The 115,150-nt window shown below is 53.0% G+C and overlaps 3 protein-coding genes across 7 annotated transcripts; 1 reads left to right on the top strand and 2 right to left on the bottom strand.

Annotated features, from left to right (window-relative positions):
* The first annotated feature begins 11,020 nt into the window (after positions 1-11,020).
* LEP (leptin) lies at positions 11,021-25,575 on the top strand. 3 transcript variants are annotated; one of them, XM_008258163.4, is made up of 3 exons: positions 11,021-11,130; positions 20,530-20,701; positions 22,153-25,575. In XM_008258163.4, exons 2-3 carry the CDS (start codon positions 20,558-20,560, stop codon positions 22,510-22,512), a joined length of 504 nt encoding a protein of 167 aa, XP_008256385.2. In that variant the 5' UTR covers positions 11,021-11,130; positions 20,530-20,557; the 3' UTR covers positions 22,513-25,575.
* A 34,175-nt stretch (positions 25,576-59,750) lies between these two features.
* Positions 59,751-92,846, bottom strand: RBM28 (RNA binding motif protein 28). The gene is made up of 19 exons (XM_002712070.5): positions 92,600-92,846; positions 89,526-89,684; positions 89,109-89,203; positions 88,637-88,712; positions 87,776-87,868; positions 86,702-86,773; positions 85,791-86,001; positions 85,471-85,613; positions 82,707-82,779; positions 77,507-77,616; positions 74,173-74,246; positions 73,280-73,415; positions 71,889-71,953; positions 69,601-69,759; positions 65,796-65,945; positions 65,421-65,495; positions 62,978-63,237; positions 62,339-62,438; positions 59,751-60,288 (listed from the first exon to the last, which is right to left on the bottom strand). Exons 1-19 carry the CDS (start codon positions 92,715-92,717, stop codon positions 60,154-60,156), a joined length of 2,304 nt encoding a protein of 767 aa, XP_002712116.2. The 5' UTR covers positions 92,718-92,846; the 3' UTR covers positions 59,751-60,153.
* A 4,192-nt stretch (positions 92,847-97,038) lies between these two features.
* On the bottom strand, positions 97,039-106,662 carry PRRT4 (proline rich transmembrane protein 4). Of its 3 annotated transcripts, none has more exons than XM_051849766.2 (6): positions 106,381-106,662; positions 104,596-105,320; positions 104,416-104,511; positions 103,955-104,074; positions 99,204-99,430; positions 97,039-98,166 (listed from the first exon to the last, which is right to left on the bottom strand). In XM_051849766.2, the coding sequence occupies exons 2-6, from the start codon at positions 105,245-105,247 to the stop codon at positions 97,687-97,689; spliced, it is 1,575 nt and encodes a 524-aa protein (XP_051705726.2). In that variant the 5' UTR covers positions 105,248-105,320; positions 106,381-106,662; the 3' UTR covers positions 97,039-97,686. The 3 variants fall into 3 exon arrangements, with proteins under 3 accessions (XP_051705726.2, XP_069927679.1, XP_051705724.2); XM_070071578.1 differs by having other exon boundaries at positions 97,039-98,678; XM_051849764.2 differs by having other exon boundaries at positions 97,039-99,430.
* Positions 106,663-115,150: the final 8,488 nt, after the last annotated feature.

Here is a 115,150-nt window from a genome sequence, read left to right on the forward strand (position 1 = left end):
GAAAAAGAATGTTCTGTCGCCCTGAGGCCCCCACTCCCCGCCCCCAGCCGACCTGAGCCCTCTGCTGCCCTCCTCTATTTGCCCTCGCTCTCTCTGGGGGAACCACTTGTTCCCAGTGCCCAAGCTGGCTGTGGGCTCATCCTTTCAGGGGCTCAGTGGCGCCCCCTCCTGGGAAGGGCTGACGACAGCAACAGAAGCCGTCCCCAAGGCCTCTCCTGTGGCTACTGGCTCCTCCCACAGCGGCTCTGGCTTTATAGCGCATGGGAAAGAAGGAATGTGATGCGCTTGCACATTGGGGTTGGCCTCTTGCTGCTCTGGGGCAAGTCGACAACCGTCACCATGGACGGAAACTCAGGCCAGCCCGGTCACGCTCCCCATCCCGGCTGAGAGCCAGCCCGCCCCTGCCTGTGAGGACCCACGGACACTGCAAGGCTCGCGCTGGCTGACGGGGAGGAGCTGCTGTACCGCCTCCTTTGGGCACTCCGCAGGTGCAGCTGCGGCACCCTGGGGCGGGGAGGGGGGAGCTATGAAAGCCCCACTGAAGCTCTGCTCTGTTGCTCATTGCTTCTAGCGCAGGCGGGAGGCGGGGCCCAGGAAGGCGTCCCCAGAGCTCGGTTGAGAGCAGGCAGCCTGCAGCAGCGGCAAAAGCCGGGTTGGAGGACACTGGCATCATCTGTCGAGGGACCACGTGGTTGCCTCCCCCACTGCTTCCCTAATACAAACACACAGACGCCTTGCAAGACAGACGGGGCTAGGATGTAGCCCAGAAATGTCTGTAGCCCAAAGGCTCCTAGCCTTCTCATTTTCCTACCACCCACCCACTCTAGCAGCAAACCATGCCTGGACGGATGCATGGAAAGGCTGAAGACCGTCCCAGACAGCAGCCCAGACCCTCCCCACCATGCGGTAGCCGCACCTGGGCACGGGCGGGGATGCCTGGTGCTCAGTAACTTTACGTCTTTGTGAGCAAAGCCTTTGGAAAGTGGGGATCCCTGAAGTCCTCTGGTGTTGGAGCAGCCCCCTACGAAAGAGCAGGTGGGGCCGGCGCTGTGGCACAGCAGGTTAATGCCCCGGCCTGAAGCGTCGGCATCCCATATGGGCACCAATTTTAGTCCCGGCTGCTCCTCTTCTGATCCAGCTCTCTGCTATGGCCTAGGAAAGCAGTAGAGAATCGCCCAAGTCCTTGGGCCCTGCACCCACGTGGGAGACCAGGAAGAAGCTCTTGGCTTCTGGCTCCCGGCTCCTGGCCCCGGATCAGCACAGCTCTGGCTGTTGCGGCCATCTGGGGTGTGAACCAGCCGATGGAAGACTGACCTCTCTGTCTCTTCCTCTCTCTGTAACTCTGTCTTTCAAATAAATAAAATAAATCTCTAAAAAAAAAAAAAAAGAAAGAAAGAAAGAGTGGATGTCAGGGTGTCTCTCCTCCCTCATCCTCCTCTGCCAGGAAGCCTGCTAGAAGTGCAAAGCCAGAGCCAGAGACACCCAAGTAAAGCAAAATCAACGGGCTGCACAGCTGCACAACAGACTGAGCCGCCACCTGCAGTGCCAGCGTCCCACAGGGGCACTGGCTGCTCCACTTCCGATCAGGTTCCCTGCTGGTGTGCCTGGGAAAGCAATGGAAGATGGCCCAAGTACTCGGGCCCCTGCCACCCAGGTGGGAGACCAGCATGGAGATCCAAGCTCCTGGCTTTGGCCTGGCCCAGCCCTAGCTGTTGCGGCCATTTGGGGAATGGACCAGTGGATGGAAGATCTCTCTCTCTCTCTCTCCCTTTCTGTTTCTCTCTCTTTCTATAACCCGACTTCCAAATAAGTAAATAAATCTCTTTTTTTTTAAAAAAAAGTGAAAGTTGGGGGAGGAGCTGAATGAATATAACGGGGTCCTTTGTTAATGAACAAATCATCAGACAAAACTAGAGAAAGTTCATCCATAGGTCAGGTCCACGGGTGCCGAGGCACCTGCAGGTGTGGTCCCACAGAAGCCAGGGGAGGGCCTCGTGGAGGGCTGTGTGTCTGACCCCAGCACGGCTGGGTGCCCCACTGCTGGCCGGGCTCCACTTGGTCAAGAAATCTTCTCTCTGGCCTATCAGGTGCAGGTAAGTACTTGTTGCCTTGTGGATTTAGAAACAATTTAAAAAATTGTTTGAAAGGCAGAGACAAATAGGGAGAGAGAGCTTCCATTTGCTGGTTCACTCCCCAGATGCTCACAACAGCCAGGGTTGCAACCAGGCTGAAGCCAGGAGGAGCCTGGAACTCAGTCTGGGTCTTCCACATGGGTGGCAGGGAGCCAAGTACTGGTGCCATCACCTGCTGCCTCCCAGAGCGTGCATTAGCAGGACGCTGGAATCAGGAGTGGAGCCAGGACTCGGAGCCCAGCACTCCGGGAGGGGATGTGGGCATCTTAACCATTGCGCCAAATGCCTCCCCCTCAGAAGAGCCTTAGCATGAAGTGGCTATCACAGTTGTGTGTTTATTCCATAGATCTCTACTGTCCCAGGCACGACCAAGCAGCAAACTCCTGCTCAAGGCTCCTTTCCACAGTTGATGGAGCCTCTCCCACACGTCTGTCTTGACCCTTGTGGAACTTGGGTTCTCAGGATAAAAAAAAAAAATCACATAAATTAGGAGAGAGAAAGAAAAACTGAAGAGTCTGCATAAAGCCTGAACTCTAATTAATGATAATGTACCAATATGGCCTCATTAATTGTAACAAATGTAGCATGCTAATGGAAGCTGTTAATAATAGAACTGGAGGTGCAGTATATAAAAACCCTCTGCATTATCGTTATCATTTTTCTGTAGCTCAAAAATATTCTAAAATAGACAGCTTTAGGTTTTTGAAGAAAGATAGATTAGCAATTGACTGATTGATTATAGCTTTGGATTGGTGCCACACAGAAATAAATAGGGCTGGGGCAGACAGTGTGACACAGGGGGTTCAGCCACTGCTTGGGATGCCTGCGTCCCGTATTTGAGTGCCTGCTTCCAGCCCCGGCTATTCTGGGTTCCCCATTCCGCTTCTTGCCAATGCACCTGGGAGGCAGTGATTGACAGCCCTAGGTGCATGGATCCCTGCCACCCATATGAGAAACCCAGTCGGAGTTCAGAAAGGTCAGAGTGTATTAAGGGAGGCTGCTCTGTTGAGGGCAAAGAAAGGCTTCCCATATAGGTACCAGTTCATGTCCCGGCTGCTCCATTTCCAATCCAGCTCCCTGCCAATGGTCTGAGAAAAGCAGCGGAACATGTGCCAGATGTTTGGGTCCCTGCACCCACATGGGAAACCTGGATGAAGCTCTTGGCTCTGGGCTTTGGCAGAGCCCAGTACTGGCCATTCACTGGGGGAGTGAACCAGCAGAGGGAAGATCTCTTTCTCTCTCTGTCTCTCCCTCTCTCTCTCTCTCTGTAACTCTGACTTTCAAATAAACAAATCTTTAAAAAAAGAAAGGCATATTTCACACAAGAGAAGCTACTTGGGACCACATACAATCAGAACAGAATGGTCACCTTTGCCTGCCTTTCTTCTCCCCCAACAGGGCACCACCGGTCACTCTGTCAAGCTCAGGACGGGAGAGAGGGACCTACAGATCCCGGCTCACCCAGGTAGATCCGAGCGCTCGGCTGTGACGGCGACTCTCCACTGTCAAGTTCAGAACTGCAGGGGCCACCTCCACTGAGAACGGTGGCACCAGTGACCTTTCCTTGGAGGAAGCCCTCTTGAGAAGATGAGCTTAGGTTCAGCACCTAAAAGCCTGGCCACTCTGGGCCTCTGGACCCCTTTGGTCGCACAGGGAGAAGACCTGCCCCACACCTTTTCGTGGGCTGCTGATGGAATCAAATGAGATGGTGAAAGTGTTTTGAAAACTAAAACACATTATTCAAGTCTAAAGTGCTGCGACAACATTTTTTTAAAAAAACCGTGAAGGTCATCAGGACTAGAACATAAAGGATTTTTCAGGTTTACTAATTAGTCGTCAAGGCAAGCCTAGCAGATGTGTGGCCATGCAGCATGGGTGGGTATAGCACTATCTCCACTCCTTCCTCCAAGCTCAGGGAGCACCGATTAACGATTTCAGCTAAGAGGAGGGCGTCCCTTCATCCACTCTGACCTACCCCAGCCACTGGGGAGGAATTACCATGGGCTCATGGCAACCACATTCCACTTGGCCAGTGATTGGCCCAGGGGTGGGACTATGTGTCAGTTCTGGCCAATGAGAAGTAAGAGAAAGCCTGACTTCCCCGACTGGACTGGAAACAAACATGAAACTTCAAGCAGAGAAAACCTGTGGTCCCTACCCCAGCTTTCCTACTGCCATGAGGATAGGATGCCTGGAGGGGTAGCATCAATTGTGCAACTTCGAGGAGGTAAGCAAGGACACCCAGGCCCAGGCAGGAGGGATCAGAGGAGGAAGGCACTGAGCTGTTGCACCCCCCACCCCCGGGCTCCTGGTGAGGAGAGATAACTAAATGTCGTTCATGCTTAAGCCACTGTTACTGACAGTCCATTACATATGCAAATTGTACAGTCTCTAAGGAAAGGAAGTTGGCAATATATTTCTGTGTGGAATGCACATGCCCTTTGAGTCACAATTCTCCTTATCAGAATTCCTCCCATAGACATACCCAGACAGCGCTCACATAAATATATTAAAAATATGAGTTACAACATAATGGACTTAACGCTATGTTCAGATAGTTCTTGAGGCATGCATACAGTGGCATACGGACTGACTTTTAGAAGTTAGCAGCTCTAGGTAAACCAGTAAGAAATTCTATTTTGGATACAGTGAGTGAGCAAGGTGAGATCATTAACTGTTGAAGCTAGATGACAGGTGCGGGGCCGGCGCTGTGGCGTAGCGGGTAAAGCCACCTCCTGCAGTGCCAGCGTCCCATACGGGCTCTGGTTCGAGTTCCGGCTGCTCCACTTCCGATCCAGCTCTCTGCTGTGGCAAATGCTTGGGCCCCTGCACCCGCATGGGAGACCTGGAAGAAGCTCCTGGCTCCTGGCTTTGATAGGCGCAGCTCCAGTTGTTACGGCCAATTGGGGAGTGAACCAGCAGATAGAAGACTCTCTATCTCTGCCTCTCCTTCTCTCTCTGTGTAACTCTAACTTTTTTTTTTTTTTTTTTTACAGGTAGAGTTATAGACAGTGAGAGAGAGAGACAGAGAGAAAGGTCCTCCTTCTGTTGGTTCACTCCCCAAATGGCCGCAACAGCTGACGCTGTGCCGATCCAAAGCCAGGAGCCAGGTATTTCCTCCTGGTCTCCCATGCAGGTGCAGGGCCCAAGCACTTGGGCCATCCTCCACTGCCTTCCTGGGCCACAGCAGAGAGCTGGACTGGAAGAGGAGGAACCAGGACTAGAACCTGGTGCCCATATGGAATGCTGGCGCTGCAGGCAGAGGATTAACCAAGTGAGCCGCGGCGCTGGCCAATTTTGACACATTTTAACATAAATATTTTTTACATTTTATTTGAAAGAGAGAGAGAGTAATCTTCATCTTCTGGCCCACAGCAGCCAGGGCGGGGCCAGGTCAGAGCCAGGGACCTGGAACTCAATCCAGATCTCCTGTGCGGCTGGAAGGAACCCAAGGAGAGTGCAGAAGACAGCAGGAAACTGATGAGAAGTGGAGGAACTGGGACTATGATACAGGCTGGCCGTTGTCCCAGCAGGTCCTAACTGATGCACCAAATGCATACATTTTTGAAAGATGGAAAAAGAATGTCCCTGGGAGAACAGGACAGAAACTGATGACAACAGCTACTTCTAAGAGAGGAAGACCTGGGGAGGAGACAGAGTTTTCATATCTCCTTGTCTCTTGAATTTTTTAAACTGTATAGTCTACTATTTATTTTTAAAATAAAGCAGTATGTTGGCCAGTGCCACAGCTCACTAGGCTAATCCTCCACCTAGCGGCGCCAGCACACCAGGTTCTAGTCCCGGTCGGGGCGCCGGATTCTGTCCCGGTTGCCCCTCTTCCAGGCCAGCTCTCTGCTGTGGCCAGGGAGTGCAGTGGAGGATGGCCCAAGTGCTTGGGCCCTGTACCCCATGGGAGACCAGGAGAAGTACCTGTTTCCTGCCATTGGATCAGCGCTGTGCGCCGGCCGCAGCACACTGGCCGTGGCGGCCATTGGAGGGTGAACCAACGGCAAAAGGAAGACCTTTCTCTCTGTCTCTCTCTCTCTCACTGTCCACTCTGCCTGTCAATATATATATAGCAGTATTTTACAAATAAATTGAATGCAAAAAAAAATAGGTATGTGATGGAAAGTTAGACAGGCAGCCCATAACCTCACAATGTGGTCTCAGTGCTCTGCATGCATTCAAGCAAAAACCCCAGGTCCCAGTGCACCCGGAGAGCCCACAGAAGGTGATGCTCAAACTGATGAGCCCTGCAAATAAGTGCTGTCTTTGCGCAGAGCAAAGCTACGTAGATATTGGCCCAAAGAACAGCCCAATTGGTTACCTCTAGCATCAATACCAAGTGAGTGCTACAGCCTGGATGGGAAAAGCAAGAAAAACCCATGGGACATAAAAGGTGTTTCTTTAAAAAGTAATTTCAGGGGCTGGCACTATGGCACAGTGGGTAAAGCTGCTGCCTGCAATTTAGCATTCCATATGGCTACTGGTTCGAGTCTCGGCTGCTCCACTTCTGATCCAGCTCCCTGGTAACGCTCCTGATAAAGCAGCAGAGGATGGCCCGAGTGCTTGGGCCGCTGCACCCACGTGGGCCATTTGTGGAGTGAACCAGGGAAAGGAGAATTTCTGTTTCTCCCTCTCTCTGTAACTCTGACTTCCAAATAAATAAATAAACTTTTTTTTTTTTTGACAGGCAGAGTGGACAGTGAGAGAGAGAGACAGAGAGAAAGGTCTTCCTTTGCCGTTGGTTCACCCTCCAATGGCTGCCGCGGCCGGCGCGCTGCGGCCAGCGCACTGCGGCCGGCGCACTGCACTGATCCGATGGCAGGAGCCAGGAGCCAGGTGCTTTTCCTGGTCTCCCATGGGGTGCAGAGCCCAAGCACCTGGGCCATCCTCCACTGCACTCCCTGGCCACAGCAGAGAGCTGGCCTGGAAGAGGGGCAACCGGGACAGAATCCGGCGCCCCAACCGGGACTAGAACCCGGTGTGCCGGCGCCGCTAGGTGGAGGATTAGCCTAGTGAGCCACGGCGCCGGCCAATAAATAAACTTTTAAGGTGATTCCAGGGCCAGCATTGCGTCATAGTGGGTTAGGCCACCACCTGCGGCGTGGGAATCCCATATGGGCCCCTGTTCATGTCCTGGCTGCTCCACCGACGATCCAGCTTCCTACTAATGGCCTGAGAAAGCAGAGGAAAATGGGGTGTGGGGTGGCTCCGGGGCCGGGGATGGCGGCGGCCTCGGGTGCGGCGGCTCCGGGATGAGCGGGAGGAGCCCTGGGAGCGGGAGCGCTGTGAGATGGGCCGGCTCCCAAGCCACCCGGGAGGACACTCATTACAGCTGCTCAGAAGCACCAGGGGGAGCTCAGATGTGGGCGCCCCAGCCAGCAGCAGAGAGGGATGCAGGGAAGCCACAGAGAAGCCCCTTCTGATGCCCCAAGGAGCAAGCCGACCCCTTCCAAGCCCCAGGAACACCACAAAGCAATATGAAACCTGTTCATGAGAGGAGTCAGGAATGCCTTCCACCAAAGAAACGAGACCTCCCCGTGACCACCGAGGATATGGGGAGAACTACCAGCTGCTCCACTAACCACACACCCTCCAGCGATGCCTCTGAATGGTCCCGAGGGGTTGTGGTGGCCGGGCAGAGCCAGGCAGGAACCAGAGTCAGCCTGGGGAATGATGGAGCTGAGGCCATTACTGGTCTGACAGTGGACCAGTATGGCATGCTGTACAAGGTGGCTGTGCCACCTGCCACTTTCTCACCAACTGGCCTCCCATCCGTGGTAAACATGAGCCCTTTGCCCCCCCCCCCAAAAAAAAGGCAGAGAAAAATGGCACAAGTGATAGGGACCTTCAACCACGTGGAAGACCCAGAAGAAGCTCCTGGCTCCCGACTTTGGATCAGCCTAGTTCCAGCCATTGCAGCCATTTTCGGAGTGAACCAGTGGATGAAAGACCTTCCTCTCTGTCCCTCCCTCTTTCTCTCTGTAACTCTCTCTAATAAATGAGCAAATTAAAAAAAAAAAAACTGATTTCATTTGAGACCTATCTAGAAAGTAGAAAAACACATTTGAGAGATTAACAATCATTCCTTAAGCCACTCCTGGCAATGACTGCATTCTTTCATGGCGTGTCTGTGTATGTGTGTGTTTGCACATGTATGATGAGAAAACAGCTCCTATTTTCTGATCTGATTCTTCTCTTATAAAATATAGTTGTCCTACATCATTGTGATTTTAAAACAGAACGTTAGGCCAGTGCCATGGCTCACTAGGCTAATCCTCCACCTTGTGGCACCGGCACACCAGGTTCTAGTCCCGGTCGGGGCGCCAGATTCTGTCCCGGTTGCCCCTCTTCCAGGCCAGCTCTCTGCTGTGGCCAGGGAGTGCAGTGGAGGATGGCCCAAGAGCTTGGGCCCTGCACCCCATGGGAAACCAGGAGAAGCACCTGGCTCCTGCCACCGGACCAGCGCGGTGCGCTGGCCGCAGCACACTGGCCGCGGCAGCCATTGGAGGGTGAACCAACGGCAAAGGAAAACCTTTCTCTCTGTCTCTCTCTCTCACTGTCCACTCTGTCTGTCAAAAAAAAAATTAAAATTAAAAAAAAAACAAAAAACAGAACTTTAAGGCCTGCACGCTGCTCTAATGTTGCTTTTCAATGATCTCAACTGTTCCTCATCTCAGCTGGCTTCCTTTTTGCTGTTGGAATCTGGTATAAATCATGGCACATATTAACAATTTCTAGTTTCCACAAATACATAGCTCAATTTCCTTTCTTCCTTCAATAAATACTTATTAAGCGCAAAACAATCAGGTTCAAACAAAGCGACCATAAAAAACATTCCTGAGACATTTGGGGGGATGTTGATGTGCACTAGCTCTCTCACAATGTTCAGGATTTACTCTTGTGTGATAATAATCTTGCTGTTATAGAGAAATTCTCATCTTTTGGGAAGTACTGAAGTATCTAGGGATAACATGTCATGATGTTTGTAATTTCCTTTAAAATATTTAAATGAAACAAATGAGGCAAATCCAGAAAATGATAATTGCTAAATCTAGACAATGCCATGTCTTATTAGTCAACTGTACTATCACCTACTTTTCTGTATGTTTGGAACTTCCGTTTAAAAGTACATTTTATTTTTTAAAAGATTTATTCACTTATTTGAAAGGCAGAGTTATGGGGCGGGGAGAGGAGACAGATAGATCTTCCATTCACTGGTTCACTTCCCCAGATGGCCACAACTGGGTTGCAGCCAGGAGCTTGGAACTCCATCCGGATCTCCCACATGGGTCTCCCAAGTGGGCTAGCACTTGGGCCATCTTCCGTGGCTTTCCTAGGAACATTAGCAGGGAGCTGGATTGGAATTGGAGCAGCCAAGATTCAAACTGGCACCCATAAGCGATGCTAGTGTTGCAGGCAGCAGCTTAACCCACTACGTCACAACACTGGCTCCTAAAAACACATTTTAAAAATGAAATACTTTGTGCTAGGCACTGGGCTTGAAGTGGAGTACAGCAGTGAGCAAAGCAGATTTCTACTGATGCCAGGTGCAATGTGGCCACCACCTCCAGGACCTGCGGGAGCCTGGCTTCCCACGGCCCCTCCACATCCCCGACACTGCAAGTTTTAAAATAAATCTCCGCCAGTCTAGAGGAATCCCCACCCAGTGACACGCGAATAGAACACACACCACAAATCAGCTCCTGGGAGTGTAGTGGCCCCTGGGTGCAGCTCAGAAAACTTCCTGGGCACCCACGTGACCTTGGCATTGGGAAGGGACCAGGACTTGGAGAGTGGGCAGCCAGACCTCTTACAGACCACCCAGCCCAGCTAGCTGGGGAGGGGCGTTGGCTGGAGGGGCAGCCAGCAGCAGCGGGCTCAGTGATGGCGACAGCGATGCCCCACCCAATACTGACAAGGGGAGATCCTGGAGAAGGGTGGGGCCCGAGGCCAGGGGGAGGCGGCTCCTAGAGCGTGTGTTCCCTGCATCAGGGCTTGGCACCCGTTTCACTACAGGTTAGCTCTGCACACCAAGAAGCCAAGTCAAAGAGCATTCTGTAGGTACCGACACCTATTATGAGAGGCAAAACGCCCAGCAACATTTTGCTGGCAAAACTCACAATTTTACTTACGGACACCAAAGTGTGCACTTCGTATTATTTTCAAGTCAGAACTATTCTTCCTCCCACCCCCGTGTCCCCAACCACCGGAGGGACAAGCCGTCCTCACTCAGTGCATGGGCGGTACCCGACCAAGCGGTGGCAGGGTTTGGGTCACAGGCACAGTTCTTAGGGGAAGGGCGTGTTCTCCGCGCCGCTTGTCCCGGTGCGGCCCCTCCACGGCCTCACCTTCGTACACGGGAAACAACGGGAAGACGTGGAAACTCAAGGCCGTGGAGGCAGGCTCGCCACACCCAAGGGAGGGATGCCTGCCCCCCGGGGGCGCCAACCGGAGACCATGCGCCCTGAGCCGGGCAGCCCGCTCTCCGCGCGCCACCGCAGGCGAGGCGAAGTCAGCGCCCTCAACTCTGCCTGGGACGGCGCGCACACTGCGGGCAGAGCTCCCAAGGGCTTCTCGGCATCCCGAGCCGTCCATGCTCCGTGGGCGAGAGGTGCGCCCTGGAGCCCCCAGCCTCCCAGGCACCGGCGCCTGGCCCCGCTCAAAGCACCGTCCGGCCGGGCGATCCTTGCGCCACCGTCGCGCGGGAGCCTCTGGCGGGACTTTGAGGATTTCTCGGTGCCTGCGGCTGCCCCCAGCCTTTCGGGACGCACTAGTGCGTGTGCGCTGGGCTCCTGGCACCGGAGCGCACGACGCACTGCCGCCCGAGGCCCGCAGCCGCCCGGCCCGACGCTGCCCCGCAGGGCGGGGCGGGAGCTGGCGCTGGGGGTGCGCCGGGGCCTGCCGGGGAGTTGCGTAAGCTGCGCTGGGGCGGCTATAAGAGGGGCGGGCAGGCATGGAGCCCCGGAGGAGTCCCGGCGCCAGCAGCTGCAAGGTAAGGCCCAGTGCGCTCCACTCCTTTCTCCTTCGTCTCCACCTTTCTTCCTTGGTGGCCACCGCTCCCCACTCCAGACGCTAGGGAAACTGAGGCAGGCGGCAGCGAGGGCAGATGTCTGGATTCTGGACTAGGATAGCTTTGCACCGAGTTCCAGCCAGAGGGCAAGCAGCCGTGAGCTGGGGGCATTGGATTCATGGCTGGGCTGTGCCCAGAGGGCAAGGACCCCTCCTCACAGAACCAGCCAGGACCCCAGGAGACTGCTGGGTCCGCAGAGCTGGGCAGCTTTGGAAATTTGCTTTGAGCGCAGGCCAAAGATCAGGGTGTCCTACCTCTCCCCATTCAGAGGGGACAAAGTTGGCAGTGCAGAGGGTGCAGGGTCTGACAACTGGACAGAGCCTTGCTCTCCCAGGGGGAGAATTCTGGTCTTATTTTCCCAGCAAGGGCCCTGCCCTGAAAGGGAGAGACCGTAAGCCTGGAACAAGGGCTTGGATGGAGTGGAAGTGGGGAGAAGCAGTTAGGGAAGAGAAGCTGGGCAGGACCTCACCCATCGCGCCTCAAGGCAGCCGGGGTCTGTTACCTGCATGTTCCTCCCTGTGTCGGCGATTCTAGCCAGGACAGCTAAATACACACTGCTGACAGGTGAGCTCCAGGTGAGACCCCCCCTCCCCCACCTAGCCTTTCCTCCCTCCAGACCTGGTTTGCATCTCCCTGTGGGTGCGGTCACCTTTTCACTCCCGTGTCTGCAGCCAAAGCTGGCAGCACTTTGGATGGGGGACTCCTTAAGTACGGTTAGGTCCCATGAGACAGCAGCTTCGGCAAGGACGAGATGATTCAGGTCTGTACCAAGGGTGGTCTCCAGGGGAGGCGGGCAGAGCGCAGGCACCTGGTAGACCACCCTGGAGGGACTGTGATAGCTGCGGGTCCCTTGGTTCTGTAGCGCTGAGGCGGGCAGGAGGCAGCTGTGACGGGGGAGCAGGAGGGGTCTCGGGTTCTTTCCCACCCCGACGATCAGCAGAACGGAGGCATGCTGAAGGGGAGGAGCTTCGGACAATCGACTGGCTCCCGCTCAGCGCCCTCAGGGTCGGACAGGCCACGTGGATCATCGTTCTCCTTTGGACAGCGAGAGCTGGCAGACACAAGAAAGCAGTGTGTGCTTTTAGCTCTTTTCCTTTCTCAAGCAGTGCAAGACATGGGGCTTGGGGGGACGGGGAGACTGTTCCATGTTGGCCAAAGGAGCGTCCCTCTCATATGTTATACATCTTGGGCCCAAAATAACTCTTCTTGGTATCTGGGAGAAATATTTCCACCCCTCTCTGTTCCAGGAAATAGCTCCAAGCGCCAAGGACCGAGCCAGGGAAGTTGCAATGAATTCTTGCCCTGCAGCCCCAGGCAGATGCCTCGCGTGTCTGAGTGGCCGGTGCTGGGCACGGAGGTGGCCATCTGGGACTGCTCTGCTCAGAGAACCCGGGCCATAGTCCTGCCACAGCCTAGGGGCCACCCAAGGGGACGTGGGAGTTGGGGGAGGGAAAGGGCTGCAGAGAGGTGGAGTCCTTGTGGGGTGTGCATCCATGAGCAGCTTCTTGGGGTTTAAGGAAAATCAAGTTCAATTCTCCAGCTGTCAGTCAATCAGCCAGCAGCAGGGCTACGATCCCAGTCCCTGCGGCTCCTCGCTGGGCCATTGGCAGAGGGCATGGAAGTCTTTTTGGTCCGTGGTAAATCAGAGGAACGGGAGAAATTTTGTGTGCTTGAAAACCGCACCCGTGGGCCAGGCCCTGAGACTCCTAGCACTCACTCCACGGACACCGCACTTCTCAGCGGACTGCATACTACTGTCTGCCACTCAGCTTCTTAGCTCTCTGCAACTGTGAACCCAGAGTCAGCGGCCATGCCAGCATTCCACCGACATCCTGGATTTCATTCTCCTTCTGCATCCTTGATGTTCTTGTTCCAGATGCCCCTGGCTGCAGGGATGCCAAGGAAGTGGGGAGAAGCCAGGAGGGCAGAGCAGAGGGGCAGGAGCCAGGCTCATGACTGGAGCTGGGGCAAGGAGCTCCTGGGGGTGACAGTGGAGATGGAGAAGCTGAGCCCCTGTGGGTGCCAGAGGACATGCAGGAGGTGCAGGGAGATCTCGTGCCCTGAGAAAGAGATCTGGACCCTGAAGGGTTTTTCGGTCTGCATCAGGACAGCTTTGTGTTTGCAGGTGTTTGAGGGTCCTTGTGTTTTGTTTTATTGTGGCATCGTCTCACCCACCCAGCCTGCTCACTGGCCCTTCCACCATCAGTCCCCAGCCTTACTGTCTGTGACATAGCCACCTTCTGTGTCTGTTGGCTGAGAAGGTTTTCCTGTTACTGAAGAAAACAGGCGAGTTGAGGGTGGGTGTTGGAAGCAGTGGTTACGTCACTGCTTGGGGTGCACTCATCCTTCAGTGGAGTTCATGTTCATGTCCTTGCTCCTCTGCCTCTTGGGAAAGCAGCAGATAGGACGGCTCAAGGACTTGGGTCCCTGCCGCCCACTGGGAAACCTGGGTGGAATCCTAGCTCCTAGTTTCAACCTGGCCCAGCCCTGCTGGTTGTGAGCATTTAGGGAGTGAACTGGGAGTTGGACATTCTCTCTCTCTCTCTCTCTCTCTCTCTCTCTCTCACGCTCTTTCTCGTCTCTCCAGCTTTCAAATAAATGAGAGGAAAAAAGAGACAACTTCTTGGGAATTCCTTCTGGGCAAAAGTGAATTCTAGGCTGTGGCTCCGATGGGAGTAGGTGAGCCATCATAGAGATGAATTAACCTGGTCAGCCCTGGAGGACCCACAATGGGAAATACGTCATTTATTCATTCAACTAATATTTAAGGAACACCTGCTCCAGACCCTTGGTAGATGCTGGACAAGCGCAGGCATCAATAATTGGCCATGGCACCATCTCCCTCTGAGTCTGGCTGGAGCCTCAAATTCCCCTATACTAAAAATTGATTAGAGCTGACAGAGGAGTTGAAATCCATTTGCCATCCTCAATGAGATCAGACCTCAGGGCAGCTCCTAAGAATCTATAGCCCTACTCACTTCCTGGCTGCTAGGTAAGGAGATTATCAGGATTTCTCAAATGCTGCTTTGGGTTACAGAGAAGAGAAAGCCTGCTCACGGCAGCACAGTGCTGTTCAGATGGTGTGCTGTGACCAACGTTTGAAAAACAACCGGTACCTTCTGGGCCACACCACCCGTTCCTCTTTCAGGTGTATCTGTCTGTTAAACAAAAATACATTCAGAAAATCAAAAGCTGCTCAAGTAAGAATTTTGTGGGGAAATATGGAATCTAATTTCATTTTGGTGCACAAAAGTTTGAAATCCATTCACGGATTTTTTCATAATATGCATTTGCTATGAACTTTTGAAGTACCCTTGTGTGCATGGGTTTCAAAATGTTTTTTCACCAGGATGAACCTATCTCTTAATTCCATTTTCCATGAACTTAAAATATTTATTTATTTTCAAATAAATAAATATTTATTTATAGAGTCAGAGATCTTTCATCTACTGATTCACTCCCCAAATGCCTGCAACAGCCAGGGTTGGACTAGGCTGCAGCCAAGAGCCTGTCACTCCATCCAGGTCTCCCATGTGGGTGGCAAGGACCCAAGTATGGGTCCATCAGTGCTGCCTCCCAGGGTACATGTTAGCAGGAATCTGCATCAGAGGTGGAGTAGGCAGGACTGGACCCAGGCACTCTGATATGGGATACGGGCATCCCAAGTAGTCACCCAGCAGCTGAGCGCAAAGCCTTTGAGGTCCCCTCGTAAGTAGGAAGGAGTATCTTCCAGTGAGGGCTGAGGAGGGGGGCGTGGCCTCGGGGAGGTGGCGCAGGGCCCTGCCGGACCTGCTAGGGGCAGGTGGGGGTGTGAGTCGCCTAAGGATCAGTGCAGGGGCAGCGCCAGCCAGGACCCGGGTGAAGTCAGAGAGCGGGACACTGGCGGGGTGGGCGGTGCCTTATGGGAGTATGAGCCTCTCCGGGCTTAGCCTGTCCTCGGTGATGCTGCTGCCTTTCTCCAGGTGGTCCCCGGGGCTGCATTTGCTGTTCTCTCACTTTCTTTTTTTTTTTTTTTTTTTTTTTTTTTTTTTTTTTTTTTTTGACAGGCAGAGTGGACAGTGAGAGAGAGAGACAGAGAGAAAGGTCTTCCTTTGCCGTTGGTTCACCCTCCAATGGCCGCCGCGGCTGGTGCGCTGCGGCCGGCGCACCGCGCTGATCCGATGGCAGGAGCCAGGATCCAGATGCTTTTCCTGGTCTCCCATGGGGTGCAGGGCCCAAGCACCTGGGCCATCCTCCACTGCACTCCCTGGCCACAGCAGAGGGCTGGCCTGGAAGAGGGGCAACCGGGACAGAATCCGGCGCCCCGACCGGGACTAGAACCCGGTGTGCCGGCGCCGCTAGGCGGAGGATTAGCCTATTGAGCCGCGGCGCCGGCCAGTTCTCTCACTTTCTGTCCCCCTCAAACCCACGGCACGGGTGACAGGGGTTGGGGGAGTGGCGGGACCTTGAGTAAGGCCGCCTGCGGCTGACAGCAGCCTTTCTGCCCACCCAGCCGCGGCCACTGTCCTCAGTGGTGGTGCCCCCAGCGCTCAGGGCCTCCTCTACACCCCTTTCTTGGGCAGTGTCCCCCCCCTTCAGCCTGTCCCCAGGCCTCCTCTCACCTCTCTCCATCCTCCTGGTCCCCCGGAATGCAAACACCTGCTGGCTCCCTGGCCTTCACAGCCCCGCCCTGCCGGGATCCTTCATCTCCTCGACCCTCGGGGCTGTCCAGCGTCTCCCAGACCCTCACAAACCCACTTGCTTCCGATTCTCAGGGCCTTTGGCAAATGCTGCCTCTTCTATGGTGCCTCCCTGGTTCCTTCTCCAGAAATCGTGGTGATGAGAGCTGACAGGTGTTGAGCTTGGCCATATGCCAGGCATAGAGTCAATACCTTTTGTGCTTTATCTCATTCTTGCCATAGAGCAGCCACAGGTGGGGATTCTGATTTGTATTATCCCCAATGGACAGCTAGGGAAACTGAGTCTCGGAGAGATTAGCTGACTCTTCCAAGGTCCTGTACCCTGACTCAAACACAATTCTGTTGCATTCTAGCAGGTTGATTTCCTTCCTGGGTCCCTCATGGAATTTTACTGCTTAAATGTTCTTCCTTCCATTATAGTTCATTATGTAAATTTCTTTTTCTTTTCTTTTTTTTTTTTTTTGGAGCTAGAGTGTGTGTGTGTGTAAAGAGTTATTTATTTGAAAGACAGAGTTACAGAGAGAGAGGTCTTCCATCTGCTGGTTCACTCCCCCAAATGGTTGCAATGGTGGAGCTGGGCCAACCCGAAGCCAGGAGCTTCTTCCAGGTCTCCCACTCTGGTGTCAGAGCCTGCGCACATGGGCTGTCCTCCTCTGCTGCTTTCCCAGGCACATTAGGGAAGCTGGATGGGAAGTGGAGGAGCCAGGGCTTGAACCAGCACACATACGGGATGCCAGCACTACAGGTGGTTGGTTAACCCACTCCATCACAGCGCCAGCTCCCTTCAAGCAAATTCTGAGACTGATTGCTTAAGAACTCTGCTTTGGCTTTTGCTTTTATTTTTGCAGACAATCTATATATGTATACGTAGTTGGCAAAGTCAGATGATGTGCCCCTCTACCCAGGCTTCCAAGGACAAGACCTGGCCTCTGACCCGATCTGCCCCAGACCTGCCTCCCGCTTCCCAGGGACTTTCCGTCCATCTCTGCGCCTGGTCTAGGATGGACGGTTGCTGCATGGCAGCTGCTGGCCCTAAGCACGTGCTAAGTCCTCGTGCTCCATGGGGCTGTGTTTGCTGTCTTGAGTCATGGCTCCGGTCCCTGGTCCCTAAACCCTGACCTGCTAGCCAGCCCCAGGCCATCATCGGGCCCCATGGGGACTGAGATGCAGGAGAACCGAGGCAGACTGCTGTCCACTCCCCCCTGCTGGCCCTAGCAGGGGACATTAGCTCAGTCAGCATAAAGCGTGGCTGTGTTGAGCAGAGTTCCAATAGGACAGCGGCTCTCGAGGCGAAGGCTGTGTGTCTCGCACAGTACAGCACGGCACGGCACGCACCCAGTCAGGCAGGCTGACTCAGCGGCCACTTCTCCATTCCTGTGATTGATGTCCATGTGGGCTGCTGGAGGTTACCAGTGTGAGGGACGGGCTGCCCAAGCTGTTTGTCCATTCAGGTATCAGAGGGGACTGTCGTTATGTGACCGTGACTAGGACCGGCGCTAATCTGGCAAGAGATGCACTTGGGAAGCAAGGGGTCATGAACACGTAAGTCTTAGGAAAGGAAGTGGAGTAGCCAGGACTCGAACCAGTGCCCTTATGGGATGCCGGCACTGCAGGCCGGGGCTTTAACCTGTCGTGCCACAGCGCCGGCCAGTGCTGCCATTTAAAGAGAGCAAACAACACAAAGCATTCTCCCAAACTACTTAGTATTTTTCACAGTGGAAGTTGACGCAGAGGGTGTGACTTCACAGTCTCAGCCTAGAGAGGATGTGAGCTGCCAAGCCCCGTGTTCCCCAGAGCCAGCCTGGATGAGGGATTGGGGTGATTTGTAATTGGAGAAGCAGGTGGGGCGCAGGGAGCCCACCAGCCTGGCTGCCCAGGAGGCCCCGAGTCCAGATCCTGGATGCTCCGTGTGGCTGTCTGCCACTGGGGAGACTGATTCGGCTTCCTGAGCCTCCTTTATCTCTCCTCTGTAAAACTGAAATCGAAACGCTTACCATTGTTCAAACGTGGCGACTAAAGCTCCATACGCCGTGTTTATGTGTGTTACGTGGCCAGAAAATGCATCAAACGGATGTTGCCACCTATGGACGGAAAATGTAGCACCTGCTTCCTCTGGGTCCAGAGGCGGGAGACCGTGGAAAGCCGGGACGAGCTTTCGCCATCTCCGGCTCCTCCGTCCCCTTATTTGCTAGCATCTTGGTTTTGTTTCAGGCTCGCGCACGGGCTGCAGACTCACGCGCACTCAGCTTGATTGCCTTTTGCCTCGCGTGTCTCATTAAGTTCCAGCAAGGAACTGCACATTTTTACTTTCGTGATTCGCGCCTCCTTGGCTTTGACAGTTTAACGCGCCGGGTGCACGTGTGGTTCTTCCCACCTCGGACCTCGCCCCAGCTGGCTGCTCAGCTGCCTGTGGCCACCACCGTCTGCCCTCCCCGACCGCTGCCCTGGCTTTAAAGCCCAGCTCAGGTGACACTTTTTCCAGGGAGCCCTGTTTGCTGTCCCGTGATAACTCTTTTTTCCCGCGTGGGAACGGCTTGTCTGTGTCCCCTGGGATGCGCTAACTGAGCTGGCATCATGGCACAGTGGTTTAAGCTGTCCCTTGAGATGTCACATTCCATACTGGACGGAACGCTTCCCATCCGGCTTCCTGCTAATGCACACTCGGGGACACAGCAGATGATGGCTCAAGGACTTGAATCCCTGCCACTTAAGAGGGAGACCCAGAAACTGAGTTCCTGGCTCCTGGTTTCAGTCTGAGCCCCAGCTCTTGGGGAGTGAACCAGCAGATGGAATAAGTCTCTCTCTTCCCTCTCCTTCTGTGTCTCCCTCTCCCCCTACCTCTTTCCCTCCCCCTCCTTCCCTCTCCTTGCCTTTTAACATATATATGAGCCTTTGGGAGTCGAGAGCACCTGCTGTCCACTGCATCCTTGGCGCCCAGTGATGCCTCTGACATATGCCTCACCAGATGGTTCTAAAGTGCTGGCTGGGTGAGAAAGCAGGTGAGAAAGGCCAGGGCCGAGAGAGCAGGGCTGCCGTGAGGGCCTTGGACAGGACAAGGCAGCCCCGTCCTCGCCAACAGCAGGCGGTGAGAGCACATTTCTCAGCGCCATGGAGCCCCTTCACGTGCATTTTTTTCCAAAGAAAACCTTTTATTTAATGAGTATAAATTTCATAAGTACAACTTCAGGAATACAATGATTCTTCCCACCATACCCGCCCTCCCACCCACACTCCCACCCCACCTCCTCCTCCCTCTCCCATTCCCAGTCCATTCTCCATGAAGATTCATTTTCAATTAACTTTATACACAGATGACCAGCTGTATACTAGGTAAAGATTTCAACAATTTGCACACACACACACACACACACACACAACTGTTTGAAAATAAGTTTTACTCTCATAATACAAGTTAACTCTCATAATACAACTCCTTGAGGACAGAGGTCCTGCATGGGGAGTTAGTGCACAGTGACCCCTGTTGTTAATTTAACCATTAACACTCTTACATATGACGTCAGTGATCGTGTGCATTTTACCTAAATTGATGCTCATAGAAGCCTGGAGATGGGCCCATCACAGGGATGAGGGTGGAGTTTTTAGTCACTCTGTGATGTGCCTAAAGCTGTTCTTTAAAGATTTATTCATTTGAAAGGCAGGAGATGGCCGGCGCCGCGGCTCACTAGGCTAATCCTCCGCCTGTAGCGCCGGCACACCGGGTTCTAGTCCCGGTCGGGGCGCCAGATTCTGTCCCGGTTGCTCCTCTTCCAGTCCAGCTCTCTGCTGTGACCCGGGAGTGCAGTGGAGGATGGCCCAGGTCCTTGGGCCCTGTACCTGCATGGGAGACCAGGAGGAGCACCTGGCTCCTGGCTTCGGATCAAGACGGTGCACCAGCACACTGACCACAGCGGCCATTAGAGGGTGAACCAACGGAAAAAGGAAGACCTTTCTCTCTCTCTCTCTCTCTGTCCACTCTGCCTGTCAAAAAGAAAAGAAAAAGAAAAGAAAGGCAGGAGAGACGGAGAGATCTTCCATCCACAGGTTCATGTTCATTCTCCAAATGGCTGTAATGGCCTGGGCTGGGCCAGGCTGAAGCCAGGAGCCAGGAACCCCATCTGGGTCTCCCACAAGGGTGGCGGGGGCCCAGATACTTGGGCTAACTTCCTCTGCCTTCTGAGGCGCATTAGCAGGGAACTGGATTGGAAGCCTAACATTCAGATGTGGGACGCCAGTGTCACTGGCAGTGGCCCCCAACGCTGTCCCCAGTGTGCCTGATGTTATGCAGTGTGAGTGGTTAGATTCAAACCAGACATTAACAGCTTTTCCCTTTGCCTTGAAGCAACCCTGAAGTCTGTGCTGTCACCACCAAGTGCATTTGGTCACAGTCGGGCTGGCTGCTCTGGGGGCCTGCGGGACACCTCGCCGTGGTTTTATGGACCGGACAAGAATCTTCTTCCAGAAGGGACGCATTTCATTAATAGACATCTAGATAAAGGCTCAGCTTTGGTGCAGAGGAGAAAGTAGCCAGAGTACAAAGCAGATCTCAGTTCATCCGCGCTAGGCAGTGTGGCTGGTAGTGGGCAGATGGGCACAGTCTGAGCTACTGGCCTCTGTAATGGGTGGTGGTTCCTTCTGCCTTCAGGCCCGAGAAACACATCCTGGGAAGGAAAATGCGGTGTGGACCCCTCTGCCGACTCCTGTGGCTGTGGCCCTGTCTGTCCTGTGTTCCAGCTGTGCCCATGCGGAAAGTCCAGGATGACACCAAGACCCTCATCAAAACCATTGTCACCAGGATCAGTGACATCTCACACACGGTACAGAGGCTCCGGGGACCAAGCAGGACCGTGGCCGGAGAGCACCCTCCGAATGCCAGCGCCTCCTGGCAGTTGGGGGAGGTTTAAAAGCATGGGGCTCCTGTTCAGTCTCTCTGCCTGCTGGGCTTCGGCAGTGAGCGAGTGGTTCTGATGCTAACCCACTCCAAGGGCGCTGAGGTTTGCCAGGTGTTTCTGTGAACGGATCGCAGGAATCTGATATCACAAGGACGCGTAAGGCAAGCTGGGTGCAGAGGTTAACGGAGGGACATATGGTGACACCCTCAGGCTTTGCAACCTTTGCTCTTCCTGCTGCACGAACCACCGCCTCTGCCTGTCCCTTCTCCCGTGGGCTTGCCCGCTTCCTTCAGTCCTGGTGCCTGGGGCTAGAGCAGCCTCCAAACCTCTGTCACCGGGATTCTCGCAGGGGCAGTTGGACTAGCTCTGCAAGCTTCTCTCTGCCCTTTCACTCCTGCATTTCAAGGCCACGTGCAAGAGCAGGGCGACCCTGGTTCCCATCGGCCCATGCGGCTGCACCTGGCTTTCCCTGGGCTTTCCTCTGGGGTCCACAGGCCTAGCCCTTCGGCTGTTGCCTCGAGGAGATTTGTCTGTGGAGTTAGGAAGACTGGCTGTGAGTCTTCCACATCTGCTGTCTGTCTGAGATCTTCAGCTAGCTCCAAAACGCCCTTAAGCTCTGGCGTGGTCATCTGCATGATGGCGATCAGATCATCTTCCCAAGGTGATTATCAGCCACTTACATGACCACTGGCACATGGTCACTGTAGATGTTTGAAGTGACTGTGGGTGGCCAGGAGGTGCCAGAGGGGCAGAAGCAGGGACAGCTCAGCTCCAGACAGAATCTTGGGCATTTCATAGAGAGAAACCCTTAAGTCTCCTGCTTTCAAAACAGTCCCTCCACAAGGCCGTCCCAATGTAGCTGGTGACAAGACTGAGTGTCAGGCCTTGAGGACTGGTAGAACCCCCCGGCAGCCAGAGCCACCGGAGCCGAGGAGGGAGGGGGGTCCCCATCAGGGGTGGCCTGGACCCCTAAGGAGGTGGGTGCATGAGAACCTGAATGGGAGCCTGCAGAGGGAGGGAGGGAATGAGGGCAGCAGCGGCTGGGGGTGCTGACTGAGGAACCCAGATGCTTGCGAAGAGGCTAAACTCAACCAGAAACATGGAGATGCGGCTGATTCTTGCGCAGGGGCCATTTGGAGAAAGGAATGACCAGAGAAGGCCGGTCTGGAAGTGGAGGAAGCAGTGGGTGGGAAGGGTGGGCATCCAGGAAGCCAGGGGTCCCTGGGCACAGGAAGAGGGCACCTGGGCCAGGTGGTGAGGAGGGAGGCAGAGGTGACGCGGAGAAGGGGTCTTCAGGCTCTGGGGAGCAGAGAGCCTTTCAGATCCACGTCTCTCACGCTTGCTCAGCGCTTGTTCTGCGTCTTCTTCCCACGCAGCAGTCGGTCTCCTCCAGACAGAGGGTCGTCGGTTTGGACTTCATCCCTGGCCTCCACCCCAACCTGAGCTTGTCCACAATGGACCAGACGTTGGCCATCTACCAACAGATCCTCGCCAGTCTGCCGTCCCGAAATGTGATCCAAATAGCCAACGACCTGGAGAACCTCCGGGACCTTCTGCACCTGCTGGCCTCGTCCAAAAGCTGCCCTCTGCCCCGAGCCAGTGGCTTGGAGACCCTGGAGGGCCTGGGAGGCGTCCTGGAGGCGTCACTCTACTCCACGGAGGTGGTGGCCCTGAGCAGGCTGCAGGGGTTCCTGCAGGCAATGCTGCAGCAGCTGGACCTGGGCCCTGGGTGCTGAGCCCCTGGGGGCTGCTCTTCCCCCAAGGACCACGCTGAGGAAAGAATCCTGCTCCTAGGGTCCCCAGGACAAGAGAGCCGCATGTGGACGTCCCTTCTCAGCACTCTCTCCGTGTCTCTCGCACTCCTCCAAGCCCTTCCAAAGCACAAGACTCCATCTGGCTTAGAACCAAAGATTGCTCTGCACACCAAGAAGGAGGGGGATGCCCCTTCCAGCAAAGAGCAGGCTTCAGTCATCAGCAAGAGCCATGCTGTCTCTCTCTCTCTCTCTCTCTCTCTCTCTCTCTCTCTCTCCCCATCCTCCAATGGGATCCAGAGAGCTTCAGGCTGGGGGCGGAGCCTTTGGACCATCAGAGCAAAGCTCCCCCTGGGAATTCTGGGGAGCGGCCTGAAGGCTACATCCACACGTGGCTGGAAACGCCCAAGCAGCCGTGGTGGGGGGCACGTGTTTATTTATTACGTGTTAGATTCCGAATGGACCTGAAGCCAAGAGTCAACTTTTCCGGGCTCTCTGGGGTCAGCCAGGGCTGAGCATGCTCCTGGGCTGCGGCTTCCAGTCCCGGCGAGGGGTCTGGCCGAGGCAAACCCTTGTTCAGTGACTTGAGGGCTGGGGTTGACCGGGCAAGGGGCCACCGAGGTGGCTGTCATGTTCGGTCTCTGCTAACTGGTGTTGTGTCTACTGTGATTGGCTTCGAGTGACAGTGTTTGCAATGGCATTGCCCTGAGTGGATCTCCAAGGGCTGGGTTATTTTTAGAAGCAGGTTAATTTCGGCAGGTGTTGTGTGTAGTTGTGTGCACCTGCTGGGGGTGGGATGTGTCGGTGGGGGAGGGGAAGGGTCTAGACTGGGTTTCCTAAGTGATGCATGTTTGGTGGGCTCTTTGGATGGGGTGAGGTCGTTTCCTTATCTTCTGCAGCCACTTAAGATGGTTTTCTTGAAAATAACAAAAGAGGCCGCTCTTTGAAGGGACTTGTAAGGATTTGCACGTTCCTTTGAGGGAGGGGGCTGAAGGTGGAGGCTGCTGGCTGGGGCAGCTGTGAGCTCAGACAGCAAGAGTCCCACGCCACACCCTCCAAATGAACAGTTCACAGGTGGCCCCGCTCTGGGTTTACAGCATGGCTGTGTCCCTCTGTCCCTATCCGGGGGTTGAGTGCCAAATTATAGTTCTTGTCTGATTGGTTCATCCACAGCAAGGTCATGTTCCCTACCCATTCCATGGGGATTCTTATTCCAGTGGGAAAGGGAAATCCTTCAGCAGGTGGTCCTAAGCAGTGGGCCAGAGCGTTTGGGTGGGTGCCAGAACGCCAAGCCAGGCGTCATCCTGGCCACTGGAGGTCAGGTTCGCAAGGATGAACCAGGAGGCTTGGGTTTTTCCACCATCCTGCTGCCATGATGCTGCCGTCACACCGTGGGTGGTGGATCTGTCCAAGGAAACTTGAATCAAAGCAGTAAACCTAAAGACTGAGCACCTGCCCCGTGTTCAGCCCTGACCGGTGCTGTGAGCTAGGGGAAAGCTCACCAAATAAATGTGCAAATCCAATCCTGCCCTAAGGGACCTGACGTTCCCACGGCAAAACCCCACTTGCTGGTTGCCAAGGCGATGGTCCACCACGGCAGCCCACAAGCTGAAAGCACAGTGTGGCCCCCAGCAGGTGCCATGTGGAGTGATCCGAGAGTGGCAGTGCCCGGGGGCCCACAGGGAGCCCTGCATGTACTCTGTAGCTTGTGTAGACTTTTAGGACACTGCTGGACCTAGTGCTGTGTAGCCACATCTTTTTTTTTTTTTAAAGAGAGATTTATTTATTTATTTTTTAAACTCAGAGTTACAGGAAGAGAGGGGCAGAGAAAGAGATCTTCTGTTCGCTGGTTCACTCAGTAAGTGGCCACAACAGCCAGGGCTGAATCAGGCGAAGCCAAGAACCAGGAGCTTCTTCCAGGTCTCCCACGAAGGTGCAGGGGCCCAAGCACTTGAGCCGTCTTCTACAGCTTTCCCAGGCCATCAGCAGGAAGCTGGATTAGAAGTGGAGCAGCCGGGACTCGAACGGGCGCCCAAATGGGAGGCTGGCATCGCAGGTGTTAGTTTTACCTGCTGCGCCACAACATTGGGCCCTAACCACATCCTTTTGGAGCAGTATACCTGAAACTTTAAAAACAAGAAATGACAGGTTGAGTGTTCCTAATTCAAGATGCTTAGGACCAGAAGTGGTGCACACTGGATTTCAGAATATTTGCATATGCATAATGAGACATCTGGGGGATGGGATCCCCAGGTCCAAACACCATATTCATTCATGTTTCATATACTCTATACACATGGTCTGAAGGCAATTTTACATAATGCTTTTAATAACCGTCTTAGACAAAGCTTCATGGCGTGGCATTTTCCGCTTGTGGGATCATATCGGTAGGTGCTCGGAACATTTCAGCTTTGGGAGAATTTTGCATTTTCAAATTCAGGATGTTCGACCTGTCCCTAGGACTGTAACAGCCAACAGGTGGCAGGAGCAGGTCTGGAGCCCAGAGCGTCCCTCACCCCGGGTAACGCTCTCAGGGCAGGGGACACGGGAATCCTTTCTGTATGTGATCTTAGTCAAAAGGCTGAGAAGTGATGGGAGTGCTTTCTGGAAGAGAGACATTTTGCAGGTGCTGAGGGAGGTGAGTTCGCTGCAGGAAGGAGGTGGTTTTGTTGGACGCTTGGTGTGTGCAGGTGCATGGGTGTAGGAGACGGTGGGAGGTGCAGAAGAAAGAAGTAGGAGGGAAAAGGACATGTTGAGGGGCAGCTGAGGGCCGCAGAAGTCAGATGGTCAGACAGCTGGGACTCGCAAGTTCCGGAGCAGAGGCTGGGTGGTGGCCAGGGTGGAACCTGCCCAGAAAACCGTGACTTAGGTCATTGCTGCCTCTGCACTGGGCTGAGGCGTCTCCAGCTCTCTGCTCTCAAAACCTGGCACAGTGTGAAACTCCCCAAATGCAAGCGATTGTCTTCCTTCCTTTTTTTTCCCCCCATAATTTAAAAATGTTTGTTTTACTGAAAAATAGATATTTAAATAAATCAACTTCGCCCCCTGGTTTTCGTTTGCTGTCGCCTTTTGGGGTGTGTGGGGGCTTCAGGAGAGCTGTTTGTGTGTGACAGGGCAAGGCCTGGCTGGTCTGCAGCCATCCCTGGGGTCAGCCCCGCCCGGGCTTGGCCACAGCCAGCTGCTGGTTATTCAGGCGAAAGGATTACCCCGGCGGGCGCGCAGAGCTGGCCAGGGAGCTTGGCCTGCGCCAGAGGCGGTGAGTGGCTGCAGATCAGCCCCAGGCAGCACCAAGATACCCCCCACCTGCACCCACTAAAGTGCTCCCCCCATCCCCGCCCGCAATCAGCCAGACGGAGAGCGTGCAACCCAATCACAGACCCAGCCAGGTACAGAGGGCAGAAAAGACAGAAACCCAAGGCAAAATGACCTCAAATAAAAAGAGAATGGACTGAGCCACGTGGCCCAGAAACCCAGGCCCTGCCTTCTCTGACGGGTCTCTCCTCTGTACCTCTGTGGTGGTGCCCAGGGTCTCAGACACGCCTTTCTCATCAGTGGTGCCCATGAACCCGGTCGGCAGGGCTCTTACCAGCCAGGCCTTCATCATGTGGCCATACCTGTTGCCAAGGAGGGGTTGGGAGTGGGGAAACAATGAAACTCCTCCTTCTGCCTGAAAACTGTCTTTGGCTCTGGCCCCAGCATGCCTTCCAGAATGATCCAGAATGATCCAGAATGTGCCCCTTCCCCTCTTCATGATGGATCTTCCCACACTGGTGATCAGCGCTCCCACCTCTCCTGCACTTCCTGAGGGGTATCATCTCAGAAATGACTTGAGATGGCTGTGTACCACGCCCAGGGTTGTAGAACTGTTGAGCGCCAGAGTGGGGACTCCAGTCCCGGTCGTAGGCCCCAGCACTCCAAGTGCATCCTTAGGGACCCCCACGGGCCCCAGCCAAGGCCTGACAAGTCCAGTTGCGGCGTCTACAGGAGACAGAGCAGCCTGGGGGTGCCCAGTGCGGTACCCACCCCACATTCCCCTGCCACCTCCCAGCCCTAACTTTCTCTCTTTCTGTTTTTAAAGACTTACTTATTTACTTGAAAGGCAGAGCAACAGAGAGAGGAGGAGAGACAGAGAGAGGTCTTCCATCTACTGGCTCACTCCCTAAATGACCACAACAGTCAGGGCTGGGCCAGGCTAAAGCCTGGAGCCGGGAACTCCACCCGGGTCTCCCACAGGAGGGTGGCAGGAAGCTGGATTGGAAGCAGAGCAGCCGGGACTCCAATCGGTGTTCTGCTATGGGATGTTGGTGTCACTGGGGTGACCCCTAACTTCTCTTAAGCATGGGGGAAATGGCAGCAAAGAGGACTGCGTCTATGAGTTGGAAAAGCTAGAGTCCCTGGCCAGATCCCAGAGCACCCAGAGGATGGGGCAAAAAGGGCACTCTGAGTTAGAAGCATTCTGTTCTAGGGCCAGCAGGGTGGCCCTGCAACACTGGCATCCCGTAGGCAAGCACTGGTTCGAATCTGGGCTGCTCCATTTCTGATCTAGCTCCCTGTTAATGCTCCAGGGAAAAGCAGCAGAAGGTGGCCCAAGAGCTTGGGCCCCTGCACCCATGTGGGAGACGTGGAAGCAGCTCCGGGCTTTGGCCTGGCCCAGCCCTGGCTGTTGTGACCATTTGGGGAGTGAACCAGCGGATGAAAGATCTGTCTGTCTCCACCCTCCACCCCACCCCCACCACCACACTGTCTTTCAAATAAACTTAATAATAATAATAAAGTTATCTGTTCTGACTTTGCGTGACTTTGGATGGTATCTCTCACTGCCACTCAGATTAGCCCACGTGTTGTGCCCACAGCATCTCCTTAAATCCCGCCAGATGGATGCTTGCAATAAGGAAACAAGGGCTAAGCCAGGTTCACTCTGTGTCCTGGACCAGCCCCGCTGGCACCAGGACTGAAGCCCTGGCTCAGCACAGCCAGCTCCTGAGCCGTGGCCTCTGTCCTCACCCTGAGAGTGACGGCCAAGGGCAGGCCTGTAGGGTCCTTCTGTTCTATGAGTCCCTGAAGGTGACATCCAGGGAGAGAGGGTTGGGAGTGGCAGTGTCCAGGGGTGCAGGGCTGAGCCAGGTCTTCACCCCCAGGGCCCTAAAAAGGTGCGGGAGCCGTGATCCAGCCCAGTCGCCCACCTGCCTGCCATGGGGCGGGGCTTGGTGCCGCATGAGCCCTTGGCGGGCCATCTGGGACAGTGGAGCCGCTTTGCTTCTGAGTCTGGAACGTGGCTGAGAGCCGCGTGGGGAGACACGGAGGCCTCTGTGGAGGTGACTCCCAGGCCCTTCAGGTCCCAGATCTGCCTCTATTTCAGGGTTCTCTCGGGCTCCCCTAGGGCAGCAGCTCGCCCCTGCCAACAGCTGGCAGCACCTGGCCACACGGACCCTCCAAAGGCGTGGCTTTGCTGAGCTGGTGCAGAAGCAGAGGCGGGGCCAGCACAGCAGGCTGCCTAGCTCTGCTCACAGCACACAGCACACAGCCAAGGAGCGCACACCCCTTGTTACTCCAAAAGAGAGAGAACGGTGTACTCCAGGCCGTAGCAGTGGGGTCAGAGCCCAGAGGTGTCCCCGGAGGGGGGGGGGGCTGCCAACTTAGCCTCTCACTCCTGAGGATGATGGGATCGGGGAGGCAGAGCAAGGCAGCAAAGCCCCTGTGCCCCAGCACCCAGCCCAGACAGCGCTCAACCCTTACGCAGTTTCCGCAGCCTCTCAGCGTCATTGTGTCCACTTCACAATGAGAATGAGTCCTTGGGAAGATTTGATGCTAAAGCATTTGGGAAGATATTAGCCCAATGCCTGGCATTGCCACTACTTTTTTATTATTTGTTTATTTGAAACGAACAGTGACCAAGAGCAAAAGAGAGAGAGACAGACACACACAGAGATCTTCCACCCATACTTACTTACTTTATTTATTTATTTGAAAGGCAGAGGGTTAGAGGGAGAAGGAAAGACACACACACACACACACACTCAGAGAGAGAGAGAGAACTTTCATTATCTGCTGGTTCACTACCCAAAATGCCTGCAATGGTCAAGGCTGGGCCAAGCCGAAGTCAGGAGCCTGGAGCTCCATCCTGGTCTCTCACAAGAGTGTCAGGCGCCGAAGGACTTGGGCCCTCTTCTGCTGCATTCCAAGGCACATTAGCAGGGAGCTGGATTGGAAGCAGAGCATCAGGGACTCAAACTGGTGCTGTCATATGGGGTGCCAGCTCCCCAGTGGTGGCCTAACTGCTGGGCCACACACGGCCCACCTCTGCACTCACTGAAGCCGGGGCCTGAGCATCACTCCACTTTCCTGCGCTGGCCAGCCCTCTGACCCCAGCCCACAAGGGGCAGCCAGAAAGTGAGAGGGAGTGAGTGAGGGTCGCAGAGGAGTGAGTCTCGGCCCAAGGGGAACGGGGGTCTGCAGCGAATGCCCCAGTCTCCTGCCCTCTGCAGGTGCGACTGCAAGGTGCCTTCTCCGGTGGGACCGAGGCTGCGTGCCGGCACCAGCAAACAGGTCCGCAAGGCCCTGCCCTTCCCTCTCGCCTCGTGCTTCCCAGGGATGCCTCCCAAATAAACCTGCATGAGAATCCTCACGGCAGGCCTTGCTCTCTCGCACAGAGTCCTGAAGTAGTACAACGGCCAAGAAAACAGAGCCGAGCTCGGATGCTGAGGACTGCAAAGGGAGGTGCAGCCACGCGCGAAAACCCAAGGAGAAGCTGTGCCCGCCAGGGGAGGAAGTCACAGAGGGAGGGAAGCAGGGAATGACTGCTGAAGATCCCCTTGCCAGGGCAGCAGGCGAGGCCAGGGCGAGGCATCCACCCACCCTCCATGATCCCTTGGTGGCCAGAGGCCAGGAGCCTCCTTCCCATATGGGCAACCGTTTGTGTCTGGGCTCCGCTTCTGATCCAGCTCTCTGCTGTGGCCTGGGGAAGAAGTGGAAGATGGCCCAAGTCCTGGGGCCCCTGCGCCTTCGTGGGAGACCCGGAAGAAGCTCCTGGCTCCTGGCTTCGGTTCGACCCAGCTCTGGCCGTTGAAGCCATATGGAGAGTGAGTGAACCAGTAGATGGAAGACCTCTCTCTCTCTCACTCTCTCTCCGCCCCCCGCCTGTAACTCTTTCAAATAGATAAATAAATCTTTTTAAAAAGACAACTTTGAGATAACAACGGAAACTTGAATGTGGATTTTATTTTAGATGATGATGAACAATTCTTGTTGATTCTCTCAGCTGTGACAATGGCCCAGTGTTAATGGCTTTTAAATGCTTCCTTGGCTGTTAGTGTGTTAGAGGTGCAAACTGGCTTAGATTAGGGTGAAATGGCATGCTACCTCAAAATGCTTCAGAAAATATATATATATATATATACAACTACATATATATGTATATAAATATTAGAGCAATTCAAAAAGTTCCTGGAAAATGAAATTGAAAAGTTCAGGCATTGGTGCTGTGGCACAGTGAGTTAAACTGCTGCCATATCAGTGTACCAGTTCCAGTCCCGACTGCTCCACTTTCAATCCAGCTCCCTGCTCATGCACCTTGGAAAGCAGAGGAAGATGGCCCAAGTGCTTGTGCCCCTGCCACTGCTGTGGGAGACCAGGATGGAGTTCCAGAGTGCTGGCTTCAGCCTGGCCCAGTTGCAGCTGTTGCAGCCATTTGGACAGTAAACCAGTGGGTGGGAAGAGCTCAATCTCTCTCTCTCTCTCTCTCTCTGTCACTCTGCCTTTCAAATAAATAAATAAATATTTTTTAAAAGGATAAGTTTATTTTGGTGCATTTTGAAATCCATGCAGACAAAGGGATTCCAAAAATTTTTTGGCAACTGCATATAGTGAAAAAACTGCGCAGCTTTCAAACAACATTTTTTGTACCTAAGTAAATAAGCTTCTCTTTTAATTTCATTTTTCTGTTAGAGCTAGCTGGCAGGGATGCTGGAGTCTGTTTTATGGGGCCCTATACTTTTTTTTCCTGAGGTTTGTTTTTTTTTTTTTTTTTTTTTTTTTTTTTGAGCCAGGAGCTTCCTCCAGGTCTCCCACATGGGTACAGGGGTCCCAGCACTTGGATCATTCCCCCACTGCCTTCCCAGGAGCATGAGCAGGGAGCTGGATCGGAAGTGGTGTAGCTGAGACTCGAACTGGCACCCATCTGGGATATGGGCATTGTAGGTGGCGGCTTAACCCGCTGAGCTATAATGCCAGCCTCAGAACCCTCTACTTTTGGGTAAATTTTCCAGAATAAACACTTTGGGGAAGATGTGGCTGAGCCCAGACCCCCCCCCCACACACACACATTCTGCATCCTGGGAAAGAGGGAGGAGGAGTGATATGGGGAACTGAGGGGGAACTGAGCTGGGTTCAGCTTCACGTTGAATTCCACTGCTTGGAGCATGTCCCCAGGCGGGGGGGGGGGGGGTGCAGGCCGTCAGCGTGAGTGTGCCACAGTGAGCTGCCACAGCGATTTAGCAAATCAAACAAGGAGTGGCAGGAGCTGGCTGCAAGATGCCGGAGAGGCACATCCCAGCACTTGTAGGAACGAGCCAGGGTCATCAGAGCCTGGAGATCAGGCCCCTCCCTGCTGGGCTTCTGAGCCCGCGGGAGCCGCCCACCCCTCCCCAAGGAGGACTCGTGGCCTGCGCAGTCACCCTCCATATAAACAACCCCGTGCAGGGGGCAGAAGCCCTCAGACAGCTGGGAAGGGGAGAGGGATTCCCACTCCCTTTCCTTTGCATATTATGGTGGCCTCGGGTACCTTCTCCTCCCTTTCAAGACCTTGCGCGTGGGACTGTGGCTGCAGCCTTGTCCCATGTCGCCCCTCCCAATGTCCACGCAGCCATCTGCCCACAACTAAGAAAGCCTGCTGAATTCAGGAAATCCCCACAGGGCCCAATGGGAGGTGACCCGAGGCGTGGGAAGTGCCCTCCTCCGGGCTTCCCCCCAGCCAGTGCAAGCCGGGCCCTGAGCAGTGAGGCCTGCTGCACCACAGTGGAGCCTTCTCGTCCAAGATACATGTTTGCTCATCACCCAGCATCCCTAGCGTCTCACGGGTCAGAAGACCCCTCCTTGGTGGCCGTCACTTTTGCCTCAACTCCTGAAGAAATGCAAAGCCTCATAGCTTCGTCTTCTCCGGGTGTGAATTGTGTGTGTGGACCTCGTAGGCACAGTTTGAGCCTTAGCAAGTGGAGCTTCACCCTGCTCAGAACTGAGATAGTCACAGGCGCGTCCCACCCCTATCTGGGCTTGAACTTTGCATGTGACCCCAAATCTGGAAGTGGCCTGCATCGGCCAGCAGTTATCTGGGGTCCCAGGAACATCCCTGAGGTGTGGAGGGACTTACAGCCCTTCCCACCCTCAGGGGAGCAGGTGGAGTGCGCACCATTTAACCCATTTATTGGAAGACATAACTGAGGCTAGAGCTCTTGCCAGACTTGCCCCCAAAACAACTCGCATCTGAGAATTCGCACCAGAGCCTTCTGACTCAGCCCCCGGGCAGTACAATATACTGCCCACCCCATCCTCACAGCACGTACCACATGGACTCCAGCTGCCTTCAGTTTGCATTTTTATTTCCCTCCCCTGGGGGCTGGCATTGTGGTGCAGCGGGTTAAGCAGCTGCCTGTGATGCCGGCATCCCATATGAGCACTGGTTTGAATCCTTGGCTTTTCCACTTCTGATCCAGCACCCTGCTAATGTGCCTGGCAAAGCAGCAAAAGATGGCCCAAGTGCTTAGGCCCCCCGCACCCACGTGGGAGACCCGGATGGAGTTTCTGGCTCTTGGCTTTGGGCTGGCCCAGTCTCAGCCATTGTGGCCATTTGAAGAGTACACCAGTGAACAGAAGATTCTCTCTCTCTCTCTCTCTCTCTCTAATTCTGACTCTCAGATAAATAAATCAATCATTAAAAAAAATCCTCCCCTGGAAGCACCGTGCTCCCAGGAGGCAGGGTTGTCGTGTTTCCCGCCTACCTTAGCACCTAGGCCAAACCCTGGCACAGAGTGGGCACAAAATAAGCATTCGTTGATTGAAGTGGTTTCCATCTTCAAGAGTTGAACCCTATCTTGTGCCCTTTGCATTTGGGCTGTGAAGTTTAGGAGCAGAGAAAATGGGGCGAGGTCAGCTGGGGCCCTGGATCCCAAGCCAGATATGGCTGCAAAGCCTCATCACATGGGCGAGACTGCAGGGACATAGGGATCATCAGGCCCAACTGAGCAGAAGGCAGACTTGGGCTTAACCTCCCCACGGGAGCCGCCCCCTGTGCCCTGTGACAGGAGCCACGGACCCCACGCCTGAGCCATGCCTTCTGGTGCACACACACACACACACACACACACAGTCTCCTCCTACCTGACTCTGGGCTGGGCCACACAATGGGACCGCGGCAAATGACACAAAAGCAGAGGGTAGGCAGGGCAACTCTGGCTGTCAGGGTCTTCAGCCACCATGTGAGGAAAGCCAGACCAGCCGCTCAGAGGAGGAGCCATCTGCCTGTCGCGTGTGCTATCTCTGTATTTTCTGGTGCTTTGATGTCTCAGAACCTCTTGTACAGCAGAGAGACCGGCCCGCCCTCCCAGGACTAGCTAATCCCCAGTGAATCAAACAACAGGACGGACACAAGCCTTTTAAAGGCAAACCACCAGTGCCCACCCCAAACACCACCTCTAGCCTCTCTCTTTTCTCTTTAAGTTGTTGTTTATTTACTTGCTCAAAAGGCAGAGAGAGAGAGAGAGAATCTTCCATCTGCTCGTTCACTCCCCAGATGGTGCAGGGGCTAAGCTAAGCCAAAGCCAGGAGCCAGGAGCTCCATCTTGATCTCCCACATAGGTTTCAGGGACCCAAGTACTTGGGCCATCCTCTGCTGCCTCCCCAGGTTCATTGGCAGGAAGCTGGATTGGAAGCCGAGGAGCTAGGACTTGAACCAGTGCTCGAATCTGGGATGTCAGCATCCCAAGGGGGCTTAGCCCACTGCACCACAATCTCTGTCCCCTCTGTCGCTTCTTAAACTCAGGAGCCCACCACACCTGCCCTAATCATCCCAGGGCAGGTTCCAGACATCTCCTGGACCCCAGAGCCTGCAGAGATTATTCAAGCTGGCCAGTCCTGAACCTGCTCACCTGCCCTATCTTCCCTTCCCCATGCAGTTGGACCAGTGCTCAAACCACAGCAACAGAAATCTCTCTCCCTCTCTCTCTCTCTCTCTCTCTCTCTCTCTCTCTCTCTCTCAGCTCTGCTTCTTTTGGTGGTAGCATCACTCTAAGATGTAAGGTGGTGGGAAAGATAACCACAGAATGCCTCCTATACACCTTCCAGCTTGGTAACACCAGGGAGCGAGAGCTTCTCTTTCGCCACTGCCCTTGCAGAAGGCCCAGAGCTGACTCTCATTGGCCTGGCTTCAATCACACACCTGAGCCTATCACTGTGGCCATGGCGGGCGAGGGGGTGGAGATGGGGTAGACCCAGTGTTCTGACTGGATAGATTTTCCTCAAACCAAGGAAGGGGTCAATCCCACTTAGAATAAGAATGGAGATAAAGTTTGCCAAAGGAAAAGAGAGTGGATTCCCCCATTCCCTCCAGGAATGCTCTGAACCCGGTCCTGGCCCCTCTGATTCCTGTGGCCCTTGTCACAGTCCAGATTTCCTTCTGAACTCTAGAAAGAAATCGGAGGTCAGGGAAGAGCCGAGACTCACTTCGACCCATCAGTCTCATTGTACCTGTGGGGAGCAACTCGGACTATACTGTTACTGGAATTAAGACTTATTCTATGCATCTGCTCTCCCACAATATGGCGCTGGGAGAGAAGAAAACAGCTTCTACACAGCTGCCTCCAGTTCAGCCAATAAGCTGTAGGACTTGCTCCTGATTGGAGGAGAGCAGCGTACTCGGCCTGTGGGCAGCCGAGTTGGGATTGGCAGAGGAGGACTATAAAGGAGGAGAGAGACGGCATGCACCAGGAACATCTAAAGGGAACATCTAAGGGGAACATCTGAGGGAACACCTGTGCAGCCCCCAAGAGAGCCGGCCGGCGGTGTGCCGCTCCCCCGCGGAAGTGGGGAAAGCGGCCAGGGGGAACCGCCCTTCCACGGAGGTGGAAGGGACAGTAGCCAACCCGGGAAGAACCAGCAGCAAACCCGGGGAGGGCCGAGCAGACGAAAGAACAGCGCAGGGTCCTGTGTCGTTCCTCCACGAAGAGGGGGAGCAACAGTACCAACAAACAAAACCAACTGAATCGCTCTTGGCTGTAACCACACAGCTTCAAATACAAGATCGCGTCTGACCCTGGGCTTGGAAAAGCGTGCCATGATTGTCCTTGGCTCTGCCAACTGCTTCTGATGGGAATGAAAACCACTTTTGTTACTGGTGGTGCTGGATTGGGCCTTGGTGGTAAATCATCTGAATTGTCATTGTTCCCGTCGGGGTTATTGTATCGCCCTGTCTGGGGTCACCCTTCTATAGAGAAAAGTGGTTCTTTTCATCCTCTCTTCTAATGGAGTTCGTGTTGCAAGGGGTGGTTGTCCAGGCTGCTGTACCAGGGGCACAAGCATGATAGTGACCTCCCCGAGCGGAAAAGTACCTTGCCATTCAGAGAGTGTGTTCCCACAATAGCCGGGGTGGAAGGCAGCCAATAGGACGACACTCGGTTTCTATAGACACAGAGAGGTTAAGCAACTGGATAAAAGTCACAGAGCTATGGTGGCTTGTCTGGGAATACTGGAGAAGAATGATCAGGCATTTATTCAAGGCTTTATTTAACAAGATTAGGCTTTATTGCTGAAAAAAAAAAATAACTAGGGCCAGCTCCCAGCTCCACTTATTTTGGTGCATGAAGCATGGCAGCTCAGACGGACAAAAAAACACAGATACCAGGTCACCAACAGTCGGGACTAAAGCCCAGGCCAGCCACCAGCACATGGGCTCAGCCACAGTCCGGCGCTGGAGAGCAGTTCCCGCTCAGGGCCAGCACCCAGGAGCCCACACCTCGCTGCAGACTCCTTCCCCTCTGCCCAGCTCCTTCCTTCTTCCAAGGGGCGGGCCGCGGGGCTGGGGACGGGGCTGAGGCTCTGCCACACCAGGGCCTGGGCCAGTGTGGCAGTCACCCACAGAGGCGGGCCCTGCCCCCTGCCCCCTGCCCCCTGCCCTCCACCTCCGCCCTGCGCTCTCAGCAGGTCACACTGGCCGGGCAGGAGGAAATGGCCCAGCCCCAGAGGCCTCTGGGTCCTGTACCCTGTGCTGGCCCCAGACCCCCTGAAGCTGGTGTCTTACAGGTTGGAGCCCCAGCACTGTGTGGAGTGGGCAGGACTGGGCTGCTTCAAGTCTGCCTCCGCCCTGGCCTGGATGCAGGCTTCCCCGCCATGGCCCCGCTGTACACAGCTGGGAAGGCCTGCCAGGGGGCAATGAAAAAATAGGAGATGCCAGAAACCCACCCAGGTGGTAGGACTGCTTTTTCTTCATGGGAGAAAACCCCACCCTCACCTTCTCCCAGCTGGAGAAACTGCGGCTCCCCAGCCCCCAGGAGTGAGGAAAGACCACCACTGGTCAGCCAATGACGTCACTGGAACCTTGTGCACCCCAGAGCCCGTGTTTCTGAAAAGCCCAATATAGAAGGTGACACATTCAATTTGTCTTGTCTCTAGCAACAACAACAAAAAACCATGAGTTTTAAATATGTGAATCAAAAGTGCTGTCTTGTGTACCAGGCATTAGTGAGCCAGAACAAACGCCTTGGGAGAAAAATTCCCCTGAAAATGTTACGTATTCAGGTTACCAAACCACTGGGAATTTAGGCTACTGTCCAAGCACGGGAAGTCCACACGGCACACCCCATGTACCCGGCGGCCTCTGCAGAGCGCTGGGTCGTGGGGGCAGCTGCTGCTGTGGCTTCTCCCAGGGACCCTTCCCGCCTCCTGGGGACCCACAGTTACAACGCCTTCGGGCGGGCTCCAGGGAGCCAGGGCTGGGGGCAGAAGCTGGTGTGGTCACAAAGTCATGTTACAAAGCAGGGAAGGTACTGGTTGTTTCTCTTCCTGCACCAGCTGGGGCAGGGCGGGGTGGGGGTGGGGGCCGCAGCTCCAGGACATCGGGAGATGTCTGGGTTCTAATCCCAGTTCTGCCAGTAGCTTGTCAGGGCCCAGGGTCCTGGTCAAGTCCCCTCCCTCCCCGGTCTCCAGCAGGTACAACATGGAATTGGACGTAAATGGCGTCCACAGGGAATCCGGGGTGAACAGGAGCACAGCCATTCACATCAATGGGCAAAGGTTCGCCTCCCAGCCCTGCTGCTTTCCAACTGCGTGACCTTGAGAAGTCACTTAACCTCTAATCTTCCATTTTCCCTACTGCAACAGGGAGATAACAGTGCCCATCCTGGGGCCCAAGAATAAGGTGCACTAACATGTACAAAGGACTTGGAATAGCTCCTAGCACATAGCTGTCATGCATTGAGCAACTGCTGTATACCAGACTCTACACCAGGCACAGAGAAGATGCAGCGAGTGTAGAAGCCCTTCCCTGACCGTCAGGGGTTTGTGTCCCCAGGGGTGGGGTGACGCCTAGCATTCTGCCTTTATTTATTTATTTTTATTTTTTTATTTATTTATTTTTTTGACAGGCAGAGTGGACAGTGAGAGAGAGAGACAGAGAGAAAGGTCTTCCTTTTGCCGTTGGTTCACCCTCCAATGGCTCACCCTCCAATGGCTGCTGCGGCCGGCGCGCTGCAGCTGGCGCACCGCGCTGATCCGATGGCAGGAGCCAGGAGCCAGGTGCTTTTCCTGGTCTCCCATGGGGTGCAGGGCCCAAGCACTTGGGCCATCCTCCACTGCACTCCCTGGCCACAGCAGAGAGCTGGCCTGGAAGAGGGGCAACCGGGACAGAATCCGGCGCCCCGACCAGGACTAGAACCCGGTGTGCCGGCGCCGCTAGGCGGAGGATTAGCCTAGTGAGCCGCGGCGCCGGCCAGCATTCTGCCTTTAGCACGACGGCAGGCACAGGGCACGTCCCCCTGCAGCCGCCTGCCGTCTCTCGCCTTTTTTCCTGCCCTGCATCCTCCTGCTTCCCCGCCCTGCCGAGCCCACTTGAAGTCTGCCTGCAAAGAGAGCAGAAATAAATAAATAAAGGCACCTGCAAAAGAGGCTCCCCCCTCCCTCCCTCCTCCATCTCCACAATCCGCACCGCCGTCTCTCATCCGCGTTGCGTCACTCTGTCTCTCTGCCTTGCTCCACTCGCCCAGCTGGGGAGCTGCGCGATCCCTCGGTGCCTCCTAGAACACATTCTGGCCTCGCTCTTCCTAGAACCCGGCAGAGCCATCGTCGCCTTGGTCAGTGAGGACAGCGGCTGTGGGAACATTCGGCTTCGCTTTCCCAGGGGATGCAGAAGCTGTTCGGCTCCTGTGCCGCCCGCAGGGAAGGCAGTCTGGAACTGTCTGGGCACTGCCAAGTGCGGACGAGTCCTGAGCCAGGAAGGAGGACAAGCAGCTGCTGTCTCGGGGGCCAGCTGTGGCCGGTGGGGGACCCAGAGACAGGAATGAGGCCCTGGCACTGAACCATCAGCCCTGGGGGGCCTTGGCCGGCAGCCTGGAGGTCTGAAGTTGCCCCTCCCAGCCTGGCCAGGAGGACTGGGTGATGGAAGCCTTTAATAGACGTGCTGGGGAGCTGGCAGGCCAAGCACTCCTGCCCGAGGCACACAGGCTGCTTAAGGAAATCCCTTGCAGGAGCCTAGAGTATGAAAACCAGTTCCACAGACTAGAAACTCTGGAAATCAGCCCCCGCATCTACAACCAACTAATCTTTGACAAAGGAGCTAAAAATCAGTCCTTGGAGAAAGGACAGTCTCTTCAACAAATGGTGCTGGGAAAATTGGATCCACATGCAGAAGTATGAGACAAGACCCCTACCTTACCCTTTTTACAAAAATCCACTCCAAAGGGATAAAGGATCTAAATCTATGACCTGATACCATCAAATTACATTGGAGAAACTCTGTAAGACATTGGCACAGGCAAAGGCTTCTTGGAAAAGACCCCAGAAGCAGGCAATCAAAGCCAAAGTAGACAACTGGGACTACAAGCTGCGAAGCTTTTGCACTGCAAGAGAAACACTCAGCAAAGTGACAAGACAACCAACAGAATGGGAGAAAATATTTGCAAACTATGCAACTGATACAGGGTTAATGTCTAGGATCTATAAAGAGCTCAAGAAACTCAACAGGGCTGGTGGTGCCCTGGCACAGTGGGATAAAGCCCCGGCTTGCAGCACAGCATCCCATCTGGGCTCCGGTTCAAGTCCTGGCTGCTCCACTTCCGGTCCAACTCTCTGCTGTGGCCTGGGAAAGCAGTGGAAGATGGTCCAAGTCCACCCATGTGGGAGACCCAGAAGAAGCTCCTGGCTCCTGGCTTCGGATCAGCACAGCTCCGGCTGTTGCGGCCAGTTGGGGAGCAAACCAGCGGGTGGAAGACCTCTCTCTCTCTCTCTCTGCCTCTGCCTCTCCCTCTCTGTAACTCTACCTTTCAAATAAATAAACCTTTAAAAAATGAAATCTTGTCTTTTGCAACAAAATGAATGCAAGAAAATGAATGCAACTTAGTGAAATAAGCCAGTCTCAGTCAGCAAGAAAATACCATATGTTTTCCCTGATCTGTGATAACTAATAGAGCATCAAAAATGTAACATATTGGAGTGAAATTGACATTTTGAGATTCGATAATCCTTTACAGTCCTTCTCTCTTCTGTTGAGGAACAGTGCTTTTTCTTCTTAGTATTTGTTGAATTCTTTACTTACTGTGGAGTTAATCTTATGAGTATAAAGTAAACTGAAAGTAAATCATTATAAAAATTAAGAGAGGGAATAAGAGGAGAAGGAGGGGGAAGGGTGGGAGGGAGGGTAGTGTGGGAAGTATCACTATGTTCTTAAATCTATGTATACATGAAATACATGAAATTTGTTTACCTTAAAAATAGTTTAATTTTTGTTAATTGTAGGAAGAATAATCTTGGTGGACTTGGCCAAAACAAAAACAAACAAATCCGTCCCAGAGGCATTCCATGGTCCCTCCCTGGCCACCATGCTCACCCAGAGCTGCCAGGGAGTGGGGGGTGAGGGACAGGAGTGCAAGTGACGACTGTTTGGCCAATCCTGGCATCTTCCAGGTTAGGCAGATGAAAGCACAAAATGGGAGGAGCTGGGCTAGGGATTGCTGGTTGGCAAGCACTCCTTGAGGACCTACTGTGTGCTAGGTGCTGTGCCCAGCTCCAGAGAAACCAAACAGAGTGGGTGCACACTGGGGAGCTCAGAGCCGAGTGGGCAGACAATGGCCCCGAGGGAAGAAGGGGCTCCTTGAGCTTCGGGGGGCTCGTGCTCCTGTCCCACCCCCTTATCTTTGCTGGTGCCAAGGATCCATCTACAGGATCAGTAGCTGCTCTGTTTCGGATGTGGTTTGTACCTCAGGGGTTCACGTCTTAGAAGCTTGGTCCCAAGTGTGGTGATAGTAACAGGCCGTGGGACCTTTAAGAAGTGGGAGGTTGGGGCTGGAACTGAGGCATAGCAGGCTAAGCCTCCAACTGCAGTGCCGGCATCCCATATGGGCACTGGTTCTAGTCCCGGCTGCTCCACTTCTGATCCAGCTCTCTGCTACAGCCTGGAAAGGCAGTAAAATATGGCCCAAGTGCTTAGGCCCCTGCACCCATGTGGAGACCTGGCTTCTGGCTTTGGATTGGCTATTGTGGCCACTGGGGGAGTGAACCAGCGGATTGAGGACCTTTCTCTCTGTCTCTCCCTCTCTCGGACTGTAACTGTATCTCTCAAATAAATAAATAAATAAAATCTTTAAAAAAAAAAAGTGGGAGGTCATTAGGCCACTGAGGGGTTCTGCTCTGGGAATAATTAAGGTAGTTCTCACTCTCCAGGGACAGGGTTAGCTCTCACAGGAGCACTGTTACCAAAGAGCCTGGCTGGCCCCTCCCATCTTTGGCTTCCTGCCTGGCATTGCTGCCACGCTCCATCCACCATGATGTTACAGGCGGGGGCTCCGGCCAGCCTATGCTGTCTGGATTTTCATTCTTCCAAATGGAATTAACCTCTGCTCTGTAAGGTACCCTGCCTGGAGTATTTCCTTATAGCAACAAAAACTGACAAATTCAGGGACCAATGAAAGGTTGCTTCCAACCTGACTTGCTGAAAGCCTGCAAACTCTCCAATGGGAAGAGTGGGGAGGGGACTCCCTATGCTTGTGGCCCTAAGGTCAGTACCCCAGCGGGAGGGGCTCCCAACCCTCCAGACCTCCCTCCTGGGGAGTTGTGTGCAGCATAGATGGTGGATGTATAGGTCAGGAAAGGGGAAGGGGCCGACCCCCGGGCACCACCAGCGAGGCACACTTGTGGGATCCTTCCTAGCTTTCTCCTTGCATATCCAGCTAGGCCTGGGCGGGGTGCTGAGTTTGGGGGTGCGGGGTGTCACTGTCCACACTCATTTCCTTGCGGGGAGGGGACAAGAGTCCCTGTGACTCCCACGGTTCTTGACCTTGCATCCCAAAGGGGTCTCATGGTGAAAAGGCAGCTCTTGGGCCATCTAAAACCTGCTACTCGGTTGCCAGCTCTGCGCGGGCCTGGGCAGCCGAGGCCGCGGGTCTCTGGCTCTGAGATGCCAGTCCTGTAGCCTGAGTCAACTCTGATTTGCAGCCGGCGCCTGATGGTTGCCCAACACTCACCACCCGGTCCAGCAGTCCCCAAACCCAGCTGCGGCGCGTGTCCGGGACGCGATGCCTCACCCCCTTCGACGGCGTCCACCGCCAGGCGGCGCCCAGCCCAGGGGCCCGGCCTCCGCTCCCACTCTGGAGCTGCAAGCTGCGCCTCCCGACTCCCAGCGCGCAAGAATAGGGGCCCGGGCTCCGGACGCCGGCTCGGGTCGGCGCTTCCAGGGTGGGCTGGCGGTGCGGCGCGCAGGGGTGCGAAACAGTAACGCCAGACACCCGGGTTCTAACCCCGATGCTGTGTGGCCCTGGGCAAACGCGTGCACGTCTCTGGGTCTCAGTTTTCTCACCCGAAAAACCCACATCCTGCGTCCTTTGTGAGTTCCTAAATACACGTGTCAGGCGGAAGGGCCCCCAACGGAGCCACCCAGTAGTCGCAGTCCTGTGCCTCCGAGCGCATGAGCTAGGCTAAACCAGCCTGGGAGCCAGGTTTTATTTCTCGCGCCTGCTCAGCCCCCGGGGGCGGGCCGCGGCTCTCCGAGAAGCAGGAGCCAGGGCTGTCAAGGGTTAAAAGCCGGGCTCCGAGGCCGCCGCCGGGGTTCTGTCTCCCAGCTCAAGCAGGGGCCTGGGTTTGCTGTGGACGTGGAATAAGACAGCGCGAGTGAATCCCCGCGCGCCCCACGCGGGACCAGAGCTCCGCCGACAGCAGGCGGCGCCCAGCGCCCGGGTCTCGGCCTCCGAACCCTGGAGTCACGCCCGCTATCGAAGGCGAGCAGATCGGACGGGAAGGGACCCTGGAACCACAAGGGTGGGATCCGGGCCAGAGGGGGCGCGGGACCTTCCGCAGACGGCCTGAAATGGCGGAGCCCTCGCGTGCGCTCGCGGTTTCAGGAAAGCTGCCCTTGCAACGCGGATTCGGAGAGGGCCCAGGCCGCCAGGTCAGGGGGGAAGCTGCAAACTCGTCCGGGTCGGGGTCCGAAACCGAGTGTGAGCGTCTTGGGCTTGGGCTCGGGCGGGAAGAGCAGGCCATGACCCTGAGACTCCTGGTGTCCTCCCGCAGCACCTGCCCCGCAGTCCCCGGCCGTGGAGCTTCCCCGGGGCGGGCGTCTCCTTTCTGCTGTGTGAATTCGTTGTCTCCAGGGCATGACCCTGCGACCCCGGCCCCCACTCTTTCCCTCCCTTTCTTTTCCCCCCGGGGCCGAAGTGCTCCCGTCTCCTGCCCAGATCCCGGCGCCCTGACTTGGGCCCCGCGGGCGCCCCGCCGCGCGCGCCCGCGGACTCGCTGGACTGCACCGCCAGTTCCACCCGCTCAGCACATTTCCCTTTATCGCTGTTGGTTTTGTCGGTCGGTTTTGACATCCTGTGTCTCTTCCCTTCCTCCGAGTCAGCCAAGCTGAGCCCAGTGAAGCAGACGGGGCGAAGAGGGGGCAGATGCGCCCTGGGCGGCTGCAGCCGCATCTGCAGCTTCGCGCGGCGGGGACTCGCGCTGGGGGGCCTCTTCCCTGTCCCGGCGGCTGCAGGTCCACTCCGGAGGGCCTGGGCGCCGGGCACTGGTGGGGGACGCCTTGGGCGCTGGACCCCAGGGGTCCGGCAAGCGCTGCACCTGCCCGTTGCTGCCTTTCTCTCAACGCCTCCTCCCTGGGGGACCTCGGTCCCTTTAAGTGCGTCTGACTCTCTGTTACTACTATCCCATAAGTAGGTCCTTTTACTATCCACAGCGTTTGCAGCAGCCAAACCGAGCAATAATAATAAAATAACCAAGTAAAGCAAGCCAAGAACTTCTCTAAGCACCAAGATTTGGAGGGAACACTGGGTAGATCCTTGCCAGCACAGATGTAGTCCTCCCCTCGGGCCGGCAGCCCTGCTGAGTCGAGATTTCTCGCTGTCCTCTGTAGGGCTAGAACTGCCTGGGCTTCGCCTGGGTCTAAGTATGTCCTTAGCAGTGCTGGGGATAGACTTACACTCACATTTTATCTGTGGGCTATCTGCTGATACATTTACACAAAGAACCATCTGCTGCTGTTCATTTGAAATTCGAATTGGGCATTCTTTCTTTTCTTTTCTTTTTTCTTTTCTTTTTTTTTTTTTTTTTGCTAAATCTGGCCTTCCTAGCCCTGTGTGCCCTTCCCTGGGTCTCACAAAGGCCACCCACTTGAACTTGGACTCCTAGCTGGGCCTGCAGAGAGGCCTGATGCCCTGGACATGCCCTCTCCAGGACCACTAAGGAACCCCAGAAGCCCCCACTTCTGCTCCAGTGTTCCGGGCACGCTCACCCAGGGCTCTCCTCCTTTCTCCTTCCCTGCATGCCCCAGCCTGCCCCCACGTTCGTATCCCCCCACCCCACCCTGCTCAAGTGAGCAACTGAACCCATGCACCTGCTGTCTCGGATGCTGCAATGGACACACCCTGGCCTGGGCGCTGAGTGAGACAAATCCCCCAGCTTGGGGCTCTTCCTGAGGCCTCCTTCCTTGCCCCAGCAGGAGAGGAAGGGCCTTGCCGGATGGGTACGCCCACCCCCTTCCAGAGCCCATGTGAGGCCAAGATGGGGGAAGGAATGTGTGTCTGGAGCCCTGGACCCTGCCCTCCGCTGAATATGGCTCTGGGTTCTCAGGGGCCTGGCACACGGCTGGCGCTTCCACCTGCTCACCTGGGAAGGAAGCGTCCTAACGCCCAGCTCTCTGCACTGCAGTGAGCTAGATGAGAGAATGCAGGTGCCCCAAGTGTGGCTTGGGGACAAAACATGCAGGCAGGTCCTGCTCCCCTGCCTCGCTGTCCAATTCCAGAGCCGCCTGAGCAGCATCCACACTTGTTTCCAAACACACACACACTCACACACACTCACACACACTCACACACACACACACACACAGAAAGCCAGTGCTGGCTGGTCTGTTGCTGACTCAGAGGACAGAAGCCTTAGCCTCTATGGGGTTCTTGGGGTGACTCCCCCCCTGACTGCCCAGAGGCGGCGGCGGGCGACCTCTCTGGCTGAGCTCACGGGGAGTCCTTAGTGTAGCCTCTCGGGTCCCATCTTCACGTCTCTTGGGACGCAGTTGCCTCCTGGGATGCAACCGTGAGGCTGCAGCAGTGCCACCACGGAGAGGAAGGACAGAACCTCCGCAGCGTGGCAGGCCCGGGAACCTCATGCTGGCTCTGCAGGGGTGCCTGAGGAGCCAGGGTGCTCTGTGCTGGCAACCCCAAAGCGAAGGCCCGCCTGTTCCCGCTCTGATCTCCTCCAGACACGTGGAGGACACCTGAGTTCCTGCCATCACAGGGGCTGGGGCGACAGGGACGAGTGCAGCCCTCTGCATTCAGAGCCTGGGCCCTGCAGCTTCGCCTCTCCTGCACCCCTCGCCACAAAAACCCTGCCTGACTCTGGGCTGGCGGCCTTCCCTCACCTGCATCCCAGACTCTCCTGGCTACAGGGTCTCGTCCAGAGCCCTTTGTCTTAGTCCATTTGCTGCTGCTCCAACAGAATTCCTAAGAGTGGGTTATCGATAAATAAAATACACTGAGGGCCGGCACTGTGGCGTAGTGGGTAAAGCTGCCATCTTTGATGCAGGCATCCCATAAGGGTGCCTGTTCAAGTCCCAGCTGCTCCACTTCTGATCCAGCTCTCTGCTTGTGTCCTGGGAAAGCAGTAGAGGATGGCCCAAATCCTTGGACCCCTGCAACCACATGGGAGACCCAGAAGAAGCTCCTGGCTCCTGGCTTCGGATCAGTGCAGCTCTGCCCACTGAGGCCATTTGGGGAGTGAACCAGCAGATGGAAGCCCTCTCTCTCTCTCACTCCCTCCCTCCCTTCCTCCCTCCTTCCTCTCTGTAATTCTGCCTTCCAAATAAATAAATCTTTAATAATAATAATAATAAAATCAATGGAGAGATCTATAGAGTTATTGAAAAGTTTTGGAAATGAGATTAAAAGATGCTTATTTTGGCCGGCGCCGCGGCTCACTAGGCTAATCCTCCGCCTAGCGGCGCCGGCACACCGGATTCTAGTCCCGGTCGGGGCGCCGGATTCTGTCCCGGTTGTCCCTCTTCCAAGCCAGCCCTCTGCTGTGGCCAGGGAGTGCAGTGGAGGATGGCCCAGGTGCTTGGGCCCTGCACCCCATGGGAGACCAGGAAAAGCACCTGGCTCCTGGCTCCTGCCATCGGATCAGCGCGGTGCGCCGGCCGCAGCGCGCCGGCCGCGGCGGCCATTGGAGGGTGAACCAACGGCAAAGGAAGACCTTTCTCTCTGTCTCTCTCTCTCACTGTCCACTCTGCCTGTCAAAAAAAAAAAAAAAAAAGATGCTTATTTTGGGTGCCGGCGCTGTGACATAGTAGGTAAAGCCGCCGCCTGCAGTGCCGGCATCCCATATGGGTGCCAGTTCAAGTCCCAGCTGCTCCACTTCCAATCCAGCTCTCTGCTATGGCCTGGGAAAGCAGTGGAAGATGGCCCAAGTCCTTGGGCCCCTGCACCCATGTGGGAAACCTGGAGGAAGCTCCTGGCTCCTGGTTTTGGATCAGCATAGCTCCGGCCTTTGTGACATCTAAGGAGTGAACCAATGGATGGAAGACTTCTCTCTCTCTCTCTCTCTCTCTCTCTCTCTCTCTGCCTCTGCCTCTCTGTAACTCTGCCTTTCAAATAAATAAATAAATCTTTTAAAAGAGAGAGAGAGAGATGCTTATTTAAATAAAAAAAAGAGGGGGAGGGATGGAGAAAGAGACTATCCTATTCTTAGAATTGTATCCATGAACTATACTGCAGCTGTTAAAAACGAATTAAAATAAAATTTAAAAAAAAGAAAGAAAGAAAAGACCCTTATTTGTCAGGGTCCTGGGAGCTGGACAGCCCACGGCCGTGAGCCTCCCATGGTGATGGCCCCTTGCTGGGGCGGGGGGACGCTGCAGAGTGCCAAGTTGGCCAACCCGGCCTTTGTACCAGGCCCGCTCCCTTGGGGACCCCATTCATCCAGAGCCTGAGGACCCAAGGGCTCGCCTCGAACACCATTTACTTAGGACTTCAGGGAGTGCGTTTCCAACCCAAGAATGCGGGGACAAACATTCAAGCCACAGCCTAAGAGCAGGAGGAGAGAAAGAAAGAACAAGCGGCCGCCCCACCAGGCTTCCAGGTGCCCGTACAGAGCGGCCTGGCCCTGCCCAGGAGCCAGTACATATGGACTCCCCTTTCTCACGTGGCACGGGCTTTCTTTTTAAGGTTTATTTAATTTATTTGGAAGGCAGAGAGAGAGAGGGGGGCTTCCATCCGCTGGTTTACTCTCCAAATAGCCACAAAAGCCAGGGCTGGGCCAGGCCGCAGATAGGAGCCTGGAACTACATCCAGGTCTCCTGTGTGGGTGCAGGGGCCCGGGGACTTGACCCATCTTCCACTGCTTTCCCAGGCATATTAGCAAGGAGCTGAATCGGAAGTGGAGCAGCTGGGATTCCAACCGGCACCCATATTGGATGCTGGCATTGCGGGCAGCAGCTTAACCCACTGCAGCACAATGCCGGCCTCCACAAGGGGCTTTATACTGAATGCTTCTACCTACATAGCATACCCGAAATGGCGAAATTAGAGAGGCGAGCAGATTACTGGTTGGCAGGGGGTAGAGGGTTAGAGAAGCAGTTAGGCACAGAAGCGTTGCCAGAGGGGATGTCGGGATGGAGTCATTCTACTCCACACTGCAGTGAGACTGTGGAGAATTAAATCCCCAGACCCGCAGCTCAGATCCCATAGAGTCAGGGGCGTCCGAGCGAGGCAGGGAGAGTGTACCCACGGCAGTGTCCTGGCTGTGAGCCGGGACTAAGACGTCATTGCTGGAGGCAGGGTGGGGAAAGACTTCCCTGTGCTATTTGTTGCACGTGAACGTGAAGATACGAGTCTTGCAGATATTAAATCCTATAAAACAACCGATAGAGAAATTCCACTTTAGAAGACAAACGTTCCAGACATATCACTTCCTAACTGTTTCTCTACTCTCTGTGCCCCAGAGTTTGTATACATTTGCTGCATCTCTGTGCTGACGGCATGTTGGTGGTCTGAAACACGCCACAGCGGGAGGAGTGACAAGAAGCAGCTGGTCACTGGGCTCAGCAGGGGCGCATCAGAGTGTCCCAGCCCACGCGGCACGGTGGGGAGTCGTGGCCGCGTTCACGCTGGGTTGGGACTTTGCCAGGGGCCTACAAAGGAGGGAGAACACACAGAGAGGGCTTAAGAGGCAGGCTGGCCCTGATGCTGGCACGCGGCGTCAGAGCTGCCATCTGCTGTGTTCCCAGGCGCATTAGCAGGGAACTGGATCTGAAGCAGAGCAGCCAGGATCTGAGCCAGGCTCTGATACGGGTGCCAGCCTTGTGGCTTCACCGGCTGCACCACAACACCAGCCCCAGCGGAATCCAGGTCTTTCTTAATCACAGGTGGATTTTCCTTACACAGCCCAGTGTCTCACATATAGTAGATGGTCGGCAAATGTCTGCAGAATTACATGGGAAGAGAGAGAGAGAGAGAGAGAGAGAGAGAGAGAGAGAATGAGGGCCTGGGCCTAGCACCTCCATCCGCCCACCGCACAGCCTGCTCTGAGGTCAGAGCGAGTCGCCCCCACCCAGCTGGTCCCGAGGCGGGCATGGGAAAATGCACAGATGGCACTTTGAGCAGTTCACGTTGAGGGCAAGAGAGGGGCAGGGGAGGAGGGAAATACAAGAAATGCTTCAAAAACAGCTGAACTTGGAAAAGCAGCAGAAAAATCTGCCAGGCACTGCCGAGGAGTGCATTTTTAAATGAGCCCGCGCCAAGGGACTGAAGAACTGCTTATGAGCAGAAGGCATTGGCTCCGGGAGCAGGGGACTGACAGGGCGGACAGAACTGCTGAGGCGGGGTAGGGCGGGGCGGGGTGGAAACTCCAGGCGTGCTCTTCATCACTGAATTCCAGGCGGTCACCAGGTGCCCCAGCCTCTAAACCACAGAACCTCTAAATACAACCGATTCCAAATACACCAGCCCCTAAGTCACAAGACCCACCCAAACCAAGGACTAGAGCCACCAGATCCCACAGCTCTGAAACGCTGGGGACCACAGCCACTAATCCCGTAGCAACTGCACTCCACAGCTCAGACACGTGAGTGCTGCTACTATGCGGGAAGACCAGGCCCAAGGGCAATCCATACATGTGGCCCAAGAAGAGCCTTGGGCCCTGGATTCACCTGTGGGGTCCATTGTCTGCCAGCCAGGTGGGGCTGGAGGGTGCACAAAGAGCAAGGTATTAATTTGCTTCCAGGTGAGGCCGCGTGCCTCGCTTTCCCTCCTGAGCTGGGCGGGGGCAGTAATGCTCGCTCCAGGCTGAGTCCTCTGAGTCTGGCAGCCAGCCAAACCCTAGGCTGGCCCGGGGGTGGGGGGTGGGGGGTGGGGTGGTGAGCACTTCCCTTCCATCGGCTGTGCGTTTGGCGTGCCAAAGCCTGCCAGCAGTGAATCCCCAGGGAGAGCACCCAGGCTGCCGTGGGTGGGGGATGTGCAGACTGGAAGGGAGAATCCAGGCTTCCCGTGTGGGTGGCAGGAACCCAGCCGTCTGAGCCATCGTCACTGTCTCCCAGGGGCCACACCAGCAGGAAGCGGGAGTCAGAAGCGGGCGCCAGGAATTGAACCCGGACACTCCAACATGGGACATATTTGTCCCAACCAGCATCTTGGTTGTCAGGCCAAATGCCCGCCCCATGACAACCTTTCAGTGTCCGGCTTGGACAATTTGCTGGACTGTGGTGACTCAAACTGGGACAGACAATGTAGGAAAAGGAGTGAGCTGGGAAGGATTTCATTTACCTCTATCCCTGGGGGATAGGCATTTGGCCAGGAGGTTAAGAGCCCACTGGAGACTTCCACATCAGAGTGCCTGGCTTCAAGTCCTAGCTCTGCTCCCAAGTCCAGCTTCCTGCTAACACAAACCCTGGGAGGCAGCAGATGATGGCTCAAGTACGAGGCTCCCTGCCACCCACGCCCTGGATTGCGTCCCTGATTCCCAGCACCCGGCTGTTCCAGTTCTGAGGGAGCAAACCAGCAGATGGAAGATCCCTCTGACTCTGAAATAAATACATGAATAACTGATTTTTGAAAAGACATGTTACGGCAGCTAAGAGACATTTCCAAGGCTCCTCACTACCTCTGTGCACGCACAGCCTTCTCCTCCCGCCAGATTCCCTCGATTTAGAAGAGGCCCCGTTTAGGTAAGGTCATCGATTCAGCCGGAGAGTTAATTATTCGTCTGAATTGGTTTGTGCGAAAGGTTCCAGAGAGCCCACAAGAATAAATTGAAAAGCTATTAGAACTAACAGTCGAATTGAATAAAGTGGCCGGATGCAATACTAGCAACAATCAGAAATGTAATCGGGTAGGGGAGGGGTCAGCGACAGCAACACAATAACAAAAACACCCAGCGATTGGAGCGCCACGCCTCGCCTCGGGGTAGGGACTGGGAAACTGTCTCTCGGACATTTCTTAACTCTGAAAAGTCAGGAGCCGAATAGACGGAAAAGCTCGCCCTGCTCCTGATGGGAAGATGGGCTGCCCGGTAGGTCACCCTACGGATTCAACACGGTCCAATTTAAAGTCCAGGGAGATTCGTTGCGTTGCCGTGGTTTGGTGTGCATGGTTATCTCAAGTGTTCTCAGAAGGAATGGGCAAGAGCAGATGAGAGGACGCTAGAGGAGGAATGAGGGGACGCCGCCTTCTCAGAGGCTAAGCACGTGACAAAGTAGAGATGCAAACAATGCAGCCAGACGCACGGGCAGACCTGGAGCGGGCGCAGCCGCAGGCAGAAGGTGGTGATGCCCGCATCGCAGGTGGCAGCTTTACCCACTTTGCCACACACTGGCCCCCAGTGCACACACTTTCAATAGCAATAAAGACTTGATAAGCAAAATAAATAAATAAATAAATAAATAAATAAAATTTAAAAAATAGAGCCGTCTAAAGGGAAAACCAATGCTTTTTCTACGTAATATAGTCAAAATATCTTCTTCAAAAGTAAAATGTAAATAGCAAAGTGGGAAATACAGTTGCCACGAATAAAACGCAGCAACTCCACTTACTACATCAGGAGGTCCTGAGACCCCAGCGGACAACTGGGTGACAGACACAGAGAACTCGCAGGACATATGAGGATATCGAAAAAGTTTGTGGAAAAGGGAACTATGATTTAATGTGGGTATAAAAAGTTTTGGAAATCCACGATTAGAGGATTCTTCAAGTTGATTGGCAATTGCATTATTTAAAAGCTATTGCAGGGGCCGGCACTGTGGCGCAGTGGATTAACGCCCTGGCCTGAAGCACCGGCATCCCGTATGGGCGCTGGTTCTAGTCCTGGCTGCTCCTCTTCCGATCCAGCTCTCTGCTGTGGCCTGGGAAAGCAGTAGAAGATGGCTCAAGTCCTTGGGCCCCTGCACCCACATCGGGGACCTAGACGAAGCTCCTGGCTCCTGGTTTTGGATTGGCCCAGCTCCAGACATTGTGGCCATTTGGGGAGTGAACCAGCAGATGGAAGACTTCTCTCTCTCTCTCTCTCTCTCTCTAAATCTACCTTTCAAATAAATAAATCCATCTTTAAAAGCACAATAAATAAAAACTCCCCATTCCATCCCTTCTCCAGCCCCTGGTCAATTCTGTTCTATTTCCTGTGTCTCCGTGATTTTGTATATTCTAGGAACCCCCTGCTAGTGGAATCACACACTGTTTCTTTTGCGCCTGGCTGATTTCACTTAGCAAAAAGTTTTCAAGGCTCATCTATGCTGGTTGCAGCCCGAATGAGGTTTCTCCGTGTGGCAGAACAGTGCTCCGTTGTCTGTGACCTACGCTGCACATCGGATTCACTGGTGTACCCCTGTGTGTTCAACGCCCTGCTTCCACTTCTGGGTGTATACCAAGGGAGTGGGACGGCTGCACCACACGGTCACAGTTATTTCCAAACGCCTCTACCGCTTGTCTCGCTTCTGTGTGTAGCGGTCTGCTCCCTTGGAACCAAGCCAAGCCAAGCCTCGCTCCGATTCTCCCCTGGACCAAGAGCAAGAGGCGCGCATGCGCACAACGGCTGGATTAAGATGTAGGCAGCCCCGGCTTTGATTGGGTATGGCCAAGTGTGGACACAGAGAGAGCCGCCTTGGGAGGAAGAGCGTCCAACTTCCAGAAGAGGAGGTGGCCCATGGCGGGCAGCACTGGGGTTGGTCAGGAGGTGGATGAAGTGAGGGGGAAGTGAGAGCCGGAACCTCTCTTCCAGCTTGTACTGGCTGGGCATGCGTGTCCTGCTGTCTTCATCTGAGCTCTGGGGTACACATTTCACTTATGGACATCGTCACTAGCACCTGTGCGACGCATGGGGCGCGCCGTGTCGTTGGTGGTGGTTACCATCCACTGTCATTGGAGTTTAGAGCATCTATCCTCCCACAGGGAGCAAGACAGCAGGGGCCTGGGACCCTCCCCGGTGGCTGGTGGCCAGCCGCAGCCACACACAGCAGGGAGAGCCAGGCCGGCTGGTCGGGGCTGGCTGCTGTCCCTGAAGACGATGATGGGGCCCCCGTCTAATCTGCACAGCCACTTCAATCCGAATGTGCCTTTAATAGCGCTCGTCAAGTTGCCATGGCTCTCCCAGGAGGCTCTCAGGGCTATGGAAAACAAATAGCCTTTATCCGACCTCTAGGGGAGCGAAGATGTTTGCAGAATTCCAGGAAAGGCAGTTATAAAACTGAGCGTCGGCAAGCCGGCTGCAGAACCGAGGCTGGGCGCTCTGGCTGCTGCCAAGGGCGCCACAAAATGGCTGTATCCACGGCTCACTCTCTTCCACCTGTTTGTCTATGAGTACACTGGCTGCTAGAAGCCCGGAGAGAAAGAGAAAGAAAAACCTACAAGGTCACGTCCTGACTGGTGTCTTTTGTCCCCGGGGCCATGAGGAGGAGGAGTTGGTCATGCAGAAGGCTGCATTTTCACACGAATTACTCATCATAAAAATTGCCATTATTGATGACACGAAGTTATGTTCCGAGAGGATGTATTTATTTATGCGAAAGGCAGAACCAAGAGTCCAGAACTCGCTTGGTTTCTCCCACGTGGTGGCAGGGATCCAAGTACTTAAGCCATCACCTGCTGCCTGCTAGGGTGCCCATGAGTCGGCAGCAGGCTCAGAAGTAGAGGAGCCGGGGCTCAATCGGGGATGCGGGCATTCCAAGCGGGGACTTAACCTGCTGTACCACAACACCCATCCTCAGTTAGATGGCGTTTGAGAAGATTCACCAACCCAAGAAGGAAAACGCTTTTTGTTTTCATAGCAGTTACTTTGAAAAGGGAAAGCAGGTTTTTTGTTTTTGTTTTTGTTTTTTTTTTTTTTTTTTTTGTCAAATACAAAAGAGCTCCTTAAACAGACCCTGGAGACAGACCTCCGGTGGCCAAGGGGTCTCAGGAGAGGGCGGACTCCCTGCTTCCATCAGCATTAAGACGGGGTGGCCTTTGTGGGGCTTGTGAGCTGAGCTGCACAGGCACGGAGGCAGGTGGCCTGCGGGACCAGTGTCCAGCAGACATCCCTGCGGCCTCATCATACCAACTCAGCACACGTAGCCCTGGGCTAGCCCACTTCACGCCGGGGCATGACAGTGCAACCCCCCCCCCCCGCCGCGCCCCAGGAAGCTCCCCAGGGTGCGGCTTGAAAGGGGACTCAAAACCCCTTCCCACTGAAAGTCTTTCCACGTCCAGGCCCGCGGAGCCGAGACTTCCCATTAACACTCGTCACTCAGAGCAGACCAGTCGAGAAAGGGCCAGGTCTTCCTGGGCCACCGCATTCACCAGGCAGGACCTCCTGCGAACACCCACGCCCACGGCAGCAGCTGGCCGTGAAGGGCCAAGGGCCTAACACTGAGCTCCCAGACCTGGAGAACCCTGACATATAAGCCCTGCGGGGAGGAGGAGCCTGGAGGCTGGTCATCGCGAGACTTGCACAACTTAAGAAGCGAGGACACCGAAAACAGTGGGCTGGCCACTCCCGCACTGGTTTACAGCAGGGTTTACAGCAGTGGTAAGGGTTTCCCGGCCCTCAGGCATAAACGTGGATCTGCCTAAGCGTCCTACGTGTTTCATTGCTGGGGATGCCAGCATACAATGTACGATAATCAAATATGCAATGCCCTTTACTATAACTCTGCGTCACCAGTTGATTTTTTTTTTTTTTTTTTTTTGACAGGCAGAGTGGACAGTGAGAGAGAAAGAGACAGAGAGAAAGGTCTTCCTTTTCCCGTTGGTTCACCCTCCAATGGCCGCCGCGGCTGGCGCGCTGAGGCCGGCGCACCGCGCTGATCCGAAGCCAGGAGCCAGGTGCTTATCCTGGTCTCCCATGGGGTGCAGGGCCCAAGCACTTGGGCCATCCTCCACTGCACTCCTGGGCCACAGCAGAGAGCTGGCCTGGAAGAGGGGCAACCGGGACAGAATCCGGCGCCCTGACCGGGACTAGAACCCGGTGTGCCGGTGCCGCAGGCAGAGGATTAGCCTAGTGAGCCGCGGCGCCAGCCACCAGTTGATTTTTAAAGGATGCATTTGTCAGGGGCAGTGTTGTGACACAGCTGTTTAAGCTGCCACCTGTGATGTGGGCTTCCCACAGAGCACTGGTTCAAGTCCTGGCTGCTCCACTTCTGATCCAGCTCCCTGCTAATGTACCTGGGAAAGCAGCGGAGGACAGCCCAATGGGGAAGCAGTGGAAGATGGCCCAAGTGTCTGGGCCCCTCTCACCCATGTGGGAGACCCAGATGGAGTTCTAGGCTCCTGCTTCAGCCCTGGCTGTTGCGTCCATTTGGGAAGTGAACCAGAAGATGGAAGATCTCTCTCTGTCTCTCCCTCTCTCTGCCTTTCAAATAAATCTTCTAAAAAAAGAAAGAAAAAGAATGTTTTTTGTTGATGTTTTGCCAGCTCTTGTGTCTGCAAGGCTGTAATTTTTTTTATTATTTGACAGATAGAGTTAGACAGTGAGAGAGAGACAGAGATAAAGGTCTTCCTTCCATTGGTTCACCCCCAAAATGGCCGCTATGGCCAGCGCTGTGCCGATCCGAAGCCAGGAGCCAGGTACTTCTCCTGGTCTCCCATGCGGGTGCAGGGCACAAGCACTTGGGCCATCCTCCACTGCCTTCCCAGGCCACAGTAGAGAGCTGGGCTGGAAGAAGAGCAACCGGCACTAGAACCTGGAGCCTATATGGGATGCCGGCACCGCAGGCAGAGGACTAACCAAGTGAGCCACGGCGCCGGCCACCAGGGCTGTAATTTAGCCATAGTTTGACACAGTCAGACTACAAACACTTGTTATGACAATCAGATTCAGTGAGGGGACGGGGCTCCTGGTCAGTGGGAGGACAGGTGGGATGGCTCACTGACACTGAGCCCACCAAGGAGGCTCTGTCGGTGGGGCCAGGCAGGGGAGTGCAGCTGCACCGGGCCAGCCCCAGTTTCCCAGGAGCACTTGCTCCAAGTGTAAGGGGGACAGGTTTTCCTCTTGCCAAGCTGGTGACGGGGGCCACTTTTGGACTTCAAGTGGACACCGCTGGCTTGGGAGGGGCCGAGGCACTCTGCCTCCAAGAATTGTTCCTCATCTTCTTTGTGGCACCGCCCACCAAGGCAGCAGCACAGGCCTGCTTTGCTCCCCAGACCCCTGCTGAGAGCTGGTGGGGCGCTGAGGGCTTGGACAACTTTACACCCTGTGGCAGCTGACGGCCCCTGTGCTACTGAAGGGGGAGAGGCTGGCAGGGTGCTTTCAAACACGTGTTATCTTATTACAAACATGCACCTCAGGGCTGTTGCTGTGGCACAGTAGGTAAAGCTGCTGCCTCTGACGCCAGGATCCCATGTGGGCGCTGGTTCACATCCCAGTTGCTCCACTTCTGATCCAGCTCCCTGCTATGGCCTGGGGAAGCAGTATAAGATGTCCCAAGTGCTTGGGCCCCGGCACCCACGTGGGAGACTCAGATGAAGCTCCTGGCTCCATCCTGGCCCAGCCTTGGCTGTTGTGGCCATTTGGAGAGTGAATCAGCCAATGGAAGATCTATTTCTTTCTCTCTCTCTCCCCTTATTCTTTCAAAATAAATAAAATCTTTAAAACAAAATTAAAAAGAGAAACATGAGCCTCTTGTACGTGGCACAGGGACAACGTTCTGGGCCCGGCCCTTGGTGGGAGGAGGTGCCAAGTGCTAGAATGGGGTCTTCCCTGTCGTGGGCCATAATACGAAGATAGCATCTGCTCTGTGGCAGCACCCAAAGGGAAAACGTCACCAAAGGCCCAGCCTGGAGGACCTTTCGGCCGGAAAGTGCATGCAGACAATGAAGTGTCTGCCCCGGGGGAGAGGAGGAAAGGAAGCGGGGAGTTTCCCAGTCTGGCTTCTTGCAGCCCTGTGCATAAAGCGGGGAGTCCCTCGGCAGCCAGGGCACAGGAGTGCCAGGGCCCTGGGCACGAGGCAGGTTAAGCAACATCTCAAGAGAGTTGCTCTTGGATGGAGGCCCAGACAACAGCACAGGGAAAAGAGGAAGGGAAATGAGGGGGAGTGGAGGGGAGAGACGCTGCTGAGCACTGACAATGAGAGAGGAGGCAGAGCAAGAAAGGAGAGAGAAAGGGGAAACAGAGGCTGGGGAGGGAGAGCTGTGGCGGACATCCGAGTGGCTGGTGCCCCTGTCGCCATCCTCATCATCATCAAGGACTAATCACTCGGGACAGTCACATGCCAGGATCTGGGGTACAGGGCGCCAGTTCTCGCACCCTACTTGGGAAGACAGCAGCCTATGTCTTGTCGAGGGAGGGGACGCCAGCGCAGGATCCGGGGATGAAGAGGGATCGCAATGGCCTGGGACGCTGGAGGTGCCCAGAGAGCAGTTGGACTGTGATACTGGGTGGCATCCGAGCAGCGAGGAGGGACCCAGAGAACTGTCCAGATTGGCAGGGACAAAGCGAGGCCGAAAGAACACAGGCCCTGCGTTCAGGGCACCGGGAGGAGCACTTTATTGGTCTTTCCCATCACACGTATTCTAGGACCCTTCCGCGCACATCACCTTGGGAAGGGGCTTGGTTGTCCTTTGGGAGCCCAGCAAAGCCTGGAATGGATGCCCGGTACTGGGCCCCACGATGCTGAATGAACCCGCCGCGTTGAGCAGGTCAGTGCTGGGCCTGCAGGCTCTGTGGGAAGAGCGCCACGCAGCCCCTGCCTTCAGGGACAGAGGGCTTTTCCTTCCACCAAATGTGCAGTGAGGAGACGAAGGGATGACCCGTGGCAGGGAAGTCTGCCCTCACGTGAGAGGCAGCAGGCTCTGGGCAGCAAGGACAAGTCCAAGGACAACGGGATCTGCCCTTGTTCAGGTGCTCCATCGGGCAGTGACCCTGCAGCCCCCCTCTCAGAACTGGCTCCCCGCCGGGGTCCTGCAGCCGGCTCAGCACACCCCTTCACCGGCACAGAAGCTCGTCTACAGCTGAGCTCCAGTTCTGAATCAGAAGCCAAAGAAACTGGGGCCAGCACTAGGCACGCAGTGGGTAAAGTCACTGCCCGTGATGCCAGCACCCCCCAAGGGCACCGGGTCATGTCCCAGCTGCTCCACTTCTGATCCAGCTCCCTGCTAATGGCCTGGGAAAAGCACTGGAAGACGGTCCAAGTGTTTGGGCCCCTGAACCCTCCTGGGAGACCCATAAGACACTCCTGGCTCCTGGCTTTGGATAGGCCCAGCTCTGGCCTTTACATCCATTTAGAGAGTGAACAAGCAGATGGAAGATCTCTCTCTCTCTAACTCCACCTTTCAAATAAATAAATAAATCTTAAAGAAATAAAGAAAATATGTTTCTATAAAGCTGGGAGGCAGACGGACTGATTAAGTACCTCACTTCCTCCACACCGTGCAGACCACCCTGGACAGAGGAGTTGCCAGGCAACTGAACAGCATCTGAAACTCTCCAAGTCACACTGTCTCAAAGTGACCTTGGATATACAGCACCTGTTCTTTTGAGCTCTCCAGAAAGTTTAATCTCTATGGCCTTTCCTTCATCCATCTTTTGTCAAAATTTTTTTGTTTATTTATTTTCATTTTACTTGAAAGGCACAAAGAGAAATAGGGAGTCAGGGGGTTGGGGGGGGTGAAAGCTTCCATTTGCTGGCTCACTCCCCAAATGCTTGCAAACAGCCAGGGCTGGGCCAGGTGCCAAGAACCCAACCTGGGTCTCCCACATGGGCGTCAGGGACCCAAGTACTTGAGAGCTGTTCCCTGCTGCCTCCCACGATGCATAGTAGCAAGACGCTAGGTTGGGAGCAGAGCTGGGACTTGAACCAAGCACCCTGACATGGGATGTGTTCATTCCAAGCAGTGTCGTGATGGCCAAGCCAGACGCTCGGCCCTCCTTCGTCTGCACTGTCAAGGGCATCTGGTGCAGTCAGCTGTTCACCGGTACACTGCTCTGACACAGTCACGTCCCTGGCTCAGCAACACTTCTGTGAGAGCGTCCACCCCTTACAGCACTGGACGGGCCTTGGGAACCAAAAACTCCGAACTGCACACCTAACATTTTCGATGTCCACTGAGTCCTGTTTCTTCTTTTCTTCCCTTATGCTTTTCTCAACAATTATTTGATACCTACTACATGCCAGGGTCAGCTGCTGGGTCTACAAGAGCAAACAAGAAGACAAAGTCCCCCTTAGAAAGTACACTCTGAGGAAACGAGGTCAGATACAGAGTAGAGCTGGAAAGTAAGTAAACTCCGCGGGGTGGGGCGTGGGGAGGCCCCGGAAGAGCTCCAGGAGGAGCCGGAAGGAAAAGCCCTCCAGCGGAGGGAGCAGACGCAAAGGCGCCCAGGTGGTGACGTCTAGAGATCTGAGGGGAGGCCGCTGTGGCCCAACGTGAACGGAGCGGAGAGGGTGCGCGGAGTGGCTGGAGCACCTAGGGCACCGCGTGCCGTGGGAAGGAGCTGAAACGTCAATCAAGTGGGATGAGAAACCGCTGGAGGGCAGGAGCTGAGCCATCGCAAGGTGCAGAACTAGTGAGGACATGTATAGGAAGGTCACTACAGACAGGATGGCCAGAGAGTGTCCAGGAGGGCCCTCAGGGACCAGGGAGGTACCGGAGGCCAGTCTTCTGGTCACCCTGGGGGCCAAATACGAATGAGCCGGGTGATCCTTACCATCTCCTCCACCTTAGCTGCCGGGCAGTGGAGCCCCTGAACAGCACCCTGGCCGTGCCACAGTCGGAGACAGACTCACACCCCTGAGACAGCTACGCTAAGTTCTTCCCTACACTGAGCGAAAACTGGCTCCCTCGTGGCTTTCACTCAGCTGCCTCCACATCCCCTGGGCTGCACCCCCAGCTATGCCACCCCAAGATTTCTCATCGCAGGCAGGTGCATACTACTTCCGTCAGCCACTCACTTGACTGTTCTGTTATTACAGAAAATTTCAAATGTTCACAGAAGCCAGGAGAATACAAAGGGTCTCTAAACAGTGCATGTTATGAAAAAAATCTATGCACCCATTTCAAAATGCTTTGCACCAAATAAACTTATCTACTGACCCCACGTTCCCAGGAACTCCCTGAAGTCCTCTTGCAGCACCACACCTCTGCTCACCCGTGAGCAGTTTCAACAACGATCAACTCAGGACCAGCTCTGCTGCCACCCGGCCTTTTGATTTCCTTCACCAACCCGGGCATCTGTGTGTCTTACAGGTGAGGTGACCAGCTCGCAGTACCGGCAGCTCATTCACTTGAGACATCACAACGTGTAGTAACACAGCCTAACAGAGCCAACACACACGTGGCGGCCAGCCTGTCGCTCCACCCGACGAAATCCACAGACTCAAACTTTCCACCAGAAACTCTCCGGTTGGGTTTTTGGATCTGGGCATGGGATTCGTCTGCCCCCAGCGAGTCCCCCTCAGAGCCCATTCCTTGTGCCATCACCCCCTGGTGGACCCTCACTCTCACATATTCACCACTCCCTAGATCCTCTAACACCTTTACAAATTTTGACAAAGGAGTAACAGGAATATGAATAGGAGTGAATGAGGGAAAGCGGTTAGGGTTGGGAAGGATCAGAGAAAACACTGTCTAATTCTGTATTTTACAGATGAGAAAACCAAGATCCTTATAGAGATAGAGACAACATCTGACTCAAAGGCCCGGATGGCAATGAGCCGAGAGCCTGGGCCTCCTGCTCCCCGCTTTCTCTGCCACACCCACGAGCCCTCCGAGTTCCTGAGAGGAGGTGCCCTCTAAGGGAAACGCAGGCCATCGCCGGCCAGGCCAGGGTCCGTGAGCCACTGCAAACCAGCTAAAAGTCAACCACCAGCAACAACCCTCTTACTGGGCAAACTCCTACTAGGTGACAATCCCCCCCCTCACCCCCACCCCAGGCCTCTCTGCCCTCGATTACTTTCCAGTGTCTCCCACCTGCTGCGTTAGGTTTGAAAGCACTTTTCTCTGCTCTTACTTGGTCAATGGTCTGGTACACAGGTGTTATTAGTTGAATTAGTTAGGCACGTCAAAAACATTCACAAGTAATACAGGATTCACCTATATTAGAAATGATAGTCTGTTATTTAGAAAGCTAAACAACATTTCATTTAGAGGAGATGCTTAACCAAACAGACTTCTTAAAAAATTCACCACTCCAGAATGCTTTTTACAATCGTCCCCATTCGAGAAACACTGAATAAAATGGATAATTGAAGACATAACTTCACAAAACACTCTGGACAATACACAAGGACCACGACGTTTTCGGGTCTGTCTCTGTGGCTAACCAACCACGCACCGGAGGCGGGGCCCAAGTTCAGATGTGCACAGCCCAGGGAGCCTCATGGCGGGTGGCCACGCCCTCAGCATCTTCTTGCCCTCAGGAAGAGACACGGGGAGGGGAGGCCTGGGAGCTTCAGCAAGACGCACACGAGCCTGCTCCACGCCCAGCCTGCTGACGTCGTCAACTGTCAAACCACTTGCTCCTCTTGGCCAGGGGTGCCCCACTGGAAGGCCCCAGGAGTTTCTGTTTATACTGTTCGACCAGCCGGTTGAAGTGGATTTCTGCCTTGTTTCCCTTAGCTTTCTTCTTAGGAACCTACAAATAAAAAGGAAACACGAGATAATCCACTTCAAACACTGAATACCACCTTCTCGCAGACCACCTGGGAGAGAACAGAAGCAGGCACAGATACCAAGGTCCACAAGAAAGACGCAGATTTCCAGTGAGCGCGTAGAGATGCAAGTCCAAGAGGCACCGTCCACTGGCAAGAAACTGGGCCACAGCTGTGTGAGTACAGGGCCAACCAGAGTGTTATCTGGCGCTCGGAGGCCTCTCTGACTCCAGCTACCAAAAGTTCACTTTAATGTCGATCCGGATGAGTCAGCCTCGGGTTTAAGCATCCTTGCTTCTTTACCAAGAACACTACCCATGGGATTTCAGAGATAGGTTTCCTATAATAGTGCAGGGTTACAGATTTGCCAGAGACAGATTTCTTGAGTGGGATGGAAACCAAATGCTTCTTTTTACCTTAAGGGAAACAGGAAAGAGGAGAAGAAAGTCTGACCTTACCTGCTCAAGAAGCTGCATGCAATTTTCTACTGAAAGGAAGTAGAGTTCCTTGGGAAAATGCCTAACGCCAGGACTAGAAAAGAAATCTACAGACGAGTCTGGACATCCTGTCGTGTGAGGCGTCTTTAAAGGTTCATGGAAAATGTTACTATGAAAAACCAGGTGTGGATTTCAGAAACAAGCAAGGACACTGCCGAAGACAAGAGCGTGTCAGAAGTCTCAGGAACCGCCCTGCCGGGGCTTCAGCTGCCAACACACGGCAAGGAAACGACAGCCTTCGACCGGAACGAGTCAACCCAGTACCCGCAAACTCAGGAGGTCACAGTACTAGAAACCTTGGTCACCAAGGAAGTAGACAACCATAGCTATTCCACCTGCAGCTCCAACATCCCACTGGGCACTGGTTCATGTCCCACCTGCTCCTCTTCTAATCCAGCTCTCTGCTATGGCCTGGGAAAACAGTAGAAGATGCCCCAAGGCTTGGGCCCCTGCACCCACGTGGGAGACCTGGAAGAAGCTCCTGGCTCCTGGCTTCTGATCAGCTCAGCTCTGGCCATTGTGGCCATCTGGGGAGTGAACCAGAGGATGGAAGACCTCTGTCTCTCCTTCTCTCTGTCTGTAACTCTGCCTCTCAAATAAATTTTTAAAAAATCATAGAAAATCACCATTCTATAGTAATGAAATAATGAATTTGTATAACACTCATCAATGGATGCTAAAGCCACTAGGTGGAAGATTGATGGGGGAAAACTTTGTAAGTGGAGGACTAAGACAGATGGTCCCTAAGCCCTAGGATCAGGCCAAATGGGCAACCAGGTATGACAGGTATGACGTGCCATACATGATGGACGGAAACAAGGAACTACCTATGAAACACTCTTGGCAAGAAAACTGAACTTGATCAAGTCTTTCGACTCAATACCGATTGATAGGCACATGAGATATCACAGAAGAAACAAGGCAAATGGCAGCACAAGGAGGCTGGCAGCTCCATCGGAATGGAATGCATTCTAAAGGCAACTGGCCTGGTTTCTCCAGCAAATTAACAGCATGGAAAAAAGGGTGGTGGTGGCAGGAACAAGTGGCTAGACTCTAGACTGAAAAAGCAGTGCAGAATCCTAAAAAACGAATATAATGTGTGGACTCTGTTGGGGACCTGACTGGCAGTAACCAAGCATAAAAGATGCTTTTGAGGCAACTGAGGCAATTCTAAGATGGCTGTGAACTAGATGATATTAATGGCTTCTTATTCATTTCAGCAGACATGAGAATGGCATGCTGAGTGTGCTACAGCCTGGTCAGTCAGAGGCGCACTCTGAGGTTTCCCTGAGCGACCGATCTCCTGCCACAGGAGGCGCACTTACATGTGAAGTGGGGCTTGCTTCCTTATACCCTGGTGGGGGAAGCACGCTCGGGGACTAGGTGACTGTCACAGCGGAGTGACAGATGGCAGTTTGATTTGCTTTTCTCTTCACTTTCCCAAGGCTTTTCATTTTGCTCAACCAGCCAAGGTAGGACAGTGGCTGCCAGCCCAGGGACCTCGCCATCGCAAAGATGGATGCCCGGCACAACTCACCTGCTTAGAAGAAAACTGCTGCTTCTCTTGCTTCAGCTGGTTTACCTGGGGCCTGGGCTTCTTGGGAGGGAGGGACTTCACCTTGCCTTTGTCCCGTAACCTGAAATAAGATGGCGAGTGTCAGCCTGCGTCCTTTCTCCACACAGCACCCGTAAGTTGTCTCAGGCCAAGGAAAATGCCCTTCTACACACTGGCGCTCTCTGAGCCCGTGAGAGGTTAAGTCATGCCAGACTGTGCTATGGCTCAACCTTTGTAGGATTATTGTTTTTGCTTTTTATGTTTGCTTAAGACCTCATGAGAACCTCAAAGACCTTCATTAATTTAACAAATATTTTGTAAAAATTGACTATTTTACATAGCACTGACCTGTTGCCCCAAACAGAAACTACATGAACGTCAAGTATGTGGCCTCAGCTGACAGAGGAAGACAGGAGACAAATGGCACAAAAGCCGGCCCCAGAAGCCTGCTCCGGGATCCCCTCTGCCAGTGACCTTTGGCCCAAGGGCGCCACCTCCCCGTTGCAGGACTGTGTATGTATTCCCCTTCCTTATGGGTCTGGCACAGCACTCAGCATCACTTTCACCCAGCAAATGCCACAAGGAGGAAGAGAGCTAAGCAAAGACAGACCTGCAGCTCACCTGATCTTGGGGCCTCGGTGCGAGGGGAGCGCCAGGACCTTTCTTCTCTTCTTCCCATCGGGCAGCTCCACCTGCTCCACTTCCTCCTTGGTCTGGAAGCCCATCCAGTTAGTAGAGCCTGCCTTCCCCTTCTGCTTGGAGGGTGGCTTGCTGTGTTCCACGGCGCGACTTTGAGCTCCCTTCTGCTGCTGCTTGCCTTTTGCAGGCTTTGGTGGCTCCTTCTGGGGTTCGTTGGTTGAAGGCTTGGATTTCACTTTTTGCTGCAGAAAGCAAGAAACAAGCCACCTGGTTTCAGGACGAGGTGTGTTTGTGGAAAATACTCAACCGAGGAGGAGCTTGATGGGAGCCTGGTCAAAGAAGGGGGCTTTGTCCTCCACACGTTGCAGACCACAGCGGAGTGAAGCCAAGTGACTCACAGGATCACAGCACAGTAACAGGCAGCTACTGAGTGGGGGCACAACACAGCCACTTCCCTCCCTTAACACACAACGAGGGGAGGGGGTGCTCACCCCAGACTCAAAAGCCAGCAGCAGGGGACAATTACACATGGTATAACATACATGGAAGGGGAATACCATAAGAAGAAAGAAAGAAGCTAGAGAATTTGAACTAAAATCCTTAACAAAAGGAATTTTTCAAAATCAGACATTAACCCACAGATCCAGGAGCTCAGGGAATATATCACAGTGATAACCCCTACCCAATGCTACACCTATCAGTCACACTGGAGAAAATCAAAGGTAAAATCATAGAAGAAGCCAAGGTGGGAAAAATCTTATTTATAGATGAGTAAGGACAAGATTCCGTACAATTTCTCTTCAGAAACTGTGAAATCAAGAAGAGTGTGGAGAGGGATATTTAAGTTTTGAAGGAAAAACAAAATCATCAACCTAGACTTCTATTTCCAATGAACTAATCCTTCAAAAGGTGCAGGAGAAATACAGACTTTCTCAGACAAACAAAAACTGAGGTAGTCTCACCAGTATACCCACCTTGCAAGAAACACTACACACATTTCTTCAGAGAGAAGAAAATGACATGGCAGAAACTCGGACGGACATAAACAAAAGAGCACGCCAGACGGAACAAATGAAGATGACAGGGAAATGGTGCTGTGGGAAGACACAAAGAATGTTCCAGATTTATCTGCACTGAGGTGGAAGGAAAAGAAGATTCAAGTGAAATTAATGTAACAAGTGCATCATTTTGCCCTTTCATCGTCAAAATCCAGACAGGTTCACCGACACAAGCCACACCGAGTATCCGCCCACTGCATGCCTGTCTGTTGATGAGTGGTGACAACACAAAAGCAGAGAACAGAGTGTTTCCCTCTTGGGACTTACTGCCTCCTGGAGACGTGAGACACACCTGCAAAGCACAGTAGAAACCAAGATGGTTTGAGGGAATTCCTAAGAATCCAAGTGACAAGGGCTTATCCCTTTCAAGAGGAGAGGGAGAAGGACTTGAGGAAGGGTCATCTGAGTATGGAAAGTGAGTCAGAGAGGACAATCCACAGAACAGCACCTGCATGTAAGAGTAGTGGAGGCAACAAGTGACGCAATCTGGATGGTTAAGAAGGCTGCGGCTTCAGAACCCCCTCAAAGCCATGGCTGTGGGCAGTAACGATTCCATTATCTGGAACAAAGCTGTCTCAAACAACAGCCAGATCCCAGGGCCTCCCAGCCAGATCCCAAGGCTTCCCACCCAGAACCACTGTCTTAGCCACTGGAATCACTCACCTCTTGGCCATGCTCTAGGCACACACCAAGACTACAAACAGCTGCTATTTGTGCAAGCTGAGGTGTCGTACTGATGAGAGCTGAGAGAGTTATGGAATCTAGAGTAATCTGGCCTGTGTGTCCTGGAGGATGGTGGATAAGAAAATGAGTATTGGACCGTGGTGTTGCCACGTGCTATGCGAGGCAGTGACATGTGGTATCTCATTTAATCCTCATCAACCATGGGACGCGAAGATCTTTCACCCATTTACATACTGAAGTTCAGAGAGGTAACAATGTGCCAAGGGACGAGCAGAGCCAGAGTCCGAGCGTGAGCGTGCATTTGCTCTGCCCTCTGTACCACAGTAGATTCAAAACAGGACCAAACCATCAGGCACCACAAGAGATGAAAGGAGAATTAAAGAGAGGACAGCTGGCAACTACAGGTACTGTCAAACCTCAGGCTGGCCACTAAGCGTGACACTCATCATCACCAAACGCTGCACAAGAACCGCCCAGGGCAGTAACGGGGGTCTGCTTCTCCTCCCCGTCCTTCCCTTCTCTCGTGGCACTGTCACAAGTGGGCCACCAAAGGAGAGACAGCCTGGAGCGTATCAGGAAGAGGGTAACAAAAAACCAGCTTTCCTGGCGCGGAATCACAAACTGAACAAAACAGAAGCTGCGGTGCATCCTTCGGAAGAAGAGGGGCATTGAAAGCTCCGCACCAGGCTGCGCTGCATCCTCAGTTCCTTCACTTTAAGCTTCCTCCGATCCTCCAAGGAGAACTCCACTATCGGTCTCTGCAGCGGGGGGAGACAGGACGTCATTCATTAGACTCCTGAAGCTCTGAGGCCAGCGAGCTGAGCGGTCCCCCACCGCCACTCCTTTCTCTTCTTCTGCAATGCTCACCTCTTGAAGGGAAGGGCCACTTTCGCAAGCAGTCTCTCTAAAATAGTTCCCTCTCATCCCCTTATCGCCTGGACCCACCGCTCACCCCCCTTCCCATCCACCCTTGCCACTCTTCCCGCCATTCAAATGCAGAGGGCACGGCATGAAGGCGAGTGGCCCCAGGAACGGATCCCCCCAGGGGCGAGGCTCACCTTCTGAGGCCCGAAGATGTCGGGGTTGTTGTTGATGTGGCGGAGGGCTCCCAGCGCATGCTCATGCTCTTGGAACTCCGCAAAGGCGTAGCCCAGGGACTGGCCCTTCACTGCCCCGTGGGCGCCTTTCAGGTCTCGCATCACCCTGCACTACGAGTAGAATAAGAAAACAGTCAGTCTTCAGAGTAAGAAGTCTTGCCTGGCATGAGCTGCTGTAACAGATTCTGTAAGAAATCAGGTGACGGAAAAACAGACTTCAATTATATTGTACCAGAGTAACACTTAGGAGTGCCCATCTTATATAGAGTACACCTACCCCGAACAGTTTACAGACATCGACGCACATCTACAAATAAGCATACAATAAAATAAAACCTCCCAAGGAAAACTTGGAAGAGCCACCTGTTCACAAGACATACAGCTGGGAGGTGTGTGCTATTCTAAGCTTTGTGACAGTGACTGTTGAGGATGGAGACGGTGGATCTTAGTGCAGAAGAAAGCTCCCAGGAAGGAAACTACTGAAACAGGAAGGAATGCCTGGTGGCTTCAAATAAGACAGACCTTTCAGGGTAGGAAAGAGCCTTCCTAACACGCAGGACAAGGCTTCAGCTCTGCTGGAAGTCCAATCTACTCTGGCATGAATTTTCCCCAAATTGTTCAGCTGCATATAGTAGGAATCCTAGCAAACTGAGGTACGGTAAGATACCTTCAGGAAACCAATCATGTTTATACACTACCACTCATAGAAGCTGTCATGCCCATGTAATGGAGGAGTTAAGCACAGGGGACAACTGGATGCTACATTTGGTTTACGTCCAGTATCTACGCCAAGCCTTGCACTGTCAGGAAGGCATTCAGTGAGGTTCCCGTCCTCTAAACGCCTACTCTCTGGGTGCCTACTACCCAGCGTGGGGCACAGATTAAGCCGCCACTTGAGTCACCAGCATCCCATACTGGAGCGCGGCTTTAGTCCTGGCCACTCCAGTTCCGATCCAGCTTCCTGCTAATGCACCTGGAGAGACAGCAGAAGGTGACCCAAGTACTTGGGCCTCCATCACCCAAGTGAGAGACCAGGACAGAGCTCCTGACTCCTGGCTTCAGTATGGCCCAGACCTGGCTGTTGTGGCCATCTGAGGAAGTGAATCAGTGGATGGAAGATATCTGTGTGTGTGTGTGTGTGTGTGTGTGTGTGTGTCCCTCTTTGTCTGTTGTCCTCCCTCTCTGTTGTTCTTTCAAAAAAATAGATTTTTTTTTAAAAGATTCGTTTATTTAAGTGAGAGGCAGAGTCACAGACAGTAAGTGCAAGTTTGAGCTGCTCTACTTCCAATCCAGCTCCCTGCCAATGAGCCTGGGGAAGTAGCAGAAGATGGCCCAAGTGCTTAGGCCCCTGCCACTCACACTGGAGATCTGGATGGAGTTCCAGGCTCCTGGCTTTGGCCTGACCCAGCCCTGGTTGTTGCAGGTACTTGAGGAGTGAACACGGGATACATCTGCCTCCCCTGCTGCCCTCAACTCTGTCTTTCAAATAAATAATCTTTAAAAAAAGAATTGAGCCGGCGCCGTGGCTCAATAGGCTAATCCTCCACCTTGCGGCGCCGGCACACCGGGTTCTAGTCCCGGTCGGGGCGCCGGATTCTGTCCCGGTTGCCCCTCTTCCAGGCCAGCTCTCTGCTATGGCCAGGGAGTGCAGTGGAGGATGGCCTAGGTGCTTGGGCCCTGCACCCCATGGGAGACCAGGAAAAGCACCTGGCTCCTGGCTCCTGCCATCGGATCAGCGCGGTGCGCTGGCTGCAGCGGCGGCCATTGGAGGGTGAACCAACGGCAAAGGAAGACCTTTCTCTGTCTCTCTCTCTCACTGTCCACTCTGCCTATCAAAAAAAAAAATAAAAAAAAAATAAATAAATAAAATAAAAAAAATAAAAAATAAATAAAAAAAAAAAAGAATTAAGAGGAGCTGGCACTGTGACGCAGTGAGTTAAAGCCCTGGCCTGAGGTGCCAGCATCCCATATGGGCGCCGGTTTGAGTCCCAGCTGCTCTTCTTCTGATCCAGCTCTCTGCTATGGAAAGCAGTGAAAGATGGCCAAAGTCCTTGGGCCCCGCACCCATGTGGGAGACCTGGAGGAAGCTCCTGGCTCCTGGCTTCGGATCAGCACAGCTCTGGCTGTTGCAGCCAGCTGGGGAGTGAACCAGCGGATGGAAGACCTCTCTCTGTCTTTACCTCTCACTGTAACTCTTTCAAATAAATAAAATAAATCTTTAAAAAAAAAAAGAATTAAGAGAAAAATTCAATCTAATGCAAATACTGTAGAACACACATAAATTTTTCTGAATTACAACAGGTTTAAATGCACAGACATTAAATGTACATGGAAGAGGATATAGATATACAACTGATTCCTATGTCAGTAACAAATTGAGCCATTTTACTAAGGGTGGCATGAGATATGTGCTGATCTATTCATATTCTCTCACATAATCTCCCAAACACCAACAAGACATTCTGAAAAGGCTTTCAGGGATCAAAACAGTTTATGGTGATGAAACAGAGCAAAGTAGGCCTCAAACACTGGCAATGGTACTTTTCAAACAAAGCCTGGGGCAGACATTTAGCCTAGCAGTAAAACCACCCACAGCCCATGCTGGAGTGCCTGGTTTGACTCCTGGCTCCAGCTTCCTGCTTACACAGATGCTGGGAAGCAGTGGTGATAACTCAAATATTTGGGTTCCTGTGACCCACGGGGAAACCTGGATTGAGTTCCCGGCTCCCGGCTTCAGCCCAGGCTCCGGCCCTGGCCAGTGCAGTTACCTGGGGAGTAAACCAGTGCATGGGAGCTCTCTCTTTGTGTCTGTCTCTCTGTCCCTCATTTAAGTGAACAAATAAAATACCAATTAGGGATTACTGTGTATCAGGTACTATGCCAAGAAAGGAGGAGAATTTTAGCCCTCGAAGAGCTCAGTCTGATGGGGAGAAAGGACTGACAACTTCAGGTCAGTGCAATAACAAGTGTGACCACACACATGGGGCACAGCAGGGGCCCAGGAGAGGTTTCGGTACTCAGAGCCTAATGCAACTGATGAAGACCCGCATGGTTTTATGTGCTCAGCCCAGGGCGTTCCTACCACAGGCAAGCCTACCTGGCAGTAAAAGGCTCTTCTGAAGAGTAAAGTACCAGGGCCAGCACTGTGGCTCAGCGGGTTGACGCCCTGGCCTGAAGCACCGGCAGCCCATATGGGCGCCAGTTCTAGTCCCGACTGCTCCTCTTCCGATCCAGCTCTCTGCTATGGCCTGGGATAGCGGTGGAGGATCGCCCAAATCCTTGGGCCCCTGCATCCGCGTGGGAGACCCGGAGGAAGCTCCTGGCTCCTGGCTTTGGATCGGCACAGCTCTGGCCATTGCGGCCATTTGGGGAGTGAACCAGTAGATGGAAGACCTCTCTCTCTGTCTCTACCTCTCTCTGTAACTCTGTCTTTCGAATAAATAAAATCTTTAAAAAAAAAAAAAGAGTAAAGTACCCAGATTATTTTCTCTGCAAGAAAACTCACATGTCAATGCCTAGTTAGAATGCTGAGACATTTAACAGACGGATTCTTGCGGACACAGACTTCCTCAGAGTCTGCTGCAATCTGGTCAGAGGCGAAAGACAGTTCTTAGAAAAAGAAAAAACAAGAAAACTGCTGAACTCCACCTTGCCTGCTGAAGAGTCCAGAAGAAAATCTACGGCTCTGCTGACACCAGGGCCTGAAACAGATGTTCACTCTGACACAGGAGGACCCAAGTTCTGATGGAGCAGGGCCAGTTCTCACCTCCTTGATGCGCACCCCCTTCTCGCCTCTAGTGGCACTGAGCAGCAGCTTCCTGAGCTGTGTGTCGTCCACAGCCTTTGGCAGGTTGTGCAGGCAGAGCCTGGTCCGAGAGACGAAGATATTCTGGTCCTTGAGTTTCTGGTGTTTCAGTAGCTCAAACTAAGAGAATAACACACTGTTAACAGAACATCCCACCCTTTGAAAAGGCAAGTTAGCAATTCTCCTAAGCAAAAGTACCACGACCCCACCTACTCTAACCACACCTAGAGAAAGGGAAACAACTGTCCACCCTGCAGCTGTATAATGCCCAGCATAGGTTCATGCAGGCAAGATGGTGGGCCAGCAAGACCATGGCTCTGGAGTCAGAGCTGAATCACAAAGTCATCCCTAAATGGAGAAGTTACAAGACATTTTAAGCCTCAGTTTTCCACCTATAACATGGAACTGCAGATCCACATATAATATGAGCCTTTTAGCACTAATGTGAGGCCAAAATGAAATAACAGAAAAAAATTCCTAGCTCAAAAGCTGGCCCACTGTCATCCCGTATGGGCACAGGTTCAAGTCCCAGCTGCTCCACTTCCGATTCAGCTCCCTGCTAATGCACCCGGGAAAGCCAAAGATGGCCCAAGTTGTCGGGCCCTTGCCACCCATGTGGGAGACCCAGATGGAGTTCCAGGCTCCTGGCTTCAGCCTGGTCCGGCCCTGGTCATTGTGGTCATTTGTGGAGTGAACCAGTGTATGGAAGATCTCCCTCTCTCTGTCTGCCCACCCCACCCCCTACCTAACTCTGCCTTACAAATAAATAAATCTGAATTTCAAAAAAATAAAAGGCCAGCGCCGCGGCTCAATAGGCTAATCCTCTGCCTAACGGCGCCAGCACACCGGGTTCTAGTCCCGGTCAGGGCGCTGGATTCTGTCCCGGTCGCTCCTCTTCCTGTCCAGCTCTCCGCTGTCGCCCGGGAATGTAGTGGAGGATGGCCCAAGTGCTTGGGCCCTGCACCCGCATGGGAGACCATGCAGACCATGCAGCGCGCCGGCCGCAGCTGCCATTGGCGGGGTGAACCAACAGAAAAAAGACCTTTCTCTCTGTCTCTCTCTCTCACTGTCCACTCTGTCAAAAAAATAAAAAATAAAAATAAATAAATTTTAAAAAAAAGCAAGTTGACCCAGAGTACATAGCAAATCATAGTGAGGCTATCATCAGTTCTCATCTTCTCAACTCAAACATGACCCAGTCCTTCTGAAAGGAAATGGACTTGAACACTGGAAGGGGCACTGTCCTGTCCCCACTCTGCCACCCTGAGGCAATGGAAGCCAGTGACCATGCTGCCGCAGACACCCTCTCCGGAATGAGATGATGGATGACATCTCCTAATTTGTTTTTTGAAACGAGGTGGGGAGAAAATAGTTTACAATTAATTATTTCTTCTTATCAAGTCTTCTCAGACTCGCTGCTTCTTATCTGGTGAAAGTTCCCACCAGATCACAGAATACACACTTTGGAAGAGAGGATTAAAGGGACAGCTAAAGCGGGCACCACGTCAAGGTTCAACAGGCTACTTTGCTCTTAGAAAAAGCTGTGCCTGCTGTGAATCTGTAACGCACACATCTAGGCTAGTGAGCTCTGTGCTAGCAAAATTAGTTCTCAAATTAAATAAGTCATTATTGCACTATGGTCAGAATGCACCCCCAATATCATGATTTCCAGATGCTCACTATCCAAACAGTCGAGAGCTAGTCTGGGATGCATGTGGGCTGAAGGACACACTGCTCTGCTGTCAGCATATGTCGCCCCTGTTCAGTGTCTTCTCCACTTCCAGGTTCCACAGCTAATTCTGTTAATGGTTATGCATCTTCACCATGCTAGACTGGCTTAGCTTCTGGGATGTAAGCTACATGGGAAAAAGTAAAAATTACTGGGAACCACCACTACCCAGCAGCAAAGGGACTTCAACAGTACCAGCTAACAGGGGAAACTCCTATAACACGGATTTCTCCTAAAATGATTTTACAACTTGAAGACAGGAATCCCTTCCAAGACCTGTGTCTCTTCCCTTCCCTAATAACTCCAGTCCAGACTGGGCTTTCTGACATTACCCGGGGTTTATACTGGCTAGCCTCTAAGTGTCTAGGTGGGTCACTTGCTGTTCCCCCCGTGTGAAACACAGTGAGCAGACTCTGTGACCTAGACATGGCTCTCTGACAGCACAGCAAGCACTCACTAATTGCTTTTCACTGAACTCAGAAGTCACGCAGAACCTCACGGCGGGGCCTTATCTGCTCACCCGTTCTCTCTTGGCCATATCAGCAGCACTCACACCCTCGGCAGCCTTCGTCCCAGCACGAATCACTGCAGAAAGAGGGAAAAAGGCCAAGACATCACCAAGGGGATTCTCATTGAGCAACAGGAGGAATGTGAGTTGAATGATGCAAACTCTGTACGGGCCCAGAGGACTCTGTTGGCCAGGACATGGTGGCACTTGGTTAGATCCAGAAATAGGCTACAGGGCTAAGCTGGGCTCAGAGCTGCTCTCAAGGACTAAAACTCTCAACATTTGGGGATTTTATTCCTCTTTTCCTTCTCTTCCCTCACAGAAGCTTCATGGACATAAGCAAAGTCAGATGGAAAGGAAATCCTGGAGGAAATCCTGAAATTAAGGACATTTTCAGCATTTAGAATGCAAAATAGGGGCCAGTGCTGTGGCGTAGCAGGTAAAGCCACTGCCTGTAGTGCCAGCATCCCATACGGGTGCCAGTTGAAGTCCTGGCTGTTCCACTTCTGATTCAGCTCTCTGCTATGGCCTGGGAAGGCAGAAGGTGACCCAGATCCTTGGGCCCCTGCACCCACGAGGGAGACCTGGAGGGGGCTCCTGGCTCCTGGCTTTGGAGCGGCTCGGCTCCAGCCATTATGGCCAATTGGGAAATGAACCAGCAGATGGAAGACTTTCTCTCTCTACCTCTGCCTCTCTGTAACTCTGCCTTTCGAATAAAGTAAATCTTAAAAAAGAATAAAAGAATGCAAATGTTCTACCTGGAATCTGCCCCTGGAATCTCATGCTGCTCGTGTACTGGGGAGGGGGCCAATACTCAGCAGTGAGATGAGCCAGTCCGGAAAACAGTTACACTGCCGCAGACGCCCAATATCAAAGGCTAACGGAGTAGCATTACCAGCCCCGACTGTGCAGCTGGGCGGGCAGTAAGCTGATAAATACTGTGACTGGGAAAAAGCGATTATTTAACTTGAAGCTAATGTCTGATGATCCTTCTGCCATTATGGGAAAGGGACAGCATACACATTTTCATCCATAAACAGTCCAAGAGTAATTTAAGTCATACTTTTCAACTCCTTCAGAAAACCTCTTATTAGAACTGATGACAAGAGGCAGAGGTAATTTGAGTTTTCTTCCCTCTTTGCCTTGCCAAACCTCTAATGGGAAGGTCTGAAGGCATCCAGGCAGAAAGGAGAACAAGACTGGCTAATCCCAAAAATGGGTGATGGCTCCTAGCGGGAAGCCACATCCACTAAAGTGGGATAATGATATGTGTAACACTGTTAAATAGGACATTTGGGTTTTTAATTTGAAACATGCTTCAAAACACAGTATTCCTGGATCCCTGTCAGGGCACAGGGCCAGCCACTTAGAAGCCAGATTCACGGCTCCCTTGCACTACTCACAGCCTTCTCGGGCCAGATAAAGGTTCCGGGTTCCAGTCGGCTTCTTCACCTTCTTTGTCCGGAGCTTGGCAGCCTCATCACGGGTTACTGCCAGGTCAACCTTGAGCTGTCGGCCGTCCAACTTAAGACCACCACCCTGTTACGAGATGGCAACGTCTCTCTTAAGATACACAAGTAGGAACTAAGGACAAGGAATCCCAAGGAGAGGGAACCCAGTGTGTTGTGGAATCTGAGTGCCACCGAGTTGCAGCCCACCAGTGGCCACGAGTGGATCACTGAGCCTCACAAGCGCTGTACAGCTGTGAGAAGGCCACATGTATACTTAGAGTAGGCAGCAGAAAGTAAGTTACTTCATGGGAGCTGATTAATTTCCAAAGTAGGCCCAAACTGAGGAAAATGATCTGCAATAAAATTTTTTAGTAATCTTAAGAAAGCTAACAAAGTAGTACAACATTGTCTACTTATGAGAATTTATGGGATAATGGCAATACAGAATAACTTAAAACATTTTACACACACAGAAAAATTCTCCGTCACCCACTTTCTCTCTCAAACATTTACTCCACGTGAAACACAGCCTTATACCTTCTTGTCTCAGTCTTTCATGTCCTCAGTCTAGAATAGAGGTGGACACACAGATGGCCATCAGTAAATTCAGATACATTACTCGACCTGATTCCTCGTCTATGAAATACAGGGCTAATTCTACAGACCTCGCAGGGCTGATACAGTGATTAAATAGGTAATGCAATCAAGTTCAGTGCCTACACACACAAAGTGTTCACTAAATGCTACTATTACTGATAATAACAATAACAAGGCTTCGTGTAAAGGTCAGATGGCCCTGGGAGCCACCCTCTCTAGACACAGGGTAAAGGACATGTCTTTCCTACCTCAACCTCTGGAGAAGCAGCTGCCAGGCACTTCTGAGCGGCTTCTTGAGTCGTGAACTGGGCAAATGCACAACCTACACAAGACACACACACACAAAAAAACTCCCATGGCCCACCAGGAAGCCAAAGGCAACACTCCAAGTCGAAGCTTGACACCGAGTGGGCGGGGTAGGGATAGGCGGCATCCACTTTTTAAGTCCAAGGAGCTCGGCACTGTGTCAGGTACTATGTCAGGGACTGATAGTCACTTGCTCTCAGTGAAATTTTACCTTTGCTTCCTTCCCCTCTAATGCTTCTTAGGACTTCAGTCTCATCATCTCTCTACTTAACAAGAAATATCCACAGGAAATGCTGGAGAAAGTCCAGCCTCCCGCTTATTTTAGCATCACCTACCAAGTGCCTACTACAGAACTAAAAAACGAGGCAGGAACCATGTAACCCTGAAATTCATTACAGATCTCACTGTCTCAGTCACTGGGGAGGCATCAGATAACAGCAGATCTGCCTCCTGGAGTTAAAGCCGTTGGTCTCTATCACACGAACACGGTCAGGAAATCGGAAAGCCGTGCGCTCAATTCTTGGCTCATGCTCTAGAATCTACAGGGCATGCCTTTTGTTGGTTAGATGCAGGGCCAATCAACCCATCCAAATTTCTGCTACTGGCAAAAAAAGCAGCCATTATAAGCAGAGGGAAAAAAGTGTATAAAGTAGATTCCAAACAAAGAAATGGGGCGAGTGTCTGGCCTAGTGGTTAAGGAGCCCGTCAGGACATCCACATCCCACGTGAGAGTCCCTGGATTCAAGTCCTGACCCCGCCCCGCATATCAGCTTCCTGCTGATGTACACCTGGCAGGCAGCAAGTGACAGCTCAAGCACCTGGGTCCCTGTCACCCACGTGGGACACCTGGATTGGGTTCTAGGCTCCTAGCTTTAGTCTGGCCCAGCCCAGCAGGCATCTGATGAGAATCAGCAGATGAGAGTTCTCTGTTAGTCTGTCTGTCTCTCTCTCTCAAAAAGAAAAATCGTGGGGCCACTGCTGTGGCACAGTGAGTTATGCTACCACCTGCAATACCAGCATCCCATGTGGGCAGCTGTTCAAGTCCTGGCTACTCCACTTATGATCCAGCTCCATGCTAATGTACCGAGGAAAGCAAAAGAAGATGGCTCAAGTGTCTAGGCCCCTGCCGCCCATGTGGGAGACCCAGAGGAAGCTCCTGGCTTTGGCCTGGCTCAGCCCTGGCCATTGCAGCCATTTGGGGAGTGAACCAGTAGATGGAAGATATCTCTCTCTAACTCTGCCTTTCAAATAAATATATAAATCTTAAAAAAAAAAAAAAAAAGTCATTTAAAAAAAAGAACTATGGTTTCAAAATATTTTGTTGGTATTCCTTTAAACATTAAATATTCTCTCATTTATGAAAACACTGCCATATTTCCTGGAACTCGCAGGGCTTTAACAATGAACAGCAGCACACTAACTGTGAGGACACATGGGGCAGGCCAGCCTCCAAGCAGAGCTGAGTGCACCTCCTCGTGTGTCCCCATTCCCTCATTCCTCCACTCCTGCCTCTATTATAGCACTGGTCAGTGGGCGTCTTCCTGAACAGAACAACAGCTCAGGGATAAGAACTGTGCTTCCTGGCTGTCTGTCTCTCCATCATCCACCAAAGAGCACAGCATTTCCAGATACTAAAAAGAAGAAAACCAATGCAGTCAGCCCTGCATTATCTGATGGTTCAAGCACAGATCGAAAACATTGATGGAAACAAACAGATCTGTACTGAATATGTAAAGACTATTTCTTCTTGTCATAATCACCTAAATAACACAGAACAACTATTACACTGTATTAGGTATTACAAGTAATCTAATGATGATGTTAAGTGTGAGTACACAGGATGCTCATCGGTTATACGCAAATACTGTGCCATTTTATACAAAGGACTTGAGCATCTGCAGATTTCAGTACCCATGAGGGTCCCGGCACCAGTCTCCTGAGGATATGGAAGGATACCTACAATAAAAGAAGAATGGGAGGAGGGAATGTTTCTAACAGGAAGATTAGCCAACAGAAAGAAAATGGGTGTTTCTCGCTCATTAGGTAAGAATTTCATCACTGGCATTCCCAAGGCCAGTACTGGGTTCAGTCTTCCCATTTCCCTAAAAGTCTGCAGAAAAACAAGTATTTAACTCTTCCAGTTTATGACACGGCCCAGTGAGAAGGGCAAACTATAGGAGCACAAGGCTGCATGAATAGACATGACAGGTGTCAGGAAAGTTCAAGATGAGCTAGGAAAGATAAAATATGAAGGAAAAAAGGATTAAAACTATCCTTGTGGGGCCAATGCTGTGGTGCAGCCTGTTAAAGCCCCAGCCTGCAGCACCGGCATTCCATATGGGCACCAGTTCAAGTCCTGACTGCTCCAGTTCCAATCTAGCTCTCTGCTGTGGCCTGGGAAAGCAGAAGATGGCCCAAGTGTTTGAGCCACTGCACCTGCATGGGAGACCTGGAAGCAGCTCCTGGCTCCTGGCTTTGGTCTGGCCCAGTCCCAGCCATGCAGCCATTTGGGAGTGAACCAGCAGGTGGAAGACCTCTCTCTCTCTGCCTCTGCCTTTCAAATAATTAAATAAATATTTTTTTAAAAAAGGCTCAGGAACAAAAAAATCCTACTGATTTATTATTTTTCTAATTTATCTGAGAGGTAAGAGTTATAGACAGAGGAAGAGACAGAAAGAAAGGTCCTCCATCTACTGGTTCATTGCCCAAATGACTGCAATGGCTGGAGCTGGGCCAATCTGAAGCCAGGAGCCAGGAGCCTCCTCTGGGTCTCCCATGCAGGTGCAGGGGCCCAAACACCTGAGCCATCCTCCACTGCTTTCCCAGGCCACAGCAAAGAGTTGGATAGGAAGAGGAGCAGTGGAGACCACAACCATTGCAGGCAGAGGCTTAGTCCTCTACACCACAGCGCAGGCCCGATCTTAGTATTTCAAGCAATGTGGAATGATTAATGCCCAGGAGATACTATCACATTTGAAATTCAAAGTAGAAAAAAAAAAAAAAAGAAATTCAAAGGAGAACAAATAGAATTCATTACCCTAAAGGAAATAAACAAGGGCTTAAAAAGTTGAGACAAAACATGTCTGGCAGCACCAATGAAGACATCATGGGAGACAAGCTCAGAACATCCAAGGGCTCCTATAGCACCAGAAACCTGAGCTACGTGCACTGCCAACCCTCAGAATGGCCCACATTATGCACACTCGGTGTAACCTAGTCAATGCCCACGGCGGGGGTCTCCATCCTTTCAGGGCCTGGGCAACTCGCAGCAAATACCTTTAGAATGCTCTGTGTCTGGATGCAAGACGATGCGGACATATTTAAGATCTCCAAACTGCTGGAGGAGCTCCCCAAGGTCTTCTTCCTCCGAGTCAAAGGACAGGTTTCTAAGAAGATACAAGGTTACAGAAGGGTCAGTTACAACAGTGAGATCTGCCTGAAGACTTCAACTGGGTGGATCCCTTCCTAAAAAGCACCCTCCGCTGTTTAGAGATAGCCATCAGTACACAGCAGTGGCCCCTTGTGGGGGCTTCTGTTACAGGACTCTGCCCCTTGGTCCCAGCTGACTGTCCTGTATCACCTAATCTTCTCCCCCAGAGATCTGAAATAGACATCTACAAAGATCAGAAGCTGTAGATGCAGCATCACGTCAAAATGTTAGCATTTCCACCTGAGGGACGTTTCTGGGGTGCTGGAAATGCTCTGCACCTTGATCTGGTGGTGTCACATGGAGATACGACCATAAACACATGAAAGAAATTCAGAGCTGTACACCTAAGAGTAATGCAATTAACAGGACATGTTACACCTTATTGTTGTTGTTGTTATTATTATTATTATTTACAAAGGTGGCGCTCCCAGAGAAAAGACTGCAGGCTCCAGCCTCAAGCAGTGAGGGTCTCAGAACTGTCGGGATTTCCATCTCCCTCCTTGAGCTTTGTTCTCGAACCACTCCGATTCTGACAGCCACCCCGTATTCACCCAACGGGCTCTCCTCCTCATTTAACATGGCCAAAAGTAGTTTCTCTTACTGCAGCCAGAAGATTCATGGCAAGCTACCTAAAAAAGTTAAATCTCTCTCTCTTGAATAGTCACTCTCTCCTCTGTGTTGTAATGGAAGACTTGTCTCTCCAGCTTTCAGTTAAAATGTTATACAGATCAGAAAAGAAAATCCTTCAGAACAACCAAAAGCAAACCTGGAAAAATTTGTTGGCTAAATGCAAAAAACAAAAACAAAACAACCTTACAAATTAGGCATCTGTAACCTGAAAATCCAAAATGTTTTGAGCACCAATAGGATAATCAGAAAGTTTCAGATTTTGGAGAATTCTGGATTTCAGATGTTTGGATAAGCGATGTTCAAACAGAAAAGTTTATGTAAGCATTCCAAAATCCAAAAACTCTAAAACTGTAAACACTTATGGTCCTCAGCATTTTGAAAAAGGGATACTCAACCAGCACTTAGTCTTTTGATGGGGATTTTTTAAATGTTGGAAGATTTTTTCTCCTAAATTTCAATATAATATTGATTCCTCATTCCCCCAGCTGGCACATCCTTCCAGGAGTAAGAAAAACAGTTCTTTTTTTTTTTTTTGACAGGCAGAGTGGACAGTGAGAGAAAGAGAGACAGAGAGAAAGGTCTTCCTTTTGCCGTTGGTTCACCCCCCAATGGCTGCCGCGGCCGGCGCACCGCACTGATCCAAAGGCAGGAGCTAGGTGCTTCTCCTGGTCTCCCATGCGGGTGCAGGGCCCAAGCACTTGGGCCATCCTCCACTGCACTCCCTGGCCACAACAGAGAGCTGGCCTGGAAAAGGGGCAACCGGGACAGAATCCAGCGCCCAGACCGGAACTAGAACCCGTGTGCCGGCGCCGCAAGGCGGAGGATTAGCCTAGTGAGCCACAGCGCCAGCCAGAAAAACAGTTCTTAATAAATAGCTGCAATTTTACTTTTATACTCAATAAATAACCCTGCAAATGATTCTATTTCATGAAGCAACTCAAATTTTTTTTAAAAAAAAGCTTTCTAGGGGCCAGCACTATGGTGTAGTAGGTAAAGCCGCCGCCTGCACTGCCAGCATTCTCATATGGGCATGGGTTCGAGTCCTGGCTGCTCTACTTCCAATCCAGCTCCGTGCTATGGCCTGCGAAAGCAGTAGAAGATGGTCCAAGTCCTTAGGCCTTACACCTGCATGGGAGACCCGGAAGAAGCTCTTGGCTCCTGGTTTCAGATTGGGGCAGCTCTGGCCATTGCGGCCATCTAGGGAGTGAACCAGCAGATGGAAGACCTCTCTCTCTCTCTCTGCCCCTGCCTCTTTCTCTAACTCTGCCTTTCAAATAAAATAAATATTAAAAAAAAAAAAAGCTTTCTGCAGTAAGCCAGCCTAGCTATATTATTTCTTCTGATTTACCTAGCATGTATGTCTATGCTTTTATTTCCTCTCCCATTCCTTTGTTGCCCTAAGCTCTTTATTCATTGAAAGATATATACAGAATGGTAATCTTGCTATTGAGGCCACAGGCTTCTGACCATGAAGCTTCTTCCTTCTCATTAGGCAGAATCCTCTACAAATAAATAAGACCAGTGTATGCTAATAATAATTGATATAATTAAAAAGGAGAGAGGCCGGCGCCACGGCTCACTAGGCTAATCCTCTGCCTTGCGGCGCTGGCACACTGGGTTCTAGTCCCGGTTGGGGTACTGGATTCTGTGCCGGTTGCCCCTCTTCCAGGCCAGCTCTCTGTTGTGGCCAGGGAGTGCAGTGGAGGATGGCCCAAGTACTTGGGCCCTGCACCCCATGGGAGACCAGGAGAAGTACCTGGCTCCTGCCATCAGATCAGCACGGTGCGCTGGCCGCAGCGCGCCGGTCGTGGCGGCCATTGGAGGGTGAACCAATGGCAAAGGAAGACCTTTCTCTCTGTCTCTCTTTCTCTCACTGTCCACTCTGCCTGTCAAAAAAAAAAAAAAAAAAGAGAGAGAGAGAGAACAACCCAACATGGGAAGCAGGATACACAGCAGACTCATAGAATGGCAAATGACCTAAATAGCACTCTGGCTTCAGAATCAGCCCTTAAGGCATTCAGATCTGGCTAAAAAGCCCATGAGAGTTTCTCAGGCATGGAAAGCCAAGACACTCTGGAAAAAAATGACCTAAATGATCTAAATGAAAAAGTGGAAAGAACAGGCCATCAAAGAAGGAGGTACCTTTCCCTGAAGGGAGGAGAGAACTTCCACTTTGATTATAACCTTGTCTAAATAAGGTCGGAGTTTGTGAACTCAAGAGGCTTCCATAGCCTTGGCAGCTTATGACAAGAGCCTCAGGTGATCACTGACATCATAAATAAGAGTGTCAATTGTTAAATCAACAACAGGAGCCACTGTGCACTTACTCCCCATGTAGGATCTCTGTCCTTAACATGTTGTACTATGAGAATTAACAGTAAAAATAGTCATCAAACAGTACTTTACACTTTGTGTGTCTGTGTGGATGCAAACTGTTGAAATCTTTACTTAGTATATACTAAGTTGATCTTCTGTATATCAACATAATTAAAAATGAATCTTACCGAAGAATGGGATGGGAGGAGTAGGAGATGGGATGGTTTGCAGGTGGGAGGGTGGTTATGGAGGAAAAACTGCTGTAATCCCAAAGCTGTACTTTTGAAATTTATATTGATTAAAAAAAAGGTAACAGAAGGTCTTTTATTCAATTTTTAATAAACGATATATGAAAAACCAAAATTAACTCTGCACAGGTTCTGAGTAACACAGTTAAAAAAAAAGTATGGAAAGACATGCTTTCAAGTAAAACAATCTTTTTTTTTTTTTTTTTTAGATTTATTTATTTGAGAAGTAGAGTTACAGATACAGAGAGGGAAAGACAGAGAGAGGTCTTCCATTCACTAGTTCACTCCCCAAATAGCCACAATGGCTGGAACTGAGCTGATCCAAAGCCAGGACCGGGAGCTTCTTCCAGGTCTCCCACACAAGTACACAGGCCCAACCACTTAGGCCATCTTCTACTACTTTCCCAGGTCATCAGCAGGGAGCTGGATCAGACGTGGAGCAGCCAAGACTTAATCCAGCACTCTTATGGGATGCTGGTCCCACAGGCAGAGGCTTAACCATAGCGCAGCCCCTAAAAAAATCATCTTAAAATACTGTACAAAAGGATAAAAGGCATACCTCTAAAATCAGACCCAAATCAGACCCTGGTGCATAGTACTTAAAAAAGGACAAGGGGCGGCACTGTGGTGCAGCAGGTTAACGCCCTGGCCTGAAGCGCCGGCATCCCATATGGGCACTGGTTTGAGACCTGGCTGCTCCACTTGTGACCAGCTCTCTGGTGGTAAGGCCTGGGAAAGTAGTGGAGGATGACCCAAGTCCTTGGGCCCCTGTACCCAGCGTGGGAGGCCCAGAAGAAGCTCCTGGCTCCTAGCTTTGGACTGGTGCAGCTCTGCCCCTTACGTCCAATTGGGGAGTGAAGCAGCGGATGAAAGACCTCTCTCTCTCTCTCTCTGTGTAACTCCAACTTTCAAATAAATAAATAAATCTTTAAAAAAAGAAAAAGATACACTGCCCTATGAAACTGGCAATCTACTGCAGCTAGCAGGGCCAACACAGCAATGCTAACATGAGGTAAAACCTATCTCCAGTACTGGCGCTGTGACACAGCAGGTTAAGCCACTGCCTGCAATGCGGGTATTCCATACAGGCACCTATTCAAGTCCTGGCTGCATCACTTTCAATCCAGCTCCCTGGCAAAGGGCCTTGGGAAGCAGCAGCAGATGGCCCAAGTACTTTGCCCCTGCCACCCACGTGGGAGACCCAGATGAAGCTCCTGGCTTTAACATGGCTCAGCCCTGGCTGTTGCAGCCATTTCAGAAGTGAAACAGTGGGCGGAAGATCTCTGTGTGTCTTTCCCTCTTTCTCCCTCTCTCTGCCTTCCAAATAAACAAATCTTAAAAGACAAACAAACAAACAAACAAAAAATCTATCTCCCTGACTCCTACCCCCAGTTTCCCTGGAAACAGATGTGATATCTTTATTCCAGATACTCTGCTACGAGGTAAGTTAGACATAAAGAGAAAAATCACAGGGGACAAGTGGTGCCAGTCCTCCCCAGCAATCCTAAAGCAAAGGCCAGAACCAGATCCCTCTAATGGCTTTGATTTCTCCCAATGATGCCATCTCAATGACAAACAATTTCAAAGCCAAATGAGAACAGGACATCAGGACCTCTGTTATTTATCTTCTGTGTTATAGTTCTGATTCCCCTACATTTCTCACTGTTTGGTATGTTCCTAGGATCAAATGTGCTAAGTCTTACAAAGGCACCTAAATTTCCCGGCTAGGAAACAGAACTAGCACCAAAAAGGAGGTGAGGAAGAGACGAAGTGAGGGGGAGGGGAAAGGGGGAGGAGAGGAGGGACCCACGAATGCAACACGAACAGCAACCCTCAAGGCAGAAAGGCGTACCTGATAAAAACAGTCTTCCCTTCACTCACATCAGAGGGTAACTTCCTCTTCTTTTTCTTCGAGACTTGTGCATCTAAGGTAAAGAGAAAAAGCAATGAACTGAAAAAGACTAGTGCAAGTCACTCAACAAGCAGCAAACTTCTTCAAAGATCTTGTATGAATCTTCAAAAAAAATTTTAATAGACAAAGGGCATTCACCAAATATATGAAAAGATGCTCACACTCACTCACAATTAAATAAAAACACCACACAGGAAATGAGATATGATCTTTCACCAACAGATGGGCAAAACCAGAAAGATCCATAGATCCAGTATTTCAAAGCATGGGGAAAAAGATAGGCCCTACAGAACCGTAACAGTGTAGATTTTCTGGAAACATAAAATATGAACAACTCGGGAAAATATACAGCCTAGTAATTGTAGCTTCTTGCTAATGCACACCTTAGGAGGCAGCAGCTCAAGTAACTAGGGCCTTACCACTCACATGGGAGACCTGGATTGAGCTCCTGGCTCCTGGCTTCAGTCTGCAGGCTATAAGCATTTGGGGAGGAGTGAGCGGATGGGAACTGTCTGTCTGTCCCTATCTATTTCTCTGACTCTCAAATAATAAAATTTTAAAACTTCAAAACATGGCCGGCGCCGCGGCTCACTAGGCTAATCCTCCGCCTTACGGCGCCGGCACACCGGGTTCTAGTCCCGGTCGGGGCGCCGGATTCTGTCCCGGTTGCCCCTCTTCCAGCCCAGCTCTCTGCTGTGGCCAGGGAGTGCAGTGGAGGATGGCCCAAGTGCTTGGGCCCTGCACCCCATGGGAGACCAGGAGAAGTACCTGGCTCCTGCCATCAGATCAGCGCGGTGCGCCGGCCGCAGCACGCCGGCCGCGGCGGCCATTGGAGGGTGAACCAACGGCAAAGGAAGACCTTCCTCTCTGTCTCTCTCTCTCACTGTCCACTCTGCCTGTCAAAAATCAATAAATAAAACCAACTTTTAAAAACTTCGAAACATGAAATCTTTGATAAGAAAATGCTCACCATATTTTGTTTGTGAATATATATGTGCATTGTTTATAAATGCATTAAAACTCTCACAGGAAGCATGTAATATTGGCTGTCGCCGGGAAAGTGCCCTAAAGGGCTGGGGATCTGAGTACAAGGAAGACTCATTTGCTCTAAAGAACAGACATACATGATTAAACAGACACAGAAAAATTCTGGAAGGTTCCACAACAAACACCAGTGAGTGGTTTCTTTGGCAAACTGTGGAGGGACTGGATGGAACATTTATTTTCCATACCAGCCTCTTCTAACTTTCTCACACTACCATATATTAGTCCTATAATATGGAGATGGTTGAGCCTGGGCTGTAGAATGCATGGTCTCATAGTCCCACCTGTGTAAAAGCTTCTTCAGTTGTAAGGTATCCTCTCATGAGGAAAGCTAATTTCTGGTCTGGCACTGTGGCGTGGTGGGTGAAGTCACCGCCTGCAATGTGGGCATCCCATATGGGTGCCAGCTCATGTCCCAGCTGCTCCACTTCGGATCCAGCTCTCTGCTAATGGCCTGAGAAAGCAGTGGAAGATGGCCCAAGCACTTGGGCCCCTGCCACCCATGTGGGAAATCTCGAGGAAGCTCCAGGTTCCTGGCTTCCACCTGCCTCAGTCCTGGCCATTGCAGCCATCTGGAAAGCGAACCAGAAGAGCATGGAAGATCTCCTGTCTGTCTCTTCCTCTCTCTGTAACTCTGATTTTCAAATAAAATAAATAAATCTTAAAAAAAAAAAAGCTTATTTCTTCAGATTTCTTACCTGGTCAAACCAACATTCCAGCCCCACAGAAATGGAACCAGAATAAATACAGCTGAATAAAAACCTCCACCCAGAAAAACCAAAGTACCAGAACATCTTTTGTCCTCTAACAGCCTGACTTCTTCAACAAATAAGCTGAGTCTCTTGTTGATAACAGGGAGTAACCCGGCTTGTTAAGTTTTACAGAACACTCTAAGAGGTCCTTGTTATAAACTGAATTGGGTATCTCCTCATTTAATGAAGCCCTAACCACCAGTGAGAGACTGGAACTGTAGAGAGTAATTAAGGCTACCTGGGGTCGTAAGGCTGGGCCCTAATCCGCTATGACTGATGTCCTTATAGGAGAGACCAGAGCCCATCTGTGCTCGTCTCCTGCCCCCTCCCTCAGGCACACATGGGAAAGGCCACGTGAGGACACAGAGGAAGTGGCAGTCTGCAAGCTGGGAAGCGGCTCGCCAGGAACAACACCAGCTAGTGCAACATCGGGGACTTCCCGCCTGCAGAACCAGAGAAAGCAAATGTCTGCTGTTCAAGCCACCCAGACTTTGTTACGGCAGCCTGAGCTGTCCGTAGGGTCCTTCATCCCACTCTGAACTCAAAGGAGTTGTGGGAAAATCTACCGGGCCTTAACATGCACTATCTTGTCTATCCAGTTATTCAGTCAGCTCGGACTTGGACATTCAAGACAGAAAGGTTGTACCTTAGCATTAAGCTAGGTTTTAAATTCCCAGGAAAGGATCTTAACCCTCAAACACCACTCCAAACTCACTTAGAAAACAAAAAAGAAAAAAATAAGAGGAAAGACACTTTAGAAGAACACAAAGGTTTCCTTTTCAGCATTTAGATATAAACGTGATCAAACATCCCAGGGTCCTACTGAAGGAGAGGCCAGAGTGGAACGGCTGCACGTTTGGGAGGAGCCCGCTCAAAGTCGGACGGCATTCATGAAGAGCCAGACAAACCTTCGCCCTCCTGCTCCCCGGCGCTGGCGTCACTCTCAGCCAGGTCCTCGCCACCACCCACACGGTCTCCTTCCTCCAGGTCACTGTCCTCACCCGAAGCATCGTCTCCACTGCTTTCTGTGGCGACGGTTTTCTTGACTGCTCTGAAATGGCAAGGTCCACAGCTAAGGCTCGGAGCTGCCACAAGGGGCCGTGTAACTTCAGCACACAGGCCAGACACACAGAGAGCAATGCAGGGAGGGGCACAGGGACGGGACACTCCCCCTCAGAGACAATCCCCACTCTTCCTCTGCTGGCTCGCAACAGGCTGCACCGCTTACCTCTTCTGAACACGCATGGCCTTGGTCACCTTGGAATCTTCCTTCTCCTCTTCATCTTCGTCATCGTCATCATCTTCGTCATCATCCTCACTGTCATCATCGTCCTCACCCTCATCGTCGTCATCATCATCTTCCTCTTCTACATCCTCTTCCTTCCTGCCACTCTTTTTAACTGACTCCTGAAGGTTAGGTTCACAGCTTTTCCCCTTACCTATAGAGAGAGGTAAAGAAAGTTAGGAATTCACTGAGTACTAAAGCAAGGTTATTTTAACAGGAGTGACTAATACTCCAAGTTCCAAGTTTCTTTGGTTTTACAGAATTTTGTAAAATCTGTATATAGCAAGAGAACAGATGAGAGGAAAAAAAGCAAAAAAACACAAACGTTTATTCAGTTCATCAGAAGCCTAATGAGAGAAGTAGCACCCAGGCCTCCACCAATAACCCACTACTTGTATGCCATAGCCAGCACCCTGCTCACTCTGGAGCCCAGCCATGAGCTCTCCTCTCTGAGTTCTGTTCTCTGAGATCATGAAGGCTTAAAAGCCATTGTTTTCTAAATAAAACTCAGGTTTTAAGTTTCTCTGCTACACTGCTCCCTGTTATAAAGAACTGGGAAAGGAAAGAAAGCAGAGGGGACGGAGACCTCAGGCCTTCCTCACACCCACAGCCCAGGTGGACTTACACTCAACAGAGCCTGTGGTTTGGGAGCAGATCTGAATGGACACACATCCCTGCGAGTGTTCTCCTGCACGCTCTGTCCTCTTCTTGATTAACCCTGCGCTTTCGGTCCGTCCAGCTCAGCATTTTCACTCTAACAAGCAGGTCCTCTTACAATTTTACCGTAAGCACGGAGTAGTTCCCCACTCTCAGGACATACAAGCAGGAGACTCCTCCCCAACACTACATCTTACCTGGGCCAGACACAGCCTGTGTGTCTTTATATTTATCCTTTGCCACAGCCCAATCCACAGCCACTGTCCGCCCTGTCAAACAGAAAAGTGGCATCAGAAAGGCTTTCCTCAACATCGCCCTCTCTTGTAAGTAAATTCCTACTCATCGAAGACAGTAACAGAACAGCGGAGACAACGAAACTTCCAATTTTGAGAATGTTGCTCCTTAATTCAAGCTTCCAGTGGCTGCCTGCTCTTTTTGACCCTTAGCCTTTTGTTCAAGGAACAGAAATTCTGCCTTTCTACCCAGCCACCACACCTGGGACAAGATGCAGTAGGAAGCAGTGTTTCTAATTAGAGTAGCAAGAGGCAAAACAGGGATTTTGGAATAATCTGTACCATTTTCAGAGTTAGGAAATCTCTAAACTAACTGCTTTTTAAGCACAGCACATGATAAATCATAGTTACAACCATGAAAGAAGAGCTTAAACACCAACCTGCAAGTAGTAACAATTATTCCGGGGAGGGGTGGGTATTTGGCATGGTGGTTGAGATGTCCATACCACATTCCATATCAGAGTACTTGGGTTTGAGCCCCAGCTCCACTCCCAGTTCCAGCTTCCTGCTACCTGCACACCCTGGGAGGCTGCAGGTGATAACTCAAGTGCTTGGGCCCCTGCCTCCCACAAAGGAGACCTAGACTGAGTTCTTGGCACCCCAGCCATTGCAGGCATTTGAGGAGTGAACTAGCAGATGAAAACTGTCTCTCTTTGTCCCTCTGTCTATCTCCTTTACTTTGCTTATCAAATAAAATAAAATAAAATAAAAACCATTATCCTAGGGACATTTTTCATTAGGAGTTAACAGGATACTCTTAGCAAATAAAAGAAAGGATATTGAAATAGGTTCTTTCAAGTTTAACTCCAGGATCAAGTATTACAAACATTTCTCCTAGGTATCCTAGGAGAGACTCAACATTAGCAGTGAGACTCAACAATGCAACCATCTCTTGAGAATGTAGAAAGTAGATTACTGTGCTAACTCAACCAAACACCGAAACTTTTCTGACCAACAGTATGGGTACAGAAAACTTGCCTTTTATCTCTTTCATGTTCATGCCTTTGAGAGCTTTTCCTGCTTCTAGAAGGTTTTTGAACTGCACAAAAGCAAAACCACGCATCTTTCCATCTGTGTACAAATGTACAAAAAAGTTAGAGGCAGCAAAGGGAGAGTCAAAACTATAAGAAAGAAATTACAGCAAGTTGGACTGGCAAGATGGCCCAAATCCTGCCGAGTAGCTAGCCCCTTCCTAAAGCAACAGCTTACCTCCTCTTGCTGAGTACACCCTGACTCAGGCTGGGAGACGCATTTTTCTCCAACTGTAACTAGTCTTCTAAAACTAAATCTGGGGGCTGGTGCTGTGGTATAGCAGGTAAAGCTGCCACCTGCAGTGCCAACATCCCATGTGGGTACCGGTTTGAGCCCTGGCTGCTCCACTTCTGATCCAGCTCTCTGCTATGGCCTGGGAGAGCTGGCCCAAGTGCTTGGGCCCCTGCATCCACATGGGAGACCTGGAAGAAGCTCCTGGCTCCTGGCTTTGGATCGGCCCAGCTTCAGCCATTGCAATCATCTAGGGAGTGAACCAGCAGATGGAAGACCTCTCTTTCTCTCTCTGCCTCTGCCTCTCTGTAACTCTACTTTTCAAATAAATAAATAAATCTTTAAAAATAAATAAGTAAATAAAACAATCTGATCTAGCTTAAAAACATCACTGAGGAATAGCACTATTATTTGGGTTTCTATTACTCGTCAAGTACTGTGCCAGCTACTTCATACATATCTATCATCCATGACATATACCTTGTATTTCTATTTCAAACAGTACTTAGTTCAAAGGTAATATGTAAAACCAGGGTAACTAATCTTAATCTATGCCAAGTGAAAGTGTACCAGTACCTGGCTTCTTAGGGACATTGACTTCCAGAACAGCTCCAAACTGAGCAAAAATTGTCTTCAAGTCATCTTCTGAACACTGAAGCCAGATGTAAAGAAAGAAAAAGAAACATCAACTACTAAGTTCATTCATCAGAAGACTGAATATTTGTACTCCTTTTATACTTTTTCTACTAGGACACCAAACATTCCTGAACAGAGACATCTTGCTCTGTATCTAAGAAGCAAAAAGACAGATGTCAGAGGGCTCTTCCTCCCCGCTTTCCCACTGGTTTCCCCAAGACGAAGGCATCACACACTTGGCGTCACAGGAAGCTCTTGTCTCTTGGGCTCACTTTCTGGATTCAGCAGGGCTAAGTTTCACTCCCAGAGGAATGAAGCCCAATTACCCCATCTTGGTGAGGCACCCCACCAGGGAGCAGGCCTTGGCTCTGACAGCCTTCAGCATAGGCAGCGTCTTTTCTCTGTCACTTACCTTAAAGCTCAAGTTCCGAATAATTAACCTGGCTTTCTTATCTGCCGCTTTGGGTTTTTTAGACTTCAGCTCCTTCTTCAGGGTCTCTGAATTTTCTAAAAACATAAGAGGCAACGGAGTAAGTCTGTGCTCCAAACCACCCACTTCTAAACCATAACATCACAGGAAAAAAAACTACTGTGACAGATACTTTCCACAGGCTAGCATGGCAATATTCAAGAACACGATTTTCTAAAGTGAGACGGAGACAAAAAACTACAATGAATATCAAAGATACACTGGATGATTCTGGACATCAGAACGAATTTCAGGAAGCTTTAAGTTCTAGAAGCCACGCCCCCGAGGCACGCTGCCTCTCTCTTTCATGTGCTGCTCCTCACCGTGGGGAGAAACTCCCCTCAGTCAGGAGAAACTCACCATTTTTCCCCTTCTCCTTGGACTTAGCCCTCAGTTTTTTCTTGGCAATAGTCACGTTGATCTTGTGACCTTCAAAGGTGGTGATCTCCTTGAGAGCCCTCTGAACATCTTCCGGCATTGAGAAAGTGACATAGCCAAAGCCTCGGCACGACTTACTCCCTGCAATGACACAACACGGCAAGATGAGAGTGAAAGCAGAGAATCACAAGCCACGTGCACTAAGCCAGTAAATCCTAAACGCCTAAACTAGCAGATATATTGCCAAACCATCCCAAGAGTTTGCCAAAAGTGTCAAAAAAAAAAAAAAGGCTGACACCAGTGGCCCCTTCCACACTTTGCTCAGAAAGTGTTAAGACTTCTGCCTGCTTCTTATTTGCTGTCTTCACTGTCAGTTCTTCCCCCTTTCCTGGTAACCTCTAGAATATGAAGGATCCATGATCTATATATTAAGCCTCCAAAGAAGTACTCACCATCAAATACAACAAAATATCACCAGAGGGGCCGGCGCTGTGGCACAGTGGGTTAACGGCCTGGCCTGAAGCGCCGGCATCCCATATGGGCGCCGGTTCAAGACCCCGCTGCTCCACTTCCTGACCAGCTCTCTGCTATGACCCGGGAAAGCAGTGGAGGATGGCCCAAGTCCTTGGGCCCCTGCGCCCACATGGGAGACCAGGAAGAGGCTCCTGGCTCCTGGCTTCGGATTGGCACAGCTCCGACCATCATGGCCATCTGGAGAGTGAACCATCGGGTGGAAGACTTCTCTCTCTCTGCCTCTCTTCTCTCTGTGTAACTCTGACCTTCAAATAAATAAATCTTTAAAAAAATATATCACCAGAGAAGGTAGGAAAGGTAGGTACAGTAGCTTTGAAAATCAGAATATAATAACATAGTCCCTTCTCTGAACAGATCAGCAATAAATGCCTGGGGTCCCAACAGAAGAACTTCAAATAACAAACACTGGGGCCGGTGCTGTGGCGTAGCAGGTAAAGCAGCCACCTGCAGTGTCAGCATCCCATAGGAGCACCGGTTCGAGTTCTGGCTGCTCCACTTCTGACCCAGCTCTCTACCACTGCCTGGAAAAGCAGTAGAACATGGCCTAAGTCCTTGGGTCCCTGCACCCACATAGGAGACCTGGAAGAAGATCCTGGCTTTGGATCAGCGCAGCTCTAGCCATTGTGGCCATCTGGGGAGTGAACCAGCAGATGGAATACCTCTCTCTCTCTCTCTCTCTCTGCCTCTCTGTAACTCTGCCTTCAAATAAATAAATAAATCTATAGGAAAAAAGAAAGAAAGAAAAGAAGTATGGGTAAGAGGAGGAAATGCTTCTACAATGAAAACCCTTAGAAGTGTCCTCATTCTAACACAGGCCACCCACCGTCTCACTAACAAGCTGAGCAGCAGAACATGACACAGCATTCTGTAAGTCAGTAACTCTCTGGCGGCTCAACCCAAAACCCTGGACTCAGGCCTGACTCCCTGTACCTGCTTCCTCTGGTAGTTGACATCTGACCCATCAGCTGATCCTCTCATCTCTAACTCCAGAAAATGTCCATATTGCAACCTCCTTCTCCCACCTCAACCGCTACCACCTTGGTCCAACACCAAGACTTCTCATCTGGATGATTTCAAGAGCTGGCTAACCGGTGTCTCTGCTTCTGTCCTATTCTCCAACAGCCTACGCACACCACAGCAGCCGGAGAGAATCTTTCAAAACGTAAACCAGAGAAGCCGACACTGCGGTATAGTGGACTAAGCCTCTGCTTGCAGCGCCGCCATCCCATATGGGCGCTGGTTCTAGTCCCGGCTGCTCCTCTTCCAATCCAGCTCTCTGCTATGGCCTGGGAAAGCAGTAGAGGTTGGCCCAAGTGCTTGGGTCCCTGCACCAACGTGGGAGACTCGGAGGAAGCTCCTGGCTTTGGATTGGCCCAGCTCCAGCCATTGTGGCCATTTGGGGAGTGAACGAGCGAATGGACGACCTCTCTGTGTCTCTCCCTCTCTGTCTGTAACTCTACCTGTCAAATAAGTAAATGAAATCTTTTTTAAAAAAAACATAAGCCAGAACATTCTACCGCCCTCTGTCTGAAACCAACGGCTTTCCAGCTCAGAGCTAAAGCCAGTCTTTGCAGTGGCCCATGCGGTTCTAAATGGCCGGGCAGTGTGGAGCTCCTGTCCTAACCCTCCGCCCTTCACGCATTCATTCCAGTCCCTGTGGCCTCCCCGATGGGCCTCCACACGTGTGCAAACCCCTTCTCGAACTGGCTGCTCTCTCCACCTGGACTGCTTGTCCCCCAAGAAACAAACTCATTCTCGCCTCAGCTGGCCTTTCCTGACCACCCTTATCCACACTGCCGCTTACCACCCACACGTGCCCATTACAGACACTTGCTATCCCCTTCCCCTGGCTTTCTCCTCAGCCTCCATCAGCAATATCACTACACAACTGGCTGTCTTCTCCACCCTCAAGACCCAAGAACAGGGATTTCTGGTTTGGTGGTGCGCACTGCTGGATCCCCAGGACCTACAAGTGCAACAGACACACAATAGACATTCAATAAACAACTGCTAAATACATAAATGGTCAAAGAGACGGCATACTGGCCAGGAACTTCGGGTCTGATGATCAAGTTCTCGTCCACGACTTCCTACCTATTCCGACCTTTAAAGTAAGGAAATTTCCCTAAGCCCCTAGATTCCTGTCTGTAGCATGGGATTCAGACTCTACCTAATAAGCCGATGAGCTCACCCGTGTCAAGCTCAGCACCGTGCCTCGTAGTCAGCTGACTCGATACATCTGACTGATGCTTTCTTAAAAGTTAGCTATTTTCATTTTTACCAAATGAGACAGTACACGCGAGCGCGCACAGCGAACGGAAGGCGCTAGAGAAACGTCAGGGGATGCTTTGCATTCCACAAACCGACCCCGATGGAGACACCCAAGGCAGATTGTTTGGAAAAGAATTCAACTCCCAAGCCCTTCCCGTGAGACAGGGCTCCCTGAAGCTTGGGAAGGTGTCCTCGCCCCCATCCTACTCCCAGAAAACCCCAGCCCCATCCTCGACCATCCCGCCCCCTACCTTTCTCAGTCACCACGAAGCACTGCTTCACCGGCCCCACCTGACTGAACAGCTCTTCCAGCTGCTCGCTGCGGGCCGAAGGCGGGAGGCGGCCAACAAACAGGGTCAAGCCCGCCATGAGACCCGGAACCTGAGGCTCGCGAGGCGGCGATCGAAGTAAGCCGACGCACGCGAGAGAAAACTCAGCTTCAGCAGGACAACCGCACCAAGGGACCGGAAGATCCCGGAAGTGTCCGTTGCTCAAAAGAGTCCGGAGGGGCACATGGTAGGAAGACGAAAGAAACGTTCCGGAGTGAATAAAAAAGAACACCGCCCAGGAGGCGGAGCTGCTTGAGCAGGGTTCCACCCCCTGTTCCAGCGCCGCTCGGCCTCCTGCAGGGAAACCCGCCCTCAGCAGTTCTCCAACTGCTTAGAATCTAGGAGAACGACCCCCAGTTCCCGAGGACAGGCAGGAGTCACTTCTGCCCAGAGTCTAGCCCAGCTCTGACATATAATGGATGTTTAATAAATATTCTCCGAAGTATCTATATTTCCAGGTTACATGCTTAAGTTGCACATAGAACACACAAATACAGACATAAGTATGCCACATACATCATTCGGACAATTCTTATATGCTCAGAGACTGTGAGACCACTCGGCCTCACTGGAAAATTGTACCTACTAAAGCACAGGCAAGGATCACCGTAATTATTCTTTTTAAAAAATATTTATTTATTTAGGGGCCAGCGCTGTGGCATAGCGGGTAAAGCTGCCACCTGCAGTGCTGGCACACCGTATGGGTGCCGGTTCGAGTCCCAGCTGCTCCACTTCCCATCCAGCTCTCTGCTATGGCCTGAGAAAGCAGTAGAAGATGGTCCGAGTCCTTGGACCCCTGCACCTGCATGGGAGACCAGGAAGAAGCACCTGGCTCCTGGCTTTGGATCGGCACAGCTCCGGCCGTTGCAGCCAATTGGGGAGTGAACCAGCGGATAGAAGACCTCTCTCTCTCTGCCTCTACCTCTCTCTGTGTGACTCTGACTTTTGAATAAATAAATAAATCTTTAAAGTCAATTAATAAAACTTTAAATAAATAAATCATTGCTTTTAAGTGGTGGTAACCCACACAAAGGAGGCAGACAATTCAAAACATGTAAACGTGCAGTGAAAATTAAGTTTCCCTTTCTCCTCAAGTCAAATCCAACCACTTTAACTACATTTTGGACAGGCAGATGACTGGTTAGTGGTGATGAAGGAGAATGCTAAACACCAGATTTATGAAGCCCTAGCCCCAGCTAAGTCATACATGCTTTGAAGAAAAAAACAACGGCCATGGTTACTGTTAAACCCATAGCTCAAGAAGGAAAGCACTGAAATACAAAACAGATTTTTTTAAAGGCTGCTACGTTAATCTTATCTAGGATAAAGACAAATTGACTAAGTGGGTGTGGGACCCCATATTCCTCCCTCTTCTTTCTCCTTCCTTCCTGCCCACCCGTGCCCCGTCTCACCTTGGGAATCAAAATCCCATCCTTAAAGACCAAGTGGCGAACTTCAGGGCCCCATCTGTGGGGAGCCCTTCCCAGCCCTGGCTGCAGGATGTACGAGGGAAATCAACCCTCAGAAGTTTGTCCCCCCACCCCCTTTGTGACACCCCCTACGAATGCTCAGTTTTGAATGCCTTGGACCCTTATCTGCCTTAAAGGACAAAACTAAACTGTGTCCCAGTGCCCATCAGGGGGCAGCAGCCACCCACAGTGTGATGCTGTGTCCCCCTCCGGGAGGACAGCAGCACGGTGAACCCTTTCTACCCCAGCTGTTTCCCACCCAACCCCCACCCCCATTCCTATCTGGGAGGTCACAGGGTTCTTCAATCAGAAATATTTGCTCATCCATCTAGCCTGGACACACGCGGTGTTCTTTATTAAATAGCAGGAGTTGTGGTACCCTGCAACGTGGCTTCCGGGGAAATAAACTGCTGGCTTCTAGCTCATCCATCACCGTGCAGGAGCCTGGGAAGGCAATCAGAGAGCCTGGGCTGCTCGTAGGCAGCCTTTCCCACCCTTCCAGCTCTGCCTACCCCAGCCCCTCCGCCGCAAGCCAAACTTCCTATAATACCAAATGGTTCTTGTTCTTAGCACTGCTCACAACTGCAGTTAATTACTGTGCCGTTGTGACTGTGTGATTAGCTGTTAAATGTCTGCCTGCCTCCAAAGGCACTCAACTTCCTAAACTCAGGGCTGGAGTCCACCTCATTCATCCTTGTATCCTCAGCACCTAGCACAGGGTGGGCATCCAATCAATATTTCTTCAAAGAGATTGAATGAACTAATGAAAGAGTGAAGATGATTTTGCCCCCTCAGTCCCCCAAAGAGGGAAATTTGGCACAGGAGGAGGCCTGCACGAGGATCTACCTGCACTTCTGGGGAAGCAGTAAGGAGACAAGATGGGAGGCTGAGATCGAAGGCTTGGCCCTTTCTGAAGTCAAGGGGCTGAGGTCATTCTTGCTGAAATCAAAGAGGTGTCAGATGGGGCCAGTGTTGTGGTATGGTGGGTAAAGCCACTGCCTACAACGCCAGCATCCCATATGGGCACCAGTTTGTGTCCTGTCTGCTCCTTTTCTGATCCAGCTCCCAGCCAATGGCCTGGGAAAAGCAGCAGAAGGTGGTCAAAGTGTTGAAGTGCCTGCCACCCATGTAGGAGACCTGAGTGAAGTTCTTGGCTCCTGGTTTCATCCTGACCCAGTCAGCCAGTGGATGGAAGATCTCTCTGTCTCTCCCTGCTCTCTCTCTCTCTTTTCAACTCTGACTTTCAAGAAAGTAAAAAAAAAAAAAAAAAAAAAAAAAACCTTTTTAAAAATGTTGGAGCCAGTGAACCCTGTGTTGTATTTCTTGTCTCCCCACCCCCACTCTGTTCCTTCTCCGCCCCATTTGGAGCTTTCAAACAGAAAGAGGGGGAGTTGGGGGGCTTGGACTGCTCTGCTGGGAGGTGTGTGCATGAAGCCAAAGACCTTTTGTTGGGGGGAAGTGAGAGAGCAGCTGGCAAGGATCAGAGCGAGGAGGAGATGGCAGAGAGGAGCTGAGTGTGAGCAGAGGCAGGTGAGAGGCAGACGGAAGGGGAGGCGAGAAAGAAAGGGAGCAGTTTCTCAGAGCAGTAAGCCACGCTTGCTCAACACAAAGCTGGGGAGACCACTACGGCCACTATGACAGCGGTGAGAAATGCCTGCAATTAGGAGGCTGGCAGTTTCCTGGGTCTCAGCCCAGAGTGACGATGCAGCAAGAATTTCTGAGCTCTGCTAAGCCAGGTGATGGAAGAGCCACGGTCAGAACCACTCCGGCCCCATCCCTCAACTGTGCCTGCACCACTCTCTTCTCTGCGCCATTTCTCTCCCCTGCTATGCCTCTCCCTCTCCCCCAAACATTGCCAATTCCTCTCCTTCCTCTGAGGTCCCAGGCCCCTGGTTGCTCCTCTCAGCCAAGACAGATCATCAGTAATGCTTGAATTCTTCCCCTTGTGCCTTGTTCTGGTCTGGGCCAGTCTGGTCTGGCCAAGGGCCACAGCCTGTCTGGGCTCCCTAACCTCCCTTCTCTAAACCCTGCTAGCTGGGGGGCAGGCAGAGTTAGATGAAAAGCACTTGGGTTTCTGTTTTTCCACTTTAAGCCTAGTGTGTGTGCCCTGGCAGGTGCTCGTGTACTGAGCAGGACATCTGCCAAAGTGCCGTCAAATTTTCATTTTCAAACCTCATCTACCACCCTGTTTTTGTGCCACTCTGAAGCAACGCACTTTAGCCAGATGATAAATGCACGCTCCAGAGCTCAGAGCCAAATGCTCAGGAGAGGCAGGGGTCAGAGCGCCTGCTGGCTGGATGTGTTCTTGGGCGTCTGCACTGTGCGTTCTGCGCTGGGAGCCAGGCTGGAGCTGGGGTTAGGGCTGGGGCAGGCTTTCTCCAGGGAGGATTTGCACCTGCAGGAGATGAGAGTTCTGAAGCAGAAGCAGGTGGTTGTGAGCCCAACCTTGAAGACGCCCCTTGGTAGGTAAAGAAGGTAGCTTCCTCCTTGTGAATCCCAAATCGTGGGGACATGGCAGGGGTCCCTTTTGCATGGGCATCATTTAGTACTAACTAGTCCCGAGCCAGCTGTCCACCAGGATCTGAGTCTCAGGCATGTCAGCAATTCTACCTATAGCTCAGTTTCTGTCTCAGCTCTCCCAGCTGCGTTCTGTCCCTTGAAAAGTCACTTCCTAGAGAGTCAGAGTGTCTTCTGGGGTCTCCAGGGCCCAGGCTCCCAGGACCCTCCCTCCTCCTCATCCCAGCCACAGACACAGATGCCTGGACCTTGTAGAAGGTTCCTAAAGTCTGAAGGGGCACCCCCACTCCCCATCCCAAAGGCTTCTCTTATCCAGTTCTATTGGTGTCACTGCTGCTGTTGTCCCATTTAAGCTTTTCCAAGAAGGTCAGAATGTTCTCCTCTGAAAATATTTTATTGATAAATTAACTCTGAATGCGTTCACCACCACCACCCCTACCCAACTGCTGTCAAGGCTGCTAGGTGGGCCATGGGGCATAGACCCTTTCCTGGGGAAGGTCCCTGGGAGGACAGGGAGTCTCACTCACACAGGTGTGGGATTCCTTGGCATGGCACAGGTGGGTATGGGCCCTGAGGTGGGTCCCCAGGGCTTCTGGGGACAGCCCCTCTGACTCAGCACCGAAACAGGGAGAGGTGGTCGGGAGTGGAGCACCTTGGGGCTTTATTGCTGGTGAATGCCAAGGACAGCAGGACACCTGCCAGCCTGGAATCGCAGCTGAAGGCGTCCGCACCCAGGGCTCCAGAGAGGGTGGCACTGGTTCCCAATCAACAGAGCCTGGCTGCTGACCTGCCCGCCCATGGGGCCCCCATAGGGAAGGTGACGGGAGAGAGGCATCTGAGCCAGGCAGGACTGGGAGAGAGTTACAGTGTGCAGGTCTCAGGCCGAGCAGGAGCCCAAGAGGGATGCTGGGTGGGGCAGCCAGGGAGGCGGCTGCCCTTCACAGGTCTATGGTGTCACTGCCCATGCTCAGCTCGTCGATCTGTCGGCAGGCGTCCAGGAACTGCTCCCGCAGCAAGGCCTCCTCAGCCTGCAGCTCGGCCGCAGGCTCTGGGGAGTTGCAGGAGGGCGGGGACAGGGCCTGGTAGGATCCTGAGGCGGGGAGGCTGGGGCTGCTTCCTGAGGCCCGCGGAGGGCCGAGGGCGCAGACCAGTGGGCACCTCGGGGGCCTGTCGGGGCAGGAGCACAGCAGCATGGACGAGCTGTCCCGCGAGAGTCCGCACAGGGAGCCAGAGGAGGCGCTGCTGCCCGGGGGCCAAGCCCCTGGGGAGGGGAGCTCCGGGGGTACCGGCGAGCCGGGGTCCTCCTCCAACCTCCCACTGGGCCCAGTCCGGATCTTCGCTCCCAGCGAGGCGGTGCGGTAGAGGCCGAGCCCAGGCAGGGCGTCCCCGAAGGCAGGGCCCTGGAGGAGGCCGGGAGCGAGCAGGGCCTCGCTGCAAAGGGCCTCCTCGATGCTGCGCCGCAGGTTGATTGGGGAGGGCGGGCGGAAGTCCACGGTGGCATCGCTGCAGGGGGAGGAGGCCGGGGATGGGCCCGGGTTGACCGCTGCGCCCTCGAAGCCCCGGCAGCCTGCGCCCTGGATCAGGAGATCTGGGCCCGGTCCTGCCAGCGCGCACAGCTGCAGCAGTTCCGCTTCGCCACGCGCAATGGCACTGCCCAGGGGCTCCTTATCTGGGGGCCCAGGGATCCAACCTCCGGGCAGCAGGGGCGCCGCGTGGCCAGGGGACAGGCGGAAGAGCTTGGCCCAGCAGCGTGGCGGCACTCTGGGGTTGCAGAGCGCCGGGTAGAGGCCCAGCAGCGCCAGCGGGAGCGCAACGCCCACCTCGCCCAGGCGCAGGCCTAGCTGGAAGGCCCACCAGGACCAGGGCCCCTCCAGGCCAGACTGGCCGCCATAGCCCAGGGCGTGAAGCACCTCATAGCCCTGCAGGGCCCCGCTCAGCAGTCCGAAGGTGCCAGCCACTGGGGCGGTGCGTGCCGCGCGCCGCCAGGACTCCCGCGGGGCGAAAGGGCTGCGCGCCTGTGGGAGAGGGGTGGCGCCCTTGAAGCCAGAGCCTCCCAGGGGCGCCCCAGCCCGGCGCCGCCGCCTGCCCCGCCAGCAGGAGAGCGCCAGGAGGAGCCCCGACAGCAACGCGGCGAGGAAGGCGTGCAGCCCGCGAGAGGCGAGGCGCAGGGGCCGAAGAGGGCGGTGCGCAGCGCTCCCCAGGGCTGCGGCGGCTGCCAGGCCCAGCCCAAGGAGCAGCAAGGCGGCCAGGCCGGCCGGGCACCGCGGCGGGCGCGGCCGGGCCAGCAGCAGGCAGGCCAGCCCCAGGCCGGCGGCCAGGCAGGGCAGCGGCAGGTCCTGCAGCAGTAGCCAGGCGAGCGCGGGCAGCCGCTCCCGGTGCCCGTAGGCGTCGTAGAAGAGAGGGAAGGCCCGCGTGGTCCCGGCCAAGAGCAGCAGCAGGTCCAGCAGCGCCAGGCAGGGGGCGCCAGGTGGGCAGCGCCAGGGCAGGAGGGCCAGGGCCAGCAATGCCAACAGGACCACCAGGCCGAAGAGCGCACCTACCCCGTACACGTGGGCCTCCCAGGCCAGCCCCCAGCGAGCCCTGGCCTCGGCCCAGTTGGCCTCCAAGGTCAGGAAGAAGAGGGGCAGCGTGGCGGCAGGAGGCTGCCCGTCGCGATCAGGCAGATCCCCCAGGCTGCAAGGCTCTGGTGCACACTCTGGCTGCAGCGAAGGGCTCCCCGGGCTGCCGGGAGAGGGGTCGTCTGGGCCAGAGGTGGGGGTGCTGGGGTCTGTGGGTTAAAAAAAAAAAAAAAAAAACACTTGGCTGAGACAGCTGTGCAGACCCCCTTGCCCTCCCCACAGCCAGGGCCTGGAGCACCAGTACCCTGGCCCCTCAGGCCCTCCCTGCGTGATCCACCTGACCCCTGGGGCCTCTCACCTCTCCCTCCCCAGGAGGTTTCAGTTCTCACATGGCCCCTCCCCTACACCTGCTTTCTTTACTCAGTTTCTGTTTCTGCTGAGAAATCACAGACCTCCCCAACTAACCCCCCCCACCACCACCACCAGAAAGGCCGCTTTATGAGAACAGGCAGGCCTCTTCGCTTTGTGCACTTCCGAGTCTTCTGCCTCTGATGGTTCCTGGCCCACAGTTAGCACTGAGCAGACACTCATAGAGTAAGTGTCCCCACTGTGCCCGAGTCTCTGCAAAGGCAAAGTTGTCCAAGATCCACACTTGTCCAAGGTCACACGCTTATAACTAGAACCCAGACCCGAGCACCAGTCTGATCCCCTTTCCCTACCCCCAGAGCTCTTCCTAATGCTAGTTTGCTTACCTTTGTTCTGCATCCAACCCCCACCTCGGTGCTAAGTGCACCTCTGCCCTTGGTCAGCTGTTCCAGCCACCCCATGTCCCTGGCGTGCGCGCACGCACACACACACACACAGCAGGGGGAGCAGCCAAATACTCCTGTCCCAAGCACCCTGAGTACACACGCTGCATACTCACTGGCCTTCCCGCCCGCTACTCCCATCAGCCTATATACAGCTGTGGACCCCATCCTGCCTCCGTCTCACTTTAAGGTTCTGAAGATAGATGCTGCTTTGATTTGACACCCTGTCCCCCTTTCACAGAAGGGGGGACCCCCTGGGGGGCTCCCAGGCTGCCTTTAAAGCCCCAGGGAGAAAGAACTGGGGACACGGTGGTAGGACAAATTGTTGCCACCTGATTAAGTGAGCCCCTCAGGTTCTCTGGGATTTGCTAACTCAGGTCTCCCCATCTGTTAACATCTTCCTATACCCCTTGGTGAAAGAGACAGTATGGACTAAGTTCCCTAATTCTACTCTCCTGGAGCCAGAGAGGTTAGTTAGACCAAGGCTTCTCCCTGGGACCAGACAGCAAGGGAAGGTGCTAAAAGCTGAACCTCTCCCTCCCCTCACCCAGCAGGCTCAGCAAGACTGGGAAGAAAGGGTGATGGCAAAGGAGGATGAGACTACATGGCATTGAAGGGGAGGTGGACAGGAGACAGCAGCGGGACGAGCAGCGAGGGCCTCCTGACGGTCAGACTCCTGCCCCAACAGCCTGTGCCCCGGCCATGCTCCAGCCACGCCTCGGCTGGACAACACACAAAAAGCCTTGGAGCACTGCCACCCCTACACAGTGCCAGCTCAGGCTGCGGACATGCAAAATGCAATCATTCGGAGAACAAGAGAAAAGGCGTGAGGGGGCCGAAGGGAGGGGAAGGTGATGGGATTGAGCAACTGCAGAGGGCAGAGAGGGAGCAGCCAGAACTTAAGCCTACACAGCTCGCTGCTGACTGTGAACAACACCCTGGGCCCTGTTCCATCGCCTTCCTCAGATCTGACATGGGGACTTGTAGGATAAATGGGAAGCGAGAAGCTCCGCCCAGTGAATGGGAAGCTCCGCCCAGTGCGTGATCATGACCATGGCTGGTGTCGTTCCTGCAGGCCAGTGTTCACCGCTGACCACTCATCAGTTCCTCTTGTCTGACGGCAACCCCTTCTGACCTCAGATTTGATCTTGAATGAATGAATTAAAGGCTTAGTGCATCCTAACTTGCTTAGAAAGACCACAGTTAGACAAATGCGTGGACAGCGGCACTTCGTGTTGATTCACTTTAAGAATTCTGTTTATAGAACACCATCCTGATGGCCTAGCCGGCACTGAAGACCCCCTACCACTGGTTAAATGAGAGGCGGTTCAGCTGGGAGCACATGGCGTCAGAGGATTAATCCACATCCTCCCTCACCCCTCATTCTCTGGCGCCCTTACCCCACCCACTTCTCCGCTTGGTCTCTCTTCTGCCTTTGTGTGCAGAGATGCACGAAGACCCCGCCCTGCCTCCCCCCTACCCCCATCCCTGATCCTTGCTCACCCTCCGCCCTCATCCCTTCTCACCCAGGGGCCCCAGGAAACCCTGTCTCTCAGCTCTGTCCCCAAGCACTAGAGCAAATTTCAACACCCCTAGGAATCCAGAAAAAGGATTAAAAACCAGAAAACAGGCAAAGTATAGGAAGAGCTCATCTGCCAGGGAGTGCGCTCTGAATGACGGGCACTGCGTGGGGACAGCTGTGCGTGGGGACAGGCGGGTGAAAACCCAGCTTACTGCCTTGGAAGGGTACCCTTGATCTCCCGTCCCATCTCCCCATTGGAGGCTTTTGCAGAAAGTTTATGGCTTCCCCCAGAAGACAGTGATCTTCTGGTCCCCCTTTCCCAGGATGCCTCCCCTGAGCAGGCCTCCCCTCCAGGGAGGTCCCACCCTAGCCTGCGGCCCCCTCTTGACCTCAGGGCCGAGGGAGGAGACGGGATGTCAGCGTGAGTAATTGGCGAGGCTGGAGCTGGCTGGGGAGGGGCAGGGGAGAGGCCAGCTCGATTCATGGAAAAGTCAGGCCTGATTATCCACCAGCTGCTCAGATCAAAGGGCTGGCCTATCACGGCTCCACTCTGGATGCTGGAAGCTGCAGCGAGTTTAGTGGCCCCGCCCTATCCCTCTCCCCACCCCCACCACCAGGACCATGGAGGACTGGTACTCATTGGAAGGGTGAAATTCAAAACTTCTAACAAGTGGCACAGGTGGCAGCCATGCAGGACAGAGGCTGGTCATGGTGCTCAGAGAGTGGAGCTAACTCTCAGAGGACGAAGGGCAAGTGGGTGTCACCAAGGGCGAAGAAAGCCCCTCAATGTTCTATGCCCTGAATGGCAATTGTGGTGAGAAGAGGCTGGATGTAGGCTCTGCCCAATGCAAGGAAGCCCTAGGAGTTGAACACTAACAAGATTAGAAAAGCCCAGAAGGGTACGTGGAACCGAAATACTCTCTTTGGTCTCCAACAGCTTGACAGTACTCCAAACTCTTCTCTCTCTCTCTCTCTTTCTCTCCTCCCCCCCCCCCTTCTCTCTTTCTCTCTCTCCTTCTCTCCAGGAAACCCATAGCCCTCTGGGGTTTATCCAAGATGAACAACAGCCAGGAAGAGGCTGGGTTCCTGCAGCCACCAGCTAGGAGGGGGAGCGAGGGCGGAGCTGCCAGCCCTAGCTGTGGGCTGCCTGATACTGTCCAGACTCATTAAACCTGCCTGGCCAGCGCTGTCACCAAGGCCGACAGACCGCCAGCCAGCATCCTCCCCCCCGGAGGCACAGAGCCTGCCCCCATGGCAGCAGCTCCTGCCCTGCTGCACCCTGGGGTAACCAGGGGGACAGAGACTCCACACCCACCTGATGGGTGTGGAGGGGAGGGGTGCAGTGACCCATGCTGGGGTGAGCCAGAAAGTCAGGTGCTGTGTTATGTCTGGAGCTGGAAGAAGCTGGGGGACCAGTTGTTTCCACAGCTGGGCCTGGTGGAGAGGGGGCTGGGAGATTTGCAGCCCCAGTAAACCCTTTGCAGACCAGAGCTGCACATGGGAGTCCCTCCCCATGGCTCCCTTGGCCTCATCTACCAGAACCTCTCCCTGGGCACCCGTGGCCTCTGCCAGGCAAGTTTTGTGTCATCCCAGTGCCCAGGGCTGGGGCGAGGTGTCTGCAAAGGTAGGGTCTAGAAGTATATTTGGAGCACAGTGCAGGAGAGAAGCAAGGTCATCGAGTACTTAATGAGCTTCTACTTTGTGCCCAGCTTCATGTCAAGAGCTCGCATTATCTGGAAGCTTTACATGAACTCAATAAAATGAGTAATATTATTAAACCCTGGTGTGACAAGAGAATTTCGGCTCAGAGAGGTAACGTAACCTACCCCAGGGCACCCAGCTGGTACATAAGTGACTTGGCTCTCAAAGCCCAGGTCCTTTCCCTCTGCACCAGCGGTTCGTCTGTGTGCATGTTCTGAGCGGCCCCCTTGAACGAAGGTGGCATCTGTCTGCTCCAGGTTCTGCTTCCATGTCTTGTAGATGAGGGCCCCAGCTCTGCCCACATCTGACAGCATGTCAGCTTAGATCAGACAGCACAGGAGAGGGCTCCCAGGCCGCGGGAGGGGAGAAGGGCCAGGCCGCTGGGAGTTGGGGGTGGGGTTATCACGGAGACTGGAAATCATGAAGGAGTTCCTGTGTCTGTTTGCCCTGATCCATCTGTCTCCATCCTGCTCTGCCTGTGACTGCGAAACTCTCCGAGGCCCTCTGCTTAACCCTGTGTGGGACCTTACCCAGCAACACTTGTTCTCAGGCCAATGACATATGTCTCCATAGGGATGATGAAGAGTATGGTGGCTATGGTTACAGAAGGAACCGTAAGAGTCCCAGAACACTGACGAGGGACTAGCATGGAGTAAGTGCTCAATAAATCATTGTCAGACTCAAATGGATTGGATACCTACCTGGTGATGTTGCTCCTACTGAGGCAGAGCTTAGGGAAACAGCTGGGTCCAGCAGGCTTGGGCCTGAGAGCTCTCTCTGCAAAGGGGATGGGGGCGGGGACAGAGTGGCGCCAAAGAACCCTGCAGAGAGAGCACACAGTCAGGTGCCATCCTACCAGCCAGGCTTGGCCTCTGGGGTTTTAGAGAAAATCCTGCTCTTCCCTGTAGAAGTCACAGTCCCTGGAATTGTCCTCACATGCTCAGGTCCACTATGAGCTAAGCTACAAGTGTGGAACCAGACTCAGTACAGCAGAGAGAATGCTTCCGTGTGGACCAGCAGCTCCTGGCCCAGAGGCTGGGAGAGGCAACGCAGGCCTCCCCTGAGCCAAGACAGAAAGGGAGGTGCTGGTTCGGTCCCCAGCACAGCGCCTAGCATGGAGAGATCTTCCACAAACACTTGCTGCAATGAACTAAACACTCACCTGGAGAGCTGGAGGCAGAGCTGGGGGCTGTTGTGGCACCTGGGGGGCTGGAGCCTGAGAAATTCCGGAGCGGAGACAGAGTGGTGCCAAAGAACCCTGCAAAAGGAGCCCATGCCCAAGCTGCAACCTAGCAGCCAGCGGCGCCCAGCAGGGGCTCTCCTAGGAGGGGCAGGTACTCACCAAAGGGTCCCAGGCGCCCAGCAATCTCCGCCAGGCTGGCCCGCAGGCTGGGCAGCAGGGGCAGCGTCCGGTGCCCCAGCGTAGGGGCTGCACCTGCTCTCAGCGCCACATCAAACTTCAGCTCCAGCTCGCTCTGCTGGGGCCTGGGGGCACTGGATGGAGGCGCTGCAGCCGTCAGAGCAGTGTCCCAGGTCACAGTACCCGTCCTGGGCTGATAGGGAGCAGTGGGCCGGTCGGTGGGCCCAGAGACGCGGGACGTGGACTCCAGAGGTAGGGACGAGGCCCAGGGTGTAGCACTGCCTTCGGCAGAGCCCCACTCTGGAGGGGAGTTCCCTGGGGAGCCCACGAGCAGGTCCCAACGAGGATCGGTCCTCAGCCCACTGGCTACCTCTTCCCCTGGCTCCCGGCCTGGCCCAGGAGAGAGAGGCTGGGTCTCTGTGACAGGGCTCCCCCAGACAGCAGCAGGGCCCCGAAGATGGAATTTGAAGTTAAGTCCCAGGTTGAGAGACAGCACAGAGGCCTCACTCTGCGGTGGCGGGGTCAGAGTGGTGAGAGGGGCCACGGGGACAGAGGAGGCAGGCTGGGGGCCCACAGGGACAGCAAGCAGGACCCAGTAGAACAGCCCCAGCCCCAGACAGCCACGCCTTGCCATGGCCCCACCTGGCCTAGGGTGGCCTGGGTGGGCAGGGGGCTTGGTTCTTCAGCACCTCTTGGGCACCCAGGTCCTGGAGGAAGGAGAGGCCCTGTGAGCTCAGGCTGTTGCCACTCACCCTCTTGGGGGTCCCAGGATCAGACACCCCAGACAGCGCTTCTGTTGGCAGAGAAGCAGGTGCTGAGAGCAGGATGCAAAGTGCTGTGCCCCAGGGGAGAGACAGAGGGCTCTTCCTGACAGCTCCTTCCTGTACTTTCAGGCTCCTGCCCAATCCTGGCCCCACCTGCTCACCAGGAGGCTAGGCTCTGCCCGCAACCAAGGTCCCCCACCTTTCACGAGGAGCAGAGAGGATGGACTTGGGCTCCCAGACTCAGGCACCTTCCTCCCCACTCCCCACCCCCTCTTCTGCCCAGCCTTCCCTCCTCCCTACTGTGTGCCAACAAGCACCCTAAGGAAACACAGCTGCAAGCCAGCAAACAACCCTCCTGCCGGAGTCTCCCGCTCTAACAGGCCTGAGTGATATGGCAGAGCCAGAGAGGCCTCCCAGGCCCTGCCCAGAGAAACTGGGCCCCTCCACCGGCAGAAGCTCCCTCCCCCTCTTTCCCCAGGACCCTAGAAGTATTGGGGGGAGGGGCAGCTTGGTGATTTCTGGCTCCCTGGGGAGGAAGGGCAGGCTGATCAGACTTGGGGTGGCTGCAGCAGCCTGCCACTGCTCCCCAGGACTTGCCCTTCATGGGCACATCTGGTGGGGATGGGAGGCTGGGCCGGGGCACACGTGCACCCGGTACCCTTTCATCACACACGCACGCAGCCACACCTAGCGCCCGCCGCACACTCACCCTTCACACACCCCTGCACACATAGTCCGCCCTGCTGAGCGCCCTCCCTCCCCCATGGGTCCCGACCCCACGAGCTCTATGAGCTGCCACCTCCTCGGTCTCTCTTGCCATGCAGACACACACACACACACACACACCCCTACACACATGCACACACTCTGTGTAGACGCACAGCACGCACACACCCCTCGCGGGCACATATGCACACACACCCCCCGGCCGGCTCCTCTCGCACGCTGGGCTCCTCGGCCAAGTCCCTCGAGGAGGGGCGGTCGCGGCGGCCCAGGCACCCACCTGGGCAACGCCACGCGCAGTCTCGCCGGTTCTCCCCGCTGCACCCAGCGCCCGCACTGGCGATGGAGCCCTGCGCTCCCGACGCCCGCTCGCCTCGTCCAGCCACTGCCGCCCCTGCCCGCCCCCGGCCCGGTCCGCGGCCCGCAGCGCTCACACCAGGCGGGCGGCCGGCCCCGCGCTCTGCGCTCCGCGCTCCCTCCCCGCGGCGGCGCCGCCTCCTGGCTCCGAGCCTGGCTCCCCGGCGAAGCAGCCCGCGCCGGGCTCCGCGGCAGCCGCGCTCTCGCGGCCCTCCCTCCGCTCCCTCGCTCCCTCGCCCGCTCGCTCCCGCGCCCTCCCTCCTCCCACCCAGCCCGTCGCCGCCCGCGGGCCGCCCCACACCCGGGGACGGCGGCCGCACGCGCGCTCAGTCACCCGGCGCTGTCGCGGGCGCCTGGGGCTCAGCTGGCGCGCCTTCCCCGGGGGAACACACCCGCGCCAGAGCACCGCGCGCGCACACGCGTGTACAAACACACCCCTTCCCGGGGAAACACACCCTCGCCAGAGCACCGCGCTCACGTACCTTTGTGCACACACACACATGCCTTCCTTAGGATACAAGTTGACTCCAAGAGCATCATGTGCCCACACATATGTACGGGCACATACACAACCTGTGCCAGCATGGCTCCCAGGGCAATAAGGGACTTCCGTTCAAGATCTTATCACAATAGGCTCTTCTCCATCCCTTATCACGTTAGTCCTCACCACAACCCTGTGTGTGTCTCCATTTTACAGATGGGTAAGTTAAGACTCAGAAAATGTGCGTAAGACAGCACAGCTTGGTCGAGCGTTGGGTCCAGGCTCTCTGCTTGCCCTCTCCACCAGCTGTCAGTTTTCAACAGCTGCACAGCAAACACCCCCGTGCCTCCAGTGCCTGGCAGGTGAACTGCCAGATGCCAGCCCCTGTTGTAACATTACTTTTTTCCTAAAATGATCTCTCGGAAGCACTTAGAGTTGCAGAGCTGTCTGTCAGAAAGAGTGGGGAGCTAAGCTGCTGGGGGGGGGGGGGCGGGGGATGGCAACTTCTGTGCCGCGAGAGAGGAGGGAAAGGCAAAACCAGAGACTGCACTGTGTGGCCAGGACTGGGGGGCCCCCGCTAAGGGATCGGGGGTCACTGTGGCTACTTCTTGGGCTCTGCCCCATGGTAGCAGTGAATGCCTTATGTGGCATTTCTCATTCATGCTGCTTTGAGTTCCAAATTCCTACACGGTTTCTTCCAAAAAGCTAGTGTTTAAAGTATCAGGCCCGGCGCTCTGCATGTAGTTGGTAAAGTTGCAGTGCCAACATCCCATATTGGCATCGGTTCGAGTCCCAGCTGCTCCATTTCCGATCCAGCTCTCTGCTATGGCCTGGGAAAGCAGAAGATGCCCCAAGTCCTTGGGCCCCTGCACCAACGTGGGAGACCCGGAAGAAGCTCCTGGCTCCTGGCTTCAGCTCCGGCTCGCGGCCATCTGGGGAATGAACCAGAGGATGGAAGACCTCTCTCTCTGCCTCTGCCTCTTTGTAATTCTGCCTTTCAAATAAATAAATAAATACATATTTTAAAAGTATCAGTAGAACATACAGCATAAAATGGAGGCTCCCTACATCATTTAAAGCTTCTTCTGGAAACCCAGACAGCTGCCCTACTGTGTGCGACCCCCATGATGGGTGCTGTATCAGTCTTCTTACTTAGTCCTCCTACAAGCCACAGAAAGAGGGAAATTGTCATCACCAAGTTGCGGCCCTGGATGTGACCCAGCTATCCCCTCCCTCCTGCCCTGGAAGGAGGGGGCGCTGCTCAAGTACCTGGGGCAGGTTCTGTCTCAGTTACCCAGTGCTAGCAGACTTTGCCCATGGCGCATGCTCAGGGACCACTTGATAAAATGAACAAGGAGGAGTAGTTCTGAGGCCCGCGCACGAGCAATGGGTGGCCTTTCAGAAAGGCATCCGGGCCTCACTCCCAGGTCCCAGAATCCCAACCCCCAGTTAGTAAGATCACATCTGTCCCCCAACGGAGCCCCTCTCTGTGTCATCAACAGGATTTACTCTGGGTCCCTAAACAAAACCCTGCAAAGGGTAACCCCTGGGTGCACCCTGAGGGGTTGCTAAAGGATTCACCCCCACACCCCACCTGCTGGGGGCTGCCTGGGGACTGCATGCTGGGAGTCGATCTCTGGTTTTCTCTCATATACTTAATAAAAGCTATCCTACTGGGGACATTTTCTTTGAATCTTCCTCATCGAAAGGCTCATTTCCTGCTAATCATGTTCACTTAAAGACTTCTAGATGGGAATACAGAAATAAACAGATCCCAGTACATTAAAATAGCAATCCTGCATGACCAAGTGGCGTTATTCCCAGGAATTATATTTTCAAAAATATATTGAAAAGGGAAGCTGGGGTTATGAGTCAAGATGGTGATTGAATGCCTACATCTAATTTCACTCTCACCCAAAATGCCACTAAAGCGTCAGTAAAAAGATTTTAAAATGAAGAGACAAACCTGCAAGGGTAGAGAGACAAGGAAAAGGGACAATAGCGACAGAATTTTTGAGACAGGGTGGCAGGCAGTCATGCAGTTACTAAGTTATGAGCCCCTAGGTAAAAGGCATCTCAAATTAGCAGTGGGGAAAACCGAAAGCCAGCTTCATGTACACTGCGGGGTTCTCAGGAGGCATAGACATTGGCTGTCCAAGGCACACCTGGAGCCGTGGGACTGTCCTTACCAGTGAACTGAGGACCAAGACGAAACGCAGGTGCATCCCTGGATTTCTTCCCTCATCCTTCCCGTGTGCCAGCCAGGATCTAAAGGATCTTTCCCTGAAAAAGGTTCCATAGTAGGCATCTGGTTTGGGGAAGCTGCAGGCACCGTTGTAAACAGAGATACCACGCAGACAACAAGAGGATTAAAGGGCGTGTCACAGAGAATGCTGAATGCAGAGATCCGAGCTTCTCCCAAGCCCGGGCTTTCAAAGTGGTGAGAGCAGGACCATTGCTCTCCAGGCTGGAGACTGGAAGATTCCACCCTGGGGCATTCACCAGCCCACGAGGAAAGATCTAGATACTGGTAGAGGGGAGCCTCTTAAAACATCTCAGCTCCATCACCCCACAGTGGCAAACCTAACCCAGGAGCTCAGAGCTTCTGACCACCTCTTACCCCTCAACCTTACTCAAAAAGGTTTCTAACACAGAAGAAAGACACAAAACAATCAAAAAAGTAACTCGCCGGAAACAGGCTAGGCAGAGGGAAGGCACTACCAAGACCATGGTGATGTTCTCAGAGACGTGAGAAGATATAGCATCTGTGAGCCAACAAGAAGTCAGAGAAAGCAGATCGTGAGACCAGCGGCGGCAGCCGCAGCCGCAGCCATCATGTCCTGGGAAATGGAAGCGTGACAGCAGAAACAAAAGTAGCAGGAAGATTAGAAGACGAAGTTGATTGAGTCTCCGGAGAAAGTAAAGCAACACACTACGGGAAAATACAGGAGACATAATCGCATTAGGGGATGATTCCAGGAGTTCAACGTCAAAATAACAGAAAGAAAGAAAACACACACACACACACACACACACAGAGAGAGAGAGAGAGAGAGAGAGAGATGAATACGGAAAGGAGGAAATAATTCATTAACTAATCCAAGGACATCTTCCAGAACAGAAGAAAGTTGCCAGATCACAAGGTGGGCCTACCAAACCCCAGAGCTGTAGATGACAATACAGCCTCATGGGCAACTTAAAGAGGAGAGTCTAGAAGCTTCCAAAAAGTTTTTTTTTTTTTTTTTTAAGAATTATTTTAGGCCGGCGCCGCGGCTCACTAGGCTAATCCTCTGCCTTGCGGCGCCGGCACACAGGGTTCTAGTCCCGGTCGCGTGCGGGATTCTGTCCCGGTTGCCCCTCTTCCAGCCCAGCTCTCTGCTGTGGCCAGGGAGTGCAGTGGATGATGGCCCAAGTCCTTGGGCCCTGCACCCACATGGGAGACCAGGAGAAGTACCTGGCTCCTGCCATCAGATCAGCGCGGTGCGCTGGCCGCGGTGCGCTGGCTGCAGCGTGCCGGCCGCAGCGGCCATTGAAGGGTGAACGAACGGCAAAAGGAAGACCTTTCTGTCTCTCTCTCTCTCTCACTGTCCACTCTGCCTGTCCAAAAAAAAAAAAAAAAGAATTATTTTATTTATTTGAAAGAGTTACAGAGAGAGGTAGAGCCAGAGAGAGAGAGAGAGGTCTTCCATCCACTGGTTCACTCTCCAATTGGCCACAATGGCTAGAGCTGCGCCAATCTGAAGCCAGGAACTTCTTCCGGGTCTCCCACATGGGTGCAGGGGCCCAAGGACTTGGGTCATCTTCCACTGCTTTCCCAGGCCATAGCAGAGAGCTGGATTGGAAATGGAGCAGCTGGAACTCGAACCGGCATCCATATGGGATGCTGGCACTGCAGCTGGAGGTTTTACCTACTACGCCACAGCGCCAGCCCCTCCAGAAAGTTTTTTAAAGTATTGAAGTTTATATATCCAGGACTGGTGCTGTGGCAAATGGGTTAACACCCTGGCCTGAAGTGCCGGCATCCCATATGGGCGCCGGTTCTAGTCCCAGCTGCTCCTCTTGCCATCAGCTCTCTGCTATGGCCTGGGAAAGCAGTAGAAGATGGCCCAAGTCCTTGGGCCCCTGCACCCACGTGGGAGACCCAGAAGAAGCTCCTGGCTCCTGGCTTCGGATCGATGCAGTTCTGGCCATTGCGGCCATTTAGGGAGTGAACCAGCAGATGGAAGACCTCTCTATCTCTACCTCTCTCTGTAACTCTGCATTTCAAATACATAAAATAAATCTTTAAAAAAGAAAAAAGAAGAAGTTTATATATTCCCAGCAATAACTTTCTATATACAAGGTGAGGGTGAGAATCCTGTGCAATATTGGCAATGTGCGGGGGCAGGCATGCGATGCACTGGTTGAGTTGCCACCTGGGACGTCTCCGTCCCATATAAGCGTGCCTGGTTTCAGCTCCGGCTCCTCTCTCTCCAATCCAACTTCCTGCTAATGTGCACCCTGGCAGGCAGCAGGTGATGGCTCCAGTTCTTGAGTTCCTGCCACCCATGTGGATAGAGTCCTGAGCTCCTGGCTTCCCCGTGGCCCAGCCCCAGTTGTTGCAGGCATTTGGGGAGTGAACCAGTGGGCGGAAGATCTCTCTCTCTCTCTCTCTGTGCGTGTGTGTCTTTATCTCTGTCTTTCAAATAAATGAAAAAATGTATATATGTGCAAAATGCATTAAAGAAAGATGTTTATCAATAAGTGAAAAGAACTTAGGTGAAAAAAAAATCCTAGAACTTTCTTGAGCGAGATCAAAGAGGCCTTGATCAAATGGAGAACAACTCTTGTTTCCTGATAGAGGCTCTCAATATTTTATAAGGTCCTTGATTCTCTCCAACTTCACTTATATTTCTAGTGCTAGTCCAATTATAATATCATCATTATTTTTCTAAAATTAAAAATAAGTATTCTAACGCTCATTTGTAAGAATAACAGGCAACATACTTAATGGTCTTTTGAAAAAGAAGAATGGGGCTGGCGCCGTGGCTCACTTGGTTAATCCTCCACCTGCAGCGCCGGCATCCCATATGGGCGCTGGGTTCTAGTCCCGGCTGTTCCTCTTCCAGTCCAGCTCTCTGCTCTGGCCTGGGATAGCAGTGGAGGATGGCCCAAGTGTTTAGGCCCCTGCAGCCTCATGGGAGACCAGGAGGAAGCACCTGGCTCCTGGCTTCAGATCGGCTTAGCTCCAGTCGTAACAGCCATTTGTGGGGTGAACCAATGGAAGGAAGACCTTTCTCTCTGTCTCTCTCTCTCACTGTCCAACTCTATCTGTCAAAAGAAAAAGAAGAATGGCAAATGGGATGGATGGCCCAGATCTGCTCCTTTGACAGTATATATTCACTCATTTACATAAATGCTAACCTGTTGGACAAAGCTACAGCATTCGTTGTTTAACTGTGATCTGGCACAAGAGCCAGTGGATAGGAGGGAGCAGCACTGCTCAAGCCACTGCCCCAGTTCCTCGCTCTCTCCATGGAGCTGTCTCTGCACCTGTGCTCCCCTCCTCCTTACCGCCAACTGCTCCCACAGCTCAACTGTCACAGCTCTTGTCAGGACTGCGTGACCTCTAGGTCGCCAAGTCCAGTGGGCTTTGAGTCATCTTCCTTCCCCTTGTTGAAACAGCAGGCACCACTGATCACTGCATTAGTCAGGGTTCTCCAGAGAAATCGGACTAATAGAATATAATAGATGTATAGAGGCAGATTTAATATGAGAGACTGACTCACACAGGATGGAGGCTGCGAAGTCCCACAGTCTGCTGCCTGCAAGCTGGAGACCTGGGCAAGCTCCTGGTGTAGATTTATTCCAACACCGAAGGCTGAGGACCAGGGATAGAAGTCCGCATCTGAGTCCAAAGGCCGGGGACACAGGAGCACTGATGTCCCAGGGCAGGACACGGTCCCAGCTCAGAAAATGCACTGTCCGCCTTTTTGTTCTGTTTTTCAAAGGACTGAATGATGAGAGCAATCTTGTTGACTCAGTTCACTGATTCAAATGCTAATGTCTTCCTCAAACACCCTTCCAGACACATCCAGAAATAATGTTTACCAGCGATCTGGGTACCCCTTAGCCCAGTCAAGTTAACACTAAGAAGGAGCCATCAAAGAAGAATGTACTTTTCTCTGAAGGGAGAAGAGAACTTCAACTTTGCTTATGGTCCTGTCTAAACACTGATGGAGATTGTGGACTCCAAAGGCTTCCATAGCCTTGGCAGCTCATGTCAAGAGCCTGACATCATACATAGAGTGTCAATTGTTAAATCAGCAACAGGAGCCACTGCACTTACTACCCAAGCAGGACCTCTGTCTTTAATGAGTTGTACTATGAAAATTAACTGTAAAACGTGTTCTCAAACAGTTCATTACACCTTGTGTGTGGGGGGGTGCAAATTGTTGAAATCTTTACTTACTATAGAGTTGGTCTTCTGTATATAAAGTTAATTAAAAATGAATCTTAAAAAAGAATGGGATGGGAGAGGGAGGAGGAGGTGGGATGGAAGTGGAGGGAGGAGGGCGGATATGGGAAAAGAACCACTATATTCCTAAAGTTGTGCTTAAGAAATTTATATTCATTTAATAAAAGGTTTCTTTAAAAAATGTTAGCATAAAAAGAATCTTCGCAATCACTGTCCACTCACGAGGACTCTGCAATTTCTTGCCTCGCCACTGCTGCTTTGCCTCCTCTACCTGTATCCTCCCCAGTAAGTTCATCTAGTAGCCAGCACCAGCTCTGGCCTCCAAGCTGCAGACTCACATTGTCCAGCAACATCTAACAGATGTGACTACCTCGTCACATCCAAAATAGATTTCTTGGGGCCGGCACTGCAGCGTACCTGCAGCACCAGCAACACATATGGGCACCGGTTCGGGTCCCGGCTGCCCTACTTTTTTTTTTTTTTTTTTTTTTTACAGGCAGAGTGGACAGTGAGAGAGAGAGACAGAGAGAAAGGTCTTCCTTTGCCGTTGGTTCATCCTCCAATGGCTGCCGCGGCCAGCGCACCGCGCTGATCCGATGGCAGGAGCCAGGTGCTTCTCCTGGTCTCCCATGCAGGTGCAGGGCCCAGGGACCTGGGCCATCGTCCACTGTACTCCCTGGCCACAGTAGAGAGCTGGACTGGAAGAGGAGCAACTGGGACAGAATCCGGTGCCCCAACCACAGGGACTAGAACCTGGTGTGCCGGCACCGCAGACGGAGGATTAGCCTATTGAGCTGTGGCGCCGGCCCCAAATCTTTTTTAAGGAACACTGCAACTGTGACTTCTTAAGAGAGAATGGTTCTGTTTACCCCATGACTCCTACTCCTCTCTTGGCCAATGGATAGAACAGAGTGCTTACTTGTGTCTTCCAGACTGACGGGGAAAGATAGTCTCCCCTTTTCTTTCTTGCACTTAAACTACCAAGAGAAGTTCCAATTTCCTACTTAGCAGGGGAAATGGGAAACTCATCACAAGCCACACCATGTTCCGGAAGTCACGTCTTAGCAGAGGACGCTTGTCCGCCGAGAGAGAAATAGAGACGATGACAGAAGGACAGACATCAGACACAACTGGCCCAAACACACACGGCTGTTCATCAAAGTCCTGTTTTCTTAGCTGACCCGAGCTCCGTTCCTTGCAATTAAATTGGCACTAACAATAATCGCCAGTCTTGGGCCGGCGCCGCGGCTCACTAGGCTAATCCTCCGCCTTGCGGCGCCGGCACACCGGGTTCTAGTCCCGGTCGGGGCGCCGGATTCTGTCCCGGTTGCCCCTCTTCCAGCCGAGCTCTCTGCTGTGGCCAGGGAGTGCAGTGGAGGATGGCCCAGGTGCTTGGGCCCTGCACCCCATGGGAGACCAGGAGAAGTACCTGGCTCCTGCCATTGGATCAGCGCGGTGCGCCGGCCGCAGCGCGCCGGCTGCAGCGGCCATTGGAGGGTGAACCAACGGCAAAAGGAAGACCTTTCTCTCTGTCTCTCTCTCTGTCCACTCTGCCTGTCAAAAAATAAAAATAAATAAATAAATAAATAAATAAAATTTAAAAAAAGTAAAAAAAAATAATCGCCAGTCTTTGTTGAGTATTGGGTTTGTATGGAACACTGTTTTAAGTATTTCATAGGTAGTAATGAATTTAATCTTCATAACGTCATCCTATGTGACTGTTAGATGTGGAAACTGAGGCACAGGGGTCAGGTG

This window comes from Oryctolagus cuniculus, chromosome 3, assembly GCF_964237555.1.
Source record: "Oryctolagus cuniculus chromosome 3, mOryCun1.1, whole genome shotgun sequence".
In the NCBI taxonomy this organism is placed as follows: domain Eukaryota; kingdom Metazoa; phylum Chordata; class Mammalia; order Lagomorpha; family Leporidae; genus Oryctolagus; species Oryctolagus cuniculus.

Coding starts and splice junctions, on each gene's coding strand:
- LEP (XM_008258163.4), top strand. CDS start 20,558: ATGCGGTGTGGACCCCTCTGCCGACTCCTGTGGCTGTGGCCCTGTCTG. Junction 20,702..22,152: donor TCAGTGACATCTCACACACG/GTACAGAGGCTC, acceptor CTTCCCACGCAG/CAGTCGGTCTCCTCCAGACA.
- RBM28 (XM_002712070.5), bottom strand. CDS start 92,717: ATGGCGGGCTTGACCCTGTTTGTTGGCCGCCTCCCGCCTTCGGCCCGC. Junction 89,204..89,525: donor CAAGGAGAAGGGGAAAAATG/GTGAGTTTCTCC, acceptor TTATGTTTTTAG/AAAATTCAGAGACCCTGAAG. Junction 85,614..85,790: donor GCCATGCGTGTTCAGAAGAG/GTAAGCGGTGCA, acceptor TTGCCATTTCAG/AGCAGTCAAGAAAACCGTCG.
- PRRT4 (XM_051849764.2), bottom strand. CDS start 105,247: ATGGCAAGGCGTGGCTGTCTGGGGCTGGGGCTGTTCTACTGGGTCCTG. Junction 104,512..104,595: donor TGGGCGCCTGGGACCCTTTG/GTGAGTACCTGC, acceptor CTCCTTTTGCAG/GGTTCTTTGGCACCACTCTG. Junction 99,431..103,954: donor AGTAGGAGCAACATCACCAG/GTAGGTATCCAA, acceptor TTTAACCCACAG/ACCCCAGCACCCCCACCTCT.